Source organism: Andrena cerasifolii, chromosome 1 (genome assembly GCF_050908995.1).
Source record: "Andrena cerasifolii isolate SP2316 chromosome 1, iyAndCera1_principal, whole genome shotgun sequence".
NCBI classification, from domain to species: domain Eukaryota; kingdom Metazoa; phylum Arthropoda; class Insecta; order Hymenoptera; family Andrenidae; genus Andrena; species Andrena cerasifolii.
In genome coordinates, this window is record NC_135118.1 from 6,365,782 (window position 1) to 6,509,960 (window position 144,179).

Below are 144,179 nucleotides of genomic sequence, written 5' to 3' on the forward strand. Positions count from 1 at the left end.
ATGGCTCGTCGACTCGCCGAACCTGGGCGAGCCGAGCAAGCTCGCGGATATACGTGCCGTCTGGTTCCACTTTTACTTCCCTATCGCGTGAACTTGCCAGGAAATGATTGAAGACGATTTAACTCGTTTCGCTCGCAGCAATTGCTACGCTAAGTCCTTCTTTATCAGCGCAATTATTAAACCCTCTCTAGCAGTTACCCTGTCTTCTTCTAGTTAACAAGCTGATACGCTCCAAGAAACGCAGACACTTTGACCATGGGAACGGCGTCGCACACGTAACGTTAAGCCGTTATCATCTTTCCTTCCATTTGTATTCAAATTCGCTGGCAAAGTGGGCAAGTGATTAGTCGAAGCGCAACAATGCGTACGCCCGGCGATGCATTTAACATGAATTGTATGCGCGCACTGCGCTAGGCCGTGGGCTCCGTGGCAGGGAGCGCATTAACATGTTAATGCCTTGTCTCGCGCCACAGTTAACTGTCTCGTCTCGCCGCGACTAAATGCGTTAGCTGATCCACGAGCATTAGTAATTCAAAGCCCGGAGATACCTAAAGCGCGTGGCACAATCATAATAAAACACCTCGCCGTTTACGGGTCGATTCCTTACAAAATGCTCTGTCGACGATCGCTTCGCCAACGACGAGTCGCTTCGACCCGGGGCATTCGCTTAGGGAGCAACGGACGGCCGCTGTGCAGAGTTCGGCGAATCGGAGGACCGAAATTTTTTGGGAAATACCACGGCGTTCGAGGTGATTCGACCACCACGCGATGAATAATTCAATGTTCGTAAGGGTGAGCATGATAATCGCGAGGTACTTAAGACACAAATCTTAAAAAATGGCCTGCCATTGAATGGCTCTTTCCCGGTAGGTAGGTACTTTCACTGGGTTACGTCGATGACATTGCGGGTGGAAGGAATATAGTGCGAATTTAAGCGACACCTGTGGGTTCAAGAGTCTATACAAGGCGAACTATGCAACATGTTCGCTGTGGGTAATTTTGAAGTTAGTAAAGAATAGCGAGGTCGCAAAAGGGTCAGCTGATGAAGACAGGCGTTCACTTGATTGTCAGGAGTTGAGAGCTCTCATTCTATATTGTCTTTAAACACTATCACGATAGGGGACACCAAGCTGACGAGTGCCGTGGGCAGTGAGCCTACGTTGAGTTCAGAAAAACACGTTGGGTCTTTTTACACACCACTGGAGTGTGCTCCCAGTGGCCCACTGTATTCCTTCCAGCAACGATACCTCGATCTATCCATAACTGGTGTATACGGAGACCGAGACGAGAGGAGGACGATACAAGCTCCACTATCGCTCTCCGTTGGCTCCTTAATTCCTGATTCCGAAGACGCACGCTCGATCCTCCGTGTAACACACGCACAGAGACAGACGGGAAATCCGAAATCGATGGTGCGACGACATCGGTCAGCGGCTTAGTCTGGGCGTAGTCGTAACGGAACGTGGTCGACGGTTCTGTGCCGTCGTCGACAAATTCGGTGTCGCATTCTCGGAAAGTCACCGATGTAGGGATACAGACGATGATCGAGGAGGGGGGGTTTAAGGTGGAGTCAAAGAGCGGAAGAGAGCACAAGGGAGAGACCGAGTGAGTGAGTGAGAGAGAGGGGGGTAGGAGACGACATCTGATGGAACGAAGGAGGAGAGTATCTACTACGTATACACGTACCACGTACACACTGCAACGACACACGCGTATATGTACAGGGGTATATCGGGACTCACACTTGCGCACGACGAGCTTACAAAGCGTATACGCATAGTAGCGGCCTCTTGAAGTCACCCAGCGGAGAGAGGTGGGCACGGATGAATCGAGAGAGGAGAGTTGCGCGCGGCTGTGTGTAGACCGCGGTGTTAACAAACGGTACACTAATGTTTCACATCTCGGTGTGCTGCTCACCGTATGCTCCCATCTCGCTCCGCCTTCAAGCACGTTCTCTCCGTCCCGCGACGCGTTCCTCCGTCGCCGTGGCGAGCAAGAGCGCGAAGTAGTAGCTGAACGTGCCGCGCGCACTGCGGGGTGACGAGAAAGGTAGGAAGGCGAGCGAGCAAGCGGCACCGCGGTGTGTGCTTGGTGGTAGTACGAGGCAGCTTCGAGTGCAGCCGGAGAGAGGGGGTAGGGAAAGGTGGCGGGGGCGGGGCAAGGCTAGTCCGCGCCCACGGAGGGGAAAAAAGCTGAGCTCCGCACCCACCGCGGCCCGCTAGAGGGGGACTGAAAGAAGTGTGGTAGGGGACAATTTATCCGGCTCTCGCCCTCTCCTCTCTCTCTCTCACACACCGAGACCATCGGCACACACGGGACACGTCTAAACGAGGGTTAAGCGTGAGCGTGCGAGCTTCACCGCGAAACGACAAAAATATCTCGGCTGGCAGGTACTGTCGTAGGTGTGTACAGGGTGTACGGCCTGGCGGTACGCAAGATTTTCTGGGGAATGATAGATAGTGCGACAGGAAACTGTTACGGTAAACAAGAGAACGGAGAGGGTGTTGGTACAGCTGTTGGAGTAAAAATTGTGAATTTTTTAAAAACGTGAAAAGGTAGGACGTTTCGTTTGCGAGCAACTTGTGGAGTTGGTCGCATAAAATATTTCCCATGAGAAGCAGGGTACCTGGACTTCCTGAACGAAGCTGTTTGTAATATTCTAGCTCCTGCTCCCGGAAGCAACTTGATGAACTTGAACTCCCATACATAATTTAAACGCAGACTGTATATGCGAGGCTAACTTCTGACTACTAACAACCATGGAGCTCCCGATTTATCATAGATTGATTGCTCTTCGCACGGACGTTTGGAGTACGTTCTATTGTGAGGCAAGTATAGAAAATATTGAAAGACTGGAAGAAAAAAATAATCTTCTAGCATAGTAGCCACTCGTCATACATAGTTTCCTGGAAGAAGAAGGATTCTATGTTGCAGATGACATGTGTTCCAACCTTAGATCAACTACGTTGCTTTTTATTTTTACATGAATCAAAGCCGTACTTCTGATAGTCCTTTAATGTACTCTGATATACCTTATGATATTATAAGCAGAGAATCATAAGATTCCATTTAAAAGTCCAAGGAAACCTTCAGTCGTTTTACAAGAAAAAGGATTGTGCGCTCAAAACAAAATTTGTGAACACGTTAGCGCTTCCTTAACAGCGGGTTCACCCTAATACAGCTTACAGAAATTATTCTACAATTTGCCTCTGATAAAATCGTCCCGCTGTTCTATAACACCACCTTCCGCTATGTTTTCTCAAATAGCATCGTCAACTTCCTCTCCATTTCCTAATGTATAACTTCTTTTTCGTTACATTATCGCAAGCGTCCAAAAAATCCCCTAAATCGTTGCTACGGTACACCCTGTATAGCGGCAATCTGCCGGCCGGGCGAAAAATGTCAGTGCGCCTTTTTCCACCCACTCCGCGGACCATGTCGCGACCCCTTCGGGATCCCCCACCAGTAGCGGCTGGAATGTCCTCCCCCGCAGCCGTCGAGCTCGCGATCCAGCAGCTACAGCCGCCCCTACCCGCCCCTTTGATCGGCGCCCGTGCCAGGAGGCCGACAAGTAAGCGCGAGGAGGCGAGTTCCCTTGAAAGAACTGCGCAAAACACGGTTTCGCGCGACGCCACGGCCCCGAGGTCGTCGTTGTCGTCATCGTGTCCGTCGCCCGCCGTTGTCAACTTGTATATTGTTAGTGATCGTCGGCACGTTCCCGCGATCGCGTACCGACGGTTAACCGGTTACACGATTCGGCTGGCAATAGGCAATCGAACTTCTCTCGGGCTGTGGATCGGTTTTCGAGTTCGATAAGAGTACCAGTTGATCGTCGCGATCGCAACATCGATAACGGTAGTTGACGGAACACGTGACGATTGCAAGCGTCACAATCGCCGTTGACGATTCGGTACGTGATCGTCGGCGTAACAAGTTCGTCGGGCGATGATGAACGCGTGATTCGTTGTTATACCTATAAGCGAGAAAGACGTTAAGTCGCGGAGCGAGGATTATAACGAAGGTGACGCCAGGGCGGAAAGAGAGGGAAAGATCGTGTGTAGTCAAGTGTCGCGTTTGTGCACGGAGCAAGGAGGAGGATTTTAAGGAGGTGGGGGCCGGAGGTGTACAGGCGAGGGTTGGCAAGTTGTGTGGCGATCATCGCACATTGAAGTAGTAGGAGAAGAGAGAGAAAGAGAGTGGGAATCGGCGTGTGTGGTGGGGAGGCGCGAGAGTGTGCGGTCGTGTCGAAGAAAGAGGTGGAGTGGCGAGAGCCACGGCACAGAGTGGAGGAGGGGACAGCGACAAACTACCGGGGAAGAAGTCAGCGGCGAGTAAAGCAGCGCCGCCGAGGCTAAACTTCGGGATCTATCGAACTAAAATTGTCGTGTAGTTTCTGCCTCCTCTTCTCGCCCCTCCTAACGGCGCGCTCTGCCTCTCCCTTGACCCCACCGGAGGGGCGAAAGCACGGCTGGCAGCGGCAGCATCTCGGCCGGTTGCGCCCCCTCCGGCTGTAGCACCCATCCCCTCCACGAAACGAAAGCTGAACGAAGAGGGAAGAAAGCAGCGACGGGGTGGGGCGTCGCGAGGGACGAGGAGCGTGTGCACGGAGCCGACGGAGAAGAATAGATCGGCCTGCGCGACGAAAGAGCGAGACCGAAGAAACGGAAAGAGGAAAAGGAGAGAAAGAGAAGGGAAGTTGATGGCGCGGGAGGGGGTAGGCAGGGAGCGCGTTAGCTGGCCCCACGGGCGACTCACCATATTTTATTGTCGCGTTTGCCGACGCTAACCGCCGTACGGCTCCGTGGCCCGATCTACTACGAAGATGCCGACCTGACTCGAGAGAAGAGGGAACGCTACACGGAACGCTACCAGGTAGAGAGTGCCGGGTGCTACGAATTCGCGCGCGGGTACACGAGGTGCCGGTAGTGGCATCGTCAGCCACCCAGCAGAGGTGGCACCAGCACCCCCACCACACCGCGCGACGTGCCTGCCCTGGACCCTCCCACCCGTCTCGCCGAGGGCAAACCATCTCGCAAAAATCGTCCCCCTTTCCATGGGAAGGAAAAGAACTACGGCGACGACTCTGCCACCACCACCAGCAGCGGTAGCGTCGAGCCGACCGTTTCTCGTCACTACCACCACCACCATCGGCACACTACCATCGTTATCGCCAGCGCCACCGTCACTGTACCGCTGCCTCCTCCTACACCGCGATCAACCGTCATCTCGCGGAACGAGGATACCAGAACTTACGGACTTGGATCGCGTTGTTGTTCGCTGGTTCGTTCGGTCCTTCGACCTGGTGAAGGACGTCGCTCACCACCTATCGTCGGCTCGACCGTACCTTCGTCCGACGTTCGGTCACCGTTAACCGAAAATCGGTCGTCCGAGTGAGGATTTACGAGAAAATAAAGTGCACAGTGCGGATCGTTATCGACGGATACGTACGACCAATAATCGTGCCCTATCGGACTGCGTCCTCCCTCCCCCCTCTTAGCGCGCGCGAAAAAAAGTTTCCGACGAGTTCGCAGAGGGAGAGAGGGATGAGTCGTCGCATGGACACACGCGCCCTCCTTCTCGTGCCACTCTCTAAACACGAGTGAGAACCAAGTGTGCACGCGTACATGTGGACGCGTACGGATCGCACGGAGGACGAGGACAGAACTGCCGGGAGGCGCAACGTACCCGCGAACCGCGCCAGTTTGTAGTTAGTTGTTTTAAAGAGTGCTCGCCGCACGGTGTGGGACTGCGCTGCTACCCGTAACTCGAGAGGATAATCGTGATCGGTCGATTTGGAGGAAAAAAGGAAGGCACGTATATACCCGCTGGGACGTGTGGAAGCAGAACTCTAAGACCCGTGGAAGAGAGAGAAGAGGAAGAAGCAGAAAAAAAAGGAGATCGGTGCGCGCGAACGAGTCGATCCTCTCTCGCCTTTCCTTTTCCACGGAACGTGTCTCTCCGTCACCATCGCTCGACTTCTCTCGACCTACCGCTCTCTCCCTCTCTCTGTCTCTCGCCCGGCCGCCCGTCCCTCCAGCGCTTCCTCTCGCTCGCTCCTCCTCCCTCTGTCCTTCTCGTCCCGCTCTCTCGTTTCCTTTCGCTCCACGCTTTCTCGCTCGCACCCGCGCTACCTCCGCCTTCCTATTCGCCCCGAGCCGGGACGGCTTGGATTCCGTCGAAAAGAAACGACGATTCGGAGGATAGTCGCGACCGATCATAGCTGGCGCGTCGATCGGATCAACGGTGCGCGAGGTTTTGGGCCCGCGCGGACACCATCCGCCGTGTACGATGCGCGCATCCACGCGTACCCGTGCTTTTCTACCGCGTACGTAATTAGTTGTCCACGATTGTACCGGGACCCGCGTCGCGTGAGGATCGTCTCGCAGACTTCTATCCAGTGACTTAATAGTGGTGGTGAACTGTTGTCCCACGGCCACGGTTGACGTACAGTTGTCATCGCTTCGGTGCCAGTCGCGAACGGGTCCTCCGAGTCTCGGGCAGTGCCGTCCGAGCGACCACGTTGCGGTCTCAGATTGGAAAACTGGTCCCTGCCTCTTTGTGCCCGCGTCCTCTGTGACAGTGAGAGTGTGTACGAGCGAAGACCGCCTTCAGGGTCGGCTGCATAGACGGTGCAATAAGAAACGGCGAGTTATTCGCGCTACGAGTGAGAAAAAAAATATTGCTTCGCCCCTTCGATTCTCTTCGTCGTCGTTTGTGACTCGAATGTTCGCCGACCGGCAACGACATCGCGCGACTTTTTGCACGGTCGCCGTGGTTCTACAGTAGTGAAAGAAAACGGAAGGAGGGAAGAGATAGAGGGAGAGAGAGAGAGAGAGAGAAAGGAAAAGAAAAGTGTTCTTCGACTGTATCTTCGAGTGACTCGGTGGGTGAGACACTGCAACGGATGCCACGGGCCGAAACGATGATCGCGTAGCGGTGCCCGACCATCACGGCCCTGAGTGGCCGACACATCATGTCACAGTTCTCTTTTCGAGGATCGCCAAATCTACAGGTGAGTCCTCGCGCCATTTCCCTGTTCAAAACGCCTGCCTTGGCCATCGCGCGAATCTATCGCTCGCGGAACGAGGCAACGTCACACGATTGCCATTGTGATGGATGGCACCTTCGATCGCATCGATCAACGAGCTGTGACTGAAATCAATCGGCTATAGCCCGTGGACCGCGTTGCCCCGTTCAAAATAACGCGTAGACAGTTTTGATTTAATTCGATTTCGCACATTTTACGGGAGTATGAATGCAAAGGTTTCCCAGATATAAAGAGTTGCGTTGTGGAATAGTTGATAGAGTGCAAGATAGGGGGTGTCTTAGGGTTTATCGCTTAGATCAGGCCGGTATGTTCTGTGAGTAGAAATAAGGCGGAAATATTATGCAATATGGCTGGGGTTAAGACAGTATACATGCAGTTATTTCTGGAACCATTGAAGATGTAAGACAATTGTTTGAGTCGATGGGAGGCAGTTGGACCTTCCGTGGCTTCGTGTAGCGTCGTTTATGACAGCACGTACTTTTTAAGTTATTGATGAAGAATGCACTTTACTTATCTTGCAAAATGTCTTTTGAATGGCGCAGTAATTATGTGGTAATAAAGATACATGATTCCATTAAGGGACCACGAAGGTGATATTGAAATTTCTGCAAGTAATAATACTTGAAATCAAACAATCTTATGCTATATTTGGTAGGAAAGAAATAATTGCATGTATATATTCAAACAGATGTTGGGAAACAGAAAGCCAAAAGTGTTTCATTATAAAGCTAGAATAGGAGTAAAAGTATGCAGGATGCAATAATGCATTTATGCATACTGCAATGCGATGTAAGAGTTAAACTATTTAATCCAGCTGTAGGTTTTGTACATGAATTTCTTGAATGCATTCACTGTAACTTAGGTGTTAGTAAATTTATTTCCAGAAGAGAATATCAACAAAAATCCCAGTCTCGCCAATTCCCCCAAAACAATACAAAACCTTGCGCAGTCTTGTAGGGATTAGATAAAGTCATTTAAGACTGGCAAAATAAAAAAATCTATTTTCTTATATTCTGTTACTATAAACTGGTTTAAATGGCGGATTATTTCCTAACAATCTTGTAAGAACAGCAAGACATCCTCTGAAATTGATGTTAAAATTACAACCTTCCCATAAAACATATATTCCACCACATTTATAAGACACTATTTCGAGCAACGCCAAAGTACTTTAGAACAAACGTAGACACGTATTATTTCACCAGAGGGATTCAATCGAAATGACTGTATCACTCGAAATGACCATTGCTTCCCAAGAATATGACGAATAATTTCACAGTTTACGTTACTTCCCGCTCGCTTATCGCGTTGCGGTCGCGCAATAAATCCATCAGGAAAGCGTCGAAGGAGAATTTTCACGCCGCGATAAACGTAGCCTCGCTTCTCTATCGGATTTCAGAGTTATCTCTCGGTACGAACACGAGACCCGACGAAATTTTAAGCGATATTCAAACAGGATTGTTACGTAGTTTCCGTCGTCCGCTACAGGATGATATCCTGTAATCTCGCCGGTACTAGCACTGTATTACAAATCGAACGTCAAATCTACGCAATGATTGAAGTCGGCGAGGGCGGCCGAATGGAATGACACGCGCGTACGTAAGAAAGAAGTGAAACCCATAGAGACATCGATAATAAGCGCGCATATATTTCAGCTTGAAACGGTAGATGTTAAGAGAAATAGTACATGGTTCGAGATTGTCGTTCAGCCACGGGTCGGTTGTCGTCCAGTCGGTGGACATATGAATCCGGGTATAATTTCAACCGTTTGAAAGTCAAATGTATTCAACGGTCGAAAGCCTCGCCTACTTGCGTCTATCTGTTCCCTCTCGTGCGCGATTTCGCGTGTGCCCTGCTAACCGACGCCATGAATCGTTTATGCCCTCGGCTGTTCGCCGCGAAAGGGGATATATCGTCTGCGGCTGTCGCTTCCGAGCGCACTTTTACGAGCCGCCGAGGAAACTGCCCGCCTCTCGCGCCTTCCACTTACGAGCGACGGTTGATTTCGTCGGAACGGGGGCCTCTACCGAAATCGCACGCGACGCGACTTTCAACCCCCGGTTCCTCGGGGAATCGTTTGCTCCCCGCGATTGATTTGCTTGGACAGTTGCGGCTAGACGCGTTCTATACACAGCCGCGGATTTTCTGTAGGATCTATGAAACTATCAGCGGTGTTATCGCTCTGCGTAAGAAGAGTTATGGGCTACTTCCTTCGAGATGTAGCTTCTAGTAAATATTGTGCAAAGTGTAGTAATTACCGTCAGCAAAGCTTGTTTATTGTAATGAGACGCGAGGAATCTCGCGGCGGGCGTAAGTGTGCAGAGAGCCGACAAAATCTGAGAAGTGTATATTAACCTCTTAAGCGTTTAAGATGGATGTAATCGCGTTAAGTAAATGTTCTTGATATCGTATGAGCAGAGTTTATACGTATGCCCGCATAAAGACAGCGTGTACATATTTGTACATTCGCTTTTTCAGTTTCTATGGATAGCGGAAGGCACGTTGCTTTTGGTGTAACGAAGGGCTGGAGAAGTTCACCACTGTGTTGTATTTAAAATTGCAGAATTTGAAACGAAGCGATACTGAGGGTTGCTGTAAGGGGAGCAGAATTTTAAGTAGAAATTACAAAGGTTTTATTACCCTTGAAAGTTGTCATAAAAACATTTACTCTTATGATTCCAATTACAAGCCCCGCGGTATAGAATAAGGTGCATAATTATTCAACGCAGCTCGCCTAATTATTCACTGAAATTTCTTACCCGATTACCGAGTTTTTGTTTAAACGATACGCAGTAAAATAAGGACGAGTCTGTCTCATGCTAGTAGGTACCTACTATCTTGAGATCACGCTCTCAAATTGACTACTTGCGACGCGGCAACGGCACGTCGACAGACTCTCAGAAATGTACTTACATTAGCGCGCTCATTACGCAAGGGATTGCAAAATGTACGTAGAATCGAAACGACAGAAGAAACGATACCAAGGATACTGTACCTATAATACGAGAGACTTCTACACGAGGGCACCCTCCGGAGCACACGCTGCGCGCACGCCGCCAGTGCGATTCGATGAGTTTACTTAATACGGATCGCGCATGGCTAAACAGATAATTAATTTGAGATCGCGCGCTGAAATTAGCTACTCGCGGTTGCTAATAGAGGGTCGATAAAATCTGAGAAATTAACGTCTAACGACTACGCTAACCGTAACGTTTTTATTACCCACAAGATTACAGAATATATACGACCCAAGCAAAACGGAAGATTTAGAGATGGCGCTGTCGTAAAGAATCCGCTCGCAACGGTAGCGCTCAGGATCTATAGATCACCGCTAGCGTCTTACATTATCATTCCGTGACTCACCGAGGCTTACGAATTTTCCCAGTCGTCGGAGATCGAAACAGTTCCACCGCGAAAAAATCTCCTACCGAGGAAACCGTTCGCCGAGTCGCTTCATTTCGCTCTAGCGATTGCGTCGGATAATTTGTAGCGTGGGATCTTGTCCGTGGCGAAAATGGATAGCCGCTGGCAAGCCTGAGAGATTCGGTGCCGCGTGTCCTGACATGTTGTTGCATATAGGTGCGCGGTGCATACCTATGCGGTGTGTGCATAGCGCCGAGCTGAGAACATGTGTTGCCACGCCTAAAGCAACGTTCCGAAATGATCGAAGAGCTTGCGCTCGCTGGAATAATTATCTCGTCTTACCATCAACGAGCTTTTTGCCCCGATACCGGCACACGCGCGCATGCATATACGTTCCCATCGTCGCACCCCTGCCGCGTCTTCCAAACGGGGCGATCCGTGCGCCATTTTTTTTCACCGCCGTCGTTCGCGCACCGCCTAACGTAGTTCGTTTATTCGGTGCCATTACATGGTCCAATTTTCGCGTTTCCCAGCACGCGACAGGCTCTTTATTATCGATTTTCGCGGCACGTACGTGCGCGGGGGCGAAAACGAGCGGCACAATTGCGGGAGGAAATTCCCTTTCGCGAGTTCGGGGATTAAGGAATGAAAAAGCTTGGGGGGTGGTTCTCTTCGCACTTGTTGGAATTAGCAGGGTTCTTGGGTTTTTCTTGCTCTGTTTCGTGGAGTATGTTTGCATACACCTTTCGCAGAATCTGTGCAGCGATTCGGGGGTCTGTTAGGGTACGTTCAGGAGAGTGGTTAATTGCAATGGTTACTCTGTTGCTATTGTTCTCTTATCTACGGGGTAATGTCTAGTTCGTCTGATTACAGTAAGACGAACGAAAGTACACTTATAATGTGGACGAGTGAGCATAGTAGACTTGTAGTGCTTGTGGATTGATTATCCTTTGTGGAGGCAGGAAACCGTGCACTCCCTTTTCAGCCCTGACATTCAAACTCTCAGCGTTTCATATATACAGTGAGTGAAAAAAGTATTTGGACGGTTTTTAAAATCGCATAACTTTTTTAGAATTGGTCCAAACGACTTGAGTTTTTTTTAGGAGCTAGAAGGATTAGTTTGCTAAGTGACGTGTTTCGCCGTTTTGAAAAGAATGCATTTGGTCGGAATAGAAAAAACAAATTGTGAAGGTCGATTTTTAAACTTTGTTTTTGTGAGTTTGTAATGAAAATTAAAAAAAAAACGTTTGTATAGAATCGCGAAAATTCCCGAAATCAGCGATTCTCGACCTTATTCTGCGATCTTTAAACGTTTGTAGCTCGGAGCAACGTTAACCGATTTTGATGAAATTTTAGGCACGTGTACAACTTACTGCAATCTACAAACGGTTTTTTTTTGAATTTTCATTACAAGCTCACAAAAAAAGGTTAAAAATCAAACTTTACTATTTTTTTCGTTATTCCGACCAAATACTTTTTTTTTTTAAAAACGACCAAATACGTCATTTAGCAAACTAATCCTTCTAGCTTCTAAAAAAAACTCAAGTCGTTTGGACCAATTCTAAAAAAGTTATGCGATTTTAAAAACTGACCAAATACTTTTTTACTCACTGTACACAAAGGTTTATAATGATAAAAAAATTAAATTTTGCCTTCGAACGAAACCATGTCCCAAGTCCATTTAACACTATTCCTACCGACACTTCACGTATATCTTTCATACCGCGACCGGTTTTTAGCACAACTTATATTTCTTTAATATAGAATTTTGATAATAGCCAATTTGACAGTGTAAAAATATAGGTTCTTTTATTCAGAAGTATATCATGTACATACGTATATTTGAGGAAAATCGTGAGGTTTAAAGGCGATTCAATTACATCGCATATAGAAAATTCTAATCGAAATTTTAAAAACGATAATTTGTCCGGTTGTGGTAGGAATAGTGTTAAATGAAAGAATCTCATCAACAACTAATTTGTAAATAATGGAAACAGCCACGACAGATGAGAGTTTTGAAAATATATCACGAAATTTGCCTCGTGAGAGTGTAGTTTCAAGAAAAAATTAAAATCTGTCCATTAGTGTGCACACATCGTGAAACAATTGTCTCGTGAGATCAAAGTCTCACGCGGGGACACGATATTTTCGTCTCATCGTGGATTCGCACCGTTACAAATTCTTCATTTGCGAAAGCAGGCACGGGAAACACGTCGCGCGTGTTCCACCTGGTGAATTTCCCCCTGTGGTTCCGCAAAGAAGGAAACCTCCGTGGTAATATTTCACGTGAAGAACGATTTGGAGTAACGAGCGATGGTAATGCCTACTCGTAGGCGAAATGTATCGTGCACAGTGCACAGTTTATAACCGCCGATAAAAATTAATGGTCTATTATCTATGAGTGTTACTCCACTTATAACAGCGTTAAATAAACAAGCGAGCACTTTAGTCACGGTGTTGTATTATCGTTGACACACTTTTCTTTCGAATTCCCGTTGCCGGTCAGCCTTTAAACGCCGATCCCTGTAGCGCGCCGTGCGTCATTTATTATACGGCAAGAGAGGATACAGTGGGATATCGTAATCGCGGGATTCAATTTCTCCCGGGCAGGGGCGAGGGGGGTCTTTGAATAATAAAACGCTACTTTCTCATCGACCAGTGGGCGCTCCATATCGTAATTATGTCATAGCCCCGCTAAAAATGCGCGATAAACAACGCGCATCTCATTCCAACGTCCATGAAGCCTATTTTCGCCCCGAGCACGCACGGCGTACGAACTTTCGTTCGTGCTCCGTGGTAAACAATAAGTTGTTAATTGCCGATGAACTTTCATAGTATCTACTCGCGAATGCGATACAGTGGTCGTCGGCTCGGCGCATCTGCGCCTCGCGCGATGATGTAACGAGTCGCCGCGAACAAACTACCAGCCATAAATACCTGCGACACGTAAACCGTGTAAATTCATCATTAATAATCATTAAGCAGGTTCAGGTGTGCCCGACATCGGCTCTCCGCGTTGCCCCTTGTCGATTTTCAGCCCCGAACCGTCCTCGCGACGCGGGACAGCTTGCAGAAAGCTGTGAACTTTAATTTCTTAATCGCCATCCGAAATCTCGCTTTCTAGCCGTCCCCGCGGCCAGCGCGGCGCCGCGAGTCAGGTTCTACCATTGAAACGATATACTATGCAAGCGGTATAAAAAATGGCGCGGTTGTGCGCGTCGCGGTGCATCGCGGGGCGGAATTGGAACGTTCTCGTCGCGCTAAACGCGTGGTTTAACTCGAGCTTGAAAAAATTGGGAGCGTTGCTCGCTGGGAGAACGAAGAGATCGCGTGTCAACGAGGCTTGTGGATTAAATTTAGAACGAGGTGGATTCATATCGCTAATCTTCTGCGTCGCTCAATCTAATTGAAGCGGCGATCCTTTCTTCCTCCTCGTCACGGTCGCATCTGTTCTTCTTGATCCGTCGTGTCGCGTATTTTTGGAGCAGGCTTTGAACGCGGGGCGCGTTAGGGGTAGTGGCGATGGGCATTAGGAAGCTCTGAGTCGCTAGGTACATGACGAAGGTCTCGATTCGAAGCGATACAGTTTTAAGTTGAGCGATGGAATTTGATGACTCGATGGTTCTGAAAGTTCTGTACATAGGGGAAGTAGGGGTACAACCTGGGAGTTAAGGATAAAAGCTCGTAACTTTGACATTATTAATGTAAAGAAGAAATTGTAATCAGGATTCATTAGAATAGACTCTTTATTAAATAATAGTATATATCTATTTTTTTTTTTAATACAATAACTCATACAAAAAAATTGCGATTTAAAATATGACCCGTTTTCACGGTTTTACCCCATGGCCTGGGTAAAACCGGGTGCACTTAGCTCAAACGATTGTGGCCGATCGAGGTTCGATTGTATTCGAGCTTACTGGGGTTGGCTTTTTTTCATCGCTAACATTCACAGTATTTCATGCGCATGGCGAAGGCACTGCCAAGCCACAGATTCCCGTCTAGAACACTTCTAATTCATATTGAAACACCACTGTGGCACTATCTGCCTATGATTGTCATAATTATATAAATCTGCGCGATCGGCTCTGTTCGCGATGCTGTAGCGTAAGTGACACCAAGAATAAATGTCAAATCACTTTTATTGCAACGAACCTCAAGAGAAATCGTAATAATTTCAACACTATAAACGATAGACTTGTAATGTCCGAAGTAAATAAATCATCGGATTTATAATGGAAGACACAAATAAATAAAGCGGGTTGGTGGGGTAATAAGGAAAAGAATGGAAACGAATGTTATGTATTTCGTAGAGATGGCAAGCGTTACGAAACCAGAATACAGAGATGAATAAAGTCTAGGTGGTATTTTATTCGTAGCAGTCTTGATAGATTAAAATCTAAGGCGCGCATTATTAGTGGAAATGCGCAGAGCAAAGAAATACGCATTTATTTCAAAATCAACTGTCCGTTATTTTATGTTAACAACGGGAAAGCAAACATAACCGAAGCGATGTAAATTAAATTCTGACAGCCTGTCACTGACAGCACTACGTGAACGTGTGCCATATCAGATGGCGTCACAGTAATGTTTCCTCACGAAATAGAAATGTTCTAGCATCGGTGACTTTACAGTGCGCTAAACCATGTTCGTGAAATACTGTAGAACGTTAGCGATGAAAACAAGCCAACCGTAGTAAGCTGTTCCACAATCGAATCTCGATCGACCACAATCGTTTGAGCTGAGTGTACCATACTAGAAACTGACCCTAGCACCTATCACAACGGAATTCGTCCAACTCTTCAGTCCCCCCAATCAGTGCAGCCTTCGTGAGCCCACTTACAACAAACTGTACACTGCACCCAACCTTCGTTCAATTTTAATGACATAAATGCAAATGTCTTCACCGTTTTCATCACCACTATTATCATCATCCTTCGGTGTTTTGTTTAATTTTGTAGTTTTCTTTCTTTTTAGTCGTGGTCCTTTATTAAGATTTAGTTTTAATTTTGATAACTTCCTCGTTTTTGTTGCTTCGTCATACACGTTTAAAACCGGGTGCCCGATTTTACTTCGTGCGGTTTTACCCCAGCATACAATTTTGTAAATATTAAAAATTATGAATAATACCAGGGCGAAGTACAAACAGTCTTAGTTATTTACACTTTAATATGTAACAATTAACATAATTCACACAAAAAAGTACTTACCTGAACACTGTCAAAAGTGTTGAAGTTTCTTAACTATCGAAAATTAGATCAGAGCCTTCAAAAACATACAAGACTATATAACCTTACTATGCACGATTGTAAGACGATCGTCTTTTGTTGACAAAACAATGCATATCGTGACAATACGTCGCTGCAATGACGCGGGAAAATTTATGGCCGTTTTAAAAATAATAGCACGTCCCGGTTTTGTCCTAATTTCCCCTAAATATTGTTTCTTTAGTGGTAGGTACTCACAGACATGTCGCGTTGGAAGTGAAATTCATGAACAATCCTTTGTTAACTTATACATTCTATGGGAGCCGAAAGTCCCACGAAGGATTCTAAAATTATTGGGTTCACAGTGTAAAAGGTTCAAAATCCATCGTTGCGTCACAGAACTGGAGGAGTCGACACGGTGCAACGCGATCAGGAGAATCTTTCAGATGCATCGCCCTCGCGATATCGTCGGTGGCAATTGGTTACGCGTTCGACTAGACTCCAGAGATTACGAGGCTGCAAGCGTTGCGAGCGAATTAAAGCAATTAAGGATAACGTCCAGTGGATGGCACGCGTTGGTCGCGCCGAGCCTCGATTGTCGATAATCGAGCCTGTCGCTGAATTTTTACCTTGTAACTCTTCTGTGTAGCGATTGCTGGACTCGTTTCGAGAAGTCGTGCGTGGTGCTGCGTGAAGGTGGAAGTGGGATTGCAAATTCTTTTCAGCGATGTCTGTTCAAAAATCAAAAATCTTGACCTGGGTATTAAGTTTCCTGTAATTATCTTTGTTGTTTTTCTCAAAAGTGAGTTGCATTACAAGTCATCCATTGCAATTAAAATTGCTGATATCTTTCAGTAATAAACGTTGTAATGAACCTCAAGATTCTTAAAAATAGTCGATCTTTACACTAAATGAGATCAAACATGTTCGACCTCCAGAATGTTCCCATACAGGGTAAACTGTACAATGATTGACACCCTAAGCGGAAATCCCAATTGGAATGTCTATATTTGTTTGTGAAATTTTTATTCAATCTTAATTTTTAGTTCTTACCGATGATTATGGATTTCTCATTAATATAAAACATCTCGAGTAACTATTAAGTCTTTTGTTTTAAAGATATTCAATGAAAAACAAAAGCAGGCATAAAAGTACAATCATTGGCACCCGCAAATTTAAGGTTTTATAGAAGAAAAAAAACTTAAAAACGAAGTTGAAACAGATTACTTCATTCACTATTAAATACTTACAGCACTTAGTAAATCTGTACTTCAAACCATTACTTAATTATAAAGCGCTAAAATGTACTTACTGCCTATCAAAATGTTAAAAAAACCGCTTAAAATCTCAGCGCTTTGTCCTCACCACTACGTTCAAGACTTTTCGTGGTGTTGCCAGATATAAAGTGCGTAGTTGAACCACTGAAATTTGCAGTGTTGTAGTGAAAGTAAGATAGGAAATGGTAAAAAAAATCTACTCTCTAAGCTCGTATTTCTTAATATTTGGCTTTTTAATCAGGAGTGCCAATAATTAGTGCAGTTTAGCCTATCTGAAACTTTCCACACACCGTGCACCACAAATTAAAGCACTTTCTCGTTTCGCGCTCCACACTGTTAGCCCTGTAACACACCTTCGCGTGCACGGTTACTCCAAAACTCGACAGTCGTTCTCCCGTACTCGAGCATCACAGATGCTCAAGCGCAAAGCACCGGTACACCGCGGGCGTAGCCGCTCGAACGGAATCCTCGCGCGGCCGTTATCAAGATTCCTTCGCGGCGACTGAAATTCCATATGCTTCCTCCATCGAGAGCGACAATGTTTCCGGTGCTCGCGGCAGTTCGCGTTAGACAGTGGAACCGCAAACAAACAAAAGAATCAACCAACAACTCGGCAGCCGCGCGCGCGGGCTTCGCAGGAGGAATACCGCTCCTCGACGCTCCGTCCAGCTTGCTTCGAAATTGCGCCGAGGGCATCTTGGAATTCGTGGCATCGCCGGGCCCTGCGTAACCACCGGCGATTCCACCGTCGCTAAGGGGTTGGTGGAGACAATTGGAGCGCCCCGCGCGTTCCTGCGAAACGGAATGCGTCGGCGGCTGGCGGAGGATTCCTGAATGACGCTGAGCCGCGTAAAAATTATGAATGGCGATATTATTGCAAGTTGGCGGCGCGATACGTCGCTGTATAGATACGATCTCCGGTAGTAGTTGGCGGCTGGCAGTTAGCGCTGTTTCGTTCGCTGACTCGGCGCTACTCGATCCAATCGAGCTGACTCAGATCCTCCGCCCTCGCTCTCTTGCACCTTCGTTCTCGTTCTTCCTCGCTCCCTACCTCACCTCCGCCTCATTACTCTCGTTGTCCTCTCTCGCCCGTCGCAAATTCATTCACTCGCACGCTTTCCGTCCTCTCCGTCTCCCCCCCTACTGCCCGCCGATCGCAGCCCCCTTTATCTCGTTCCCTCCTCCCGACTCTACCCCCTGCACCCTTTTTGCCTTCGACTTTCCTATCCATTCAGCTCGCACGCTCGCGTATCGCGGCCTTGTTTCTTCTCTTCGCACCTTTCTTTTGGCCACACTTTTTTTCCTCGCTCGGGCCCTCCTTTTGCTCGCGCCGCGCTTCCTCGCCTCGTAACGCCGCACTTTTTTTTCTGGCTCCGTGCTTTTTGTGTTCTCGCTCCTTTTAGCGGTTCTTCGCCTGATTCATTCACTGGTCAGCGATTCACGAGTCTTGTGTTTTTTTTCTATGCGTAGTAATCCCCGGGCGCTTTTTCTGCAACGCGCTATCCTCGCCCCTCGTGGTCGCCGTCCTGCGTACCGTGGTAACGCGCGTCGAGTTCTCTCGCTTCGGTCGCAAGGAGCCGCCGAGGTGCGTGGCGACTCGACGTCGCGTACCAGATACTTCCGGCACTCCGATTACGTTTCGGCAGACCGGTCCAATTGTCGTTGCTGATAAAGAGCGCGCGATTTATCAGGGACGTTTTTGATTAGGGTTGCGGGATCTGCTCGCATCTATTTCGCGTCGCGTTCGGTGTCGATGCTGTGGTCCGCAGAAGCGGCAGATAAGGAGTAAAGGAACCGAGGACCATTTTGCCCAGTTGTACGCGTGAACGTATATTTCGATAAAGTTTTTAAGTTACATGGTACCGTAAACTGGGGGAACATTGGCATGCTTTTCGAACATTTCACTGTATAATATAATGATTAACATTTTCACATTTGCTTTAAGTGTCCTATCATGACATTGCATATTTTGTGAATGCACTGCAAGTGCCAAAATGCATCAAATTGTTGTCCTTTTCCTTCTTTAATACATGTTAAATACCCGGTTACGGGGTAACATTGGCACATCATATAGAAATAACCTTAAAAAGTTAAAGTTTTACAACATCTGAACTTACATTAACACTTAAATTTCTTTCATTTATGTTCAATGCAGTCATTTTTTTTTAATTTACGTTTTTAATTTTGGTTTAGGTATTATATTATAACATTGCATCGTTTGTGATTATACTACAAGTGTGAAAATGCATAAAAAAATTTCCTTTTTTTTTATTAGATGTTGAGTAACTGTCAATGTTACCCCGTACTGCCAATGTTGGGGGAGACCAGGCTAGTTGATTCAGACGAATTATCTCGACACCGTATACAGTGACTCGCATTATATTCGGACACTTTTTAAAATCGCATAACTTTTTTAGAATTGGTCCAAACGACTTGAGTTTTTTTTTAGAAGCTAGAAGGATTAGTTTGCTAAATGACGTGTTTGGTCGTTTTGAAAAAAAATGTTTTTGGTCGGAATAGCGAAAAGAATAGTAAAGGTCGATTTTTAAACTTTTTTTTGTGAGCTTGTAATGAAAATTTAAAAAAATCGTTTGTAGATTGCAGTAAGTTGTATACGTGCCTAAAATTTCATCAAAATCGGTTAACGTTGCTCCGAGCTACAAACGTTTAAAGATCGCAGAATAAGGTCGAGAATCGCTGATTTCGGGAATTTTCGCGATTCTATACAAACGGTTTTTTTTTTAATTTTCATCACAAGCTCACAAAAAAAAGTTTAAAAATCGACCTTTACTATTCTTTTCGCTATTCCAACCAAATACATTTTTTTTCAAAACGAGGAAACGCGTCAGTTAGCAAACTAATCCTTCTAGCTTCTCAAAAAAAGTCAAGTTGTTTGGACCAATTCTAGAAAAGTTATGCGATTTTAAAAAGTGTACAAATATTAATGCGAGTTACTGTATATGTAGCTCCATTTGAGCGAGATATATGAAGTTTGTGGTTCAATTATTTCCTACGATTCAGGGTACGTATGCGTACCTTAACGTTAGCAATTATATTTTAACTGTTTTCGTTTATATAGAGAAAAAGTAAATAGTTGTGTTCACTTTCCAATCCGTCTTGAGACGGTTTAGAGAATTTTATAACCCCAATTAATTTGGCATCGCATTGAGTCTTCTGAAGGTAAAGTAATTACGTTTTGTTATTTTCTTTATATGCTCTAAATTTTTTTATGGACATGTTTGTACATAATGACTTCCTCTGGGGCATGTTCATACAGTATATCAATTTTCCCCGACTACTTTTAATTGTATTTTTTCGTTTTATTTCTAGGAAAATGGTTCGAAATTTATATCAAAAAGACAAATCATAGCGAAATATCGCAAGATATTTTTGAAAAAGCATGTGCCGCAATAGAAAAAGACTCAATATCATTAAGGCAAAGCGCGAAAATATACAATATTGACAAAACGAGTTTATTAAAATATATTAACAAAATGGAAGAAGACACCTCATGTTAAAATGAGATATTGCAGACATAGAAATAGTAAAAATAATGTTTTTCTATGTTTGTTCAAAAATCTGTTTGGTTTTCAGAATACGTCTTTGTTCATTTCTAGTCTATATTGTTGGAAAGGTATCTAAATTAAAATTATATTTTTCAAATTTGTTAGTTATTCATTAAACGGATATTTCACAGATGTATTAACATTCTCCAGAGCAGTATCAACTTGCCCCGCAGTGGGGTAAATTGATGCATTTTGCCTTCGTCCAAATAACATTTTTCCTTTCATTTTGTATGTATTTTCTCAAGTTTTCGCTTACTATATATTACAGAGGAAGGGCCAAAGTATATTTTAGCATATTTGTAATTAAGTAATTGATTGTAAAAAAAATGAAAACTGGATAACGTATCAATTAGCCCCGGTCTCCCCACCCCGTACGGCCAATGTTCCCCCAGTTTACGGTAGCTTATTATATAGTACGTTTTATTACTGTGTTATCATACAATTATACAATAGTGCAGCCTTATTCGTAACATGTGATAAAAAAAATTGATTTAAATTAGAAAGCTAGATACCTACCTGTTTTGTTTACTACTTCCATGTCCTATCAGGCAGTCAAAGGATTGAATATACATTCTCCTTTCGGCTACTATATAGGGGAGAGTCGTACAGTACCGACTAGCTTACAGTACCGACCAAAGCTAGTTCTCGCTGCTTCGACCAGATATTAGCACTTTGTATTAACAAATGAAAATTGCAATCCTTTATAACCTATTTCGGGGTCATATTGTTTACTCCATTACTCTCGATGTTCTGAGGCATTAAACGTATACGGTGATATTCAGTGGGTTAAAAGTTATTTTTTATAGCTAATCTTTTGTTTCTCATGTGAGTAAATAATTTTTTTCTATTACGTACACTATCTCTAGTCTATTAAGTTTACTAAAACGCCCTAGTTTTGCAATATTTTTTTGTACATAATACATGAGGATCTAAAATGTTTCCCCGTATTTGTCGTACAGTACCGACCATCCAACTGTCGTGCAGTAGGGGAGACCGGGGCTGGTTTTCTCAAGGGGTAGGTTAACTAATTGTTAATAACTTTGCACCGACATATTCTCTATTGCGGAGGGATTCACTGTAGAAAGAAGTCACTTTTACTATGCCATGCATTTATGCCCGACCCCGCGATCGCATGTTTTTTAACAGTTGCCAGTGTTTGTTGGAAAAATTGACTACGTAAGTAAATATTTTTTCTTAAAGATTTTATTTTTTCACGCCCTATACAGTTACAATAGAATAAATGTTATAGGACTATTTTAATGTTTGTTTATTAGACGATCTATTGACATAGTATTTTTATTTATACATAAATAATTGAAGGTTATATAGACTATTGAAGTCAAAATGATCGGTCGGGGCTAGTTGACTAATAACGTTAATAAGGTTTAAATTGTTATTTTGTTATTCAGAAGGCGATTTTTATTTTTTGTTTAAATTTCACTATGTTATAAGTACGTTATAATTTATGATTAAGTTGAAAAAAAGTTCAGTTTATTATTAAAATATGAAAGAAAGAAATTAATATTTTGTGATGAAACAACTTTTGTGACATTGTGTTACTTTATTACCACTGTGATAAATTACTAATAACATTTTCTTAACTGATTGTATCCATAGTCAACCTACCCCATGCTGTAAGTCAACCAACCCCGATCATGGGGCTGGTTGATCAGCATGCAAGGTGTTAGAAAAAACATTAAAATACCTTAATTGTTGTCACATTGAGTCAACTTTAATAATTTAATCAGATAGCCAAATGTATGCCCTATCAAACATACTAACCGGGTTAATGATGTATCGTCCACATAATTTATTAAAAATCAAAAATTGAAAAACTGGTCTACCAGCCCCGGTCTCCCCTACTGACCAATAGACCAGGGCTTGAAACCGTTATTATAAAGATTTTGATTCTTGAAAGAGTTATGAAGAACCTTTATTCGGAATAACCGTGATAAAGAACCTAAATATCAGACTATATAAGTATAAGTTACGGTTCCTATATAGCTCTGTAACTTTTATTTTTTAGGTTCTATAACTTTTATTTTTTAGGTTCTATATAAGTTACAAAGAGGTTATAGAACCGATTCTTGTAACGATTTACAGAATTTTACATGAAATGAAATCACAACATATTACAACTATAGATTACTGTGTGTAACCAAATTGTTTAATAATTATTATAAATAAGTAAGCAAATATATATTATGTACACATTTGTACATATGTATACAAGTGATCCTTGCATACCGCCGAGTGTATACATATATGTACATAATATATATTTGCTTACGTATTTATAATAATTTTTAAACAATTTGGTTACACAGAGTAATCTATAGTTGTAATATGTTGCGATTACATTTACTGTAAAATTCTGTACAATCGTTACAAGAATCGGTTCTATAACCGCTTTGTAACTTATATAAAACCTACAAAATAAAAGTTATAGAGCTATATAGGAATCGTAACTTATACTTATATAGTTTGATATTTAGGTTCTTTATAACGGCTATTCCGAATAAATGTTCTTCATAACTCTTTCAGTCAGAACCTTTATATAACAGTTTGAAACAGTTATTTTCGAAACCTATTCAAAGCCTGCAATAGACTGTCAACCAGTAGAGATCAAATTTGTCTTATCTGTAAGTTCAGTTTGTTAGATTAATTTACAAGATGTTCATTTAGCCTTCCTTCTACCTTGTCCCGTAGAAAATTAAAGTAAATAAGGATAGGTATGATAACCTAACAAACAGGAAGCTAGGATTTAACGAAGAAGTTATCCAGTGTGTTATTTGCAAGCAGAGTTGGGAATTAACTGAATAAAAAATTATTTAAATAAGGATCAAATAAAAGTTACTTTAACTTTAGATTATTCGACGAGAATTTATTCGATGAATAAAGTTAATTTTTTTATTCGTTATTCGAAATTTTATTTAAATAAAAAATTTGCCCATTTCTGTTTGCAAGGAATCATTTGGCAAAAATAAGCATACGTCGAATGCACATATCAGGAGATTCTTAATTTTTATACTTGCGATGTTTGTGCAAATAAAATTTGAAAAGTATCTTGTATTGTACCAATTAAATGCCTTTTTTATTAACATTGTTAATCATTTACACCTAAAAATCTCCTAATTTAATAGTTGATCGGTACTGGACGACAATTTTTCGTTTCCTAGAAATTACAACTTTTTTACTTTTGCGAATTATCAATTCTTATTATTAAATTTTACAAAAATAATTTCCCTCCTCTTATTGAGTCCCATCTATACTACAAACACGTTTTTGAATTTCTGATTTTTATCGACTCTACCCCAGGCTATAACAAAAAAAGTTAGAGCGGTCGGTACTGCACAACTCTCCCCTACTTCTTACACATCAGGATCTGATGCCCTGCTTGTTTTGCAAATAATCTATTCAGGAAGTTTATACAAGACAGACACAGTTTCGACGAGTTCCTTATGTGGAATAATGAATCATTTAAGGCACTTTCTACTTTTAGTCAAACGTCAGTGGCATTTCAGCAGTCGTACACGACAGCGAGCTTCCTAAATGCCAATCCAATTCAGTTTAAAGTGCTCGGCATTATTAAACGCCAATTTTTGGTGTACCCACGGCTCTTCCTATTTATTAACCCTCGTAAGACGAATGCAGGGTCAGTTTGACCCATAGCAACATTTCTATGGTAAACGGGTTTCACGAAAAAAATTGAATGTAATATGAATAAGTTAATCCCACATTAATAGGTAATAAAAAAATACATAATAAAAATATTCACGTACATTTGATACATAAAATAGGTGTATCTCCTGTATGATGTTTACAAATAATGTTACTGCAATTATACGCATCTTATACTATATTTTGCCATTGCCGTCACAAATGTAACATCGTAATCGACTTTGTCAGAGTTGGATCGAAATGACCCTGCATTCGTTGCACGAGGGTTAAGATATCCTCAGAAATATTCTGAGTCAATTTTAACGAGAATATCTACCAACAGTCTGCTTCGTAAGTGTCTTATTATCTCGACAAAAAGTGTTTAATAAACTTTATTTTCTCTTACTAAAGTAAATCCAGCTATATTTATCAACATCTTCTTAAAACAACCCTAATATATCACCGGCTCTGAGTAACATGCTAAGTAACCTTCATCAACGTCCCCATGAAATATCACCTTCCACTCTGAAGTATATCATATCCAAACAACACGAACGTAAAACATCTCGTCACCAGCAGTCCGTCGCTCTAAGCACGCGAACCCGTGGAGGGTTAAGTGGCTCGGAATTGGAAAGACACCACGGGGCACGGAAAGCACAGAAACGAGGAAAGTCGCCGGGAACACCGAATTCGTAATGGCCCGGTTTACAAGCGGCCCGCGGAATTTATTGCGCGGCACGTACGGGCCAATGATTTATACCGTGAGAAAGATTAGGCATTCGCCGATGCGTGGAACCCTTGCACCACTACCGTTACGCGAGAACTCGTGCCTCCATATCCGCGGATAAAATAGTAACGACTCCCGTAAGGACAATTTCAATAAATTATCCGGCCGCCGAGCGGGCGAACGATCGGAGATCGAGGTTCCCCCTATCTCGGCTTTCCTCGAATGCTTCGAACACCGATTACACCGATTCCCGTCCCCTCCACCGACGCCTGCATTCTCTCGCCTTCCGCTGAATTTGCATCGACGTGTTCGTCGGGTCTTTCGCGACCCCCTTCGTGCGCTCCCCCTCGTGTCTCCCGCGACGACGGGAATGCATGGAACGAGAGACTCCTTTCGGTGAAAACTGATCGAACATCGACGTGTCCCGATGGAGCGTCGCGATCCCATTGTTCCCCGCCATTTTTAGATCGTCACCGGGGTTTCAGGAATTCCCGACTCTGATACGACGACTTTTTCTGGTAGTAGGTACTCGGGTATTTGGGTACCTACTCGGAGCTGATCCTTGGCAGTGTATGTTCTGTGTTCGTTGGTGTTTCATTCTGCCCTGAGTTTGACGGAGCTGATCCCATTTGTAGGCTGAAATTTTAGTGTCGGTGGATCCAATTGTGAATCTTGAAATGTGTAGGCGCGAAATTAAGGGCGCTTTTTGATGGGAAACTTGCGAGGGATTCAGTTTATTGTTTAGATGCGTATTTTAGATAAATCGCAAAGGGGAGTTGGTAAGACCAAGGATCGACGAATTAAATCTGTAAGCACTGTTTGCTGGAAGCAATTCAAAGTACTTTGACCCCCTCCCCCCATATCTTGTGCTGGAGTTACCCAGAAACCTGAAACTTTAGTGAAACCTAGTACTTTTCAAAGAGAATTAAACCCCCTAATTTCACGATTCTATGTTTTCTAGTTCATAAGATATTTGAACTCAAAGTTTCGTTATTTCGACACTGACTGATCATCAAAAATCGGACGTACTTCCCGCAGCGTTGCGGGAAACAGAAACTTGAACTTTGGCAGAAAGGTAGTGTTTGGGATACAATGAAAGGGAAAATTAAAAAATCTGGAAAAATCCTTTTCTCTAACAATTTATGAAAGAAATTCGATATCTCTGGAACCACTGAACCCATAACCATGAAATTTGATAGGCATGCTCCTCTTAGTCCCCAGGTGCTCGCTAAGAAATTAAAAAAAAAAAACTCGCCGCCCTATTACCGAAAAACGATACATGAATGTTTAGCCCCCGCGAGCGTGACACAAATCACTCCACGTCTACATTTTTACTTAATGAACATTTTGTGACTTGGCAATTACGCAGCACAGGGATGTTATTACACCTTACAATGTTATGTAAAATTAAGTGCACGCTATAAATACATATACGTTCAGTTCCTGTATAAATATTATTTTATGCAATACTTTATTAATAAACGTGAATATTAAAATTTAAGCAACTTCCGTCACATTCTCGTACTGCGTAATTGCCAAGTCACAAAATGCTCTTTAACTAAAGATGTAGACTTGGAGCGATTTGTGAATAAAACCGTCGGAGTTAATTACAGCGCTAGACTCGGTTCTACATGACATCCCACAACTTTTTATGGGTAAAGGAGTCACAAGATTCGGCCACATTTTTTACACGAAATCTTTTTGATGGGATAAGATTTTTCGGGTACGGTGTTCTATTATCCCGTTTACTGTAATTGCGGAAAGAATTTACAGATATGATTAAACCAACAGAAATTTGGAAAGCGTGACGAACGCCGCGAGCACTGAAAACCGCCGTTTTTCATGTCTTAAATGTTAGATTGATGTAACGAAAGAACTTTTTAGAATCTATGAGAAAGTTTCAGTTACTTTGTACAACAGGAATTAATCACAACTCGGAAGCATTCAGGTTTCTAAATTACGTCGACAATAATAAATTAAGACATGTAATTAGCATTTCCCGAAGTAGTGGATAACAACATCGATTTATTACCCGCAACACCTAAAAACACCCACCGCTATCCACCTGAAATTTTCTCGCCGTCTTTATTAAGCCGCGTATTCACCTGCGCATTCGCCCCGAATGTGCATTCGGCGCGCACCGATTTTTTGCCCGTTCGGAGCTCAGCGCGCATTCGGCGCGCATTCGGCGCGCGTTCGGGGTTGAGTGAAATTTGCGGCGTCCTTTTCATGGTATTGTTCGGACCCGAATGCGCGCTTTGATGGACCGCCAATAAGCGGATCGGCCCGAATGCGCGCCGCGCCCCGAACACGCGCCGAACACCGGACGAGCAAAAAATCGGTGCGCGCCGAATGCACATTCGGGGCGAATGCGCAGGTGAATACGCGGCTTTACACGTATAATCGCACTAATTGCTCCGAATTACCTGGCTCCGCCGCAGAGCAAGACGATCTCGAGAGAAAAAAACCGGGGGAGGGCAGCAAAAGGACTGGCGGCGGAAAAGGAGGCATCGGTTTTTGTTTCGCGCCTGGCAGCCGACCGTGTAACAACCAACACACGCTGTCCCCAAGATTACAAAGTAACTCTTACGGGGCGATAAGCGGTATCGCGTTAAATACGTTCCGGGGCGACTGTGTGTATGTTTAATAAATAGCGTGGAACGCGAGCGATCTACCGTGAACGGGCTCTACATATACGGCGGGCAAGGCGAGGAATACCGATTATGCCGACGAGGACGAAAGTATCGCGCGACAATGCGTAGAGAGACACGCCGCTATCGTCCGGCTGACGGCGTTAGCAAATGACGCCGGATGCGCCATTGTATCGTCACCGGGTTCTCCTTCGATAACGCCACTCACGCCCGCTAATCGCTTTACGGCGAAACCTCGGTGTCGGATGGCGACTCGGCGATCATCCTCTTCGCTCTCCCACTTGCCCCCCGGCCGCTTTTGTCGAAACGCGTGCATCCCATCTCCCCCCCAGTCGGTCGATCCTGCTGCATAGTCGCGGACGATTGTCCCGCGACACCCCTTCCGGCCGATCCTGGTCCCGATAACGGCACCGTTCCCTCTTGGACGCGGCAGTAAAGGAAAGGGGGCCAGCCGATTAGTTAGCAGCAGCGAATTAATTTAGCCAGATACCGCGTAGACGCGACCAAGGAGAAACCCCCGTGAGAACGACCGATTTCACGGTTTATCAGATTTCGTTTACATTCGTAGACCTCGCCGGGACGCTTTCCAGGCTCTCGCGTGTCACGGGTTCCCTGGGATCGCTTGGTGTTTCGGTGGGATTGTCTTGTGATGTGTAGGGGTGCAGAAGGAGAAATGGCTTTTTGTGGGTGAATTTATGTGTTTGGGTGGTTGGGGATATTGTTGGGGATTTTTTGGGATATTCGTCGGGTGTAGTTGAGAGTTTTTCACAAATTTCTGTAGGGTTTCTTGAGACGCGTGCTATCGAAGATTTTACTTAAGAGAGTATTATACATGCTTTTGGAGAACAATTTATTCCTCCTTTTCTACCATTCTATGGGTGCCTATCTGCATTAGCAGTAGTCGAGTGAGCGACAGATTTTTTTATTAAATATTCATCCAGCAATTGTGATAGGTACATTTATTCTTGGAGACAGTGTTCGAAATACGGGGAGGGTTGATATTGGTTTCAGGAAATACGTTCTTGGTAAACTTTCAGTGCTAACAGAAACATCCTCGATACCTTCGATAAATCGTTCGTCTTTATTAATGAAAGCTGATCGATGTTTCTCGAAACATACGTGAGCGTGGTGCGTTACGACGTTCGTCCGGTCAATTGATTTCGCAAGCGCCTTCGGCAACCGAGCGCAATTTGCTTGCTATCGACAATTCGTATTTTGAGCGAGCTGCACGGTAATTATGAATGATTCGCGGTTCCATTCTGTAATTCTCGCCGAACTGTTTGCTCGCGAAGCGGAAGTATCGCTCGATAATAATAACACGCAACTGGTATCGGTTGCAAATAAAACTGTGAACCGATGCTCGGAATCCTTCAGCTTGTCCTTCGAGCAATGCGGTTGATATTAAAATTATTGTTATTGGAGTTCAATGGAGAAAGCTTTATCAAATCTGCTTAAGAATTTCGCGCAGTCGTCCCATTGGGGCTTCAGATTTTTAGGGAAATGGTAACTTTTCTAGAAGTAGTTAGCGATGGAGTCCGCGTATCATTCCACACCATTAGATCCTAAAAATCCTGAGGAATCTCGAGAGTTTTGAACTTTCATAAAGTCTTCCTATCGCAGAGTCGAAACATCTTTTCACGTCCTCCCCTTTTATCTTTTAATTCGCGTTTCCCTCTGGGTGCTCTAAAAACTCTCTGGACCAGACCCAGCATTCGATTCTGCAGTCCATTCGCTAGACACATCCCGGTTCGACGATTCGACAACGAATCGGCGCCCCTTGAAATAAATTCCACCGTTAATGTCCGCTCCATTTGCGCCGGATCCTGGCCGGGAACGGTCCACGTCTCTCGTTCGATCGAACGCCGCCGTCGAAATTGTGGCAACGGCGTAACCATCGAACGTTCGCCACTGTACCATGCATGTCTCACGGAGCACAGAGTAGTTCCGCGGGGCCACGTCGGAAGGTAGAACGAGAGCTAAACAGGGACTAACGAGACACCGGGGTGGGAACATAAGTGAGTGCCGCGAGGCCTAAACACACACGCGAAGAAGGTCCATCAATCTGGCCAGGAGTCAATATTGACTCGGCTGGGCCTCGTTGCAAAGAGGGCATCATCGACGCGCATAAAGCGAGAGAGGAGAGGGACCGGTCCCTTTTCTCTCGCCAGGACACGCGTGACAAATGCTCTGGTGTGCAAACACCGGCGCATCTGTGTCCACAGGATAACCGATTCCCCGTCGGATCTATAAATCGTGGAAGCTCACGGCACCGGAGGTCCTTCGACCGGCCATTCGACTGCTCGTTCCTTCCATGCCCGCCTATTCTTCCGTGGGCATTTTCCGATCGCCCTGTGTTACGCGGCACACGCGGCTCGCCGGTTCCACGTCGAAAGCTACCCATACTGTTCCTCCAAATTTAATTTACGCGGAGCACGAGTTCAGTTTCAATAGGAGCGTGTCGAGTGGTTCGCAGGGCGGTTCCTCAGCAGACGATTTTTTCGCGGGCATCGCCGTGCGACGATGAACGCGTTAAAGTCTTCAACGGGCCTCTGAATATGGATACGCAATAAATCGGCGAACGACCGTCGACAGGTCGGTCTGCGCCGCGATCGTCGTCGAAAAAACCCATTGGTCAATCTACCGTCGCGATCGCGTGCCTTTCCTCCCGGTTCTGCCGGGCCCCCGATGATCTTTCCCCCCGTGGAAGAGCTGGCCGAAGGGGGGAGGTAAGGACGGTTCTTACCGGGCAGCCAGAAGAAAGGAACGACACGGCGAGGTGGACCGCGACGTAACCGTGTTCCCACGTCGACGCGACTGTTACATTGTGCATATAAATCGCGTCATAAAACGCGTGTACCAGGGGTGGCTGATCGTGGCCGCGCCGCGTCGTCGCAGTACTGGTTTCCATCGTATCCGTTCCACGACCGTTTCCACCCGAGGACTTCCAGTTTTTTTTCCCCGACGACGGGTATCCCCCGACCGTCCATCGATCATCCATCGCCGACTCGCAGACCCCGCGTATGCGATACATAATCGGTTTTTCGTGGGGCCCCGCGGGCACAGGTATGCGAAGCTACGAAGTGGCCTCGCCCGTGAGCTGAATCACGGCCAGCTTTCTGCAAATGCCCGTGCGCGCGAGGTGTCACCCGGTGTCTCGTCCTTCCTTAGCGTGGCTCCTCCGCAGGCGCTTCAGAAGTTCCTTCGCATGAATGATGACGCGCGTTCGGGCTACTTCGCTGGGGATCTATATAAGTAGTTTCGATGTCTTGCAGTGACGATGCGCTGGATTATTTTCGGTTCGGAGAGGGGTGTTGTGGACAATGATGGGGATGGCTCTGTGTGGGTCTGATTGTTTAGGGTCTTGATGGGATTGTAGTCTGATGGGGGGTGCTGGGAAAGTTTGTCTCAGCACCCTCATTATTTCAAGCAGTGTAATGTTGAGAGTAACAAGAAGTAGGTGTGCTGTGTAACCATGGTACGTATTACTAACAAGGCAACATCTCGAACCCGGAAATTAAAAAGATTCAGATGCTTTGTGAATACGTGGGGAATTTCCTCCTGATTACAACGGAATTTTTGTTTGCTGCCCAAATTCACTCCAAGGGTGTGTAATTGACCCCCGAAAATCCGGTTATTTTCCGATTTTGTGTTATAACTCGCGAACTGTAAAATAATTTTTTACCAAATGATAGATTTAATTAAAAGAAGTAACTTTTGTCTTGAAACTTTTCTTCTATCTCTTACAGTTCGCGAATTATAACACAGAATTGGAAAATATAGCCGAATTTTCCGGGGTTAATTCACCCTCTTTGAGTGAATTTGGGCAGCAAACAAAAAGTGCGTTGTAATCGGGAGGAAATCCCCTACATATTTGCAAAGTTACAGAATTTTTTGAATTCTTGGGTTCTGGATCTTCCTCTGTAAGTATAGAACATGTTTTCTGTATCCAAACTCGAATGTACTTTAGTGACACCCTTAAACTATGGAGTCAGCCTACTCCTTGTTTATTAGGAGAAAACAACTATTCGATATTACCTACGATACCTACAGCTTTACACTGCAAGAATATTCATTTATATTAAATCCTACTCCCTTTCAAATCTCCTCCTCAGGCTCCTGAACGAAACGAAAGGCACCCCCGAAGGATTCCACCGCATCCGTGCAGCAATCGTATCATAATGCACCCGTACGTGACGCTGGTCCTTCCGTTTTGCCCCGCTGCAAAGGGAGGAACCTTGGGACGAGCAATTAGCACGGTCGCTGGAACAAACGAGTCGGCGTATCGGGCTAATGCCTCGATATATCGATCCCCCGGCGTACGAATAATTATCGGCTAACCCGCTACCAGCGCGAAGAAGGAGAGGCCCCCTGTTCAAGCCGCTGTATCACGCCTTCGTCGCGTTGGACGGTACTTTAAAGGCGAGTGGACGCCAAGGAACGGCCACACGGGGCCCAGGGTGATATAGTTGCTGGTCGACCGGGTTCCACGGGCGTGCAGCTCCTCGATGCGATCGCGTGGAGTAACTCAGGGACTGCCGGCTGCTCCTTCACGGCCCCTAGGACTGAATTATGGCCCGTGGCCCCGGACACTCGCCAACACGCTTCGTCGTTTAACCCCTTGCCCGATCCCGAGCCCCCAAGCGCATTCTTGCCGTCCTCCGCTTTTCACGCGGATTCCCGTGGAATCTTACGATTCCTGGTGAGAACGGTCGCCGGGCACCGTACAGGCTGATTCACCGTACTCTCCACCACCTCGAGTAACTCGTGAACTCTGTTCCCTAAGTGAAAAAATACTTTCACGCGAAAGCTGCACGTGCTCGGTTCTACCCCCGAGACACGTGGCTAATTTCTACTTTTATGCTTGCACGGACGATGAGGACGTGTCAAAAAGCTACAAGAAACCACGAGGAGTGAATGTAACGTGAACTCTTCTACTTACAATTACAAGGAATCCTTCAGTATCGAACTTTTCGTTATAAGCTTTGCGACCTCCGGTGGAATAAATTATTTAATATTCGATGAAAAAGAGACGGAACGAATAACTAATTTTTGAAACTGTTATTTATAGAGTTACTTAATTTATAGTTATTTTACATCATCCAGTTAGGTAGATCACTCTGTTCATCCTGCACGTTGATCTTCGAGTAATTATTCCTCTTCCCTCGGTTTTTGCTGGTTAGTAGCATCGAATCTTGTTGTTGCGACGTGTTTTTAAAGGATTAATGGGTTCGTTCACCGGTGGTTTCTAATTGGTAGCCACTCGACTGTTGTCGACCCCGTCGTTTGACGTTTGCAAAGCATTTGACAAATTCCAGTCGACAAATCGTCGGAGTACACCGTGTGCTCATCGATCATCGCGCGCGATACCAGCGCGGTCGCGATTAAAATATCAACCGTGTAAGCCGCGATAGCTTACACATCCTCGCGCGCGCATTACCAAACCGAGAGGATCGAAACGTGGTCGATGTTGAAGGTTAGTGCGCGCTAGTGTATTTCTGTTATCCTTCTTCACTCCGAAAATGAATGCTGCAAATTGTAAACAAAGTTGTTTTCTAATAGATAGTAGCTTCCGTAATATTCGAACTGACAGAGAAGCACTTGAAAACAAAATATAACCGATTACTCATTACAGCGAGGAAGAACGTCGACATTGTTACTTTACTGTGTACATACAAACCTCTATGTCCCCTCAAGTGTGATAACTTTGACCACTGCGGTAACGTTGACTATAAAATTAGATTTTAAAACATATTCCACCAGCATCTATTGTAGAACAGGTGTATTCTCAAGCAAAGTGTCTTGGATAGCTTTAATTGCCTACTTCAAGATGCATTTTGTCTGAGAATAATAACGTCTATAAAATAGATATTAGAGGAATCAAATTTCTTTTAAAATCTAGTTTTGCGGCCCCCATTCTATGGTAGGTACTTTTATTTGCTGAACAATACCCTTGCATTACACGTTTCACTTGTTACACGTTACTCTTAAGCAATTTCTTCAAACTTAGTACAAAATGCCTTGGTTAGCTTTAACTGCCTACTTCAACATGCATTTTGTCTGATAATAATACCATTTACCCAATAGATGCTAGAAGAATAAAATTTCTTTCAAAATCTAGTTTTGTGGTCAGAGTCACCCCATGATGGTACTTTTATTTTTCCAACAATACCCTTTCATGACTCGTTCCACTTTACTACTAATTTCTTCAAACTCGCCACAAACACCGCGCCTTCCACCGACGAACCCCAAAACGTGTAGACCCTCCCAATGGAACACAGCAGAGCCACTAAATCAATTACCAGAAGACAATAAATATCAGCCGCTAAAAAACGGTAACAGTGCACAAAAATACCGAGACCATATCTCTCGACTTTTATCAGCGATCGAAACATACCCCCTTCCCCCGTCGATCCAGCAACGGTTACAGTGCCCTGCACGCGGGGGCACGATGCATCGCCGTGATCCAGCAACCGATTCTCGAGGCTGGGCTGTTCGAGGAGGGCCTGGGGAAGAACACGCATTAACGCGGCTCTCGATGCCATAATGCGCGGTGGGTCACGTTTTTCGCCCCGCGCGCACAATGCGCGGCTGGCTTTGGACAATATGTTTGGGGGCCATCCGAACGAGGCCTAGGACGGATACGGACGGATGGATGAATGTGGACGGGACAGATTGATGGTCTGGGAGGCTCGCACGACCCTGCGCAAGGGACACACACACACACACGTGGGGTTTGTTTAGGCTCGGGGCGCGAAAGCCACTCAACCCGCTAATCTATTTAGCCGTGCTGTTTGATATGGAATTAATGAGCAGGCCCCCTTCTCCCGGCATTATACACGGGGCCCGATTTTCGGTTTACCTTCCGCTGGAGAAAGGGGGCAGGATTGGCGGTGGCCTTTCGCGACTCAGCAGTTGCTCGGCCTTTTCAGGCTGCTGGAAAGTCCCGGGGGTCTTTGGGTGTGGTTCTTTCGCACAGCTGCCTCGCGCTGGCTCCGATTATCGGGACGACGGCGTCGGGGCGTTCATTGTCTCGCTGATCGGAAACTATCGGGCCAGGCAGGTGTCTGTTTAACTGGCCTAGTCGGTGTCAGTCTTTTGAGGCCTGTTTGCTGTGCAGATTGCAATGAAAGGGTTGAGGGAATTAGACTAACACTACGATATTCGTGTTTGAAGTTGATAAAATGTGTGTAGGGGTGGATCAGGGTATGCGAAGGGCATCATTTTGCATAGTATCATCTCTGTAGATCTGTTTTCTCTTGTGACACTTATACATACCCTCTCGACAAGCTCCGATCAATTCCACCACGCTGAAGGTCTACCAGTTCCTTCTAAACTTCTAAACGATCGAACTATCACTTAGTGACCTGGCTATCCTATCAGCCACGTCGATTTCTCGATCAACTCAGCAAAATAGAAACCTCGCAACCTGTCTCAGGTGCACTAGCAGTCGCCACGCTGCAGCGCGGCCGGATGCGAGAGATCGAGCTACGATTAAAACGTCAGGTTGATGAAGGGATGCGAGCGCGACGATGTCGTCAGCGAATTCTGGACGCGTGTCGTCGGTAGTGCCTCCTGGAGAGCAAACTTTGGCTATGTTAATGCGCGTGTGTACCCAACGCGGTCGAACGAGAGGCGACGCTTGTAGCATGGCTGTCCGACGAGTGTCCGCGGACGCGAAAACATCGGTGACACGAGTTTCCCGATTTTGTAATCGGCCGATGGCGCCCCCTGAAGCGGCCATCGCTTTCTCGAGCGTGAACCGTAAATCGGGGGCCAAGTGGGTCACGGAGGTTGGGGCAAATATTAAGCTCGCGATAAAAAATTATGGAGAGAGTAGTTGAACGTGTAACGCGAGAAGATAAAGGGGGAGCGTGCGGGTGGCCTGTAACGTAAACGTACCCTCGCCCAGGGTTGTTTGCCCGGAGACCCGTAGTCGTCGAGGTAAACAGCGCCGATGTAAACTTCTGTTAACATAATCACGCTTGAAAGTCTTGATATCTTGCTGCCGTGAGCGTACGCGAATTAATTCGCCCCCCCCCCCCCCTCCTTTGACGTATATTTTGTATTTATATAAGGTAATACGAGTATCTTGGTCTGGGAGCGTTTCTTGTTTAGTCGGGAGACGGAGAGACCGAGGAACAAAACCGTACAAGTGTTGCGCTGTCGTGATCGATGACGCGGTACGGTGTTATTTAGTTGACACAGTGTTATACGTCGTTTGTAAGCTAAGATTGGGAGTCTTTAGAGGAACGCAGTGACTCTTGTTGGACACTTCAGCTTAGGGCGTAAAAAGTGGGACATGGCATTTGGTACATTTAGGTCGGGGTCTATCTGCTGCTGGTAGATCAAGGCGTTAGTGTGATTATCTTGTGGAACGATCGGCTGGATTCTGTGCACACGTAGAATTAACAAATAATATATTTATGATTAAGGTTGGTGATAGAATGACACCATACTACCCAACACTACCACTTCGATGGTGCAATAGAAGAGACTTCACACTGGTAATAAGATGACTTTGATTATTATAAGATTGTTGAACCCCTCGCAGCTCCAGAATCTTCGCCTCCGTGTATCCTAAGAACTCGATCAACTCCGTTAACAGCCAATCTGTTTAAACAACCACTTCATCTCTGGGTCCCCGAGTGCTTAGAAAAAACACTTAGCTATCGTACGCGCCTGGCGTGCGTTAAGTTTATTCTCTCATTCTTCCAGGAACCACATATGAAACATGTGATCAGTGAGAAGGTTTTTCTAAAACTGTAGGTTTGAATCCAATTGCCCCATAGGAACTCCAAATCCATTCTTTCAGCCTTTTGCGTTGTAACCCACAGATGGGCAAAGCCAATAGCGTCCTCGACTCCCTTCCATCGAAATCAAGAGCCCAGGGGAGACCGGGGCAGATTGTAACACGGGGTAAATTGTAACATAAGGAAAATCTTTTGAACGACTAATCTGGTAACCCACAGCATCCGAGAGCTGCTTGACGATATCAGCACTGTCGGATTTAGTGACACAAACAAGCGTTATATTCAATTTGTGGTTATAGCCCGAAGTTTTAGTATTTAGAGCACGTAAGTAAATGTTGTCTTAGCACTTTTGTTTCAATTAACCGTCATTAGAAAGCGTTTGAATTTTTTGTTTTTTTGTCGCAAACGACAAAAGTACATCAGTACACATTGGTTTATTATAATGTGTACGCGTTTTAGTAACTTGATGTTCAGTTTCTCGTTTGCTGAGATAAGACGCAAAAATTCAAGCTCGGGGTAAATTGTAACATGCTACTAGTTACTCCGCTCTAAATGGTGATAAAGCAAGCGATTTGCTGACACACCAGAAAAAGATGCTCTAGACGCACAAGAGAACAATGGAGAATCCAAAAAGTATAAAGACAAAAATAAAGAAAGCGAAAAAGAAGACTTTGATAGAATCAGATGAAAAATAAATTATTGTTTAACTCGTGTATATCAAATGTTTAATAATGATATGTGTTTTCAATTTATATTTTTTAGAAATGTTTATTTGTGTTTACATTTGTATTTAAATAAGTAATAAGATTTGTTTAAGCTGAAGCTAGATGTCTAAGTGTCCAAGATTTTGTCACGTACTTTCACGCAATTAGTTCACCACATATGTAAGTAGTAAATCGCGCAAATTATTTCCTGATTGAGGAAAACACTTTCCAGAAAAAACTGTGAAAACTTTTTTTGTTACAATCTGCCCCGGTCTCCCCCAGTGTACATAATCAGCGTAATTTTTGGTTACTAATACTGAAAGCTCCTATGTTGTGCGGCAATATGTCCAAGACATTACATTCAGCAGCTTGCACTCCAAACAATATTCCTTTAGACCCAGCACACTACCAACTTTCTATCGATCAACAGTACATCCTCTATCGTGCATGCTATGTCTCACATACAGTGGCGGATTTAAGGAAAAAGGCCCAGGTAGAGCAAACGTTCTGGGACACCCTGCGAACAGAATTACAAATAAATTTACGCGCGCGTACACCTCTAGGTACAAGAAGAAATAAATACAAAATTCCATTTCATTTATATTTTACAATTAAAGATATATTAGGATTTACATTAATTTTTTTTATTCACTTTTTAATTATTATACAATATCCATATATTTTAGGAGACCCTGATAATTTCATTTACGCTAATTCAATATCTACCCCTGTTCACATTAAACCTGAATGATATTTTCTATTTGCATACTCAATTTTACGAGCCGTCCCAAATAAATTAGGAGGTGTAATCGGACTAATCATATCAATTTTAATCTTAATAATCTTACCATTTACTAAAATATATAATGTAATATCAAGAAAATTTTATCCTACAAATCAATTTTTATTCTGAAGATTTGTGTCACTTTTTATTTTATTAACATGATCAGGAGGTAAACAAATTGAATATCCTTACAAAGAAAGAGTGTGGTACCAAAATTATGTGAAACAAAAGAAACGTAGAGTGTGAATTAAATTATAATTATATTTTGAAGATGGGGCCCTGATGGTGCCTTTCGCGCAGGGTCCCAGGCGACAAATGCTCGTCGGCCGCCCGTTTAATCCGCCATGCTCACATAGGAACAAACATTTTTAACTTCCCGTCGACGCGGGAAAACATTCAAATCATTGAAAATACTCCATTTGACTCAACTAATAATACACCTATGCCCTAGGACTCACACACCCCTTGACTCACTATATCCTTACAAGCCACTCAACTCCACTGTCATTCAAGGAACATCGAAATTTTCTGTTGCAGTGTCCTGTGACAGGGAGCTCGTCGTTGACGTCGTCGTCGGCCTCGCCGATCCTGAGCGCGGGCGGTTCGTCGCTTGTGAGCGTAGCGGGCACCACCGCTAATCATCCCCTGGGCGTAGCTGTTGGCCTGTCGAACGCCAGGATGGCGGTGACCAGCGCGGTGGTTAGGCCGCCAGGCAGTCCGACCACCTCAGTCAGCCCGTCCCAAGGTCACCCACCGCCGACGGCCGGCGGCCCGACGCCGACCGGAAGGTGCTGCGATACCGGAAGGCCGATCTTCACGGACCCGTTGACGGGCCAGACGGTCTGCTCATGCCAATACGAGCTGCTCGGCGGCTATCAGCGGCTGGGCGCGCTACCGACGGCCGCGCTCTCCATGTACAGCGCGCCGTACGCCGCTGCGGCCGCGGCCGCTGCCTCCGAGGGCATGGCTGCTTACTTTCCTAGCCTGGGTGCTGAACAAGCACCATTCTACACGCCCACGGTGAGTACTTCTTTCTGAACCATTCTGCATGCACGATTTACGGAATTGGCTACTTCGTTTGGTACTTGGTGTGGGCGTAGTGACGTGTATTATAGGAAACTTTGAAGTGCAAAGGCTTAGGGTTTCTAAGTTATATTATATTCAGGGCCGGCTTGAACCTTTGCGGGGCCGGGTTCCAAATTGTGCGAGGCCAAAATAAAAACGCATTTGTATTGTACTTCTAAATTTTAGAATAATAAATAGCTACGCATAGGGCAAAAGTTATGATGAACATTGCGTGGACCGTGGGGCCTTTTAAGGAAATTTTATAATAATAAATATTTATGCACAGAGCCCCGCAGAATTATGATTTTGTCCACGAAAAGCTCATCGTAATGTGCTTTTATATGAAGCATTGAGAGCATAAGCGGACTAACCCATATTGAAATAAAAAATTTCCTACTTTATATGATTAGTTAAAAATCCTATTGGAATACATTATTTCTACTAACTCAATTTTGCAGAAAATGTGGGTTAGTCCATTTTTGTTCTCAATGCCTCTTATATGGAATCGATCATTTCTTAGTTACTCCGCCATTGTGTGCAGATATATACGATATTCCACTGATACTTTAAAAAGTAGCAGTACATAGATCATGCCTCGCGTGTAACCATCAGTGAGACAAACCTAGATTTCTCTTACCGTCTCCCAAATCCCTTTCCCTAATTGTCAGTTAATTACCAATTCCGCAAGCTATTACTTTCCCCATCAAACCAAGGGCTTCATTTCGATATACCGATTAGCCGCACGTCCTCAGCCTACGCATAGATAAAATGCCAGAACGTCCGTGCGAATCGACTGGTTATCTCGCATCTCGGGGAATTTCATCGTCAGATAACGAACCCACGGTCATCGATTGCTCGACGCGTGCATCGATGGTCACTCGCTGGTCCCGAGCCACGAGCAGCTCGCGCTGACGCTGCCTCTTCCACCGTCGTCGCTGTGATCGTCGAATCTCGCGTTCCTCTCTGGAAAAGGGTGGAAATTACCTCCTTCCCGCGTGCGCGATGCATTATCCAATAATCGAGATGTTATCGCGGTTCGAGGTCCAGGGCAGCGATGTTAATATACGCGCGAGAAGAGAGTAGGTATATCTGGGCATCGCGTGTATATTCGTCCGCGCGAGGAGCGGTTATCGGACCACACACAATGCTCGTACACGAAGAAAATAGCCGCGGAGCGTAAATTTATGAATCCGCCCTGCCGTAACAGTGGGACACTGTCGTGTTCGAGACGTAGTCGGGGCTGGCCCTGTTATCGTCGCTCTTTATGATCGAGCTTAAGGAGCGAGCTGTACAGCGTTTGGCCTCCTCGTAACGAGGCAGCAGATTGCGCAGGTTCCGTGCACGGGGCACCTTCGTGGCTCTTGTACTCATAGAAAGCCATTAAGTATCATTTTTACTGCGGGGGGATGTTTACCTCGGCTTTGACCCCCCTGAATTTCTGTCATCCATCCAAATTCAGGCATTTGGAACTCGCTGTGTTTCTATGTAGGGATGGGTGGATGTTAGAGTTGAAATTTTGGGCGATTTAAGGGGGCCTTCCGGTATAAAAGTTGATTTCTTTTATTCCAGTTTTTGAATGTTCAACGTTTTGGGAATATGTGTTTAAAAGGATTTGTTGAAATTTGTAAAATTCCCGAAGTTATAGGCATTTGAGTAGTTTGTAAACGCGTTTTTCCCGAAACAGTGTTCTCAAAACGGTGGGACCTGCATTTCCGAAAGTTATTATCTGATTCGACTGAAACTTTTTTTATTTTGAAGAATATACTTCTGGCTAGGGGGGTACGAGAAAAAAATACAAAAAATTGAAAATTTATTATTTTCTAAGACGTTGAATGGATGAAAACTATAGGGAACAAGTGATTTCAAACTTCAAGTGTCGTTGTTTTCTAAAAAAATGTTATTTTTGTCATTTTTTCTGGTTTCTCCCCTAGCCCGAAGTATATTCTTCAAAATAAGTAAAGTTTCAGTCGAAGCGGATGATAACTTTTGGAGATACAGGTCCTACCGATTTGGATCAATTTTTTGACGCCTTGACTTTAACGACTCCCCAGTGCCGTCCGCAATGATTAATTATGAAACAAAAAATAAGTTTCTATAATTTAGGATATCCTTAACACAATGCAAAAAGTCCCATTAAATTATATATAGTTGTTTTCCTTCAATTAATTCCTAAAGATCACCTTTTTTTGGGCTCTAGGCCGGAAGGTCTCCTTAAGGGTTCATAGATAACGGAGGATGAGATTTGGTTCAGATTCTTACAACGCACCTAATAGGTCTTTGAAATACCACGTAGATAGTTTGGTTCGTTATTTATATATATCTATTTATTGTAATAAATAGATTTGCATGTTTATAGCTTGGACTTTGATTCTGTTATAGAACCGTCTTGCAATTTATCGCGCAACATTGCTCTACCTTTCTGTTGATCATTCTGTAGATGTTCCTTTCTATGTAAAGGCAGGTGGATGTAGCTGCTATCGTGACGTGAGCAAAAAATTATATCGAGATTGGATAATTGGTACCAATTAGTCACAATGTTATTCCCTTGCATATCTTTAAATCATTACCTGACGACGAATCATTGATTGACGACGAGTGTCTAAGTGCGTGGTTCTGAAGGACTACAAGAGAGCTAAATCATGTTACAATTGTGAAATAGAATTTCGAAATCTGCTGCTACGAGTCTTGGCAAGCGTTAAAATTCCTCCACTTTTTTTATACGGACTTATATTTCTTTTTACATTCCCTGAGCAACGTATACCGACCACCATTTAATTTCAATTTAATTTTTCGGAAGCAGTACATTTCCCCGAGAATTTTACTCGTTATCCATTGTCACTGAAGAGTTAAATTCGTCCCCTTTTTTCCCGTAAATGGCCACCGTGGCGCGCTCACTATTTTGGCCCGCTAATTACAGTCGACCAGCGATGACTACGCGATTCGAACACGATGTATAATTAATGCCATTGATGCAAGACTAATGCATATAGAAAGAGAGAGAGAGCGGGAGTGGGGAGTCGAGAGGGGTGGCGCGCCGTTCTATGGTTCTATTATTCCATCGGGTTGATGGAAGTTTAAATACAGCCGTATAGGAGTCGTGCCGTCGCAAAGTGGGGAAATTTCGCGATTTTATGGCCAAAACCACAAAAATAAATTTTTGATTTCGACAAAATAAATGTCAATTGAAGAACTAATACGAGCATCAAATGTCACCAATTTTACTGTTAAATGTTTTAATACAAAGCTCGTATAGATTCGCAAATGTTTATGTTCATGCGAGGTTAGACCGATCGCAAAGAATTAATCCAGATTTTCAACACTTATATTGTGTTATCCAAAGATCTGAAAATAATTTGAAGGCATGGATTCAATTCCTGGTGGTGCGTAAGATATCTTTTTGTCCTCAAAATAATTGTGTTTCGGTTTTTAATACGTAATTTATACAATTTTTAAAGTAGTGTTTTAGAAACATCCTTTTCATATAAGAATCAATTTTCAATACATAAAATAGTTATCAATCCCATAAGATCCTGCAATGATTTTCATTTCTATTTAACGTTGGACTATTTTGATCCGATAAATACAATTATTAATTGCTAATCTTGTAATTATATGCATTTATTAAACACGATCCAGTGTGTCAGCGATAACCCTTCTGCTATGCTCTGCTGCACTGTAGCAGAGGCATGCTCGAAAAAGAAAAAAGTCTATAAATGTAAATAATAAAACAATCTTTATCGTTCGTAATTTTTGTAAGTGCTGTTTCGTCGGATAATTTAGTTTCTCATATATTAGTACGTAAAAGTGGCAAATTTTAAATATTAAAAATAAGTTTTCAGGTTTTGACCACGAAAATGGATATAGTTCTTCAATTGACATTTGTATTAAATTTGTAAAATTCAAAAATATCATTTCTATAGTTTTGGCCATATAATCGCAAAACTTCCCCACTGTGCGTCGGGGTTACAGAAACAAACAATAGCGGCACACATCGATTCTAATTATTATTATCGCCGCTTTTCCAGCTATTTTTCTCATTACCGTCGATTAATTGGGGCTCTCGGGCGAGGAACGGTGCCAATTAACCGCTGCATCCATATATAAAAATGCACGTCTCCATTCTTTCAAGAGGGGGGGATTGTCGCGCGGTGTTTTCGTTTCGCCAATATAAGCGTTAATTGAAAATTTCCAACGGGGATCAGCGAAGTCGATTACGAAACGACGGCGTTTGAAATATTCACGCGTTTCACCAGTAAATATTTCGTTCGTATTGTGGTTAAACGCGTGCTCCGATTTCAGTGGACAGTTAGCTAATCTCGCATCAAGGAATTCGCGTGTTTTTCTTGTAAGCGCTAATAGCTCGCGCGCGGCGTCGCCACGTGATTAACAAGTATAATTATTTGGGTTGCAGGCTGCAGGCCTCGATCTGAAGGAAAATCTCGGTGCAGGAGCAGCTGCAGCATGGCCTTATCCATCTGTGTACCATCCTTACGACGCCGCATTCGCCAGCTATCCCTTCAATGGGTGAGTTTTCAACAGTATTCTTCTAACACTTTTACGTGAACCATAATCGCGCCCGTGGTTGTAAGTAGAAGGAAGCGAAGAAGACACCAAATCTGTTAGCCTGAGAGTGGATTATTAATGATGCGCGACTTGGAGTATCTTCTCTCCTATTATTAGAAGTTTAATTCATTTGAATAGAACATGAATGTTATTTGGAGGAAAGTTTGCCTCGCTCGAAGTAACAGCTTCACCCCGGTACTTAATATTTAGAGTAGCTTAGGTTATTCAGTACAGTAGAGAACTCCATTTATCCGAACCCGTCGGGGGACAAACAAGTTCGTACAACTGGATCGATCAGATAATAAGAGTCCGCTAATTCTTTCTTCCACCACATCTTCGAACACGCTATCATTTCTTTTACCGAGCGTTTTCATTTACATACTTTGCGACGATACACAGACAAATAGAGTTCCACTGTACCTCCCTTGCAGTATCACTAGCGCAGCGATAAATTCATTCGAAGAAATATTAAAAGCACATGAAACGACGAGGAGAGACACAGCAATCTCCCCACGAAGAACCTTTTAGATACCGCATCCGCAGTCGTCGAAACTAGGAAGGCACCTCCGCAAACGCCGAACTCCGAGCGTGAACCAGTAACCTTAGGCTCGATTAGTAATACGCCGCTCGATTGAATTAATCGTCGCCAAGTGTCATCGGTCGGAAAGTTTTTCTCTTTACCACCGTCGAATTTATCTCCACGCTTCCACCGCAAGGGCCGAATCTCCGCGCTCCTGTTTTCTCTCGCGAGAGACGGCAGACAAAAGACGAAAGACCGACGATGCAGCCGCAGGGACCAGAAGAGGAAATCCCCTTTTGTTCGGCTCGCACGCTCTGTCCCTCTCGCCTGGCGCTCGCTCGCTCGCGCGGCGGCCAGATAACGAAGCGGGCGAGAAACACATAAACATTCCAATAAATTAGCGCTCCGCTGACCCGGGACTGTCACCTTGGGCGTTTTTATTCTCGCGCTCGAATCGGTCAACGCGTGTCACGATGCGCGACCGGCGAAAGGTCTCGCCCATTTTGATAAATCGCAATCGCGTATCGTCGGAACGGGGCGAGATTGTGGGATTCGGTGTGCGACGCGCACGGCGGCAGTGGTAGGTGGACACTTTGACCGAGGATATCGATAATTAGTCGGCTTATCGCCGTCTTCCGGCGTCATTTCGGTCGCGGTGGAGATACTTTCAATTTTTCCCCTTTTTTCCGACTGCTCCACTTGCCTGCTTATCGCTTGCAGCTCGTAAGATGGTGGTCTAGTAGAGAACCGTCGCTGGAAGAGATTTGTAAGCGAGTTTTTACGACTTGTTAACGAGATCGCGCACTGTAAACAATTGGAGTAGGGGGGTGGCTGGAGTTCGGAATGGGTAGCCGGAGCGCGTAACGAGTAATTCTGGGAGAACGTTGATAGTTACGAATTCGGCAAATTCGCTGGTCTAATTGTAGGGGAGACTGGTGTAGGGAAAATGGACAGTGAACTGTGATAACTACTCTAGTTCGACAAACTATTAATGATGACGGTGGTTCAACTAACACAAATGGCAGAACGATTTGAAAGGAACCTTGCAACCTATAGAACAACCAAACCTCTCCCTCTCGCACCCTCCCCCGCCCCTCTGGGCCATCGAAGACAATCCCTCGCAACGCTCCACGGCTCAATTCCCACTAATCCAAACACCTCCATACTTCCTCCACAGTGGAACGACACCTGCAGCCGCAATCAAGCCCGTAATCGTCACGCGCGAATCTACCGAACTAGAGTATCGTGATTTGTTCGCGAGAAGTCCGTTGAGAGTTACACAAAATATACATTTCGTGTTTAGGTTTCGTATAAGCCGGCGATAACACGCGGGTCAGTATCGTATCAGCGTTGACGATCGATTTTTCTAATTAATTCGTTATCTGGTTCAGAGAAACGAGGCCCCCGCGCGGTCACGTATCATCCGTCGACCCGGTTGGTAGTTGCGGCTCGTGACGACATAGTCCGCCGCCCGTGGTCCGGACACCTCGCGGAGTCGAGTGCTCGCCACGTGACGCACTTCCGCTGGGAAACTGCTTCGTATGCAAGGAAACGATCGGGTACTACAGCTTGCTTAGCATCCATTCGGTCTAGTCGCGTCGCGCACCGGGTCTTCCTTTACGGAGACCTACCGCCGGTCCAAACCGGAACCGCGCGATAACAATTGCCGGAAGATCGGGGGTGCACCTGCTGGCCATCGAGATCCGTTGCTGATATCCTCTGGCCGATGTAGACTGCCACGTTGCTGCGTCACTTTCTTCCTTCCTTCTTTCGAGAAATATTGTATTTATTCTTTCGTTCGATCTGGCAGAAAGGGGTACGAAGTTGTGATCTATGATTAGCCTCGATAACGATGCGTGGAGCGCGCTGGAAACATTTTGCGGGAAAGTGGAGTCCAAAGCTTCGCCTTTTGGCAAAGGCATTTTCTTGCGACGGTGGGAGGGTGAGTTAGTTGGTGGTGCATTGTCTTTTTCTAAATGTGTATGGACGGTTTTGTGGGATTAGGAGGCTAGCAGTGCAATACTGGCCGAATCCACAATTTTAAATTGGTATTTCCACCGCGTATACAGCAAAACTTTAATTCGATGTATAGTGGCCTGAACAACTTTCCAAATATATCTACAAAATGCCGGCACAAAAATTTTGTTGACTTACGCTGTGCAATACCAATTCTCAAATTTTTCATATATTTACAGTTACGTGTACACTAATAATACACGCCTAAGCGATGATATTCTTTACGAAGTCATACCTATGTACCTAAGAATAGAAGTTGAAGCAACGACTTTAGAACTCAAAACAAAAGTTTTGGGTTTACACTGCTATTGCGCTGTTAGCCGCAGTTATTCAATGTCGGTTTGGGAGTAAGTATGGATACACGTAATTCGATTTTCCTCGGGAATTTTGAAACGACAACTGACTACAGTATTCGACTGTTTCTATTTCGCGGGAAATCTACTACAAGAGCGGTGACGTGCACAAATTAAGGGAAGTAGGCAGTCAGATCGCTCGAAACTCAAGTATTTTTTTGCAAATTAATTACAAAGAGATGAATACAAATTGTGACTAGTACTTTTGGGTAATGTTTGTTAATACTATAAACAGTAAAACTAAAATTATTTGAATAATATATACATATGTATGACAGCGCTATAGTTGCCATATAAGTGTTTTTTTCCGGAACCGCTGTTATTTCGCAGTGATTCTGGCCGTAAGAAATTGAATCGTGAAATATCCTCTGAAATTGATACTTTGCCCTGGCTCCCATTCTGCCCTGAACCTATTGAAAAAGAAAAAAAAAATCAAAATTATAAAATGGCGGCTGTAAAACGGCAAATTTTAAAGAAACTTAATTTTTCGCCAGGGAAAAGAACTATTTTATTTTTTTTTTGTAAAAACAGAAGTTCTCACAGACTTACGCGTAGGTTCAGGTCGTAACTAAACATGTTTCACATATGCTGAATTTTTTTCAAATCGACTTGTACCTCCGTTTTTTCGCAATCACTGCAAAACGAAGAGGAAATATGATTCCGAGAAAAACGCGTTTAAAGTTTCGAAAGAGGAATTAGTCTACCTGCGTGCGCACAGAAACGGCTTATGACGCGCTCGACCTTTTCGTCTGTAAAATCCTTAATTTTGCGAATTTTAACATAAACCAAACGGCATTTTACTCGGGAAAGGGGTGGTACTTTCGCAAAATACAACAAAAAAATTCAATTTCTGACTGTCTAGTCCCCTTAAAGTCACACGTATTTGGACTGTGCACACTATTCCTACCATGACCGGTCAAATGACCGTTTTTAAAATTTCGATTAGAATTTGCTATATACAACATAATTGAATCGCCTTTAAACTTCACGATTTTTCCTCAAATATACGTACAATACATTTTTCAATATTCACTTCTTTTTTTATTGTTTATTTTCTGAGAAAAATTTGTAGTCCGTCTTACTGTTTGCGGTAGGAATAACTATACGTGAAGTGTCGGTAGGAATAGTGTTAATCACCGCTCTGCAAACCACAAATTCTCATAGAATTGTTACCAAAGCTGGTCAGTTTTACATTATTACATCACCGCTATGGAAACTTGAATAATTTCTATCGCTAGGCGCCTTATCGGAATAGTAAGAATGGTACTTAAGTAGTTTAGGCTCCGACCCGCAGGGGTTTTCAAGGTATTTACTTAAGTATACACGCTTGTTAGCGCGTTTAAACGCTTTTACTGGTTTTAGGGTACTCGTACATTGTTGTAGATAATGGTAAAAAGATCGTGACCAACTGTGACAGCGTTTCGAAAGATGAACGTCGCACAGTGGTCCGAAATCCCCATATCAAGGAAAAAATATGATAGCATCAATGTGACACCTTCAATTTATACGAAACTTGGTATCCCGGGTTTTGAAAAAATGCTCCCTACACCAAAGCCGCAGGTTTACGCAGCTGAAACTTGGTTGGTTATGTACTCAAAAGTGTAACGCACCACAGTATTAAGTCTTACCTTGACGCTAGCTATCGCCAAAAAATTATGTCTAATTAAACTTCGATTCTATTGTTAAAAATACCTACTTGTTCAACTTATGTCCTACTGAAATCAACGAGGGTGTCATTGAATTAATTCATGTAATATATATGTTCAGTATGAACATAATCAAATTACAAAATTGCGTTTGTCTTTCTAATTTGCAGACAGATGAAATGCTACTCGAAAGATAGTGCGTTTGTAACTCAAAATTGCAGGTGTTCTATTCCCCAACTTTCATATTATAATTTCCTTAAAAATTAATGGTATTTACAGAAAATTCTTGTTGCCTCTAGTGCTTCGACTATCCTACTATGGAATTGTGTTGAAAAAATTCTGTGTATTTAACGTTTAAATAAGGACTGTTTTTCCTCCATTGAAACCACTGTGCGTCGTGGCTCATCCCGCGATGGTGACAGAAAATTGGCGTGTCAGCTGCGAGGATACATCGCATTCGCACGATAAGAGACAGTTCTTTCCACATTTTCGCGAGTGATTCGCACGCGCGTCTATTTGTCGCGGTGTCGCCCGATACGTTATCGAGTCTCTTTTTCTCCGCGAATAATAAAAAGCTCGCCGCACGAGATTTATCCCTGCGTGTCGCGCGGGATATACACAAGCTTTTTAACGCTGCCCTCGCAGTCGGGGCCGTATCACGACCGCGAATACTTTACACGCGTATCGGACGAATCGTCGTCGGTCATCGAAAACTGCAAATGTGGAAATTCCAGGCTGCCGCGACGTCTATGGCTCGAGCTTCCCTCTATAGCGCTGAAACATTTTGTTGCATCGATAATTCGCTCCACGTTCGCTTGTTATCGGCCGCGCGGCTTACGTAACGCGCTCTTTGAAATAATCGTAGGAACTTATCGAATCGTGTACGTACAGCGTTCGCGTTTGTAATGGGGAACGTTTAACTACTCAATAGTCACATCCACAAACGCATTCGATGGGAATACTTATCTGTATACTCCACTTGTACCTACAGCGGAATTATACCCTTCCGTCGAACGTCCATTGTATATTCATTACCCCAGAAAGGTCCTACATAGTTTTTCTTTCCCCTTGGAACTTCCCGCATAGTAATCCTCGGTGCGCTACAAATACAAATTTACCAGCGTGTGCTTCGTGGCTTCCAATTAGCAACTACGATAAGAAGAACCGACAGTACGGTAGTCGTCTAAGTACAACCACGAATATCTAGCATTTTCGAATACCTAACCTTCACTCTTCGTTTCATTATAAATTATCATTTTGACGTATAATTTTTGACGGTGAGTGAAATTTTTGGTAGGTAGGTATTTGTTGAATAACAAAGGCCTGTTATTTTATAGAAAATTGATATTCATAATTACTAATTAACCAACTTCGACGCCTCGAAATTTGCTGTTTTAAATTACCTGAACTTTTCGTTACCTCCAACCAGAAAGGTCACTTCCACACAGCTCACCTAAGGAACTTTCTACGCAAAATTTCCACGCCATTAAAGCTTTCAATTAAATTCCATATTGCATATTTACCTTTAACACAGCAAACACGCGTGCACTGTTCAGAAAACGGCGGATGAAGTTCGCGGGGTGTGACAGATCACAGCAGCGGCGATAACGTCGCCGAAAATCAACGAGGTGTGCCAAGGAGTTCGAAGGGAGCATTATGCCGGGCCGTGGCTGGCGGCCGCTTAACATAAGCATACAAAAAGCCAATAATGCAGAGTTGGCATGCACGGCCGCGAGGTCTCGGGATCGTACGGGTTAACGGTCCCGTCTTTCCGGCGGATTGGCCCTGCTTCCGGGGACATATAGGGTAAACAATAAGAAACAACCAGCCGTGTATATCGTTGTACGAACACGGACCGCTTACGTAGCCTTGCTCTATGTCCGGCCTCTTCGCCGTTCCTCTCTCTTTCTCTCTTCCCTCTTCTGCTCCACCCTCGATCGTCGACACGTATTATTAAGTGTGTCCGTACAACGACCGATGTGTCGGCACGCGCTTCGTGGCTCGAGCGCGTTTAAGGACGTGGAGACGATCCGCGAATCTTAATCGCTAAGCCACGACGACGAGTGGTGGGGGCGAGGGCCGTGACTTGGGTATCGTGGAAATTAGCGCCTGAATGGGTAGGGTTTTTCTTTTGTTTTTGACTTGTCAGGGTGGGTACTCTAACTTTGATACGGTAGGTATAGTGCCTCTACGAGCTATAGTGACTTAGGTGTGAGGGCACTCAGTGGGGTCTTAATCGATACCCTGCTGGGTACGGGCCGCCAAACGTGCCCCCTACTCCCTCTTGCAGGACTGTGTTTAGGGAAGACCAGGGCAAAACCGGGGTCCTAAAGGGTAAAATCTCCAAAATTACCTGAAGCATGCAGTGAGTTTAATTTAAAATAAGTTGTTAATATAAAATAATTTATATTACAACTGTTCTAATGCTGTACATATACTTTACTGCAATGGATTTGTATTTAATATGTGCTGACAATGAGATAATTTTGAATAGCCAGTAGCAAAGCTTAATTGATGTCTTTTAATAATGATAATCAATCTCTTTTTTATTTTATTAAAATCGAAATTGTAACACTTAATCTTTAGGGCCCCGGTTTTGTGTCCTGGTCTTCCGTAAACACAGTCCTGCAAGAGGTCACGTTTAGCGGCCCATACCCAGCAGGATATCGGTTAAGACCCCGCGGAGTGGCCTCACACCTAAGTCACTACAGCTCGTAGAGGCACTATACTTTTAGCTTTAGCGATGCGTTGGTTCTGAAATCTAAGGGAGTGTACAGAATACTTGAGACCTTTTTTGCAGCTGCACATTCTGAGGGAGGAAGGGCAAGGGATCTCCTAGCACTTCCCAAAGAAAAAGGAAAAAGGAGATTAATATATTCCCGACTGAAGTATTTCGAGAGCTTTGTAAAAAGAGATCTGGATTTTATTGTTTAAACACATTTTCATAATCACTTAATGAATTTTAATGAAATTGAATTAACAATATTTTTATTGGTCAAAGTTCCCCTCAAGATTAAATCCTGAGTTCCACTGTTCTGTTGCATAGATTCATATGAAAAAATCTTCGCTATGCCCACATTTCACTTCAAATTTCCTACTTTATTTAGTCACTTAATCTCGAGCTTCCATACTATCTCAAAGGCTACTTAATTTTCGGAGAAAACTTCCATTTTTCATCTGAAAATTTCTGGACAAGTGTCGCACCAGCTACGCGATAGTTTTCAGGATTAGATTTAGGGAGGTGTACCTACGTCCCGACACGCGTGCCCATTACCGAATTCCGAGTTATTGCGAAGGTAGGGGCGGCCTGTTTGCTAGCGACAGAAATTGGCTCTCAGTCGAATTGATTTCCACCTGATAACTGTATCTGTTTCCCGTGAATTCGATAAGATTAAAGCTTTTTTTTTATACGGGAACCAGTCCCTTTGGTGCACGGTTGTGAAACTGCCGCCGGTGTACTTTAGAAGGGCGCACGAAAGTTAGTGCCCAGGGATATTGGGTCTGTTATTTACCAACCGTATAGAACGATACTCGGCGATCCTATCGTAGACCATTTAACGTTGCCAACAGGCAGTGTACGTCCCGACGATAAGATCGCTTATTTGATTTACGCTCCGAGTACGTTGCCAACCCCTTCTGAAGGCCCCGCCAAATATTTGCTGTCTTCGGTCGGAATGGAATTATATTGAATCACGGTGCATCTGATTCACTCGCCAGCCGGGACGGCTGACAACATCGTCGTGTGCAATTTAGAATTTAGCCAGCAATAAAACGTCTGCCAAACAGATGTCGAAGGAGGCAAATTTTAGCCATCCCCTAAATGCATTGCGGAACCTACGACACTTTATTATTTTATTCGTTTATTACACGAGCACGGTCCGAGTCCTGCCAACAATGTTCTGCGCGCCACGTGTTTCCCCGGTAAATTTACCTAAACACAGGGACTCTACGAGGTCGGGGTGCAATCGAGGCAGAGCGTCGTATACTAAATAATAGTTGACCCTGGACATTTATGTCCCAGCAGTTTGACAAACAGAAGGTGATAAGTCACATTCTATTTCTACTTCATTCCTTACAGTACCGTAAGGGAAGGTACGCAGGGGCGGATTTGTGTACAGTTTTGGGAGCGGCAAATCTTTGCGGGTGGCAATTTTGGGGAGCGACAATTTCGAGGGGTGGAAAATTTTCAGGGGCAACAAAATTTGAAGAGCGACAAATTTTTGGGGGGAGGGCAAATTCTGACCGACAGAAATTGGAAAATGTTTTAAGACAGCGGCTTGGGACATCTTTAAAACAATTCTCTCTTTTTTCAAGTAGCGAATTAACGTTCCCATATTGAATTAATGTTGAAATTGTCTCGACTCTTTTCAGTTAAAATATTTGATGATATTTCACGGAAAAGGCGGCTGGCGCTTATTGGCCTAGGGGCGCTAAATCTCCAAAGCCGCTGCTGAACGCAGCTATCACTCATAAATCGAGCTAATTTTTACTCAAACATTACCAAAGCAACTGTAATACACTCGCCTAAATAATATTCCTACGCCACGTTTGCTCGTCGAAGCCTGATCCTCCGGTCGATCCATCGCTTTTCCACGGATATATTCAAGGCTAATGAGTGAAACCCTGCACGGTTCCAGCCACACGGCTGCGCCACGTCCCGGCGATGATGTACGGCCGTTTAATGACCCGATTTCGGTCCTGGGGGGGGTTGCTTTTTGCTCCCGACAGCGGCAAAGGGTTCGCAGCGCTGCTAGGGCGGAGGAGAGGCGACGCGGCCGAGTGAAAAGTCAGGGACACGCGTTTTTCGTTAGCGGGGACACGTTCCCTCTCGCCTTCGACACGCGGATGACAGCGGTTCGGTCTCTCGCGCTTTTCCCCATTAGCCTTAATGGACGCAGATTAGTCCTGTCGGGTTGCTCGCTAAGATTTAATGACTCGGCCGCGCCCCTCGCGTCTCTCGATACACGCTCGCTCGCCCGTGGCTAGGTGAGCGCTTTTACGGATAACGCGTGTCGACCGGAAAGGTCATGCTACGCAGAACAGTTACCAGCAGGGCAGCGGGGGGAGAAAAATTGTCCCGGGCGCGAGATTTATAGGTCGATCGTTTAATGAACTTTGCATACTTGTCGCTGCCACCGCGAGATCTCTGTTTCGCGAGGCACGACGCGGAGGTTGTGAAAGACGAGTGTTCGCCTGTCGAAATGATTGCTTGAACTGCGGCTTATTAAACGGTCTGGAAAGGTGTGCCACTGGGGTTGTCACAGTCGATAAAATAGTGAAATCAGTATGTAGACCGTAGTACTTACTGAGAAGGATTACTGTTAAAGGCACGCCAAGTTATATATCTACCTGTTTAAGGGGTTAACTACCGTCAGGAGGTAGAAAAGGAATCGATTCTTTGGGAATTTATTTCAGGAAGTACATGCATATTTTTGTGTAATGGTTTTTGTATTCAGATGAGGAACACTTTAACAGGTTATTATATTATGTTTTGGTATAAAAATATTTAGTTATTGCACAATTGCAACTGATTCCCCGGAAGATGTTTTTAGAAACACGTTTTGCGGTGACCAACATTATTCGGAACTGGGTTATCTGAAATAAAAAAACGAAGAAGATTTAGTTAGTACAATAGTTTATCTAGTCTTTAATCGTTCCGTTTTATAAAATCTTAATCTGGGACAAAATGGCAGATGTTTAAAGTGAAATGATCGACCTTCGTAGAGAAAACACTTATTTTTCATCCATAAAATAAAAACTATGCATTGGAAAAACAAATGCTTCGATTAAAGACTAGATTTGAATGTCTAGAAGAAACCTACAAACTTTCAGAAAGATTGGTGAAGCGGTTTTGAAGAAATCTTGGTCTGGTGGTGTAATGTTGCAATAACTAAATATTTTAATACCAAAACGTAATATAATAACCTGTTAAAGTGTTCCTCGTCTGAATACAAAAGCCATTGCATAAAAATATGCATGTACTTTCTGAAACAAATTCCCAAAGAATCGATTCTTTTTCTATCTCCTGACGGTAGGTAACCCCTTAAGGGGGAAGCCCTATTTAGGACGCTAGGAATAAGGCGATTCTTGGGAATTTTTTTCTAAGAAACTGTCGATCGGATCTTTCCCAAACTTTCAGGGTAGTTTAGTTCACATTCAAACAATAAAAATTAATTTTTTCGTTACAAAGTGTTCGGTAGAAATGGAGATATATAGGAACACGTTGGTTAGGACTCGCGCGCCGGAGTTGCAAATTTGCGATTGTAATGGTGGTCCAAATTCTTCCCTGAAATAAAAAAACCAAGGTTTTTCTTATTTCTAGTATAATTACATTGTCGATGGACCTATAACTTTGATAAATAAATTGAATTGAATAAGTCTTTTTTCATAAATAGTACGAAATATAGCAGAATCGTAACTTTTTCTTTCAAGTCCCACTAATTTGCCAACTTTTAACTTTTTCCCCGTTCGTTAGGTTCATCGACAATGTAATTGTACTAGAAATAAGAAAATCCTTGGTTTTTTCATTTCAGGGAAGAATTGGGGCCACCATTACAATCGCAAATTTGCAACTCCGGCGCGCGAGTCCTAACGAAAGTGTTCATATATCTCCATTTCTACCGAACACTTTGTAACGAAAAAATTAATTTTTATTGTCGGAATGTGAACGAAAATACCCTGAAAGTTTGGAAAAGATCCGCTCAACAGTTCATCAGAAAAAAATTCCCAACAATCACCTTATTCCTAGCGTCCTAAATAGGGTTCCTCCCTTAAAGGAAATAAGTACTTTCCCGACAGTGGCGCACTCAGAATTTAATGTTGGATAGGGCCGAGTTGAACGGATAAAAATATTTCTCATGCAGATTCAATAAAATTCATTAGGTGATTATAAAAATTTATTTAAAGAATAAAATCCAATTTTCTTTCTTTTTACAAAGCTCTTAAACACTTCAACCGTGGTGTTACATCAATCTCCCTTTCCCTTTTTCTTTGGAGGGTACCAGGGCCCCTTAGCGCCCCCCCTCTGGGTGCGCTACTGTTCTCGATTTATTTGAATACCTCTTCTGCAACCTTCTTTCTCAATATAGAAGAAACTATAAGTACTATTGAAACGTGTCCATTCTTGATGGTCCTCCGCAAATGAAGGGCACGTCCCGTGGAGGATAGGATTGCAAGCAGTTTCCCAAGCATCAATCGACGACGTTGAATAAAAACTTTCCAAAGGGGAGCTGCCGCGCCGAAAGCCATTCAGATACAGGTCATACATTTAACCGCCGCGTTCTTTATCGAGCGATAAAAGCTCCTCTCGCGGTGCAGTGTAACGGTAGAACAGGGACAAGTGTAGCTGCGGAACGATACATGGCTCGTAGATGCCGCTCTATCATTTGGGTTTTGTAAATTTTCGCCAGTTAGCCATAACAGTGAGCCGCGGGTAATCTCGGCTAACGATAATTCAACGCCGGTTGACTTTAATCGTGGCGGCTGCGCAGCATCGGTGTGTGCCTCGAGATGAATTTAAGCGATCGTATGACAAAGTAGCGGGCCGTGTATCATTTTATATAAACTCCGGCTACACTCTCTGAGGGACAGAGACAGATGAGAAGCGCGCGGGGAGGTTGTATAATCTCCGAACCCGTCGGGTCGAGAACAGACGAGCTCTTTGTGTAGGTGCACGTCGTGTACACCGCGAAGTGTGTTCTCCTGCAGCGTGGCTCTCGGCACACGTGAACCAGCCGCTGCACGGAGACGGCGTACACACGTTCGCCGTGCAAGTTTACGATCGATCTGTCACGGTGCAGCCCAACTGGTAATAAAGTTGGATGTGGAACAACCGACTGTCACCGAGCTCGCAAAACTTGCTCGCGACGACGCGTTGCGCGCGTCTCTAAGCGCTTCTGAGAGCTTAACGCGGCGACGTACGTATACACCGTGCACGCTCGAGTTGTATACCGTGGCTGTTTTCCATTTCCCCCTACTTTGCCACTTTGTTGCGATTGTGCGGCAATCGTTGCGGGGCGTCTACTTTGTTCTCGACAGGCTTCCTGTTGGTACTGTTCCTCTGTTGTGCACGATTGCAGTTTCTCAGTTTTTTAGTTTCTTTTCTGATATTATTAAGTTAGAATTATATTCTGAAATACATATTCTTAATGTGTTTTCTTTACCTTATTGAATTTACCTTTACCTTATATCGAGAGGGTGTTCAGGGTTTTTGAATATTATAAAAGGAGATCGCGACTCATAGAAAGTTGGGGAAACACTGGCTTAAGTGAAACGCGAAGGTTACCTAAAATCGCGGATAAGACTCACAAGAGAACATCCCGAACTTGGAAATTCAAAAAATTCTGAACCTTTATATTTAAAAGGGTGCAATTGACCCCTGAAAATCCGGTTATTTTCCAATTTTTTGTGATAACTCGTGAACTGTAAAATATTTTTTTACCAAATGCTAGATCTAATTAAAAGAAGCAACTTTTGTCTTGAAACTTTTTTCCTATCTGTTACAGTTCGCGAGTTATAAGACAAAATCGGAAAATAGCCGAATTTTTAGGGGTTAATTTCACCCGCTTCGAGTGAATACGGGCAGCAACCCAAAACTTCGTTGTAATCAGGATGAAATCCCCTGCTTATTCGCAAAGTTTCATAATTTTTTGAATTTTCGGGTTCGGGACCTTCCCTTGTCAGTGAATCTTCAAGGGCGACTTGCCGCTAAAACAATTGGGCAGCCAGGCTCAGATTGCCGGTGGACCAAATATGTCCAATGACTGATGACTGCCGGCACGCCATGGGGGCAAACGGAGTAGGGCGGGCAAGATGAAAGGGACCGCAGAAGGCTGGCGTGGCTTCGCGGTTGATTAAACTGAAACGCGACCACTAGGCAGGGCCTTTCTGTACGAGCGAACGCGTGCGAGCCTTCGTGCGTGTGCACGCGGTGTATCTACGAACGGAAGATGGCGCCGTGGCCGAAATGGCTGCACCTTTGCGTTGATAAAAGCACGCGAAGCCCGCCACCCTACCTGGAAAGGTGAGAGCGGGAGAAAGAGAGGAAGTTGACACGGGGTGGAGAGCGAAAGGAGAGTGAGAGAGAGAGAGAGGGAGAGAGGGAAGAAAGAAGTCGGATATCACCCCTAGTTACGAGTGGTAACGAGGGGCGGAGTCGCGCGAGCCGCACACCTGCCTCGTTTCGAACTGGCCATGGTCACTCACCCCCGTTTTGATCCCCTTCAAGGCTACGCCTTGACAAACGCGTTTACGTTTAACCACTCCACGGCAGAGGGTCGCGAGGAATGGCCGTTTCGCTGGAGTTTAATGGTCGATCCTCGTGGATTCGATGGAGTTGATACTTGATCGCCTTCCGGGGCTAGGGGATGCTCGTATCTTCGTGCCGAGGGGGTGGTCGCTTGACATTAAGGGGGTGAGACGGAATTCCAAATGTCCTACGGTACAACTATGATAGATGTCGAGGAGTTTTGGTCATCGTGGTTCTCGTGCTTTTAGAGTAGGAAAGTCTGATGTGTGGGTCGTTCAAAAATTGGGGTCAGGTACATGTCAACTTAGGTCTTAGCGAGGTAACTCTTATTCAACAGTGTCGTGCACCCGGGACGTTACGCATACATACACTTGTGTATAAATATTTATTTTATTACAAGAAAGTTTGAACTCGTCGCTTAGTACAAAGTACAACAGACTTCTAACGCTAAAGACATCCGCAGGAGAAAACGTGGACAAGTCGGAGAATCCTATTGGTAGTGTTTATTGCGAGGGTGTGGGAAATGGAAACTACATAGGATTGGTTATTGAGGAAGGGTGGAAGTTGTGTTTTGGAGAAAGTTGGGTTCTAACGAAGACGTAGTTTACGCTTTGGAAGGGGACTTTGGGACCCAGAGTCTACTCCGCTTGTTTACTGATAAGTCACGTACGCTCGAAAGGGACTATGGGTTTTAAAAGGTGCGCTAAAACCAGACGCGCTAAAGGAATCCAATACCACGCGAATGCTCGCAGAAAAAACTATAAAAAGCCATCTTGACGCGTTCAAAGTCGACTACCCTCTGGCCCCTCGTGGAGGGTACGAAGCGGGAACAAAGGGACCGCTGAAACGGAAGTACCGGCGAGAAGCGGACCGATTAGCGATCGCCATGGAAACAAGCGGCTGATGCGATCAGCCCCCTCGCGAGGGAAGAAGGCCCAGGTATCGCACGCGTGTGTACGCTCCTGACTGCGCGCGTATATACGCGTATAAAATACGATTTATATATAGATAAACGCGTCTATATTCCGGGCGGCCGTACAGCGGACGTATTTTAAAGCTGTCGAGGATGGTGATCCTCTGGGTGGTGGCTTGAGCGATACGAGCGGAGGCCGAGCGAGAGGTAGATTGGTAGGGAAGCGTGCAGGAGCGGTGCGAGCCGCGGGGGGAGAGGGAACGAAAAACTGGTCGCCGCTGCACAGAGGGACAGGATAAAGAAGACAGAAAAACAGAGAGGGCGAGAGGGAGGCACAGGTGGACGCGGAAGAGGCGGAGAGATAGAGGGCTCGGGAGGGGTGGGTGGAGGAGACGGGATCGGTAGAAAGCAGCAGTTCCCGCTCTCGGGGGCGGCTGGCTGTTATCATGAGAAACAAGCTTCCACTCTGATTTTTTAATCCGATCCGCGCCCCCTGCCACCGGCTGAATTTTAAAATAACTGCAGAACGCCATTTGCTCCTCGCAAACAGACCTGGGTTAAGCCATCCTCTATCCCTTTCCCATCTTCCTGTCCCTCTCTGTCCCGCCGCTCCGGTCCACCTTCCTCCTCCACCTCCTCCTCCTCCTCCTCTATCTCTCGACTCTTCCGGTCTCTTCGCGCGCGTGCACGCGGCTCAGGCTTCTACCCTCCGCGCGGACACAGGGATATACACCCGCGGGAGGAGCAGGCGAGAGAGAAAACGCGTCGGGGCGAGTGTGTGTACGAGCGTCTCTCCGCGCTCTCGTGGAAAGAGGCGGCTGATGCCAAATTGAAATGTTTAGCGCCTCGTTTCAGCTGCTGCGAGTCCCGCCGCGGTGGGACAGAGACGGATGGAGGGCGCGGAAGGGAGCAACCGGAAAAAGATAGGGGGAGAAGGAAGACAGAGGAGGGCCGGCAGAGATACCGCGTTGTAGGCCTGCCTCGGGGAAGGGTAGATAAGTGACAGTTTTATTAATTTCCCATCTCCACCGCCGACCCCCTGCAGCCACCCCCCCTCCACGATCCGCCGCCAACACCGGCAACCGTCAGTCGCGCGTCCACATACGCCCTCCACCTCGCCGTTCCTGTGCATCCCTCTCGCTCGCGCGCGGCTGGAACGAAAGAGGGTGAAAATAAAGCTCAATAATGGCGGCTCCCCGTCACGGCGGGCCAGTCCTCTGGTAGACGACAAAGGTGCGCTTCCGAGTCGACTCCGAGGGGATTTGGATCAACGATATCTCGTCGTTCAGGATGTTACTCGGTGCCTTCGTGACGGAGGGGTGACTTTTTCCGTCGGGGATGGGACCACCTCTATTCAGGGATTATTCCGGAACCGCGACTTTTTCCTAGTGGAAATCGCCATCGGGCTGGGTCACCGTGCATATTGACGTTTTTAAAGTCTTGCTTTTTCCACCCTCTCGCGAGTAAGCTCTTAGCGGGTGATTGTACGCCGGACGGCGCACAGTGGTCTGTCCAATAACAATTCTAGCGGGACAAAAGACGCAGGTCGTGCATAAATCATCCGTTAGGTGGAAATGTTTATTATTTGTTCGGAAAACACCATTTACATTGTTCTACCACCCTTAAAAGTTAAAAGTCAGAATCCAAGGGTTTTTTGAAACCAAAATTCGTATTCTGGGGTTATTTAAAATGTAGAAAGCGAATGTGAACTGTGTTTTGTAAAGGAAAAGTGTTTACAACCACGTTATTTAGAATGAATTACACATTTTAGCCCCTAACATCACCATTTTTCAAGATAGAATTATTTTAATTATGTATACAAATTGTGTAGAGTTTCAAATATTTATAAAGCAAATAGAACAAAACAGCACAAACATTTTCAGGCTCTATGAGGTTCCTGGGTATCTAGAGCTTTTCCAACGAAAGCTGTTGAAAAATTCCAGCATTTTTATGATTATATTTTAATTCTGTTTGTTGGAAATTAAAATAGTCATGGCTGAAGCTTGATTTACTACTTACTGGTACCCCTGCAATCCATTATCCAAAATACTAACAATTTAAATCGCGATACAATTGAGCACTTTGCGATTTTATGGCCAAAACCACAAAAATAAATTTTTTAATTCGACAAAATAAATGCAAATATCAATTGACGAACTAATATGAGCATCAAATGTCTCCAATTTTACTGTTAAATGTTTTAATACAAAGCTAGTGTAGACTCTCAAATATTTATGTTCATGTGAGATTAGAACGATCGCAAAGAATTAATCTAGATTTTCGCATTACTTCAAACATTTATATTGTATTATCCAAAGTTCTGAAAATAATTTGAAGGCGTGGATTCAATTCCTGGTGGTGCGTAAGATATCTTTTTGTCCTCAAAATAATTGTGTTTCGGTTTTTAATACGTAATTTATACAATTTTTAAAGTAGTGTTTTAGAAATAACCTTTTCATATAAGAATAAATTTTCAATACATTAAATAGTTATCAATCCCATAATATCCTGCAATGATTTTCATTCCTATTTTACGTTGAACTATTTTGATTCTATAAATGCAATTATTAATTGCTAATAGTTGCTAATCTTATAATTATATGCATTTTTTTAAACACGATCCAGTGTGTCTTGTATAGCATACGACTTAACTGTGATCGTAACTGGTTTAAACGTTATACATTACAAACCATTTTATCCTTTTTTAAACGATTTAATTCAGCTTTGATCTTCTGTTTGATTGTTTGTATTAATAGATTTCGTGTTATTTTACGAGTAATATCAAGTGGTTACGCAGTAGATGTTAACAAATTTCAAATATATGCTGTAGAAACGGCAACATTAATTGTTGCATTATATCCTTGGTACATGATGCCTACTACTGTACACAAAATATTAATTCATGGCCAAGCCATTATCGCACATGCCATTTTACCAATCGGGCAATTAACAGAGGAAGCCCAGGAAGCCCGAAATAAAGATTTTAGGCACTACCGCGAATTACACGCAAGAAAAAGCAGCCGAAAAATGACAAACCAGGATGTTTTAAACAATTTACTAATAAGCTCCGATCCATATATATGGATGTATATACATGGAAATCAACATGGAGGTACTCTTGAAGTCCCATTCTTAAAAAAGAGCGACGGGAAAAAAAATGATCTTAGATTATAATCATTAAATGATGAAATATGTAAGAAATGAAGTGAATGCCCACCTAAACGTCGATCCGTCCCACTGTGTGTCGCAGAGGAAACGGAAAACAGAGCAGAGGCTGTAGGAAGACCGCAACCAGGAGGAGAGAGGAAGTCGAGTGGAGGCGGGACAAGGGAAAGAAGAGTAAAAGAAGCAAAAGGGGTAGAGGCGGAGGGTAGTGAGCATCTCTGGAGTCCCAGACCCCGGTTGGCCGCCGCTGGAAAATTTAATTTCGATCCCGTCGATTCAGCAGTTATACCGAAGTTTAATCTTTGATAAGGGTTAGTCTTTTAGTAATGGGATCCCGGGGGGTCGGTCGCTCCGGTTCGACTGGGTGGCGGCGCGCAGGGGGGTGGACACACAGCACTCTCGACTCCTCTCCACTCCACTCCTCTGGCCAGGATGGAAGAAAGGAGCTTAAACCGTTAGATAGAGATCTGCTCTCGGGATGAAAGTAGTAGCTACCCGCTTATATCGTTCCTCTAACCGAGCAGGACTCGGACTTTTATACCGAGCTCCGAGGGGGGGAAGGCGTAACGAGCCTCACGATTGGATAAGTTTCCCGACACGAGGTTCCAACGGAGGCTTTGCCTTCTTCTTCTCCTTTTTCCTCCTCTTCTTCTGCCTCTTCCGCCTCTCCGTTCCTCGGGTCGCGGTGTCTCCTCTTATCCAGTTTGCTGCTATAACGTATCGCGACTTGTATACCGTCCCCGATCGCCTTATATCCGGGTCACGTGCATCCTACGACGATGAGAACGGCCAACGTCCGAAGGACTTAATAAGGGGATGGACCTCGACTTCAGAGAGCATTTGTATTAAAGACTTTGCGTTCGGTCTGTTCTCCGGATCCCCACCGCGACATGGGTGACTTCAATTCACGCGGGAGGGGATTGGACGTTTTCAATTTCAGGTGGGCCGATTTTTGGAGAAAATTTGTGGGATGATGGTTTGTGCGTTTTAGGCAATGTGGAGGAAAATTTAGCATCGTGGTAGTGGTGTTTCAACGATCTGACGTAGGTACTATTATGTAATTGCTGGCACAGGTACGTTAGGTAACGAACATTTCTGAACAATCATTCTCGGAAACGTTTACTCTATGCATTTTGTAAATAGTACTAGGACATTTCTCTTGCATGTTTCTGCCAGCGATAGGTGAATCTTATGTAGTCGTTATGCGCATATATTAGTATTTTAGCGTGACAAGGCATTTTTCGAAATACTTTCGAAGTGACATACTATGTAATGAATATGTAAGCCCGGAAACTACTTATTTTGCTGCAGACGCCTTCATTGCTGTTTGACTATTTTCCGTTTTGTCATGGTCATTCATGTATATGGAGTAAGATTAAATTCCCAATTTGCATAAGTGGCCCAATATCATATCTTACACGGACGTAACCTTAGAATACAAATTAGATGGTTTTATGAATCCACCATTGAAAGGAAGTAAAGCCACTTACACTACGGACATTACTCCGATACCGTTTCTAAGAGTATAGCTCACCCTGCTGCCCTTCAAGATTCAGAATAAGATCTGTTGAAGTGCCAGTCGAGCATTTGAAGAAGCAGTAGATTTGTTTGTTAGAAGCCTTGTTACTCAAAGGCCGTCTAATTTGTTGGTTTCAGTTATGGGATGGATCTGAATGGCGCGAGGCGGAAGAATGCGACGCGAGAGACAACGAGTACGCTGAAGGCCTGGCTGAACGAGCACAAGAAGAATCCGTACCCGACGAAGGGTGAGAAGATCATGCTGGCTATCATCACGAAGATGACGCTGACGCAGGTGTCGACGTGGTTTGCGAACGCGCGGAGACGCCTCAAGAAGGAGAATAAGATGACGTGGGAGCCGAGGAATAGGGTCGAAGACGAGGACAACAACAACGAGGACGACGACAGTGGAAGGAAGAGCGTGGACGAGAAAGATCGTCTCGGTAAGTGTCAATTAAAAACGAAAATCCATATTTCCAAATAAAAGTAGGGGAGAGCGGGGACAAAAGTAACATTTTTTACATTTGGCATAGCCTACAATTACTTTTTATAGATATAAAAATGACAATTATGCCTTAAGATAGTATGTTCCTTGGTCTGTCATTTGAGCCCAGATTCAGCTTTACGTGATAAGTAGTCAAAGCGTTGTGGTAGTTTTCCGCAGTGACTGTCATTGTTACTTTTGGTCTGCAGGGGTAGGACCAAAGTAACATACGGTGGGGGCGAAAGTAACACTAATTATTTTGAGGAGAATTAAGTAAAACACTTCTGCCAACCGAAATAGGATTTTTTATTATAAAAAAAAGGATAGAAAATAACATTTAAATAGGTACACATATTTTAAGTAACAATAAAAAAAATTAAATAACGATAGGTAGAAAGCATAACCAGCTTTGGACATTTCTTTGGTATTGTGTATTTAGTTGAATGATGACATACGTAGTGAAGATCACCCATGGTCCAGTTTGCGTGGGACTAACCCTTAAAATCTAGACATTGATCCACTTCTCTCTCGAACAGCTTTCACTGAAAGGGTCCAAACAAACCAGACATAGACAATCATTATCAACTGAAGAATTCCTATCCTGTATGCTATTTTTCTCGCCCAAGTAACATGTTACTTTCATCCCCATAGTGACGTGTTACTTTTGTCCCCAGCCATGTTTTTCAGAATAGCATTGTTATAACATACAAACTATACAAGACTTGTTGAAATCAAGTACAGAAACTTCTAAAGACATTATCTAAGAACACTCTAGCAAATAATTGGTTTAATATCTACAGTTTAACTAAGAATATTAACAAAAAAAAAACGAAGTAGAAGAAACTTACCTGAATGATCTAAATAACAATTTTAGCTTCCCCATAGTATACAATTTGTGCTACTGCTCAGCGTCATTCAGTACAATAAAAGAGACACTATACATATGTAACTGTGTAAAACAAACGTTTTGGAAATGTTTGTGGAAGAGGGGAGAAGGTGTGTTACTTTCATGACGGTGTTACGCTTGTCCCCGCTCTTCCCTATCGTGAAACGGCGTGAATTTGTCCGAAAGTGTATCTGCGCAATTGGAGTGGCTATAGATAGTGATGGGACTGATACGAATATTATTCATGATATTCAATCAATTCGATACCAAAGTACTCAATAGCAAATATCGATACGCATCGAAATTTTAGGTAGTTGGTATCAATTATCGATACCGATTCTTCGTCAACCGACGCCATATTAATACTATACCGAATCAAAACCGGTTCGATACTTTCCGAAAATATCGATATTCGTTTGATACTTTCCGAAAGTATCGATATTCGTTTGATACTTTCCGAATTTGTTTGATAATTTTGTGACGTATCAAACGCATATCGATACTTATATATATTTAATACCTGCTGCATGCTTGTACGAAAGTATCGGTTTCGAATTGCAATTTTGTACTTCACAAAAAAAATTATTTATTACCAATCATGATTTGATAATATAACAATTAAGTAGGAGTAGGAATCATTATCATGAACTACCTATATAATTGAACTTTTATTAATAAATGATAAAAATTGGTTCATTATACAATGTTATTAAAAAATAATATTTTGTTTACTTTATTATCCTTTAATCGATTTCTTGTCTTACTTACTAACTCTCCAGCCTTTGAAAAGACGCGTTCAGCAGGCATGGAGCTTGCCATAATTTAAAAATATTTTTTTACCAACTCGGCTAGAACGAAATATTTGTTTGCGTTTTGCTTCCAATAAATAAGAGAATTTATTTTTCTGGATAAATAAGTTTCTTTAACATCTTGTGATTGTACGTCGACAGATATCGACATTTTCAGGTACGTATCAAATAGATCTCAATATTTACGTGTAGGTATCAAACTGGTATCGATATTCTCGTATAGGTATCAAATAGGTATCAATATCTTTGTGTAGGCATCAAACAGGTATCGATACATTCGCACATGTAAGTATCAAAGAAGCATCGATTTCTTTTGATACCTTTGACTTTGATATATACCAATACCAGATTGAAATTTGTAGAACGGTATCGATATGCATCGATACGGTATCAGTCCTATCACTAGCTATATAAACTACTTAGAAAGTGTGATTTTCTGATCGAATAATCCTTATGGCCTAAGCAAATTTGGGCTGATTAGAGTGGAGCTGTGCTTAAAACACTGCAAAAGGGCAAAACTTCTTCCATTTTTAATATCCTACACATACCACATCAGAAAACTTACTTCAGTCGCACCGTAATTGAAAACGTCATATTTCCACGAAGCCCAGAACCCTCTCCTCCACCATCCGAAGCCAACAATTCTGTGTTCTCTGTTGCAGACTCGAAGGATTCCGGTACCGGTTCGAGCGAGGACGGTGAGCGACCAGCTCACCGGATGGACCTCCTCCACGGTACCAGCGGTGGTTCCGCGGGTGTGCAGGGCAGAACTGAGAGCGAGTGGAGCGAGTCGCGGGCCGATAGCGGCCCCGACAGCCCCGAGTGTCTCTACGACCAGCGAGAGCCCAGGCACCCGCTGCAACTCCAGCACCCCGCGTATCTAGGGTCATCCCATGGTCGACTTCTCCGCCATTCGTCTCCCGAGAGCACCTCGCCAAGCAGTCACCATCTCCCAGCGAGCACCAGCGCGCCGTCTACGGGCAGTGGGGTGACCACGAAGCCCAGGATCTGGTCGTTGGCCGACATGGCGAGCAAGGACGGCGAGCAGCAGAGTCCCAACCCAACCACGATGACAGGCCTCTCGTCGCCCTACAGCGGAAGCAGCGGCGGAGGGGGCGGTGGCGGGGGCGGAGGTAAGCTGGTGAGCCCTCTAGCGAGTCGCCTGCCACCCCATCACCCACTGCACCCTGCGATGCACACGGGAACGCAGTTCGTCAGGCCGCATCCGGACTTCTACAGGAACCTGTACGGCGCCTCCCATCTGGGATCGGGCGACATGTCCCTGCTGGAGACGTACTCGAGGACTCTGGGCGGCTTGAGCGGCGTGATGCCACCGTCGACGGCGCCCAGCATACTGACGTCCACCGCGTCGGCGGTGTCTGCCAGTGGTAACGTTAAACCTTTCACGATTAACGGGGGCGGCGGAGCACCCGGCGGGCCAGCCGTTCTTCTGACGACCGCGTCCTCGGGCCTCTCCCCCTCCTCCTCGTCGACGGCCTCGTCCGGCGGGTCCGACCACTCGCCCCATCCGAGCGGCAGCCTGCCCCCCACGCAGGAGCTCAAGTCCCCCGGGCGGGTGTGATTTCCGTGAGTTCACGAACTATAAATCGTAATGACTGAATTCGAGGCCAGAGACGGCCGCGCGCACGCGCGGCCCAGTGTGGTGTGGATGACAATAATAAGAGACTACGATCTTGTAATTAGTGTACAGTAACTGACCGAAGAACGAGATATATTATATATACGCCCCTTCTTATCCACCCTTGTTCGCTCACCCTCGTTCCTGTAATTGGAGCAGAATCAGCTGGCCCGCTCGAGGCCAGTCTCCCTGCTGCGAATTGCCGCCCAAAGTGACTGATATTTTCATTTCACGCCAGCTTGGCCTCTGTGGCGCGGGGACGAGTCGAGCAGAGGAGACTCGCTAAAGTTCGGGAGCTTGAAACTCGCAGGCATAAGCTTTCGGTCCTCGAAGCATAATGGGCGGAGCAAACGTACGAGAGACGGAGTGGCGGGGATAACCCTTTAGTGGCCTCGCACGGCCAGTTGATTTTGTCCCGACGATATTCTCTTTATTCTTCGTCTATCGGGCTCCTTTTCGTTATTCCTACCCCTCCAAACAACAAACCCCTCTTCCTACACACTTCACCCCCACCCCGTTCCCGACGATAAAGAAAGGAACGAGAGAACGAAATCGTAGGACCCGTTTATCTCCGTAGCAGCAGCAGCTATCGCGGTTTAAAGGAAAAAAAAAACTATCCCTAATAGGCGTGTCGACTCGACAGTAATACTATACATAAAGTACTATATATATAAATACACGATGATAATGATAATAATTATTTATGCGTTTGTAAATAGTAGAGAGGGCCCAGTAGAAGAGCGTCCGGCCAGTGTATGTATTGTATGTAGAGTAGGTACGATATTATTATTATTATAATATTTGAGGATCATAATTCATACTAACGACGATGACGATGATTATTATTATTATTATGATTATGATGATTATTATTGTTATTGCAATGTTTATAATATTATCGATTCACGTCGACTCGGTCGATCATGACGAGGTATGGATCGTTGATCGCTACGGCAGATTACGGGCTGACGGGTGGAGCGCGGGAGCACGTCGAAGTCGCGTCGCGGTCATTCCGTGAGTGTTATTTATTTATTGGTCGAGGGCGAACGATACTTTCCATTAGAAAAATCGTCGTAAATTTCGCGGCGCGTGATCGACGACGCTATCGATGGATATCCCGCTGTTGATGTTTCTTCATCCCCCGTCGGTTTCTGTTGATCGAGATTTCCCGACGATCGGCGACGCGACTCCGCCCCGAACGCGCTCGGCCCCGCTCGTAATCTGCGGGGACTCAGAATTCGCGTTGCGCCCCGCTGCCGCGAGATAGTCGTCGAGCCTCGGATCGGGCGCGATAGAGAAAAATTGTAACACAGAGACGTACTATGGAGAGCCGTGGCCCTGAGAAGATGGGGCCGAGATGAAGCGCGACACCGCGCAGGGCGCAGCGACTGTCAACATATCATGTCATGTCGAGAGTGAACGATCGCCATCACCTTTTAGTCATTCGTGTCCAAAATTTCACGCGAGCTCGCCGATGCCACATTGGCAGATGGCTTGCAGACTGTGTCCTTTCGCAATAAACGAATCATTATACAAAAAAAAAAAACGAAATGTATTGGGAGGCTTCGTTGTTCTTTCCCTGTCCGTACCTGTCCTACGTTTGATCGATCGGCGGCTATGTTCCTTCGCTTCCAACGGTGAGAAGAAGAGGCTAGCTTTTCCGGGGATGTCTGGGCGATGGAAAAGGGTGAGTTGTTTTTAACACGTTGCTGAGATTCTTTGTGCAACCCTCGGGTCAACAGAGCTTTTCTACTTCGTTTAATCTCTATTCCTATACAGCTGGTGGTCTCTGAGAATTATTGCTACCGTATTCCTCTCTACGAACGTCACGCTTCCCACAGAAATAAATTCTATGATCCACGCTTCGTGGACCTGATAAAAAAAACTATCACGCCAGAGAATTCAGCTTGGGAACCAAGAGAAACGTTTCGCAGCACCCAGTGAACAGTTTCTGCTCCCGCAAGCACTGGGACCGTCCCCGAGCGTTCGCCGAAACGTGCACGCAGTGGCAAACGCGAATCATTATGCCGTTGGCCGGCTAATCGCGGCGCGCATGCATATCCCGATGGAAGTAGACAATACGCGGCAGTGGAGCCAGCGAGGCGCAAGGGGACAGTCGGCTGGCGGCGGCAGATGAATATGAAACGTCCTCGTTCTCGGAACCGGCCCCGAAGATGTACTTATAAAAATGCAAAGCGACCGACTTCTGGGTGGTTGCGGGACAAGCCTGGTTATTAGTAAACATTTAAATCGACAATCGCTATAGGTATACGGGGGACAGCCAGGGGAATGCCAGTGTCTCCTCGTTCCCTTCCTCCCTGTTCCCCTTTCTTCTTCTATCGCTGGACCACGGACGGTGCCCGCTCAGCTTCTCCGTCCCGCTTCCGACCGCGCCAGCCGGCCAGGAGGAACGCAGAGGAGGAACGACACAGGCCCGGAGAGATCGTTCGTGGTGGAGGAAACAAGAAATCAAGCCGCGGGACCACCCGCCACGGCCTTGGGGGCACCGAGCCGCGGATCCCAAGGAGGTCCATCCCGTCTTCATGAATCAACTCGTTCCTGAATCGGCATAAACCTTCAAAGGGTTGTGGGGGTCCTCCTCGGCCCCCGCTCGCTAAATCCCGCAGAGTTATACGGACACCCGCGTCCCCAGGTTCGCTCCCCCTTGAAACGTTGCCCCGCTGGCCTCGGCATTTCGGGCTCGCGGCCCCGCTCGCTCCGAAAATGGGCCACGAGACGTGGGTGTGCTCGCTGAGTGGAGGGAAATTACGTTTCCTGGCTGTTGGGGATGATTCTGTCGATGGGAGCTTTTGGATTTGCTTTGTGTGGATTAAGGGTTAGATGATTTGGGAAGCTTAGGTGTCTTTAGAGTTTAAGTTTCGTAGAACATAATTTGTTACGAAGCTACTGTTAAACTCTTGTGAACAGTAAGCGGAAGAATTAACCTTGCTGTAGGGGAAGCGGAGAGTGGCATGATAGGGAAGCTGAGGAAAAATGCAAAGAAATTGATAATTATATCTTTTAGTTAACCCAAAATTTTTTATTGTCTAAGTTTGTCAACTGAATTGGGGTCTGCCGCGACCCCAGTATACCAGTCACGTTTGCCAAAAACAGTATCCCAGTTAAGGGTTAAGTTTTTATGAATCAATATGTAATTACAGTGGCTCACGGCTATAAATCGTACGCTCTTTAAAATCGCATAACTTTTTTAAAATTAATCCAAACGACTTGAGTTTTTTTAGAAGTTAGAAGGATTAGTTTGCTAAGTGACGTGATTCGTCATTTTGAAAAAAAATGCACGTGGTCGGAATACCAAAAAAAATAGAAAAGGTCGTTTTTTAACCTTTTTTATAAGCCTGTATGGAAAATTAAAAAAAAACATTTGCGGATTTAAGTAAGTTATATATGTGGCTAAAATTTGATGAAAATCGGTTAACGTTGCGCTGAGCTATAAACGCTTAAAGATCGCAGAATAAGGTCGTGAATCGCGGAAATTCCCAAAATCAGCAATTCTCTACCATATACTGCGATCTTTAAGCGTTTATAGCTCAGAGCAACGTTAACCGATTTTCATGAAATTTTAGACGCGTATACAACTTACTTCAATCTACAAACGGGTTTTTTTTTTAATTTACATTACAGGCTCAGAAAAAAAACGACCTTCACTATTTTCATCGCTATTCCGACCAGTTGCGATTTTTTTTCAGAACGACGAAATACGTCACCTAGAAAACTAATTCCGCTGCTTTCTAAAAAAAAAACTCAAGTCGTTTGGATTAATTATAAAAAAGTTATGCGATTTTAAAGAGCGTACGATTATGGCTGCGAGCCACTGTATAAGTTAATACTTTAGTCCCTGGTATATAGTCTGAACAGTATTTAAATAAAAATTTGAAGTTATAAAACTTTAAAATAAAATTAGCGAAAAACCATCTTGCCTCGCTACCCCACCCCTTCCCCTGCCCCAATTTCTCAATTGTCAGCAAAGAGTTTCCGCGAGTGCAATTCGGAGTTCATTCAGCCTTTGAACACGTAGCAATGGGCTCTCCGTTGGTGTCCTTCCCCGGAGCAAATGAAATTAATTTGTCAGTGGGCATTATCCGCCACGGGGGCGCGAGCATACGTCTAATTTTAGAATTACAAAAATGCATTACGACGCGCCGTTAATGCGGCGAACAGCATTTAAATTGCCCGGTAAACCAGTTTTATGCGGCCGTAAAGATACCGATGTGCAAAAATGCAAGTGTGTAGACGAGGAGGAGGAGGAGAGGGTGGTGGGGTAAGGCGGCGTTTTCACGGGGCGACCAGTACCTGCCAGGCAGATAAACCGACCCATTACCAATATAGTAGCCCAGTTGTAAAATGATCGTGTCGCCGGGGTACTAACCGGGACAACACTATCTACCGCCAATGGCAAGGCAGTTTTTAGCTACATTACCCTGGGGTGGGGAGGGGGTTGGGGAGGCAATAATCGACCACTTATCTTACAAGTAGAACGTCCAGCGATTTCACGGTGCAATAAGTTGCGATTAATGGGCTTTTACATTGTGTCGTGGAGTTGTCGCATCCATTTTGTCGTTTCCAGGGATGAACGATCACCAGGGTCGTATGGTTGGTGCTATATTGTAGATGGGTACCATAAGAAAGTTACCGCGAGTGCTGGTAGGTAGCTACAATCAGGCATACTGATCTGACTATAAACATATTAGTCTATCATAGAAAATCATAGATGAAACTGTAATGATTGCAGTGAACTGGAATGAGAGTGGAGGTGGAGCTGGTACCGAGGAGGCGCTGGACATTTCTAGAAACTGTTAATGCAGGGGAAGGTTTAGAAAACTGTTTTCAGTGAGTGTGTTAGAATATAATGTTTATTTATTTAAGAAAATAAAAGTTACACAGTCGAACGTCAGTATAATAATGATAATAAGAACTGTATAAAACTTAAACTAAAAGTAATAGAAAGAATAGTCTTTAGCGCGATACAAGTTATCCGTTCAGAGGGTTTTCTCGGACTGAGAAGCGCAGCGGTCGAGAAGACCGTTTTCCCCTCTTTTGGGTCTCCTGTAGCAAAAGAAAGGAAACTCATAAGTTACCGGGTCCTTAAAGACACTCTAACTCTAGGAACAGTCTATCGTTGTACATATTCCAACAGAGTGAATCAGAATAAGCCACGATACACAGGAACTAAGATAACAGAGTTTATTTTACTGTTTAAAGTTTTGCACGATGCACCAAAAGTTTCCAGACTCAACCAAGTCACGTTACTTCAATACGCAAAGAATAGATACTCTCCATCGTCACAGTCGTGAACCGTCCCTTACCTCCAGCGTCCTCATCGCCAAACTATAAAGTTCCTCGAATCACAACCACTGTCGATAGTCTAAAGACTCTGAAGGTCTGAAGCGACGAAACCTATCACCGAGGCTCGACGGTTTCTCCCCGGCCAGCGCGGCCCGACGAGACTTTTCGTCCAGGGGATCGAGACGATGGGTCGCGAGGTCCTCGAACTCGCCTTCCGCGGAATCCTCGTAAGTCTTATCCGACGAAGGACGCTGCAAATGGGCGCAGGTTGGCAGCGGTCAGCCGGGACGGCCGGGTGACTCGGAGGGAAGGGCGATAAACTATACTAAACTGCGCTCCGCGGCGATGCTTTATTGGCTTTTATCGAGTTTTAACGCAAGCACACCCGGATTCCTTTATGGAAACGCCGTTAATTTTACGACGCGGGCATATTTAGCCCGCGGGCGTCTCGTAAAATCATACTTCGGTCGCGATAAAGTTAAAACATCGGCAGGTTTAAAGCAAAGTTCGCCTCGTAAATATGAACGGGGGTTGGGCGGCAGGTTCTCGCACTGACGCAATATACACATATACACGCCGCGCGTATATGTGCCTGCTTATATACACGTTATGTGCGCGCTTATGTAAGCAGAGAGGGTGGAAGTGCCATGGAGAACCGACGAAGGGGGTTGGCCGACGGTGCTTTCACGTCGTTATAATTAACTTATGGTAATTAACGGAGTCGTAGGCGGGAAAAAGATTTTTATTAGGCTTCCTCTTCTTTTCAACTTTTTTATTACGCCGTTTAATTGAAGTTTTTCACGGTGACGGGGAGCCGGGGACAGGCGGGGCGAGACGGCCTGTGTTATCAGTTTGTCTTCAGGCTTGTCGCGAATTCGCTGCAAGCGGCGGCTTGCGCGCTTTACGCAGGGGCAATCGGAAGATGGCCTGTGACTTGTCCGCGGACATCCTACTCTGTTTCTTGTACCACCTGCAGTCACTGAAATTGGAATTTGCCATAATTACTTTCTAATCCCATAGGAACTTAACACTAGCGACGAAACAGACAGTTCCAGTCACGTACGATCTAAATTTAAAATTTGCATATTACTAGAACTACTTCCCCAAAAAGATCTACAACAAAACGCTACGACTCCAGTCCCCGTCAGCCGCAAAACAGTTAGCCAAGTCCGGCTACCTGAAAATCCATACAAAAGCTTCACATACTTGCGCAAACGACCTCGCTCGAGTGTGTACGGGCGCGTTGTGGTCAGCAATTTTGTGGCGATCGCGGAGCGGCAATAAATCTTCCGAAAAGTACTTATCCCGGTGAGATTCGTTGCCGGCGGAGTGGACAGGTAGAGGGATGCGTGAGGAGCGTGTCGCTCGTAAAATTCGGATTTGTCCGCGACGGTCGTTAAGAGAGAGATTCAAAACCGTCTTTCCTGTCCGGCCCCGTCCGCCCCCTCCGGGTGGACCGCTTCGAGAGTAATCTGCGCGGTCGCGGGACGATCTATCACCTGTACAACGAAAGTTTGACGCGACGTCAAAACGCGGGCCCGTTAATTTTTCATGTCGTTCCACCCGGAACTCGCGCCGGTAACTGCTCCCGCCTGGCCACCCACCCCCTCGAGCACCGGCCACGTATACACAGAGAACGCGTCCTCCTGATCCTCCACGCTGGTCCAGCAAGTTGTTTCGACGCTGCCATTCATTATTCACCTCCTACACGGGTACGCTACCTTTCGACACACGAGACGCGGTTGCGCCAAGATACGCTTGCCCCGGGGAAAAGGACGGGGACGTGTTTTACAATGAGCGTTCTAGCCCCGGGAAACAGGGCTGTCTCTTGGTCGCAGATTCCTTCGAATCCGGGACACGCTGATATGTCGAAATCGTTCGTGGGATCGTACGTGCCAACACATTAGGTTATCAGTGGGGATGGTGGTGAAGGGATGACCGGTTGTCTTGCGAGTTTTCGTGTGTTGGATCGTTGAATCGTTGACGAGTGTGTATTGTGTAGGAGTAGAATGGGTATTATACGATGGGATTAGGTGTGAGGATAGAAGGACTTTGGGGATGGCGTTACTATACGGGGGTGCAGGGTGAGTGTTAAGAAAATTTCACTATTGTAGGAAATTGCAACTTGTAACAGTGATAACGGAAATTCAGTTAAAATAAGTAGGTATGTTTCATTGCCAAGTTTGAAGGTGTGCTAATTTGGATTTCTCCTTGAATTTTGCTACCACGTTCGCGTCGATTGAAGTGCCATTTTGATGCTCCTTTTTTCAGTTCAACCTTAATCCTTTCTCGTTTATCTCTCTGGAACGTAACGGTTTAAATGATAACACGCTTTCTGCAACGACTTTCTTGTACAATTGAAACGTGACGCTGCGGAGGAAACGAAGGGGGTCAAAAGAGATTATTCAAAAGTGAAGAAGTGACTAAATAACTAAATCGCTAAATCGCTAAATCGCTAAATCGCTAAATCGCTAAATCGCTAAATCGCTAAATCGCTAAATCGCTAAATCGCTAATCGCTAATCGCTAAATCACTAATCGCTAAATCACTAATCACTAAATCACTAAATCACTAAATCACTAAATCACTAAATCACTAAATCGGTAAATCGCTGAATTACTGAATCACTGAATCACTGAATCACCGCATCACTGAATCACCGCATCACCAAATCACTAAATCACTAAATCACCGCTTGATTAGTCGCATAAATCAAAGTGTGCCAGCAGTAAAAAATCGCGCTACCTCTTCATCAGCGTCAATTCGATGCATTAAGCGCGATATGAAGTTAAAAGCGGCCACGTGGAAATTCCTCGAAATGATATGGCGAACATTTTCCTTTCTTTTTCTTGCCCGCACGATGTGGATGCTCGAGTAACCAGCAGCTGAATCGGTAAAGAACGCCGGGTACGTCCGTGACGATCATAATATATTGTCGACGTCTGCCTTTCCGATTTGTGGCCTCGGTATCGAATGTTTGATGCGGCCGTTCCTCTTCGACGTAGGTCCCCGGATACCGCGGACTATCTATTGTTCCTGAATAAACCATCGTATGGCCGAATACCAACGGCAGGCAGTAACTCTTCGACTTCCTGCGCGATTACTTGAAAAAGTCGCGTGGCCGTTCCCATCCGCGGCGCGTCCCCCTTCGGCCGGCAGTCTAACAGCAACTTGTTGGAAAACCGTGAATCGACGAATCTTAATTAACATTAAATCGCCAACTAACGCTTGCTGCAGATGATATTAGCAGATTTCTAGCATGATCAGTTTATTTCCAGAAGTCTCCTTCGGTACAAATGCAATTTTATTGGATAGATGGGTTGGAATACTCGTGTACTTTGAGCAGCAAATTGTGTAATAAATAACGCCGTTGGCAACTTTAATTCCGGAATATCCTTGGAAGAAGGAATCGAGAGGTGATACTTGAAAATAGCAATGTCCCAAATCTAAGACAGTGAATAAGTTTTTCGGAACCCCCAAAGTTTAAGTATTCAACTTGCAAGGCAGTAAAAGCATTAAACAATAAATTACAACGTCCCAAGTGACCCAGATCGTGGACAGACTCCGAAATCCCCCGTAAAGCCCAGAAATTCTTATCACCCAACAAATCCTTCGCTCATATTTCCTTCAACCCGTCGACAGCCATCCGAAAGTGAACGCAGCCGCAGAATCACGATCCCCGGCTAAAGACCGAAGAGCAGCGTCGAAAGGCGCGATATTCGGCCAGCAATAAACCGATTTCGACCATGGAGTAATCCCTCGTAGCGGAGCGTCCTCGCCGGCGTTGTTGAAGCCCAGGTCCGCTCGCGACGCGTCTACGAGCAGAGAGTGCCGCGGCGATATTTCATTCGGCGTACGATCCCGCGAACTCGTCCGCTCAAAGACTTCAAAGGAGGCTCGCGAGTTGCCGGATGTCCGGCTGCTCCGCGACACCAGGGCCGTTTCGTCGTCGATCCACCGACAGAGAACCACGCGACGACGAAATGGCGAAGGTGTGACGCGGATGGACTATCGGGAGGGAGCAGCAAACGCAGAAGAAGAAGAAGAAGAAGAGGAGGAGGAGGAGGAGGAAGGAGGAGACGAAAAAGAAGAGGGCAGAGGGAAGCTTACCGTTCAGCGAGGTACTCGAATTCGTCCCAAGACTTGTCGCCTGGCAAGTACGACATAAGTCACCTACTAAATTAGTGGGCAAGGGGCGGTGCATAATTCACCGCGGGTTAATTGGCGAGCGTTTTCACGCCAGCCGCCAGTCTGTCAAAGCGGCTACAGTTTAGAGGAACGGAAAGAGAGGCTCGCCGGGGGACAGACGGCCCCCGCCGCTGGTATAGAATCAATTTTTAACCGGTTAACGGGGCTGTCTACGCGAGTGGCCCCAGGAATCCGATGGGAGCACCGTTAAAAGTTGAATTAACGACCGGCGGCCATAACGGAGCTGCAACGAGACAGCATTGTTGCGCGATGGTAATTGTCCGTCGAACTGCTCGGATGTCAGGTTTAGTGGGAGCGCTTGTCTGTCTGATCCCGTGGATGGGTCCATTGTGGTTCGAAACGTTTGCCTGGGGAACGGGAGACCACGCGTGATCTCATTTCTGTATGAATATTCAATATCATTTCAGTGTCCTTTAAAAAATCCTTTTAAAATTTTAAATAATATATCAAGAGATTCTGGTGCTCACAGTCATCCGAAATGTGAATTATAAACGTTCTTCTTCAGGAATTAAGAGGGTATCCACTGTAACGCGTCAAATATAGATGAATTTTGGGGATTTTTTTATACAAAGAATTAAACTAAATATTCGAAATAATGACAGCAAACTTATACAGTGGATTCTTAGAAATATTTACTTTCGAAAATTGAAAAAAAATCCATTTTTCGACCTAGTCAGGCGGCCGAAATGAGGCGAATGTTTGTGATTTTTTTTTTGAAAAGCGGGAGCATATATTTTTACAAAACATTTTGCGCTTAAAAGAGCAACGTATAAAGAACATTTGGTAATTTTTTCGTGGAAAAATATTTAGATTTATAATAAAGTAACAACCGACATCCAAAAAGCATTTTTAAATATTTGATTTTGTGGTGAGCACTGTCATTCGGAATCGGATTATCTAAAATCAAAAAACCAAAAAGATTTCGTTAGTATATTAATGTATCCTCAGGTTGATGGAGAGAATTTTCCGAAATATTATTTTAAAACAAAATAGCGGCTATTTAAAGTTGAAATCCTGATTTTTTCGTGCAAAAATCACGCGAAAGAAATCAGGATTTCAACTGTAAATAGCCGCGAAAAAAATCAGGATTTCAACTTTAAATAGCCGCCATTTTGTTTTAAATTAATATTTCGGAAAATTCTCTCCGTCAATCTGAGGATACACTAACGAAATCTGTTTTGCTTTTTCATTTTAGATAATCTGATTCCGAATGGCAGTGCTCACCGCAAAGCCAAATATTTAACAATGCTTCTTGGATGTCAGTTGTTACTTTATCATAAACGTAAATATTTTCTTACGAAAAAATTACCAAATGTTCCTTAAATGTTTCTCCTTCAAGCGCAAAATGTTTTGTAAAAACATATGTTCCCGCTTTGTCAAAAAAAATTCACAAACATTCGCCTCATTTCGGCCGCCTGACTAGGTACAACCCCTTAAAGAAACCGTACTCAATACGCTCTATTCTTAAAATTCGATTAAAAGGCCTCGGAGTACCAAACTCGACCTCCACGCGAGTGATAACTAGAACCTATCAAACAAAGTTCTCAACTCTGCAGGCATGTTGCTAGCCTGTAGCGGATAAATTTGACGAAACGAATCGTGTCCACAGCCCTGGGTCTCGCAGCGACGGGATAGGGAAGACGCATCGTCACCGAGCCTCGTCCACGTGCTGCAGAGGACCACGAATCTCTGTCGGGTCGGCAGGCTCGTGCTTGTTTATAAATACTGCGTCTGGAGCAGGCAGCGTTGCAGAAGAGGCGCACGGGTATCTCGACAGGGTGGAAGAAAGGGGCGGCAGAAAAAGAAGGCCGGTTCGCTGGCAGCCGACAACCGCGACAGACGACGCCGAGCGACGCGGATGCCGCGGCGCTTCGTTAGGGCCCGCGACGATATGACTTATTTAATCGTCCGGGATGAACGTTGATGCCTCTCTACGAGGCTTCCTCGAGCGTCCGCTGAATTACGGGCCCGCTGAGGGCGCGCGATTTACGAGTATCAAATATACAAGGTGTAACGTCCGATGTAGGACTTCACTTCGGGCAGGATTTAGGAGTTAAAAACAAGAGGAGCGTGAGTGTGGGATCGCGTGTGGTGGAAGAGCGAGCAGTTATGGTAATGCGAAAGCTGCTGGGAAAATAGAATAATTCAGAGTCAGGTGTGAAGCTTGTATCATTGTTTTTAAAACCTGAACCCACCACTGTGGCTCCCACGTACGTAAATATTTATATGTTGCACTGTTAAAGATACGCCCATGTCGCTCGTCGCACGCGAGTAGGTGTACTGGGTGCTGCCTTCGACTCGGCGAGTGCTTCGATGCTTTTATTGCCAGTTTGGGAGTTTGAGGATTAGTTGGCTCAGGGGGATTGGGATTCGTTATAGTTGAATGATCAGCTTTCTGTAGCCTTGAGTTACTAAAGTGATCCACCCTGTTCAGTTCGCATTGCAAAGCTTAAATTTGTGTATACTCATCTGGTGATCAAGGCTGGGGCTAGTATGTCTCCACCAAATATTTCTCATTCGGTTCGTCCAGTGGTGCATGGTCACCACTCGCGTATGAAGTTACCTGTATACATCGCAAGTGTCGTTCAGTGCTCGTTCGCGAAGAGCTAAGACTGACGACAGTATGTCGATACCGAGATACGGTGATATTTCCACCAGCAAAACGCCTGCTGCTTTTTAGCCCCGCGTACATTATACGGGACGCTGGAGCGTGTAAAACGATGTCTGGCGAAGCGAGGCATTAGAACATTCGTCGGGGACGGTTTTGGATATGAAAGACATCAATCATTATAACGACCCCGTGGGACGACCTCTCCCTGTCTTGAGGCGAGCCTGACAACCGGGGGACTTTTAATCTCTTTCGAACTTTTTATAAACTCCTCCGATGGACGCTTTCCCCCGTTACTTCAAACGTCTAAACCTTTCCAATTTTCCCACCTATCAGACATTATTCACATTCCGTGAATATTCTCCGCAGCTAACATTCTGGGCCAGTGGAGCAGCCTAAGGGGAGGCAAAGGGGCCCTAGCACCTCCCAAAGGAAAAGGAAGAAAGAGATTAATGTAATCGCGAAGTAATTCAAGAGCATTGTAAAAAGAAAAGAAACCTCGAGTTTAGTTTTTTAAATAAATTGTCATAATCACCTGTGGAGTTTTATCGAATTTGTATTAAAAATATTTGTAGGTATCCCTTCAACTCGGCTGCCCCCAAGATTAAATCCTGAGTGTGCCACTGCTGTGGGCCACCAGTCACATCCATCCAGTTCCTTTAGTTTATCAGAACTGTCGCGTTCCAACACTGACACCGTTCCGCAGCTCTTCGAGCAAGCGAACGAAGCAAACGAAGCGCTCTTAGGAGCTCTTCGCGCGAGAACCTAAGCTGCGGACAGGAAACGCATGGGCTCGGTGGAGAAATGCGAGAAGGTTCTCGAGATAAAAATTTGAGTTCCCAAACGGCGCCGACAGGTCGATTCTCGTTGGATTCTCGGTGATCATTAGGCCTGGTTCACACGAGGCTGGCTCGCGAGTTTTCCTCTGAGCGCGGACGGTTCCCTGGAGAGCTGGCTCGAAGGGGAAAACGATGGTCGGAAGGTGGACACGCGCGGCCACTAATTATATCGGCGACTCGTGTTTGCGTTCCAGGAAGCGACGGTGGCCGTTGGAACGGCGACGCCGGGCCCCTTCTCGTTCCCCCTTTTGATTTATTTGCCGGCGGTTACCGATCGCGGTTCCCTACGCGTCCCAGCGGGCAGCCAGGCCCGCGGATTCGGCCCGACCGATGAAAAACTGTATTTAATTAAACGACTCCGGACCGAGCCACGACTCGGGGGACAAGAAGACGAAAACTACGACGTGGAAGATGACTGGTGACTAGTCGGGGGATCGCGGGCAAAAAACACGCTAGCCCCTGGGCCCCGATGGATGACGAATCAATCCTCGGGACGTCCACGTCGCTGCTCGTCCTCGTCCAGCTTCACTCGTTCGCTGCTCGATGGGGGGAAACGGTCGAGTATTCTGGTTGCGGGATACTTCTGTGGGGGTCGAACGTAGGGAACGAAATTTATCTGGTCGGGACCAACGTGCTTCCAGTATAACGTGTTCAAATGTCTGCTGTTTACATTATCATAGGTTAGAATTCTGTGCTGCTTTTGCTTTGGGGGAAATGAATTTTGTTGTTTCATTGAGTGATCCTGGAGGTTCTTTGCTCCGTTTTATGTACATATAGGTAAGATGAAGGGTAAGGGGAAAATGGGGAATGTCCATTTTTCGTGATTTTGCGATTTATAGCATAGTTTGTTGGTGGCAACTGGGATTACAGAACTATCGAATCACAAAGGGTTATAACGTTCAAATACCTCCGTAAGATGACGTTAAATGTTTGGTATAGGTACTGGTTAAGGGGGTAGGTTACCCTCAACAGCCCAAATCAGGCCTTTCTTCAAACGCACATTCTGAAGTTATAAATGAATATAGACTTAATTTTTGTTTTAATTTCTAAGCGACATTTCGTTGACTTTAATGCGCAAAAAGAAAATTTTAAATATATTTAGAGGAGAAAAAGATATAAATAAAGATGTAAGAGAGCTATTCCACGTCAAAACGGATAGGTGAAAAATTTAGTTTCACCGATTCTCTTCAAATTTACAGCATTTGTCGATAACCTTGCAAAAACAAAGTATACTAAATTTCAATTGCCTATGTGAAATAGTTTTCGAAATATTTAATGTTAAGGTTTCGAAAATTCAAACAAAATCGGCTGACGCGTCATCACTTAAACTTTAATATCTCGGTCAGTTTTAAAGATAATGCCACCGTCTTGGGTTCATTTTAAAGCTGAAGGAATGCTTTCTCGAGACGTATATAAAATATTTTGTTTATTGTTAATAATCTTAACAGTAATCGACGTCAAAATTTTAAATCGCGATTTGACGTCGTTCCCACCCACGGTCCGGCTTGAAAAAAAATACCATTCGATTCGTTAAGTCTTCAACTAATAAATGCCTTTTTAAAAAAAGTGGAGAGATTTTTGGAACAGTTAATAAAAAAATAAAACTTACGATAGTGCGCACCATTTGGAACTGCACGGATCCCATGGTCAGTCCGCACGCACACGTTTTTAAAACAATAGCCTAGCGTAGGAAAGTATTTATATACGATGGGTTAAAACAAATTACGCATACGCTTCAAGTTTCTGTCGTCAAAGTGAAACAAGAAATTATTTAAGAAGAAAATTAATTTCATCGAATTGCTTCTTTACTGGTGAACTAAAGTATTAAAAACTAATTTTCTCGTTAAAGCTGTTTTGTGACAGTCCATGTTTCCCCCTTACCCTTCGTATGTCGCAGGACAATTGTAAAATCAGCCTTTTTATAAAAAGCCTAGCCTTGCCTTTTCGTTGAACAACGTTTTTACCTCAACTAGGCTGACGAATCATTAATATATAATATATAATACCTATTTGAATACAATTGCTTTTACAATTGTCCTGCAACGTACAACCTAAGTGGAGTTTGTCGATGAACTGAAAGAAGAGAGGGAAGGGGAGAATTGACCGGAGCAGTCCACTGCAGTTCTACTTCCGTACGAATATTATTTGTGATTTCATCGCTCCCTCGAATGCTCGACTTCAGTTTTTCCTTTTCACCCCGTCTCTGCTGCTGTCGACCTGTTCATTGGTGCCGTTACAAAGGATAAGCTGGACTACAGCTGTTTCGAAAACGACTTTAACAGACAAGACGGGCGGTCCATGGATCCTTTGGGTAGGAACAAGGATTGGTGACATGTGGGTACCATTGACGATGAACAGACGCGCATCAGTTGTCACAAAACGCATTCCTTTTAGAGAGATCGGGGAGTTCAGGTCATGTTACGAAACACTACGCCTGCAACATTACACAGGGACACACTCGTGGAGGATTTTAGGCGCCGTTCTTTCCTTACAGTGCATCCAGGCGTGAAGAAGAGATCTGTATCTGCCTCTACATTCACCGAGAGCGAAATCTATGAAGTCCGTATACCTAAAACAATTCTGATTAAATTTAATATTTTCTAGTTGGCTTTATACCTGCCTGCTGATTGTTAATCGATGAGTTCTTTGAATTACTGAACCCACGATTAATTGCGGACGGAAAGAGGAATCTTTGAAAAGCAGTTTAATTCTACAAGTAATTGTCCCATTTGTCGAGTAACGGACGTTTTATCACACCTTAGTCCTTGACATCCACTCATACATATCTCTATGTTATGTTTTTGTTATCTATTATTATCTCATCTTAATTTATCATTGTTATTTTATTTTATTTTATTTTTATGTTATTATTTTATATATATATTTTTTATTTCTTTCTCTTATTTTTATCTTTCTATGTAGTAATGGTAATAATTTTGTATCTCTGTACACTAAAGGGTTTCCCGTTAATAATAATAATAATAATAATAATAATAATAATCTCTAACATATCCCTTTCAGTATTCTATACTCGAAGCTTAATGGTACTCGTATTCACACATCTCTCGCAACTAGTCATCATCAAACACGTGCAGTCGCCATTCCAACAAATATCAGTCACAGTCGACCATACCAATCCTGACAGCCTCAGCGCTTCCCTTCCTTCATCTACTATCCACCTTACCCAACGCTTCACATAAAGCACCCGCTCCCAACACTAATTATACCCAATCAAACCTTCATACATTCCCAAGCGAAACTCACACAACTACCGTACACCTACCAGGGCTCTTACTATTTCCCGGATTTACGGATATCCGACTCTTCGGTGTCCGAGTCTTGAGTATCCGAGTACTCGGATACCCACAAAATGTATATTCGGATATCCGGATAGTTATTTAATTTAGATTCGAGTACCAGAGTATTTAAGGGAAATTAAGAGAAACTAAATTTCCAAAAATCGCTTGCTTAACAAAAAAATACCCATGTATGCTTACCTGCAACATCAGTAACTTCGGAGAGGATCTTCCTTACAGCGGATAATATTGTAACCACCAAAAAATCATGTTTGTCACCGGAAAATGTAAATAAACTTGTTTTTTCATACCAAAATAGGAAGTTATTATCTTAGTGTGTATGTATAACTGTAAATAAAATATTCATATAATTCCCTTCGCATTTCTTGTTTTAATCACTTCAGTTAAACTTGCTCTCTTTAATTAGAATCGATATAAAGAAAGCTTGATTCAGCCATGATGATAGTAAAATATCCGAAACCGGGTACTCGGAGACACGGATCCAAGTACGGATATCCGGATACTGAGCTCCGGATTTCGAGTTATAACGAGCAATCCGGATACTCGGATATCCGGATGGTAAGAGCCCTGATACCTACGCGTCTAGCCCAAACCATCAACCACCGCCTACATTGAACTGATCCGTACAAACACTCAACTCCAACCAAAGATCTTGTCGTTCGAATCAACACCATCCCCGACATTCCCCGCGACTTCTCGCGTAAGCAGCCCGCAGCTGCCAATGCCGCAGGACTCAAGGATCTCTGCGGAGTGTCGTCGACCTGGACCAGCCGCCCTGTCCTCCCGCGGGCCTAACACACGCGACTAGAGAGAGCAGCCGGAGTATAAGCCGCTGGCACGTCATCCACTGGTCACGTCTCAATCAGTGTCTGGCCGGGGCGGGGCGAGGGGGAGGCAGACGGTGGCAAGAAGCTCCTTCAGGGCTGGCTAAACGTGCCGAATGTTAATTACGCCAGCGGGGTTCCCGGTGTTCCGTAGAGGGGCCCCCAGGTGAAAAACTTCTCGTTCGGATCTCGCCCATCCGCCGTGGGCTGCACGTCGATTATGGGGCCAGAGCCGGACCACGGGGCCCGATGCCGATATCGGGAGAAGAAACGCTCCGTTCCCGCTACGCGCTGTCTGCGTTCTTGGCATTGGGCCCCAACGGCCGCGCGCGGATTAACATTCTGAAAGCAGCGGGACACCGTCGTCTAACGAGATAATTCACCGTAAAAAGCGCAATTAAAGGCACGCCGCGGCGTCCGTCCACGTCCCGCCCGGTTTCTTTTCGCGTCCGACGACACAACATCATCAACGCGATGCTAATTTACCCACGATTTAGATAGCATCGGTCTTACGAGGATGTTGCGGGTATTGCCACGTCGGTCCGTTGGAACGAGATCCTTGGCGTGTTATTATGATGGACGCGTGGGAGGAATGAGTTGTCAATTTTGTTAAATAGAATAGGTATGTGTATTTGGTGACATCTAGTGGAATTGGAACCTTCTGCGCGTTAAAATATAGCGTTTCATAACTCTTTTTGGAAAATGGGGCCCTATGGGGCCTTCCGAGTAGGGGCAAGAAGACACAAATCTTACAAATCTTATAAAAAAAAAATAAGAAATTCAATAATCGATTCAACTACTCAATTCGCGAGTGCAGGCTACTCGAGACTTGCTGCTCCAAATATGCTTCCCACAACGTCCACCTGATTCTAAGACTCCACTACCTATATACCTACTATCAATACACGTCACAAGATCCAAATAGCCTGAAACTGATTGCATCAGAGATGCCTACGCATCCTCAATCTCTTATTTTACCATCCATATTCCTCAATTGCTCCGTTCATCTTCCCGCATTCAAATTTTCAACGCCCCCATGCCGAACGTAACTCGCGTTCGGCGTTTCCCAGCGAAATGACGCAGGCACCCCACTCCATGCCCGCCGAAACTCGAGTCTTCGCGGGGTCGTCCCGACAACCGCGGGCTTTGATCGTCCGCCGCGACAATCGTAACTCAACGAGGAAGCTTTTATATCCCCGGAGGAGCCTTGCCGCATCCGGCGACGGTTGTTGTGACACGACCGCGACGCCACGTCGTAACATAATTAGTAATACACCGGTGTACCCCGGGGTGGTATGTCACCCGGTCCGACGGCGACTATAACAGTCGCCTCTATTAATGTTCGTTTTCCGCGCGCCGATACGCATACATCAGGGTGGCGCGCGATTTACGGTCGCACCGCGGTTTTTCCGCCACTGCTGCGTAGCCGTCGATCTTTCCTCCACCCTCGTTCCGGACGCTCCGCTCGCGGTATAAATAAATGGCGTTTATTATGAGAGAATCCGCGGAGGGGCGAGAGAGGGAAGCGGGCGACACCGAGCGTCACAACAGCGTCGAGGCGCGAAGCGTCAAAGTGGATTTATGATATTTTCCCAGCGACTAGCTCGCGATGGCTTCGAACCGGCGGCCGAGGAGACGCCCGGTGTCCCCTTTGATGTTCCCTCACTTTGGGTCCCGTTCGCGCGAACCGTTACCGTTTTCAACGAACCACCTCATTAGGTCCTCCGCGACCCTCACCCCTCCACCTCGAGCCGCCCCTTCCGCGGCTCGCTGAGAGTCGCGACCGGGAAATCGCATCGCACCGATCGGTGGATCATGACGAATCGCGTGGGCCCAGGTGAACGGTGCCGCGCGTTAAAATGTATGAGCCGCGCGAAATAGATCGGCCAAATAAATCAACATTGGCCGAGGCGCGCGAGATGAATGGAAGCGGAGACGCGGCTCGGAGATACGCTGCCCCGCGGAACGATTTAATTCTTCCAGACGAGTTTATCGGAGTAGCCGGTGGGAGGCTTCTGGATTCTCCTTTGGAGGGCCCGTCGAACTCGATGGATCGCGGGTCGACTCGTTTCGCCGTGGAAATATAGCGCGCATACTTTTTTACCCCCGCGTGACGTTAGAGTAAGAAATGAACGCTGGCTTCTCGGATATTTATTGCGAATGGCAGGCGTTACGTTCTTGACTCGGTCTGGTTTGATAGTGAATTGAGTTGAGTGTCGTAGTATCAGAGTGGAGAAGTAATGAAGTCGTTATTTACCACATATCTTAACGAAGCTTGCTCCGGTAAGAATGAGACTATTTTTGCCCCGGAAGCTCGAAGTAATTGGGCTCGGCACTCCATTTGCCAAGAGGGAGAAGCAAAAACTGCCATTCCATAACTGGAACGTTATTCGTTTCTCTCACAACTGTTTTTCACACGCGGTCTGGTAAAAAGCGGATGATTAATGCATTCCACGAGTTTTCACTCGTGGAAGGAACGGCGTTACAAATTGCGCGTGATATCGATGCGCAGATGGATCCCCACGGAATCGATCGTCGCCTATTCCCGGTCGGGCGACGATTAATTATAAATAATTAGACGCGATTCGTTAAAATATCTCGAATGATTCGTGACAGTCTGTCAGACAAACGACCGACTCCCTTCTGTCATCCCGCGTCTTCGCCGCGAAGGAAAGAACCGGCCCCGTCACCAAGATCGTTACGCTGACGGATTCGTCGCTCCTGCCAGCGGCGGAAGTCACGTGGTGGCGCCTGGGGAACGTCGCGCGGCCCACGCGTCCATCCACTAACTTCAGTTCCCTTCAACATTCAATACGAATGCTGAGAGCTTCTTGATGCATATATTTCTCCCAGGTCACTTTATATTTAACCCTTAACTGGTATACTGTTTTTGGCAAACGTGACTGGTATACGGGGGTCGTGGCAGACCCCAAATAAAAAAGGGCACAGAAATTTGTAAAGTCGACACTAGAGCAACCACTATGAATATTTTCTTCTTAGGTAATGTAGAAAATAATATAAGCGTGGAAAGTTAAACTATTATTATAAAATTAATTAGAAATTCAGTTTACCAACTTAGACAACCGAAAATTGTACATCGAACTTTGGGTGCTTGGGGTCACGAGCGACCCCAGGATACCAGTTAAGGGTTAATCAAGACTTCCTCTTCTCCTGCATCGTAATCCCTGTTGTGATACTGAAACTATGTGGGAGTTTTCGCGACGTCGAATTATTTTTGCTTTAGATATAAGAAGGGAAACCAAGGGGAATGAAAAACAACCCCAAAATAGATAGATTGAAAATTCAAAGATGTCCAAAGATCCCCAAAATAGCCCATCCTTTGACAAGAATAATGCAACACTTGGAGCACACTTTGTACTTTACAGAATTAATTTTTCGTCTGCTTCCGAGATTCCATGACTGGAGCTTTAAAGAATCCTGAGGCACGATCAGAAAGGCGTCAAACGATCACCGCGAGGTCCCACGCATACGATCCAATCAAAGGCCACCGAAAGCGTCCGAGGAGGCCCGCGAGCCAGCCGAGCAATTATAAAACAAAGCGAGAGACACGGTTCCGTCGCGGAACCGGTCTCGCTTTTCACCTAAGTGACTCACCGAGCCCCTGTGATCTCTTCTCCGCGTGGCGAAAAAGGAAGAGGCGACGATTCCGCGCGACGCCGCTCCGCTTTGTGGGCCTGTCGCGCAAACGAGCCGGGCACAAATCGTCGGGGGTATCCGCTGCCGACGTACTCGTGCAGGATTTAGTCGGTTCTGTCTCATCCGCGGCGCGGAATCGCGCTGCTCCGAAAGGGATCGTCGGAGCGGCGAGTATCCCTCATCAATCACCGCTCTCGCGGTGCCCCGTTTATTTTAAGATGGCCGCGGCTTCTTCCTCTTCTTCTTTCTTTTCCCTCTTTCTTCTTTTTCCGTTTTTTTTTTTTCTTAATACGCACGCGTCATTAACGCGGCCCGGCACCTACCAGCGCGAGAACGAAGAGGAGGAACCCGTGTCGACGTGGCGTACGATTAGGTATTCGATGTTCGCCGCTGACGAAGGAAGTGGCGTCTGGATGTTGGCTACGGCTGCACGTCCGCGATCCAAGGTTCCTTTGCTAAATCCGAAACGTCGCGTGACCACGGTCACGTCGAACCATTACTTCTGACGTGGTAGCGAGTCATCTTGTTCCGAGAGTGCACTCGGTCTGATAGCTCCGTTTGTGTTTTTGGTGTCTTTGAGGTATTTCGGTGTTAGGAACATTGGGAACTTATGGTGTTATCTGAAAAGGGAATGTATCCGCAGGACATGTCTTATTTTCTTACAATAATTCACGCGCAATTGATAAAGGGAGCTTTGCAAAACGGACAGTTCTAAGGGTGCAAATCCACGACGAGAGAAAAATATCGTGTCTCACGTGAGACTTTTATTTTATGAGACAGAAATAATTAAAATTATTTTTTAATTATTAAAATAATTAAAGAAATAACTAAAATTATTAAATAATTAAAGAAATAACTAAAATTATTAAATAATTAAAGAAATAACTAAAATTATTAAATAATTAAAGAAATAACTAAAATTATAATAATTAAGAAATAATTAAAATTATTTTGTAATTATTTAGTCATTAATTTCATGAAAGAAGTCTAGACTCTCGTGAGACAAGTTTCATGATATATTTTCAGAAATCTCATCACTAGCGTCTATGTCCATTATTTATATTTAGTTGAGATTTTTGTCTGAAGAAAAGTATCATATAAAATCTCATCGTGGATTCGCATCTTCTGCCTCACGATTGGTAATTTGGATATCTTCGACAGGCAGATCTAAAGTATATGGATACAGACGTGAAAGTAGCGAGATCGCTGTTTAATGAGGACGCGTGGAAACTCTTAACTCACAGAAACAGCGGATAACAGAGGCATCAAAGCAAATCACGAGGATCCTCGTTTCACATCGCGTACTCGATTCTCGGGCTTCTTAAAAAATAGTACATACTCGCTCTTGCGATTCGGATGGCTAGAGGCATCTCCACGGCCAGGAGAAAACGTCTTAATCGTGTCCTTTGATTCTTATCTCCCCGAGCAAATCTCTATCGAACGATCACTTCGATGTTGCTCCGCGGCGAAAGCTATTCGTAGAAAGTCCGTACTACCGCTCTTTGAACACGACATGCCACGAAGTGACGCGAGTTTCGCTGCTCCTCAATTTCGAATAGATACTCCTTCGGAATGGTCCCACGGTTGTTGAAACTGATATCTCCCGGTGGAAAAACGGCTATATCCTCCAGCTGAACGCAATCCTGTATTTTTTTTTTTTTTTTGTTTGAGTCGAGATGCTCGCCTGGAATATTCGCCAGCGATTTTTCGTATTTATTAAAGCGCTGCTAAGCCGGCGGCAGCGCGCCAACCACCGCGGGTATTGGGTCTTCGTATTTATTCGATGAGTCGTCGAATACGTAACGGTATTAACGCCGGAACTTATCGAGCGAAAGTTTTATCGCCTCGGCTGGCACAGGTGTGCGCGCACGTACGACTCCACCGGAACTGGTTTGTACATGGTCGTTTTTTAAAGTAACCTGGACGCATAGCGGTGTGTATTGTTGCAAAGCGTAGGTGTACCAAGCAATAGTGAGCTCTTCTGTGCGCGTGCGCAGGAAGAATATGGGAAAGTGGGCGGAGCTGGTGTCCTCCGCTTTGGGGGTCTAGCGGCTGAACCATTATCGAAGCATTGCTATTAGATACCCCGTTACTTGTTCGTTTGCTATCCTTCTATTTAGTGATGGCGATACATTCCAATTCTATCGATATTTCGTACCGATACATATTGATAGTCAAAGTATCGATACAACCGATATATCTGAGATGAAATATCGATATCACCGGTATCAATACGTACGCATCGGTCCATATTCGTGCCCTCCTTTCATATGACCTATTCTTTTTTTTTCTTTTTTTTTTGGGACCAAGCACAATATTAATTAATCAACACACGCAGGACGCGTCTGGAAGCTAATTCCCTTCTAATCTTAGCGATACTTATCAAACGAATAGTCATTCAGCAATTGGTTGTTGCGGTGCGATTGTATTGGTATCGACATTTACGGGTTAAGTATCGATACAGCAATATATCGTTACATTAAGTATCGATACAGCAATATATCGTTACATTAAGTATCGATACAGCAATATATCGTTATATTAAGTATCGATACAGCAATATATCGTTACATTAAGTATCGACACAGCAATATATCGTTACATTAACTATCGATACAGCAATATATCGTTACATTAAGTATCGATACAAAGTATCGATGTATTGATTAGAAAGTGTCGATATTTCGATGTATCGATACTGTATCGCCATCACTACTTCTATTTAGATGCTTTAATAGATCTTACTATTGCTTGGTGTAGCCTCACCTGAATATTCAATGTGTATGAAGAATTAGCACAGTGATTCATGTACCTAAATCAGGAATCAAGCTTACACATTGTACATGCAGCGTGAATCGACAAGATCTCTCCCCATAACAACTCTTTATCAAATGGGAATCGACATTAATTCAATGTCATCCCCCATCATATCCAAATGAAATGTCCACTTGATATCAGCATCACCATCAAACATACGAAGCAGGCCGTACGCCTCAGGCAACAGCCACGGGTTTACTAAAGCCAAAAGCCTCGCGCAGACAGAGAAATAAAAAATGAATAAATTAAACGAATACCCTGTACGCTTTCCACTCGGAATCACGCTCAACACCTGTCCCGCCGCAGGATGCCCCCGTCGCACCACCAGGAATTCCAAGTTCGCGGGCGGAAATATGGCCACGGGGAAAAAGGTGGGCGTAATACGAGGGTGGGCGAGATTTATCGACGACGCATCCCGTCGAATCGTCGCAAATCTTCGTAGGTCGACGGGCTCGCGGACGATTTAGAGGCGATGACGAGGGATGGCGGACGCGGAGAAGAGGCACGCGCAGAATGTTTCGCGTCACGGGGCCCGCCGTACACGGAGAGCCATCCACGGTCCAATCTCTGCCATTGCCTGCTTCCACCCCGCGCGGACACCGACGCAACGTTCGGTCGTGTATGAATTATAGTCGCGCTGCGCTTTCGCCTGCTACGCGTGACGTTTCTCTGTGTCACTCGATCGGCGCGCTGTCGCGCAGCCAGATAATCCGCGCGAACCAGCTCCATGGGATTCTTCGCGCCTACCTGGACGAAGCACTACGATGGTGCGTCGGAGCTCGCAGCCGCCTCTTCGCGATCCAATTTGCCTGCTTCGTTTAATTTCATTTAGCCTCGGGTTCATTAACGTTAGGGGACCCGACTTCGGGGGAACAGTTTCGCGAGAACTCGTCGCGTCGAAGCCCGTTGACGCTGACGAGCGATAGCAGTCGCTTTTAGCTTCAATGGAGGATACGTGGGTTCGATTTCTGACATTTGGATAGTTTTCTTTGGAAGATCGGTCTGTTACTGCGTCGTTTTTATTGTGGGCCATCGAAGCCATTTAGGGTCTGGAGCCTCGCAATCAGGACTATTTCGCGACGGCTTAGGACTTAATTGTTTTACAGCTATTGCCAGATGTGGCAGGAGGCCACCAAGGTTCGAAGTCCCCGTTTTTACTTCGATTCGAAATACAGAGAGCTGGAAGTTCGGTACAAAGTATCGATATATTGGTTGGAAAGTATCGATATTCCGATATATCGATACTGTATCGCCGTCACTACACGGTGACATACATCAAGGGTTGTCCGCGAAGGTGCTTCTTCTCCAAACCACCCCACGTTAGGAACCTTGGTGACTCCTTCATATCTAATCAGGCATCACCGAATTTGCCAGAATTCAAAAACCTCCGCCTGCTCCGGTTTTCCTCCGCGAGCTCGACGAGCTCAAGCGTTGATTCTTGTCCAGTCATTCGTTCCACTAACAGCTTACAAATGAAGTAACAAGTTCACATCATCCCCCGTGAATTTTATTTCTCAACTCGCTCTCGAGACATTAATTTGTCAAAAAAGCAGTGGCACACCCCCCTCAAAGGAGTTACGCCCTTATCGTCGACGTTGTGTCGTCATCAAGGCTCGTGGAAGCATTGGCATTTTGGTAACATTTTGTTATATGATATAAAAACTACCATTTTTAAATTTGCTTTAAGTAGGATAAACTTGGGTAACTCCGTGATAGTTTTAGAATTTGTCTATTAACTGCTAATATTCGCATGTTCTGACAGGGAGTCTACGATATAATGATAGGTCAGACTTCGTACAAACAAATAATAGGTTAGCAGAAATTTACTAATTGTGTTTAATTGAAAATATACAACATTAAACTTTCACGACATACATAGGTACTCTGGTTACTCTGTGGTAGCTCTGGTAACTTCGTGATAGTTCTCGCTGGCCCGATATACATATGTTCATCAGCTCCTTGTTTATATTATTTTATATTATTTTATATTATTTTATATTATTTCAGATTATTTTATATTATTTTATATTATTTTATATTATTTCAGATTATTGTTATTTTGTGTACAATTAATCGTTAGATGTCTGAGATGTAAGGAAACATTATTTCTGATATTGACCATCAGAAATTCTCAAACAGCACAATCAGAAACGCAGTCTCAGGCACACGAAAAATAAGAATTAAGTCACTTTTCGTAAGTAAAAATAACACTGATGCCTCACTGTATGATAATTTCAAGAGTAAGACTCGTTAAAGTGTCATTTCACCATCACTACCTGCAGTTTGAATTTTCCATTTATCGTTTAAAGCACATATAATACATAAACAAGTGATCGTCCACAACTAGCACGAAGAATCTCACGAATAATGCGCTGCTGGAACAAAAACAATCTCTCTCACACTAACTTCAATCAACTAATTCATTTACTACAATATAAATTAGAAGATCAGCGCTGCCTGTTAGTTTTTGTTCCATCTAAATTCAGTCAGCCAATTTCGAGTTACAGACAAATGAAAAAGTATCACGAAGTAACCCCTATCACGCACTTAAAACCCAAGTTCACCCTATCACCCTATTACCCTAACCTTCTATAACATTGCATTTTTGTGGTTGTAGGCACTGCAAGTGCTAAAATGCATAATTTTCCTTTTCCTTTCCATCTTCAATTCATGTTACCTAATTCATTGTCAATGTTACCCCGTACTGCCACTGTTCCCCCATTTTACGATACAGATGCGAAAGATATTCCCCACTGAAACCAAAATTCAACCATACCTATCCCCGTTACTGCAACCACACACCACCTCCCTAATTCGACCAAGAAAGCCCCCGTGCCCGTTACTTCGAACGGTGTCTTGTCAGAGGAACTCCACGAGCAACGTCTCCACGTTGCATTATCCTGTCACCGCGCATCCTCCTGTCACCCAGTTCCGCTACATTCGCGATCTCATATTTACAGCCGATACGCCCACGCCCATCCACCCTTCACTTTTCTGCGCACGCTGAGAGAGGGGGCCAATTAACACGGGCAGCCAGAGCCCCATCGCGATCGTGGTGCCGATCTCTTGACGCAACGGGTCCCCGATTAAAATTCATTAAAGCCGGCGAGATTAGTGCGGTTCTGGAAATGGACTCGAAAGGCCGCGGGACGCATATCAATCGGTTGTCGGGCCAAAGGTACGGGGAACACACCGAGCTGAATAAGGGCTGGAGGAGGAGGAGGAGGGGGGGGGGCAGAAGGAGGAACAGAGGACAGAGGAGGAAGGTGGAAAGGGAAGGAAGGACGAAGAAGAGGGCACATCCAGGCACCGAGGAGGCGGAGGAACAACGAAAGAGTGAGAAGGGGGTGGAAGAGAGGGAAAGAGAGAGAGAGAGTCTGGCGAACGGTGGAGAAAGAGAAGCGGGGCGAGTCGCTAATGAGAGCGACAATTCAGTGTGTCGAGCACAGGCCGCGTGGAATGCAGCCAGCGTCGGGTTCCAGCATTCATAAATTTATTCCCGCCGCCTTCTGCCAGCTTCGTTTTATCGCCTGACAATATGCCGCCGCGACCAGTTCACCCGAGGCCCTGCCACGAACTTTCAAAATCGACGGAGTCGCGGGACCGCTTGCCAGCTTGTATCGCGCGCACCCTTCGCCTCGAGATCGAGTAAGTCAGTAGATCCACTTCTGCCGGAGGAATTATTCTGCTCGCGTTCTAGAGAGTTCCGACAAATCCGTTCTTCTGGGCTGTTCAAGGTGTCCCGGGGTAGCTTCGAGGTTCGCGGGGTGTTCGTCGAAGGTGGTCTACGGATATCCTTTGCTTTGACGAGGGTTGCAAGGTAAATGGCTGCAGAATTTTTTTATTCAAACTTTCGGTAACATATTTCGGTGGAGAATACGTGACGAATGTTTTGGGTTCTCTGGGGTTCGTTAGCAAGGCGTTACTGTGCGCGGTGACGTGCGTTTTAACCGCCCCACTACTTTTTATACCAAAACTGTATTGAGGTCCAGCCTCTTCTCCCGTTCATTTAAATTCGTACCTACTTGCATTCCTCTTATCAAGCACGCTACTTTACAGCACGGTATTCCTGCGACGTTAAAAACAATGAAAGGAACAGACCCAGAATCAGATCGATAGAATTCAATCAGTCGACCAGGCGCTTCACCAACCGCCTTCCAAAATCACGCGATCCATCGACGGTGATTAACGAGCCTCGAATTCCACGGTCCCCGAGACTCATCCCGAAAATCGGGCCTCGTCTAACCGTTCCGGTTGACTGGACGGTGCACGAGCTGCGCCCCGAATTAATTGGAGTGAATTCTTATTTATCCAAAGGGGGGGAGGTGGCGAGAGGGAGATTATAACGTAGCGGGGGCTCCGTTGGAGGAAATCTGGTAACGATTCTCCCCGACTTAACCCGAGTTTTACGCACGGCTTTAGCTAAGACAATGGCGTGGCTCCAGGTTTACATTATTTAATGCCCCGACGGCGGTGGTCGGGGCGTTAATTAGGCGGTGCTCATATGCTAATACGGGGGACTAAGCTCCGCTTATTCGCATAGTAGCTGCCATGAGCCGCGTACAAGCATATTGCGCTCACTTGGTTACTCGGTTAGAGTATACGAAGCCTTCCGCTGGCCCTACGTGCCGTACCAATCCGAAACTAACACGAGCAGGCCTGCACACACGAGCCACAGACGTCTATGGCTCTCTTTAGGATACACCTACACGGTAGCGCGTGCTCAGCTTGCACCAAGGCCCCGACCGGGCTATTTGTCTCGCTAATATCCACCTCTCTTCCCACCTCCTATTCCCTGGTTCTGCGAAGGTAGCTAAGCTAACCAGCCCTTCTTACCTCTCGCCGCGTCGCCAACGAACGTGTAAGCACCTACGGGAACAACCTGCGGGCCACTCTCCAAGCGACCCTCTTGCTCGTTGCAGCATGGCCGAAATATCGCGCTGATGGCGCAATCCGGGAAATCTATGGGTCAAGGGTTTTCAGTTTGTGCATCTCTAAGTGATGATCTTGGATGTGGAAGATTAGTGTTTGAACGAAGATTCTGCTTGATTTTTCTCGGCGAAGAGACTAAGAATAGGTGGGAAGATAATGCAAGTGGAGGCTTGGTACAGGGTTAAATTAGTGGTCCAGGGTGGATTTTATGGAATTGAAAATTACAGTAGTTCCGACTCGAAGCGGTATAGTCCTCCTACAGAGCTTCATCAGGCATAAATTTTAGAAGTTGAAATGCAGAATTTTCTTCATTAATTATTTTTCTCTTTTCAAGCACAGATACGTTGGTATAAATTTATGATCTCAGCTTTATCTTGCAGTAGTCCTAAGTAGAAATTGTAATAAATTATTGTAGCACTTGCCTTTTGCATTAAAAAACAAATTGTTCGTTTCTTTGGCCCTTAGGTCGTTTACCATTTCAACTCCTCAATTGCACGGGATACTTATTAATTGTTAGAACGTCATCAACCATTTTCACCACCACTGTCACACAAGCTCCCGTCTCTCATCCTCATTTCTGCCCACAATACCCCGCCCACGATTCACACCCAGGACAACGACTTATTCTTCCACTCGCCCGTTCTCGAAATAATCTCCTCTACTTTAAAACGTATCGATGGTGCAGAAGCTATTGGGACCGTTCGAACCAGGGACGTCCGGCCCCTGCGTGAACGAGAGACACCGTCGCCACGAAGAGGCGCGGCGGTTCACATCAAGGCACCTCGTCGCCTAAGATTCCAGCGAGATAGGAGAGGGCCCGGTGCCAGCATCGAGATCGGTATCTATAGACTAAATGGCCCCACGGAGGGATCCGTCATTCTAACACAACGATCGGCCCGAACGATGGAACAGAGGCACCGAACCAACTCTTTCACCGTGTGTCCTCGCTTTAATTTATCCGAGCTGACGCCGAGGAAGCGCGAACCTTGTAGCCCAGCCTGAATTGTTCGACTAATTCCAGGTCGGGACCACCGTGAAATCGAACGTCCCGCGCGATCCTGGCGAACTTTAAATTCAGAGTGTGCCGAGGGAAGGAATTCACCTTTTTGGTGAAATCCATGTGAAACTTCGTGGGACCGTTCCTCGCTAGGTCTACTTGCTTGAGGAAATGTCGGGGACATGGTGGAGTTACCTTCGATCAATTGGCATGGACTGGAATGTATTTATTTCTGTAGATTTTATTGGTACTTTGTGTTAGAAGAGGGTCATTGGGATCTGAGCAATATATGCAGTTTGCATTTATGTACTATAGAAAATAAAAGGTAGGTAATATTGTTTTAGGGTAACTTCGTGGAGATTCAGAAACTGCCTTTCGTTTTGAACAAGCTTTTGTGGAAATTTGGTGCATTTTTCATGGAGGCTTGTCAGGTGTAAGATTCGTGTTGGATAAAGCGAGAATTGTTACAAATTTCCCTTGTCAGTAGGGATTTATGTCTATCGTTCAACTGTTTATAAAGCATCGAACGAATTCAACAAGAAACACTTGTTAATACCACTCGACACGATGAAAATGTTCCATATGGATGAAGTTTTTGCTTTCACTTAATTATGGTTGTAAAGTTTATAAATACAATGTTATAAATACCAACTCCGCGTTACTTAGCGTGGAATAACGCGGATCTTTGATTTACGGCGCATTCCGCGAATGAACTCTTGGCGGCACCAACAAGAAAGCCTCGTTAACGCTTTGAATTATAATAGCGAGCGCGTTTTGGAATGGGGAGCGCAATAATTCATCGTGTGAGCTAGGACGCTATCAATTGGGTCGTTTCAAATTGAGTAATGTCTGTTCAAAAGCAACTCCTGTGTCTTCTGCGAGGTAAGAGGCGTTGCTTAAAAAATTCTTCTCTCTAAATACAGTTTGATCTCGTATCTCACATATTTTCAGTTGCATATAACACTACAGAAATTATACGAATATTTCCACAATAAACACATCACTAATGAGAATTTAAAAAAATGAAGAGATGCATATCCATCTCCCATCTCCATCTCCGCTTTCAAATTACATAACAACTGACCACCCAAATCCCTCCTCCACATCTTCAGAGAGAACATTACAGACAACATCGGCAAAGAATACAGGCAGATTTCCAAAGAAAAATCCGCGATTATCGGTGGTTGGTTCTCAAGCGTTGCCAGCCACCCGCGAGTGACACAAGTATCTCCCATAAACGGCGTACACTGTTGAAATGGGACTCGATGGTAATAAATGGCGGCGAGTGACTTACAAGCGATCGTACGGTCGGTCCTAATACATCTAATGAGCTTAGTCAATTTTTACCCGTCGCGTAAGGGGGCAGCGACAAGACCCACCGCCGTCGATCAATCAGCAGCTTCCTATATCAGTAAATAACGCGCACCTGATCGCGGCGCAGCCGCGTTTCCTGCTGACGTAATGAATTCCCAGCACAAGTCGCCTCCGCGACTGCACTGGCCGCGTGCGGATCGACGGCGACGCGTTTCTTTCGCAGGGGTATATTAAATAGCGTTAATTAAAGCTGGGGAACCCGTCCTGCCTCAACGGGAATTATGACGGACGACTAATTGTCCGTGGTTGATCGAGATCACGCGAGTCAACGCAACTTTTTGCCACTCGATGGAGGAGGCAAGTGGTGAGGTAATATTTGAGAAAAAAATTTCACAAATTCTAGTCACCACATATGGGTATCAAGTTGTCTTTGAAACATAGAGTTTTCTTCCCAAGGTAATAGCAGGTAGAGTCGTAGAGAATAATCTGCAAGCACTCCTGGGACAGAGTTGAGCATTAACAAATTAAAAAATTTAGACAATAATTTTTCTTAACATTTATTCGTTATTCGAAAGGTTTATTTAAATAAAATTGTTGCCCATCTCTGCCCAGGGAAAGTGAATTTGCCAAATATTGGGGACTTTGGAGCAGGAACGAGCTACACGAGGAAAGTACTGGCATGGCCATAGTCTTTTGAGTAACTGAGGTATCAGGAAAAGCATCGAACAGTCCGACGACATTCGCTTGCAATGGATAGTTACGTTTCAACTGAACGACCCACGAGTCTCTCGAAAGCCAAGGGGCTGGCGGCGTACGACGCGTCGACCGAGGCAACGGCAGAAGTCCCCAACGGGCCCGTGTTTCGCATTTATAACGAAAGACCGTCGGGAAGCAAGGTCGCTGTCGGTGGAAGGGGGTGGCTGAACACACACCGGCAGGGACCAGAAGGGACCAGCAGGGACCAGCAGCGTGGCCGTTGCAGCCGTGCAGCCACTCACCGAGGGGACGCTGGTACCCTCCCTCTTCTGGCACTCGCGGTGATCGGACACCGGGAGTATCTGGAGAGGTATTCGAGACTCTTGTAGCCTGTCCTCGGTGGATGGACCACGGTGTCCACGCCGGTGGGTGAGCACCGAGGCGAAGGTGGAGGGAACCGCGGCGCATCAAAAGACACCGCCACCAGGATATAGGGTTACCGACTCGCCATAGGCCAGGTTATTCCTCCTAATAGCCTGTATTGGGTTAGGACGGCTGTATATAGTACTTTCGAGCTTGCCCTCTCGATTCCTCGCTCTCTCCACGACAGACTCGATACTTCCCGCCTCTCTCTCTCTCTCCACCGCACTCTCTGCCTCTGACACCGGTCCTCTGCCCTATCCTATCCCCCTAGACCCTCTTCTATTTTCTTGCGCACGAGACCCTCGGCGAAAAGCAGCCTTCCACCTCTCTGTCTCTCTTCGCCACCCATTTGTAGCCAGCCAAGCGTGAGCTGTAGACACGACGCTGTCGTCGGCTCGACAATGGGAACCCTTACGAAAGTGTACACCTATTCGAGGGAACAGGGCCCGGCCACGGTGCCCACGGTGACCACGGTGCCACGATATCCGCGGACTAGGGTTTCGGGGCCGCTCTCCACGATCGAAACTCGCCGAATCAGGTGATTTTAAAACAGGTGTCGAGAGTCGCGCGTTTCTTTCATCGACACCGCTTTCTAGGCTTTGGCGGTGGCCGCGGGCAACGGGTGTACGGGTTCTCGTCGATCTGTTGGGCTCTTAAGCTTCGGGGAGCCATTGGGTGGGATTCTGAATGGGCTTTGAGGATGGTATAAAACTTCAGAGATTGATTAAAGGGTGTTGTATGCATGCACATACGCAGTGTTTCTGTTACTGCAACGACCTGTTTCTTTAGGTATATGTGATCTTCCTTGAAATGGATTGGATAAATGGAGGGGGTGAAAGCAGCTGGGCAAATGGTAGAAAAGTGCTCGTGGATCAGTTATCAAGGAGGAGTTTCAGTTTTCAATGAGTCTTTACCGTAGTATTTTATTTTAAATTTTATTGTAGTATCCACTACCACTTCTGAAAACCTCTTCGAGTACTATTTTGCGTTTGAAGCAATTCTTAATTCATTCCTATTCTATTCATGCTGGCCAATCTTTGCCCACCTCCCTGCAGAAGGTTACCACGACCTGGAGAATTACTTTTGTCCCCCAACCATGTCATCTACATGGCTGTATCTTAGGAACAACATTGCTTAATCCTATTCCAAAGTTTAAATTATTTATAACAGGACCAGCTAGTTACTATCAACTGATTCGAGTCCCAGGTCTACCTCGATAGCTCTAAATATTTCTTAGGACAATCAGGTCTTCGCCTATCGTGTCCGGTTACTGCGAACACCGCTTGGCGAAGTTGTATCCTCTCCCGACCAGGTTCTCCCTTTCCTCGACGCGCAGCTCGTCGACGTGGTCTTCTACCTCTTCGAGCATGTTTCGCTCGGTCTCTGGTTTCGAGAAAACACGCCGAGGTTTCGGAGACCTTTATGGGCACGGCTTAATGGCTGGGTATGCGGTTAATGGACACAAACACCGCCCTCGAACTGGTTATGTCTCATTTACCGATTAAGATTACATGACACGGGCCCTCGACTCGACTTTTATTTTCCCCGGCAGCGCCGACTCGGAAGATCGGTATTTCTCCGCGACCGTTCATTAATTTTTGATCCCGAGCAGCTTGGAAACGGCCGAGGTATATATATATACCCGCTCGAGTTTCGTTGTCGACACATTAACACACCTCGTAACGGTATTTCTTTAATTCTCCCTCATGTTCTCTTTATTTTGTTTAGACATACTGATATCGGTTCAGGTACAATTGTAAGACCTTTCAATATCGATAAACATTGAGGTGTATCGACTATCGAGCGAGATGTACGGCGATTGCAGCGCCATGGCTACCTTAAGCGATCAAATCCTCACCTCGTGACTTTGTTCAAGGATTTCTCGCTTATAACTCACGGTACGAGTGCAATGCTGTTAAATTCGAATTCAAGAAGCTGGAGTTAGTGCATGTATATATATATATAGTGTGCAGCGAGTTAGATGACTGTATTTAATCGCAGCTAATCGTTCTCGTTCCATTATCGACGCCATTCTCGAGGACTAGTGTTTGGAATTAGGAGGCTGTCTATTTTTGTAGAAATCAACAGAGACATTAAACAATCGGTCGAGGTAACGAAGATCGCTTGGGAGAACCACCTTGTGACCATTTATGGCAGCGCGGATGGCAAAAATCCGCGATTTGATAAGACAAGGTATATCTTAGTAGCTGGTTGACGGGTGTAGAGCGAGTTGGAAATTATTCGCTACCGATACAGCGAGCCTCTGACTGGATCTCTTTATAGACAGCTGAGTCGTATTAACTTAAATCGAGGTTACACTATTCCCGTATGGTTTACTGCCGGCTGCAGATAAGTAGAACGATTCGAGTAATGAGTGGACGACTAAGTGGCCGAGGTTGTTTACAGTGATATCGCGTTAATGTAAACTAACAGGTAACGCGTAAGCCGAGCCACCGTCACGAGATACAATAAAAGACGTCTACTTAATCCTGACCAGAGACGATCAACGGGTAAATTTCCCGGATAAATGTCCCCCTCTCTATCAAGTTATATAAAAAGAAACGCTGTTGGTATACTCCTACCTCGTTGAAGTCCCACGAAAACGATTTCGCTCCACGAAAAAGGAGCTGATGCTACATTTTGGAGCGCAAGGTACGTATCGCGAAGTATGCACACACGCGGACGTGGACCGCCCCGCGATAACGAGACCTGCTGCAGCTCGCTGCATCTCGTCCCCTTGCACCGGATGCGACGATTATCCTCGCCGATACACCGAGTCGATCGTTAAGGAGATGTCAGCTCGGCCGTTCGTGGAAACAGCTCCCCAGGCATGAATCCTTCTCTATATGTCCAGTCACACCGTCCAGGGGGAGAGGATCGTGGATGCAGCGCCGGCTGCGCTACCGTGCCGCTTGATTGGATGCAGATTACGGCCGATGGAGTTGTGCCGGATGGAAAGTGGACGATCTGATGTCCCTTCGATAGAGACGTCAGTTATGAAATCATCGATGCGTGGTGTTGGGACTTTAGCCATGCAAATGTCGACGGGAGCGCTGTGAAACATTGCGAGCTGAGCCGCGCGTCCAAGCCCATGTTGAATCGGGGGTTGAAAGGTCTTTTTGACAGCAATGCTCATCTCGACGCCTGCTTAACACCTTTACATAAAATACGAGTCTCTTTATACGACACGATTGTGCCGATTTCTGGCTGCCAGAGGATTTACAAGAGGGTGTATAGGTACGTTTACAAATAAATCTTCTCCCCAATCACATTTTTCAAACACGAAGATGGGAGCGCCGATGCATCGAAGCTGAACTGGCGCAGAAACGTAACAATACCGCCTCGGCGGTACAGCTTGGGAAATTACTTTCGTTTGGATATCGGTCACCGTGCTACACCATTCAGGGATCTTCATCGAACGAATCCAGCCGTCGTCGCAGCCAGCGGAACAATCGGAGTCCTTTCTTCGCGTCTGGCCGACCCCTTCGCTTAATCGCCGTCAGGTGGTAAGCAGGGGTCAGAGGGGTGGGAGGGGATCGGCGCGCAAAGGCTCGTCATTATTTATAATTTTCCGCTCGGTGGACCCAACGAGGTGGCACCCTTCTGTTTCCGCGACTTGAAAGAATAGCTAAGGTCCTTTTCTTCTCGCGGTTCGTTTCGCTCCTCGGGCACGAACGACGAGTCGAGGGACGACGAAAGCCAGAACGTGGAGAGAGGGGCGGTGGAAAAAAATGGAAACGAAGGAAGACGGTCCCGTTCGCCCCCGCAAGTGGAAGAGGCGTCGAGAGATGCCCGTCTCGATAATACCTGAGACAATGACCGACCGGCGTCGTTACTCGGCTGGAAACGCGCATTCGCGAGGACGGGGACACTCTTACACCTGGAATCAATTTATCAAAGGCCGAACTGCACGGCGAGGACGAGCGTCGTCCACGGGAATTCCAACGTTCTTTCGCGTGCGTATTGTTCCCGGCGGCGTTAACGATGGAGGACGTTCAATAGACGGAATCCACGGTTTCCTTGCGGCCTTCGACACCTCCGGACGCCATTGAACGTAGCCGAGCACAATCGTCTTGTGCTTCCCGAGTAATTTAAAAGATTACAGTCGTCGGAGGGCGTGGGGAGCAGGTGAATATGCTCCCTGGCGATTTTAGCGCGCTGCACAGAGTAGTTAGATATTCCGGTTGGTTAAGGGTAATTATTTAGAGGCGGCAGGTTGTTCCGCGCCAGGTATTTCGATTGCTTTGCCACTGGGTCGGACAAGTGATCAGCAGAGTGTACGAAGTTTTACTGTAATGGATACAAAGCGGGAATGAACTACCAGTTCATTAAGGGAACGTTCATTAGAGTGACAGAATGAATATCGGTGGAGTTTAGTTTCCGAATGTGGGACGGATTTAATTCTACGCCGATCTGGGGCTGGACTAATGTGGAGTAGTATTTTACAAGGTTCTTGAAAAACTGTTCGGAGAAGGTAAATGCGAGGAGCAATCAATACTTGAATACTTTCATTACCCATTGATCACCTTCCGATCCCAACATTCACACGACGGGTGGAAAGCTTTTGAATTATGAAAAAGCAGAACTCACTTTCGTTAACCAAGCCAACCGCAGTTGATATATCTACTCTTTCTCAAGGACTCCAGCTCCGGAGATCGCGGAGTGAACCACGACCTTTAATAGCAGATTTTTGCGCACCCCTTAGATACGATCCAGTGATTAAGTCACTCTTTAACGGGCACGAGGGGCCCGTAGCATGGACACACGCAAGTTACACCGCGGCCACGGATAACGAGAGCACGCCGAGGAACGTCGTACACATCTTCCGCTGGCTGGAGCTCGTTAGGGCGGCCTACGCGGTTCACGCGAGTTTATACCGCGTTCGTTTCTCTTCTTGTTCGCTCGCGGACCTCGCCCGACTGTCCGTTTGTCCGTCAGCGAACGGGACGGAGCGGCCCAGCGAACAACGGAGAAGCGTTTTCGCCACGCTCGCCCCCTGACGTGACGTTAATGACGACAACGTGGCAGCTCTTGGAATCTATTTCAAAGCCGATGCTGGCCTTCTGATACGCTACTTATTTTGTATTTTCAACGTAGACTGCAGGACCTTAGCTATCCCCTTTGCTACCGTGGGTTTCTTGCACGGTTTCGTGCTCTTGGATGGTACTGTCGCGAGCAGAGGTGGCTGAAATGTGACGTTTTTTGGTCATGATTACCTGTTCGTACAATCTCTCTAAATTATTGTACTTATTCTGTGAGTAGGTAACACTTTGGTGGCCGCACTTTTTCCAGAAAATTTACGCCCATTACCAAATCTTTGAATGGGATAGATTCGTCGGTGATGAACGTGAATTAAAGCTGAATTCATAGGCTCGCGGTAACTAATACACCGAAATCGTGAAATGACACGTGACCGCGGCCATCAAAATGTTAATTCTACAGGTTTCGCCCACGAAGAATGTTAATTCGCACAACTTCGAGTCAACATCAGTCAATTTTAGGTGGCGCACCAATGTGACGTTCACTTTATTACAATAATACCACAACGAGGATTCCTGTGGACACCAAACGTCCGAGCGACCAAGGTAGTTAATCGTGAATGCAGCAACTGAGTCGAGCAACCCCAGAATAGACGCTCACGCAACATTAAATCAATTTAAAGTGAATCGCTTCTATAACGTTTTACAAGCCAACGGTATCGCTGCAATCACTTCGAAACTTGCGAGGATCCTCGCGATCGGATCAACCTAAACAGGATTAGTGTAGGGATCCTCGGAACACCCAGACCTTTCGCAGAGAACCTGAGCAAGGATCCCGCTTTAGATTCTACGAAATCAGAATGCATCGCACCTCGTTTCCGACCGAGTCTGAATCGTTCCATTCCCCGACACGTTCAACTGGATCGCTGGCTGTCAGGAGTGCCGATTTCCGCGCTAAACAGAGGCTGCTAGGATTCCTGCATTAATGGCGGCCGAGACACGGAATTATTCAGCGTGGCCGTGGATAACTATCGAGGGAAAACGCTGCCGTGGAGCAGCTCTTTCGCGACGTTCGCGGGCTTTAGCATAAATCCTACGCGTGTACATGCCGCGAGTATTATCGCGATCGCTTATGCGACAAGCTCGCGTTAGATCTGGCCGATCGGCGGCGACGATAAGCGAGCTTGTCGGAGCATTATTAGCGCGAAACGACGTAAAAGCCATTTTTCTCTCATTGAGATTCAGCTGTGTCGGGAATCATTGGTTTCTCGAGGGACCTTAGTCCGGCACGATTGCATTTTATTCGCCTGCCGGTCGATCGAGGCGAGTCTCGCTTACTTCCGAAGTAATCCGGGATATACAAGAGTAAAGTACTGGAACACTACATCTCACTTCACATCGGTTGGGGTAGAATAATATTAACGTCTTTATCACATCGCGACTTACAGATAATTAAGTGATAAATACATTACTAATGTTTTAGAACCTAAGCTAATAACATAGCGGTGGACTTGAAGCTAAATGATGGATAGATGAATTTAGGACAAGAGAACAAGAAAGTTAAGGAAAGGGAAATATGTGGAAGGGAAGACTATCGCCGACCCTCGAGGCCACGGGGGGTGCGGCGGTCGGAAAGTTTATTTAAATAAAACCGACATAAAGCTCGATATCGCCGTTCGGGTTTATGCATTCGCGTATAACACGGGCCGTTTCGCTTTTAATGATCGAGCGTAAAACATTCGGCCTTGATTAAACGAGACGTAGCGCGGAATCGTGTCGTTCGATGTCTCAGCGAAGCGGCTGCACCGTAATCATAGATTTTATTTTTCCTCGGCTGTTCTACGACCACGCGTCCAAGAATTATGTATTCACGGTTCGATGGAACTCCCTGCAACTGTAATCTGCGTTTTACGGTTTACGCGATTTTTAACGCGGCCTTGCGTCCATAATTGAAAGCTCTGGCCTTTGTCAGTAACATTTTATGCTACTCACCTGGAAGTATCGTTTGATATTTTTGTAGCTGGTAAATTAGATGATGCCAGGCTTATAAACTTTCTACGTTCTTTCTAGAAAAAAATGATCAAGTTTTTTTTAGGGGAAGGGGTGGCAAGGTTTGTGACTTTCACGAGTGTTCCAGGTGCAAATGTACAAAGTTCAAGCACTCTATCAATACTTTAGTTATGCCTATCAAGAATTGAAGAATCTATTGGAGCTGGATTCAAAATAAATAATCCTCTTGGTACAAATAGAAATAACTGTCGAATTCCTCTCCACTTATATTTTACAGTTAGTAAAGAAATTTTAGGAATTATTTGAATTATAATAATTCATTTTCTAATCATTATACAGAACCCTTATATTTTAAGAGACCTTCTACAATTTTATCCACGCTAATCTAGTTAAACCTGCTCATATTAAACATGAATGATATTTTCCATTTGCATATTCAATTTTATGAGCAATCCCAAATAAATTAGTAATAATTAGGTTAATTATATCAATTTTAATTTTAATAATTCTACCTTTTACTAACATTTATTATATCAAGAATATTCTACCCAACAAACCAAATTATATTTTGATCATTAACATCACTATTTATTTTATTTACTTGATGTGTGTGGGGGGGGGAGGGGCATTGGATACCCTTATAAATAATTAAAACAAACAAATGTCTGAGCTTCTACCATAAGATCGCCATTTTCCTTCAACGTTCGCTCCATCACTCTGCTGCCTTAATATTTCCTTTCACGTAAAAATACTCTTACGTGCACCTTGATGAATGCCAGGAGGTAGTCGCTCGCATTGCAACCGAGGTGTCCCTTGTCGATCTTCTCAACTGACGTTACAACCTGTTTCGCATTAATCGACCAAACTCGCCTTTCATCGAATTCGCAAGTGACGAGCTTCAGTGGCGTCATTGGAGCTCGTGTAAATTTTCATTGCACGTCGTGTTAGGAGGCTCGAATAGGCGGTAAATAATTATCGTTGTGAAGAGACGCCCGCTTACCTGTCGATCATTGTCACGGCTACGGTAAATGAGTGATGCGCGCTCGCAGAGACACCGCAAGTGACTTTAATGATCCATCGTTGACGAGTTCCCCCGATTCAACTCGTGGTTGATGAAATGCTTGCAAAGTAGGGGCTGCTTTTCAGTTTGAAAGCTAGGAAAGTTACTTGTTTGGTCAAGGTTATGATTGCTAAGTATGATTCTAAACGGGTTTGAGCATTCTATTTTACACTTAGAATGCTCCCTCTTCCTAGTGCTCTTTACTTGTTTGGTTAAGGTTATGATTGCTAAGTATGATTCTAAACGGGTTTGAGCATTCTGTTTTACACTTGGGATGCTCCCTCTTCCTAGTGCTCTCTTTACAAACACACGCTGATTCAGTTCGTTTTGGTGACTACACTTTGCTCTCAGAACGAACTAATCACCATCATATAGGTAAGCAAGTACGAACAGAAGAATGGAATCTCGTCAAAGTTGCCCTCAATGACAGGGGGCTATGTTGGAACCTCTTCTAGATTAAGGATTCTGAAGTCTTCGATGCCATTGCACGTGTGACCAACTTAAGAAGCAAAAGCATCTAAGAAATCCCTTGCAAATTACAGCCACGGAGAATGTACCCATCGTCATAAAGTCCCAAACACTGCTTCCAAGTGTGGGGTAAAGGCAGGTAATATGGAACGGCACGTAATATGGAACTTCGTAAAATTTCGATAGCGAAATAACGAACTCTTCAGGCAATCCCTGACACAGTAGACGATGGTACTGACAATCGATTATCAGTCGGGCGTCCTTTATTGAAAGAGAAACGTTTATATTTTTCGTGGGGTGTAAAAGTTTCTGAGTGCATCAAACAGTTAAATATTGTAGCGAAGGTATGTTACAAAGTATGATTTTTATAAAATTTATCATTAAATATGTGTGTTCTTCATTATTCAACAATAGTTTACCAATAAAGTTACTTTCTTCTTAGTATAATTCTTAATTTCTTGAACATACCGAGTAACATAAATGAAGTTGATAATGACGATGACGACGATGGTGCCAAATGCTTATTTTGCGATGGCAATTATAAAAATAATGACAATAGAAAGTGGACCTAATGTATTCGCTGCTTTCAATGGGCACACGAGAAATGTGGGGCTTCCGACGTATTATTCACGTGCCCAAAGTGTAAGAGACGCAAAAAGCAGGAATAAATTCCAAAAATGCTGTATATTTATTTATTTGTATCTTCTACTTAATAAATCTTCATTTCTAGTAAAAAAAAAGTAAAGATTTTTTAGTTATCTTTACAAATTTCTGGGGGGTTCCATATTAGGACCCATTTTTCGAACAACCTGTTTTCACTCTTTTTAGTTTTTTTTTACTATAATTACAAAACAATTGGATTTTTTTCCATTTGACGATGTAAATATGATTATGCATTAGTTCCTTCGTCCCCTCATGTTAGTTTTATTAAAAAAAAACAAATTCCCCTACTTTTGCCAAGCTTTTGAAATCAGATGTTCCATATTATCTGCCTTTACCCTATCACCGAACAACTCAGACCTAAATCCTGATTCCCCCAAACATAGGACCACATCCAGCACCCCAAGCAATCCTTTCGCACCTGAATTACTATCTTAAAGTTGCACAAAAGCGGTCGAATCTTGACTCGTTCCTGAAGCCTCCTCCGGAATAAATCAGAAATTTAAATGAACTTTCATCGAGAGACAAGGCGAACGGTGTAGCTCGGGGGAGCTCGCCTAATCGACATCGTCGATCGATATTTCGGTGTGCATGTCGCGGGGCGACTCGAGGAATCACCTGCTTTTCGCTGGCGCGTTAGTAGCGCCGTTCGCGTGGCACTTAAACGGATGAACAGAGCCCAGCGGACACGGGTATAAATTGAAATTTACGAAGTTGCCAGTGGAATCGCGTGATAGGCTCGCCACTCGTCGTCCTTTTTCTCCTCTTCTCATTTCGTCGCCGCGCGATCGCGGGGAAGAATCTGCCGGGTAGCGTACACAACCTCTCGCCTCCCTCCTTTCATTCACCGTTTCGTGCCTCGTAAGTCTCGTTTCGTACGTCTCGCCGGCTAAATTAACGTCACGGCCAATCGTGCCAGCCGCAAGAGATCCTCGGAATCGCTGACCTTCTTCGCCCGCCGATAATTTATCCCCATTGTTAATCCCAGCCGCCACGCTGGCATTGTTCTGCAACTTCTTCGTGCCTCGGCCGGAAACGGAGGAGCCTCAGAGAAGCTGAGCGCGAGGGGATGATCGCGGGGCAGGGGGAGGGAATTGAAACATGTCAGAGATTAGTTTGAATTAGAAATGCTGACAAAGGATTTGATTGTCATTTGCGTGTCTGTGGTTTTATTAATTATATGTTTATGATTGAAGGAATTTTAGTAATGGTAGTTGGCAATGTTGGGAAGATGTTGAAGATTGTAGTGAGCATTAGGTTGATAATGCGAAATTGGTTCATTCATGTGCGTCTTGTTGGGGTAGGTTTAACCCTTTGTATATTATTATCGCTTGTATGAATTCCTTCGAGTCGATGGTATCTCCTCTGGCAAAATTGTTCAAGCATCTGTCTCGCACAGCACTATAATTTTTGCTGTCTATATCGTTGCTGGCACTGAACCTACTAGAGACGCCGCTGTCGATTAACTAATTAAAAGATCTTAACCGGGAGATTCGCGCGAAGCAGCGAGAAGAAAGATCGCAAGAAGAAGCAAAGTGGAAGACTTTATGTTCGCGCGAAGAGAGCAGGGACGAAGAACACGAAAATAATGAAAGCCGCAGGAATGAAGAAGACCAGCGCGATGAAGGGAGCAGTAAAGAGAAAGAGAGGACAGAAAAAATTCTGAAGAGACGGGAAGAAAAAATGCAGCACGCCAGAAGAAGATCCCGGAGAACATCTTGCGGAAGAATGAAGACAAGAGAAAAGAAGGAGCAGCAGCAACGGAGGAAACGAGAGGCGTGTACGAGGGAGCTGGCGGAAAGAAGGAGACAAAAGGGAGCGAGGTCCAGAAAGCGGGCGGATGCGAGGCTCGCGGTCAGGGAAAAGGGAGCAATAGAAAGGAAGGACGAAGATCGGAAGGGAAGCGAAAGGGGTGACGGAAGAGGAATGGATTGGTGGCGAGGATGGAAGGAAACGGGAGGGGAGGGTGGGCGAAAATCAGGGGAAACGGGTGAAGAAAATAGAAGAATGTCGCTGGCCACGAAGACAAAGGCCGAAATTCCGTGAGCGTGGCGCGAGTGTAAGTAGCGGAGGGCCCAGCTCGCGCCGAGGAATGGTGGCCGAGCGGAGCGTGGGCGGCCTCGCATCCGGCCTAAACTCCCGAGATAATATAGCGCCGGTCCGCCGAGACATTTGCACCATCATTAAAATTCGCGATAGCGGATCGAACAGGCACGGTGACATCACCCTCGTTCGCGCGAACCAACTAAACGAGCGTAGGGAACGCTCGCCGTGTAAAACCTCCCTGCTCGCCTCCTCTTGCCCGCCGCGCCGTCTCGCTCCGCCGCGAGGCTGCGCTGCCTCTTCCTCCATCGGCGAGGACCCAGGGTGGACACGTCCGCTGGCCCAAGGGGACTCGGCCGCGTAACGCAACGCGATACACGCGGCTGGTATGCGTATAATGAGATGGACGATAACCTTCTGACAATTAGCGCGAAATATTCCGTCGCGCTAGCGGCGGCCTAGCTGGATCGCGCGCCCGAGATCCCATCGCCGCTGGAGGAAGCCGCCTTTTCTCTTTTGTTTTTCACCCGGGTTTATGGAGGGGAACGGGGACCTAGATAATGACGCGTTTTAATAAGTGGCGGCAGATGAATGGCTGATTCGATTCGCTAATTCTCCGCTTTCTTTTGTAGTGCACTTGTTTATGATTGTTTAGGGTGAGTTTAGATCAGGGCGAGGGTTACTGGCGCATCCAGAGGACGGCAAGTGGTCCCAGCACCTTCCAAAGACAAAGTAAAAAGGAGATTAATGTGACTGAAGTTATTCAAGAGCTTTGTAAGAAGAAAAGAAAATTAGACTTTATTCCTTAAATAAATTTTAATAATCACCTAATGAATTTTATTGAATTTGCATTACAAATATTTTTATTCCTTCGACTCGGCACCCCCTAGATTAAATCCTGAGTGTGCCACTGGTGGGGACGGTTTCTGAGGGGGTAAATGATATTTTGGGCTCTGTGAGGGACGAGGTAGATTGAAAGATTGGAAGAGGAATATGAGGTGTTACATTAATGGGGAAGGCCGCCACTTTTGATGGCAGTTTTTCAACTTCATTGAGGGCAGTAACTTATATTCGTGTTTGGAGAATGTATATTTACTGGCGACTTGCTGCACAAGGATACACCAATTTAAGTTCAGGTGATGGAGGGATTGAATTCCCTGAGACATTCGGGACACGAGTGAGTAATGGTTTAAATGATTATCGCAGATGGCTGTTTTTTTTTTTAATTATGAGGGAAGAGTGTCATCGGCTGGTGGCCCTGTGCGGAACACAGGGTGTAACGTGTTATTACGTGCATTAAGGTTAATTGTTTTCCTTTGGCTAATACAGGTCGAGCCCGCCGGTGGCTCGATCAACGTCACGCTGAGCCATAAAATCGCGATAAATCGCTAGCCGATGCGCCATAAATTACGCGGAGAGGACGGCGAAGGAGCGCGAGAGCCTGCAAGATCGTTCGCGATTGCCTCCGTAATTTATACTTTAAGAGTTAATATAAGATCGAAACTGAAAGATAAGGGTCCAGTTGGGAAGTCCATTAGACACGCAAGATACTTTTTTACGGCCCACCGTCAAAGCAACTTTATCATATTCTTATAAAATATGAACCGCTGATACCGATTCCTCCAACCCTGCTATTTGGATGCCACACAGAATTCTTAATATTCTACTTAAAAAAGAGGAAGAAGTCTTCTACCGTTACGCTCTATTTCCCCCAACAAGAACAGTTCCCCCTGTATTCCAGAACCACTAACCTCAAGTTTCATAAAAGCACACCCAGCAATAGTGAGTGTTCAGCCAAACGATGAAACAGTAGGTGGAGCCAGTAGTGTTCCACTCCCCAGCTCGAATTCTCTCGGAACACCAACTTCATCCATCTAAACAAACTTTACCAGTCTTCCCTACTTTTCTATCTCTCTATCTTGCAATTAGCCTTACACATCGGAGACCTCGCTACATATTGCTCGGTACACCTACACCCCAAGCCCCGACGTCCGTCGTCAACGATCCCCCAGCCACCTAATCACTTCCGTTCAACAGTTTCACCCCCTTACTCTGTTTATTGCCACGTAGCACAGCGTTTCTCGCAACGAAAGAGCGATCGCCCGATCCCTGGCGGAGTAATCGAATCCAAACAGAAAGGACTGGTTCGAGGAATCGCGTGGCCCCCGTTCCGTTCCCGTGGACGAAAGGGGGGGCGTTAATCAGCGCTTAGTCAGACGGACGGTGCCGTGACGGCCTCCTGACAGGAACTCTGCCGATCCCCGGCCGAGGAGATCGTTCCGGCAAGTCGGCCGATCGGCTTCCTTCCGAGAATCTGCATACCGTGTACGCGGGATGTCCATTAACGCCGGCCCGCTATGGAATTACACGTGTTAAAAAAATTAAGCCTCCCCGCCGCCGTGGAATATTTATGGAGATTCGATGATCAGAGACCAGGCTGGTAACGGTAGCCGAGAATGCAAATGCGTCGCGCTTAAGTGGCGGCGAAATTCCCTCTTTCTGCTCCTTCTCGCGGATACGTACGCGCCCGGAGGATTCCGTTTCCAGGGTGGACAGCAAACGAGCCGTGAGCTCGACGCAAACGCGACGCACCGGGATGCTCGTCCCGTTTTGCACTCTGCCTCGCGCGCACGTCCCATCTCGCGAAAAGGTTGGCGATACCGCGAGGTAGGTACCATTGGCCTTTGGCTACTACCTTCTGGAGAAAATGCTGTCTCGGCGACACGTGGTAAAGGCAGCGTTCGATGGGGGTTAGATGTGGGGCGTGAGATAATTGAGGGAAAGATTCCTAAGGTTTTCTGTTAAATTTATTAAATATTTAATATATATTTAAATATTTAATTTATTAAATATTTAATATATTAAATATTTAATATATATTTAATATATATTTAATATATATATATTTATTTCTATCAAATCAACAGACTTTATTTGGTATATAAATCATTTACTACGATGGGGGTTAGATGTGGGGCGTAAGATAATTGAGGGAAAGATTCCTAAGGTTTTCTATTAAATTTATTAAATATTTAATATATATTTAATATATATTTAATATATATATTTCTATCATATCAACAGACTTTATTTGGTATATAAATCATTTACTATGAAACGATCACTACTAAATTAGCAAAATCTGAATAAAACTGATACCCAGGGTCACTCGGGGTAATATGCCACGGTAGGTAATATGCCACTTCCCAATAATTTTTTAAATAATGCGCAGAGAGCGTTACATTTCCACTAATTTCGTTGAATTTAGTCTAACTGCTAGGACGACAATAGATTTTGACTTTTACCTTCTTTTATTTTCAGTAAATCCTGGTAAGTTAGCAAAGTATCGTCTTCATCTAACTTCACACTGTATCTAGAATGCAGATTATACATTCGTGTGGACAGTTATACAAAAAATCAATAGATTATGATAAAGTATACTAACAAACGAATTTTATAACCTCTCACACATCCGTTAAAACTATGTACTTGGGGAGAGATTTTTAATCTTTCTTTTTATGGCTGTGTTTAGTAATATGCCAGATGTTTGTCGGTGTAATATGCCACATCTCATATTCTTATAACTCTTTCTATTTAATGCCATCGAGTCGTTTCACGTTGTACGTACGAACTTGAAACCGTGCTGCTTGGTCAGAAGAAAGTTTGTAGGAAGTCGTTCGAATGGTGAAGGTAGCTCGTACTAAAATAAATATAGAACAAATTTTGAGAATGTAGATATTTCTTATGAGGATTCGACTGATGCTGAAAATGACAAATACTGTGCAATATGTGATCTATATTGTTACGGTAAAAAAGAACCTAAATGTGACTGGGTAAAAACTACTTGTTGCAAAAAGTGGGTCCATGAACACTGCGTAGAGATTGGAGACTGTTTAGTTTGTAAGAAATAGTTATTTTTTTAAAATATATTTTGCGTTTCATTAAGTCCAAATGTTTGTTATTAGTTACTAATAGCTTAAGCAGTTTAAAATATCATTGATTCTCCAAAATTTGAGTAATTAGTTCGCACTTCATAGCTTGTGGCATATTTACCCACTACTTGGGTAATATGCCACTTTCGAGGAGTTTTGTATTTGTATACATTACATACTATGTTAACATATCTCTACTTATTAGTCAATACACAGAATTAGTTACACTTTCGTATGGTTTTATCTTTTCCCCTGTATCTACTTATACTTGCGAGATATCGCGTTTCAAAGTTAGCTGTGGCATATTCCCTCGAATGACCCTATACGATTTTGCTAGCATTTACTGAATAAACTCTAAGTATTGTTTGCGTGGCATCTTCCCGCTAATTACCTTATATCGGCGTGACTATGGTTGTAAACCGTGCGTAGATAACGGCTCAGGTGGAGTTGCTAGAATTAAGTTGCTAGAGTAAAACGGAACGTTTAACTTTGGAGGGTGATAACATAAAATCGGAAGGAGAAAAAGACACGGGACTTCAACAGGGGTCTTCAGTGGACCTTAGACTATAAGAAAATCAAAGCCATTGTTAAGAACAATCTTTGGGAACGACGGAAAATGAAATTTACCGGAGGCATTGAAATCTTCGCCTCGCTAAAGTGGTAGGGTAAAACGGACACCCACTTGAAGACCATGTAAACGTACAAAACCTTTATTTTTATGGTTTAAAATGTATTCATTTATGTTAAAAACTATAAATATATGTTTTAGGTATAACTATTACAAACAAAATATAACAAAAATATATATTATACATATAAGAAAAAATATTTTACTGGATAACATGAAAATTACGGAAAACAATCAAATATAAATATAATATCGTAAAAGAAGGATAGGATAATACAGTTTGTTTATTATTTCATGAACAAAAATCACGTACAAATGTATCATCTTCCTTTTCAGCACTGGTGCAGGCCTCATGTGCCCACCCTTTACACGTGATGCATTGTATCCGAATTTCTTCGTGTGCGGAATGAACAAAGAGTTCATTACAAAATTTGCATCGGTCCTTAAGAGATTCCTCTAAGGCTACATCTGCGTTAAATGATTATGTTATTTATTACAATTTAAACTAACAGTTTGATCGAATGAAATCTGCATCTCATACATCATAAGTTTCTATACAAAATCAATTTTCTTGGAAACAAAGATATTAATTAAAATTTTAATCTACAATCTAATAATTAAAAGAGAAATTAAACACGTACTAAGAGACGTTTCTATTCTTCCCCATGCATAATAGGCGTTCCGTTTTACCCCACGCAAAATGTTCCGTTTTGCCCCAGATGCAGTCATTCAGTAAACATTTAATATTTCCACTTCAGCGTGCGGTAAAGAACTTTTTAATACGTCAAAATGTAGCGCAAGGACTATAGAATCCAATGACGTACCTACCGTTATTAATTTCCGAAATGCAAGTGCCGAAAAGCGGTCGAAAGTACAACACAATATTGAAACGACGATACCGGAATTTTTTCCAACTCTCTTAACGGAAAAGTTAACGTGTGCACGGGTCTATGTTCTGTCACAAAATGCTGTGAGGACCCTTTGGTCCTATGTCACGCGATACCAACTCATTCGCAGGTCTTATCTAAGAGAAACATTGATGTTCCGTTTTACCCTACTCTCCCCTAGCTACTTTCAAAATTTGTACTAAGTCGAAGTCTACTTTCATATCTTTCAAAGTGAATCTCTATTCTTCCTGCCAGTATGAGCCCCATTCCCGAGTTTCACACCAGCGTCATTAAAAAATGCATCGTTGACAGCCAAGAGAATCTTGTCGCTCGCATAATAGATTAAATTCCCACACATTTCTAAACACCAAGAAAATAATCCTAGATCCTGGTGTTCCTCAGGTTTCGCGCAGCACCGCTCAGCTGCGCGGATAAAATATCCAGCAATTTGTAATTCCAGCAGCGTGGTAAGCGTTTATTACCGAATCGATTTAATCGCAAACACGTGCAAACATATCATGCTCCATTAATCCACGTTCATTTTGCACGACGCGAGCGAGGGTTCCACGGTTCCGTTATCTGGAATCGCGTCAGGAGAGATCTTACAATTAGTATGCTAATAAAAGCAATAGAGACTTCCTCCGGCTCGGAGACCGTTCGAAGATCTTTAATCTTGCCACGAGCTAGATCCTTCTCTCGGGGAGGCTTCCTGAGACGTTTTCGAGGCCCGTCGAACGTTTCCAAGTGGATCGTTAGCTGGTTAGGAAAGATACGATTGTGCGTGGCGCGTACGTTTTAACGGGAGGAGCACCCGCAATTGCATCGCGACGCTCCGAAGACGCGCCGAAGTCTGCGAGACGTCTGAATCCTATTAATGTACTCGACTACCTCGATTATAGTCCTCCGCCGTTCCCGACGATAAATTACAATTACCCCGTGAAAGTACCGTGAACCGCTAAGTGCATTACAGCCACTCGAAGAATAATCTCCGAGGAACGAACCCCGCAGATGTTCATTAAGAGGGCGAATTAAATGTAACAGTATCCATGGTGGTTCACGGACGGCAGTTTTGAATCCAGCTCGCAGAGAAGTATCTATGCGCTGAAAACACGTTCCGGAGGCTTGAGCCGTGACGGACGTGTGAATTGGCATATCTGATACGCAGGTGTGCACCGAGAAGAAAATTTAAAGAAATTTTCCCGCGGTCGGCTGGCCACCAACAATTCCATTTCTAACTGCCTGCACACGCAGAATGCTCGTACTAATTTGCGTCTTCAGTTTTTGCTTGGGGCTGGCGTCGGTTGGTAGGGACCAACACCGCGGCGCTTGTATCAGAAGAATTACTTAGGACAGTTATGTTTCATTCACCCTTAGACGGAAACGAGGAGTGGATTTAAAATTCCCAGTCACTTGGAGAAGCATTTTCTTGTGCGTTAAGTACCTATCATAACTTTAGAATCTCAATGATAAAAGGAAAATATAATAAAAGTCTGAAAAATTAGAATCTAATCGTGGAACACCGCTCCGCGAAAGTTCATTAACATGAGAATACGGGAATAGCTTAATCACCAATAAAATTGTAATTTTTAAGATATAAGTTAATTCCCAGGTTTATTACTTGGCGCGGAGTTAGTAACGCCAATTACCTCTGTCCAAAATGGCGTCGACTGCGCCACTACCAGGCTACCTTTCTCCACTGGCGAAGAAGAAGCCGATAGAAGACTCCCTGTGATCCAAAAGAGCCTCCCTCGCGCGTCTAGCGTCAGTAATTTTTAATCCCGGGGCGGCAGGGAGACGAGGGAGCCTCGAAATTGCGAATCCGATCGTGGGAGAGTCGCAGGAGGGTCCTATAGATCCTGGACGTATCTGAGAGCTGGCTGACGAGCCGTCAAACATTCCTAGGCGTCCTTTCTCGCCTCTTTCTCGCCTCTTTGTGAGGGGCGCGAGCGCGGTCGCGCTACAAATCCGGCAAACTCTCGCGAACGACGTCTCCTGAATAATTCAGCGAGATCGGTCGCGGTGTCCTACGGGAGCAGCCGTTGATTGCCTCGGGAGGATCGTCATCGGCAGGAAATTCTCCAAGAACCCCGCTGCTTCGGCCGCCATTCAAAAGAATTCGAATTAGGATACGCGACCGGGTGGGAACCTTTCTGCTATTCCTATTCCTGGCGGAGCCGAACGACTCGTAATTGAATAGCAACGAGTTATCGGGTTCTATGTGTATGTTGACGAACTGATTCAGTTCTTGGGATTCACTGTTACTTTAGGGAGTTATAAACGTTATACAATTAAAAAGAGATAGGAAGTAAATACGTGATACATACTTTCCATTTCGTCCTAAGATTGTACGTAGTGGTGGGACTTTGAGACGCCACCCTGCAAGTGTTTGAAAGGAGCCAAGTATGTACCTACACATGAGCTTTGAAAGGGTCTCAGACTATTTTAAGATCGAAGAAGATTTGAAAGTCCCAAATGTTTTAAAAGTATCGAAAATTTTTTAAAATTTCTAGTCCACCAGGGCTTCCTGAACTTTCTAAATCATTCGGGATAAAAAAACTCAGTAGCTTTTGAATCCCCTTGAACCTCGCCACCTCAAGTAGTTGTAGTACGCACTAAATCGTGGGTAATAGTGGTGAATATTTCTAAATGAAGTTAATTCAGACTACTAATATCGAATCCGTAAATCTACCAGTAGGAGATGCAGAATAGTACTTAGGTATTATATTTTTGGAGCACAAGCTTAGGTAATCTGAAATTCGCGGCCATGAATTAATCGAGTCACACAGACCTATTCATACAGTACGAGACAAACTTGCGAGGTGCCTTCTCAGGGGTTGATTTAGGCGGAGCCTGAACGGTTCGTTTAAGACAGGGTGACGACAACGCGGGGAACAACGGGCGATGACATCACCGAGCCGGTACCTGTCCGGCACAATCGCATTTCCATCGGCGTCGATCTGTTTATACACGATGCCGGACACGCCCGACAAATATTTTCCTTGGCGGAATTCTTCCACGGCGTGGAACGTCCCCGGGGTGACGATAATGCTCCGGGACCGGGATTACCGAGCGCACAAGCGCGAGGCGTTTTAAACAACCCTCTCCTTCCCTTTGCGGCTTCGGGCCTCGCCACGATCCTGGATCCGCAAGGTGAAACAACTTTCGACGACAGTGGCTTTCGTTCTACTTTCACAGCCGCGGAAGAAGGAAACTTCTGCCTCAGAATTGTGAGAGAAATGCGAGTCTCGGGTCGCTGATACCGCTGCTCTTTCAGACGTTCTTCTGTGTTTGTTGGGAGCTCTTTGGTACGGAGTTAGCTGGACGTAATTGGTGTGCAGATGTTGATTGATTGGAGAGAGTATAGCAGAGATTAAATTTATTATTTTTTAGTGGGTATAAAGGGGTTGGTGTGTTAGGGGTTTGAATATGAAGTGATATATTAACTTGTTAACCTTGTACCGCTTGTGTGTTTAGGAACGATTAAAGGTGAATTAACTCGTTCTGCCTAGGGCAAAGGCTGTAAGGGTGAGTTGCCAGTAACGCACTGGTCGCTTGAATCGTACCTAATCAATTTCTCAATAATTAATGAAGATAAACGACATGTAATGGTAAAAATATCAAGTAAATGCGAAATGAGAAGTAGAAACAAAACCTTTCGAGCTTACACCCTATTTTGTGGGTGCTATAAACATTTAAAGAAATTAGAGTTGATGGATTTTATGTTACAAAATGATTAATAACAAATTACATAATTAGTTCCGAACAAAAGCTAAGACATCTAGTAGTAGGTGCCTAAAAGATCAAGCTACAATATCCAATATTAATTTGCGTTATAAATATAACGTAAAATATCTTAAGTGGTAGGATGTAGGCAACCCTCCCTTATATTTGTAACGTAATCCTATATTTATTCCCGGTGACTTAATTAAAGAGCATATCAACGAATAATAAACGACAGTGACTCCTGATTAGGGTGTTCATCACCGACACAAACCCCCAATTCTATCCACCCCAAATTCTAGCGTACTTAAAGCTTGGATCAAAGTAAACAATCTATTACAAACGCGATTAAACGTGTCCCAGAATCAACAAACCGCTTCTCCCAAGAATCTCCCTCTCCCTGTGCCGCAAGAAAGCACGCAGCACCCCCATTCACCGAGCAGAATGAGGAAATCGAAGCGACCAAGAACCCCGAGCGCTCCCCGCGGCGATTATCGCGTCTTCGACTCCTTTCGACTTCGAGGTCCCCTCCGCCGTGATTTCGCGCTCCTTCTCTCGCGTCAGGGTTGGTCAGACGCTCGTTAATCTTTTTTACGACGTGGAAGAGCTCCGTCCTCCCACCGCCCGGGGGTGACGAAGGAGGTGTCCCGCGCTAATAAATAATTTCTCGCGTGGTCCCTGTAGATCTGGCGATGATAACCCGGCTGAAATACGCCGGACACAGGTCTTCGGGGAGGCATGCTTATAGGTACCGTACGCATCTTCACGGACACAGGCTCGTGCCCGCGCACACACGGTCCGCCAGATGTGTACACGGTTAATCGTGGAAAGAGATGGAAAGGGTGTGAAACACCTACGCGTGTCCTGTTGAAGGATGATGAACGACTGCTCTAGAAAGCGGCGAGTTTACCAAACTGTCCGAGCTGTATGTAATCATTTTAACTACTTTCTCCAAATATTCCGAGCCTCCTAATTAGCAATAGAGTTCTCAATGTTGCAGCGGAGTATCCAGTGCACTTTTATCCCTTTCTTCCCATCTTCCATCACCAGCATCAGCTCCCTTAACAACTGTATACACCCAAACCTAGGTGTTCAGTATCCAGTGATCCCGATGCCAAACCACGAAGAGTCGATCGAAGTCCCCAGAGCGACAACCGCTGGGACAAGACACCCAGGGAGAACGCGAACGGGCAGCCCAGCGGGTCGCGAGGAGGCGCCAGAGCAGTCACCAGCCAGAGAGAAGAAAAAAGAAGGCCTCGCTGGTAATTCTCTCGGTCTCGGTGTCCAATGACGATCCAGCACCTTCATTTCCCACGTCGACGTCGCGGGCCGCGCATACGCAACGGCGAACGGGGGCGGCGGGGGGGGGGGGGGCAGAGAGAAAATACGCGGTGAGTGGTAAGCAGCGATGAACGAGGCGAGGTGATTTGGTATACCAGAGGACAACGCATTGAAAGCATTGAGAGCGTAGCGGGGACCGCGTGGAGTTCGCGGAGGCGGCTCTGAGGTAGCCAGAAAAGGGTTAGGGCGGGGGCGGTAGGGGGCGTGGAGGGGCCCAGCGGGGCCGCCGCCGCCCTGAAGGGCCCCGATGCACGCTGCTGGTATAAGAGTGCAATTAAAATGCCGCGCTAGCGCCACTCAACGGCAACCGCCGATAAATAAACGCGACTACCGCCGCACGACCAGGCGAATAAGTGTGCAGGAGGACTGTTCCACAGCCAACCAGCCAGTCAGAGGTGCTGGCTGCCAGCCTCCTCCGCAAAGTCCCCTCTGTCCCTCTCTCTCTCTCCGCTGCTTGCGCTCCTACCTCCGTCTCTCTCTCTCTCTCTCTCTCTCTCTTTCTCTCTTTCTCTCCCTCGCTGTTTTTCCTCTCCCTCTGGCCGCTGCTCGCTCTCTTTTCCTCCCCTGTATCTCCCGTGCACGTGTGCGCACACACGTACACAGGGTTACGCGGCTGTAGAGACAGACATTTTGCCTTCTGCCTCTGGCGCTCACAATAAAAAGGTGGAGACGACGAGCCTGTGCGGCCATGTTCCTCATCCCCCTTGCGCCGGGGTCTCTGTTGCCTCCCCTTCCTCCCGCCGTCGCGTTCCACGCCGCTGCTGCTTTACTCCCGGCCACCCTCGCGCTGGAAAAAAGCTCGTAACGTATAGCCGCGATCTAATTGTTGGAATTATTGTCCTCCTCTGCGCCGTAAGAAGACCGCCGTCGCGAAGGCGACGACTACGCCGCCGCCGACGCGGCACAAAGGGGTTCAAGGGTCCCTCGGCTGGGGATACTCGCGGTGCGCGGACACGGAATGCGTGGTTGCTGGGACCTCTGTTGCTTCTAGTAGCGCAGGTTTGGTGGATCTTCGGGTGTAGTTCGGATTGCTTTGCTGGGACACTTGGCTAATAACGTAACTAAGGGTTACGTGGAAAGACTGTACATATCGTTTCAGGGTTCGAATTCTCTCTATTCTACCCTGTAAATATCTCCGTGTAGATTTACCAAGAAATGGTAATGTAAGAAATGTTTTTCTTACGTTGGAGAACAAGCACGCGCAGGGGTTACTACCGATATCACAAGAGACTGTGCTTTACAAATGTAGTAGCGAATCGTACAAAAGGCGTGCAGGGTTTCCGTAATGGCGACCAGCGTGTCGCGAGGTCCGAACAAAAGTGACCGCGTCCTGGCGGTCAAGGCATAGCGCCCTTCCCGCGACGCTTCCGTTGGGCCTGGGTTTTTCCCAAGATCTCACGCGCACACGGTCCCAGCCGGTGTGTTTGGGCCTCCGGGCAGTAGGCCGCGGTTCCTGGGCGCCATTTCAATATGCGTCCATCGGATTTTCTTACAGTAACATTTACAAAACTCCACAGGAGGGGGTGAGAAGGAAAAAAGTTCTAGTTGTTATCTACCCAACAGTAATACCTACCTCTGTACTTGATTATCCTTTTCACCTGCAATAGGGGAAACCTGTAGAAAACCGTATATCAAAACCGTAGACCATACTTATTCCTGAAAATAAATAAAAGAAGCCCACGCACGGTGGCTATTATTTTCCAGTATATTGAACTGTTAGTCAACAGAGAGTCGTGATGAAATACGTAAGTTCCAGCGAATTATTAAATTTATTCTGTTTCCAAATGCTCCGATCTTATTTTCGACTGACTTTAAGTGGACTGTATAGTGTTTTGGTAATTAGAATGTAAGTTACATGAATATATCTATGAACAGTATCTAAGGTGAATGTCCCAATTTCTGCTCATTTAAGAGGTTACTCGTCAGAAAGAAGGTGTAAAAAATTTGTTTGCGATCAAAATTTGCAGAGTAATTGATTAATTCTTTAATGATAAATCAACCAGCCGAAAACTATATAAGAAAGATATTTCAAGATGTTTAACTACTAGTAATTTGTAATTAAATATAATGCTTTAAATGTCCGTATTTCTGCTCACGAAAAATAGCGATGTACATATTTCTACTCGCCATTTGTACCAATTTCTGCTCACATAATATTTTACCGTTTCACCACCTGTTTTCTACTTAAAATAATCAAAAATAGTAAAAAAATCTAAGTCCAGAGCACAATACGGTATCTATTTTGTTATTAAATAAGAACTTTTACTTGAAAAGCATTATATATATTTAATTAGAAATTACTAGCAGTTAAACATCTTGAAATATCTTTCTTACATAGTTTTTGAATTGGTTGATTTATTATTAAAGAATTAATCAATTACTCTGCAAATTTTCATCGCAAACAAATTTTTTACACCTTCTTTGTGACGAGTTACCTCTTATATGAGCAGAAATTGTGACATTCACCTTATAGTTCGTCACTGTCTTTACAGAATTCGGCCTGTAGTGTACCTATGAGAGCCAATAATTCCATTCTCTTTCGCATGGATATTCATCTAAATATCTATAACATATATACATTCATCTATTCATCTAATTCTTCCCCCTACGAAGAAACTAAACTAAAGAGTTGCCAAAATATCAAACATTCCCACGTAACCAAAGAAAGAGCAGAGCAAGGCTCCTGAAATCCGCTGATCTCAGTGGCAAAATGAAAACGTCCCTATTACCCAAGCGACCAATTAGATCGAATGCTCGCCGGCTCGCCTTAATTATCCCCCGTCCCGTCGATGCTTTACAATCGCGTTCACGTGCACGCCGCTCGAAAAGGCTACTCTCACAAGAGACGCGCGCACAATGGCCCCGGTTATGAGCGTATACGCCGCGCTCCGAAAGGAAAACCACTTATTATCTTACTGTCAGGAGGGTGGTCGATTGCACCGCATCGGCAGGGACGGTAACGAGCGCAGCAATTACCGCACTCTTTCATAGAGCGATAGCGAGAAACCAGAAAGCCAGAGGCCGTCTTGGCAGAACAATGGCTCGCGTTTCGAGCTTGCGCTCGCTGCTGGGATCATTCCTCCGTCGTTTGGCACGTAGTCGGGCCTGCCGAGTGTTGGACATTTCCTTGCCAAGCTTCGATGACAATTTCTGGCACCCTTCGATTCTCCTCCTCCGACGTGAAACCACAAACTAGGGATTCGATGTCTTTTATTCATGTCAACACTTTGACATTCCTTGAAGAAAAGTGCACGATTTTCTAACAATCAATCACTTACACTGCCGCTCATAAGGCATAAGGGAATAATGGTAAAATATTGAAGAGCACTAAGAAATTTTCCTTTATTTGGCATTTCAAATTAAAAGCAGTGAGGGGTATTCAATTTGTACCAAATATCAAGTTTTTTACGAATACGGTAGGTGTACAAATACTAATGGATAGCAATGTGCGTTCAATGCAAGTCAGAATCTACTTGACATGACCAGTAACAATAATACCATACAGCAACTATGCCTTAAACATTGAAACCAACCCCTCAGCGTTGCCGGGCAAACAGGGAACAGCATGGAAACGACGCATCGCACAGTGGTTCCAAACTGCCTTTTTGTGGACAAAATTCCGTATCTCAGTGAATTCTTAACCGATTATTATCTTTCTCTGCTCGTTTTGTCGGGGATTAAATTTGCTAAAATGTCAAACAGTAGTTTTCCTAAATTTTCTTTAGGGATTAAAAAAAAAAATTCTGAACTCTTGCTTCCGAAACCAGTTTATTAGCCAGTTTTTTTTCATTTAGTTAGTCTTCTTCCATATATTCTACATCTTCTTTATAATTAAACAAAAGATATTTTGCGTCTTTTTCAAGTGCAACAGACGGAGTTGGCCATTGGGACCTCAAAATCGAAATTAAAGGATCCGATGATATTAATAAATTATGCATTATACCAAGTTTTCGTTTAAGTATCAACTGAATTCTTTTTTTTTTTAGTTTTCTTACGTTTCGTTTGTTTCACCATTAACTGGATTCTGTTTTTAGTTTTCTTACTTCCAATGATCGGAATACAGTCCGACGATTTTTCCGCAATTGGAAGACAGTAGCAGAAATCACAGAGGTGAATGAAGTACTTACCTATTTACAAATTTTGTATAATTTCACAAGTTCTGTCGTGTGGAAGCAGCGTAGACCCATCAAAGTTCCAATCTTTTTCTCTCGAAACGGCCAATATTTTTATTAGGGAGTATGGATGGTATTTTATGCCATCGTCAATACACCAAACTTTAATTCATGGAAAAGACGTTTTAAACTCGACTATTCTGCCGGTTGGTCAGATGTCGGAAGAAGCCCAGGAATCTAGGAACAAAGATTTTAAAAGATTCCGACAATTTAATGCCATAAACTGTTCGAGGTTTTCGACAAATGAGGATATAATGCATAATTTATTAATATCATCGGATCCTTTAATTTTTATTTTGAGGTCCCAATGGCCAACTCCGTCCGTTGCACTTGAAAAAGACACAAAATATCTTTTGTCTAATTATAAAGAAGATGTAGAATATATGGAAGAAGACTAAATGAAAAAAACTTGTTAATAAACTTGTTGTTTCGGAACCAAGAGTTCAGAATTTTTTTTTTAATCCCAAAAGAAAACTTTGGAAAACTACTGTTTGACATTTTAGCAAATTTAATCCCCGACAAAACGAGCGAGAAAAAAAATAAAAAATCGGTTGAGAATTGACAGAGATACGCAGTTTTGTCCACAAATAGGCGCTTTGGAACCACTGTGCACCGCGTCCGAATCGTCTCGGAACCCACCCCCAGAGGAAACGCCACCGTCAGCAGCCGCGGATGGGCCAGGAGACGGCTTGTTCACCGCGAAAAATGTGGGAATTAGAGGGTTAACCGCAGGGCGGTTCGCATGGCTACCGCGAACGAATACAATAACGCGATACCGGCCTCGGAGCGGTCGGGTCGAAGAGCAGCAACCACCGAGAGAGGAAGGAACAACGAGTGTACAGAGAAGCGCGGGTAAAGAGAGAGAGAAAGAGAGAGAGAGAGAGAGAGAAAGGGGAGAAAGGGGGAGCAAGGGTCGGGGGGTCAGTCGTATTAATATCGCATATCGGACAGCCATGGCGGAGGCAAGCGGAGCCGTCCACCAGGCCGATATGAAATCATCGCGCTGGACGAGGGAGTGCTTCGCAAATAGTACAGCATAATTGGAATCCATCTGGCAAACACGACGTCGGCCGTGCTCCAATCAATCTGTCGCGGCCGCTCTCCGTCTTCCCAGACCTCTGTCCGCTCGTAAAAATCGTTGGTCGACACCAGAAACGAGAGGAACGAGAGTAACGCGGCCGAGGACCGTGTAAATAATCGTAGGCCGAAGGAACCGGCGCTGCCTGGCCGTGCCGGACCCGATCTGGACCACGAGTTTTATGGCGCGCGATAAAGATATTGGACGGGCGCGAACGTCAGGATTTTCGACGTGGCATGAACGGGGATCGTTGTCGTCGTCGACGATATATCTCTCGTCGTCGGTCCCGCGCGAGCTGCCCCTTCGCTCTCCGCGTCCACCGATCCTGTTCTTCCAGCGTCTTCCTTCCTCAGCGATTTCCGAAATTAATAGCCGGCTAAGTGGCGGTTAAATTATTGCCTCGTAAATATCTCCGCGCCCCTCGGCGCGGCCCCGTTTCCGTTTCTGCCGTCGACGGGGGCGCGAACGTCCCCCTGATTCTGCTTACTCCACCAGCGACGTGTCTAGCCTCTGTTAGCCCGCTACAGGCCACCGTAACTAGATACGCGGTATCTCGCGACGAGACTATTGGACGCATCGATCGAGATAGGAGAAGGTCCATTGAGGACCTTTCGTGGGTTTATCGGCGAGCGTGGTGGCTCGAGAAAGGGATATCGGTTTGCCGCTTTAGTTCAGGGACATTTTCTGAGTGACACCGAGCACTGCGGTAATATCTACATCGTAACACTTTCACAATTGATGGATTTGTCTCTCGGATACCGAAGATGACATTGGGGGTGTATAAATACTGATAGCGTTCGACATCGTTGAAGTGGGAAAGCTGAATTTAGGTACTAACACGTAGAATCAAGAGAATTAGATGCTGAGTTTGAAATCAATGTTCTAGGGTAGATGTTCCAATTACTGCCACCTTAAGCTCATCCTGTAATTTTCGTTAATTATTTCAGAAGTTATTTAACCACAAAATCATTCCAATTTGCAGCATAAGAATGCCTAATATCTGTTTCTTCTGAGAATTTTTTTTCATATAATAAATAATATGTGTTATTTGCTAATTAATTGAAAATGTATAAGGAAGTGCAATGTCCCTAAAACTGTCACTTGAAAAATCGTCGTGTCCGTATAACTGCCACGAACATGACCCAATAACTGTCAGTCCTATTGACTAATTACATGCAGGTACATAAATGTTAAGAATATTAAATAGGTAAGCAAAACAATGAAATAAATTACAAAGCCAAGAATTGGGTAATTGTATATAAATCTTACAAGCAATAATAAGTACGGGCGTAGATTGGGGTTACGTATGGCAGTTACACGTGCACAACACGTTATGTCGTACCACGTCGTACCGATTGCTGACGACAGTAATGTGGACAGAACAGAAAAACATTGTCCCCAATGCTGCCACCGCTAATTATTATAAACTATCAATAAAAGTCACTACTTTTATGCGTTTATATTATTACAATGACTCGTAACTATATTAATAACTGATTTATTGCAGCAAATATGAGGTGAACGGTAAAATTACCACTCTTTTTGCACTACACTTTTCTCTCATTCTCTACTTAGGCCAGTCGCATTTTTGATACGCTAATGGTAAATTCACATTTTAATATTAATCTATAAATATAAGTATGCGATGTCTATTTATTATTATCTAAAGCGGAAATCAAATTTATCATTACAATTTTTTCCTTTACGATTCTGCAAGCATTATTTCACTATTAAGTAAAATAATTAAACTGGCAGTAATAGGGACTCTGACAGTAATTGGGACATCTACCCTAAATCTTCTTCTATGCCACAGATTTGTATTAATAAGATCTCTGGGCAATTGACGAGTGGTAGGTTGAAGTGCAACGGGTAACATTCGGTTCAGAATGAATTTCCATTGCCACTTTACGTTACCATCAACTCTCTACCACTACACCTCGTTGTAAACCAAGAAACTGTCAGCAAAATATGTTACATTAGTCTTGAATAATCTAACACCAATTTCAACAGAGTATTGCTCCTGATTTTTCGCCCGTGAAAAGTCACATTACGAAACCAATATTCTCCATTGAATAATCCAGCGATCGCTCCTCAAAAGACACCATTCATCGTTGACTTCCAATATCACTTCTCCTCCTCTCGATCGACACTGACACACAAATTGACCCCTTTCCCCAAACCGTCTCCGAAGCTTCCCGTCCGCGAGAGTCCTTAAGAACGCGCGCTGCCGATTAAGGGTTGAAAGAGTGCCCCGCGTCCTCCGGGGGTGGAGAATCCTTCGAGCACGGCCTATTTAATGCCAGTTAATGTACGATAAAAGATAAAGCAAATAACGAGGCTTGCGGCGCGGAGGGGAAGAGCCCATGACGGGAAGCGCATTAGAATACATTCGCCTGATAAATCGCTGGGCTCGTACGCGCTCGCCGATTAGACTCCTCTTCCTCGGTGCTATCGCGGATCTACCTGCGCCGAGGAGCGTGGTTTCGTTTTGTTTTTGAAGCGGACCCCACGCTTTCTGGAATAGAAACGTTACACACCGCGGCCCGATTATGGCTGAAGGCAGTTTATGCGAATGGAGTTCGTAATGCCCCGCGAGATAACAGGATTTACCACGAGTATCCGTTGATGCGCGCGCACCATGCCGTGGAACACGTGAGAAAACTGGCTGCAGGGATTCCATGGTGGAAGGATCGTCGATTGAAGGAACTCTGTGATCTCCAGGATGGGATAAGGGCGGAGGAAACAGTCTGTAATTGTACATCTGATAGCCGTTCTGTGCATTGTCCAGGGTTTCTTCATTATTGGCATCCATGGAGCTGGTTTTCATGGCGAAAGAACGTTCTTGATAGCTAATAGCAAGATATTGGATTTATCGTGCCTTTTCTAAAGGACGCCGCTGTCTTTCTTCGTGACTACATAGTTGGCGATCCCCGACACGCGTATAAATAATTTTAATCGCCGGCATTCCTGACAAACGCGCTCGAAAGTTTGACAAGCTTTGCCGCGATATTGATGGACGTGTCGGTCGAAGAAACGAGGGGGTACATCTGCATCGTTGTTTCCAGATGAGCCCACGCTGCGAGACGTATGCTCCTACGACAACGGCCAAATTTATCTCCTCCTGTCGGCGACAGAGGTCGAGGACTTTCGTGATCCATCCAGATCGAGGGACCTATGGTAAACTTCAAGTGTACCACATAAATCCAACTATTTAATTCTCCACTGGAAATACCACGTTTCCCTCTTACTCGACTGTCAGAAAGGATTTTTAGAGCACCTCTACTTTTCTCTCAAAGTCCATCTTCTTCGTTGCAAAACTTTGCCTTTCTTTGCCTGACAATTATATAACGAATGCAGTACCGGGAAATTTGTAGACAAAATCGGTGGGGAGCTGGATTATGGAGACGTGGAACTCCTTCGCAGACTGGTCAGGAGGTCGATTAAGCGTGGAATTTGTAGAAAAATTCGACAGGAGCTCGATGGAACTTGCCCCGAACAAGGATATCCTCCTTTCTGGATCAGTGGCTCTGCTGGGATGTTTCTCGGCACGTCACACCGTCTCATGAAATATTGCGGCAATATACGTTTACCGTCTAGTGTGGATTACCGCTCGGCTGGACGATATCTCATATCGGCCGCTGGGCATCGTCGATATGCGACGAATGAGACCAGGTATGCCAGGCTCGCAGGTTTCAGATGATCGCCCCACCGTATTATTGCTTGTACCTCCGCCTCTATATGATACCAATATTCCCAATAACTCTACCTAGTCCACTGGACGGTCGAGACGTTTCCTAGTCCGCTGTTGGGGCCCTCGAATACCGAAGAAATAGCCGACCCTGAACAATGGGAGAAGCGACCTTTCAGAATTTCCAAAATTCCCTAGCAACCTCTGGAGAAAGGAGAACATATCTTTAGATGATCCTCTGGAACCAACGAAGCTCCGAATTAGCGAAATTTCCACAAACTGAAATCTTCTCTGTGGAAGTATTCTATGTTACAATTTGTAATTTTTATTAGCGTATTAGTTTAGTAATAATTTCAACTTCTCTATCCGCGCTTCTCTGTCGTAACCTTTTTGTATTTCCTGGCGTATCTCCCGTTAATAAATAACAAACAAGTAAATAGAGATTCGTCAGGGCAAGGGCGTTGTTCGTAGGTCGCGTGACACGTCCCTTAACACCTTCGACACGTCCCGCGACGGCGGGGAGACGCGCGTCGGCAATAAAACACAGTAACCCCGTGAATAATCATAACGCGTTGTCGAGCCCATAAACTGCACAAAGGACGAGCGAGCCACCCTCGTGCCGTCGACGGTGGCCGGCGTTTCTGACCCCTCGCGATCCGTTCAGGAATCGCGATACGCGCGTGTCTCGCTCATTACGGGCATTCGCAACGGAGTGCACGGGCTACACGTTGTTTGATGATCATTCTCCACACGCCGGCATCAGGGCCGGGGAAAGAACACTTTGATCGGGCGTTGCGCGGGGAAAGGGCGTGTTTGTATACCCTTCTGGCAGGGAAGAAGGAGGCTTTATCACGAGCACGCGCGGGGTGGCTTTGACTAACGAGCGACGGTGACGATGGGTTACGACTGTTTTCGGGCAATTCTTCTCTTCTAGGCGCTGCTGCGTCGCGGGGATGATTCCGGTACTTTTATGAGACGCGATGGAGGGGTAGCTCGTGACACGTCGTGGAATATTTAATCCTATGGAAGCGAGGCAAAGGGTAGCTGAGATAATGGGGAGTTTTGATAAATTCACGATGATTGCGGCTGTTAGATTATTTGGATGGAAGAAGGCCTTGCTTAAACTACGTAAAGGTAGTTTTGGCGATTTCGTTATTTTTTTGGCTACTCGTATTGAAATGTAGGTTAAAAAAATATTACCTAAGACAGTACCTGACTCTCTCCCCCCTTTTGAAAGGAATTTCTGACCCCCTCCCCATTAAAAAGCCTTACGTAATTTGAGGACGACCCTAAGTGGGAGTAGTATTTGTTACGTGTGTTTATCTGAAGATCGATATCCGATGACTGTAAATATTGAAATTTTGTAAAATCGTTTGAGCGAAAAAAATGTGGAGTCCACATTGACTTATTATTCTTTTGTATGAAATAAATTTAAGATCCTCGGGATGTAATGGAAATTTTGGCTCGTGTACGATGCATTTTTTTTTTTTTTTAAATTGTGAACAGCGTTGGTACAGCAATAGAATTCCAAGTAAAATTTGTATAATATTGGACAGGACAGACGTGAGCGACTGCGTCGCTAGAGAACTACGAGAGTTTTCGACTACTGCTTACCACATCGAAATCCAAATACACACTAGCAACGTTTCGCAACGCTGCTTCCTGTTTCCCGGGCACGGTCTCGTGTACTAATGCAGAAACTTGTACTTCCTGTGTAATGCAACTTGATCGTTTTCGGGAACGTCAGCGAATTTCGCGGAATGCGCCGTTCCGTTGACACGAAACCGATTTTATAGCGAGCCGCGCTCTCCTTCGCAGAATTGCCCAAGGAAAATCCAAGCATTTCAGCGAGCTACGAGGGAAATTTAACGTTCGTTCCTCCACAGTCGCAACTACTGTGATATCTAATATTTTTTCGTCTCTCTTAAGTGAAAATAGAAATCACATTGGGGAAAATAAATCGTGTTAACCCTTAACCGGCGACGTTCTATTTTCTGACATAAACAGTGACGCGCGGAGTTTCACAGAGTCTTCTTTAATAATTTCACATTTACAAGCCTAAATACATTTTTAACATATGTTGGAGTTATTTAGTAGTGACTTTATTATATATTTGATACGTTTGCATGTTTTGTTCAAAACCAGGGGAAGTTGTCTTCGTGACATGACACATTGTGAAACAAAGTCGAGTGAGAAGAAGGAAAATATAGGAAAAATAATTCTGCAGGGGTCTTCCAGGCTCCACGTCACCAGTTAAGGGTTGACAGTCCAGATCTTCAAGCAAATACTCTGAATCTTTACATTCTTTTAATCACTTTAACGAGATCTAATAGAGGACACTTGAATAAATGTATTTTCTCTTCCCTGTGGAACTATGTACATGTATCGACTTATATTTGATATTGCTATCGATTCATTGCCACTATGCCTATTAGATTTTCTGCATATTTGCAATCTTTTTATTACGAAAGCTCTGCTCATACTATAACAGAGAATACATACATTGCTGCTCACAGCTGTTATAATAATTATTACCCCACTACTAAAACGAGCAAAAATATATATATACATCATACCATTTCTCATCAATCGTAACGACACTTCTTTCATGGCAAGTCGATTCTTCTTACACCGTAAATACCACCTCGAAAAGCAGCACTCTCCAACATTCATTAACGCAAAGAAATTCGCCGAATACCCAACATCCCAAAAATGCAATCACCGTAACAAGTCACCCAAAAACACATCCCACCTTCCTCTCCTATTCATCAAGAAGAAGCTGAAGAACTTACCGCCGCGACGCACCGAACCGCCATAGCCGAAGGCTCGCGTCGAATCGGCCTCGTTGCTTCCACGGGCACGCGACCAGCGTCAATTTCCCGTTGGATTATCATTCCCTGGCGTGTAGCGAACCCGATTTCACGGAGTTCGGGGCGTGGATTCGGTCATCGAACACGGCACACTTAACGGCGTAACAACGTGGCCGAGCGTTATAGCCGCGCTGGTGGCGGAGATCGGCATAGGTTAAGGGTGGTAGGAGGTGGCGGTCCGGCGCAGGAGCCGCTCCTTTTAATGCTCACGGCCTTTGCTCCGAATTTATGTGCCGTCCCGTGCAGTTTAATTTGGATTAAACTTATACTGCAAGGAACGAATTAAAGGGATTTGCGATTGGACACGTTGTATATGGACGGTCGCCGTTCCATCGGCGGGGGCAGGGAGGAGGAGGCACGGTGGGACCAGAGGATCCTGGCGGGAGAGGGTGCTGGATCCTGGCTGCGCTCGACGTCGCACCAGTCAATTTGATTTATCGGTACGACGCCTCGCCTCGGCTCGCGTCGCGACGCCTCCCACTGACTCGATCCCTGATCCTCTCCCTCTATCTCTCCACGTTTCTCGTTTCACTGTGTGCCTCTCGTTGCCCACCCCTCTCCCCCTCCTTTTTCTGCATCGCGTACACGTAGCTACGGATACCAAGTAACACAGAGGAGGGAAAATACCGGGCGCGCACAAGCCCCGTCAGGCCATTCGACGTTGTCTACGGGCATATCCGGTTTATCTTTTACCGGTAGACAAGTCCATTTAACTTCCAGGGCACCTGGACCTGCGCGGTTCTTTCCTGCCGCGGACCAAGGACACGGATGGATAGAGCGGCTCCGCCGACGGTGATGCCGGTTTAAGGGCAGAAATGTAAACCCGATTTCGCGCACGATGGTTTATCGGCCGAGCCGCCGCGGCGGAGGGGTTCGCGCGGGCATCGGCGAGTTGGTACAGACGTCGTTTACGAGCTCCTCCGTGGAACCTCGGATGCGTGAAAGTGACGCTAGAATGTGCCATGTTTGGACGGCGACGCGTCGGATGTAATATGGTTACATGATGCGCGAAAGAGGAGTCGACGGATTCGACGGATACTTTCCGAGACAGATGCTTTCACATCGCAAAGAAATAATAAAAAAAAAAAATAGTTGAAAACCTATTACTCACTCCCAGTGAGTATCGCCGTGAAACGCTATTGAAATACCAATTGCGCCAAACAATGCAAAAAAGAAAGACCTCGCGACAGCTCAGCGAACGGTTGGCTCGATAAGCCCGAGAAGGCCTCCGTGGACAGAGACTTCTTTCTCATCTCTCTAAGCCGATGAAAATTATAAAGGCTGGCTTTCACCGGCAGAAGGGAAGGGGCGGGAGGACAGAAGTTTCGCTAGTCGTCGGTACTCGCTTGCTACCGGTGTATAACGCGTTTTAGAGATGACCCAGAAGCGTGGGGGCGGGGCGACTCTCGGCTGAGCGCGGATGAGCCGGATTAGCCCCTTACCCCCTTAGCTCGTGCCTATAACTGCTGATGAATACGGATTAAGGGAGCACTGGCTGTGCACCAAGTGCGAAGCTGCTGGTCTCGCGCGACTCCTGCAACCCTGGGCCCGTGATTTCCACCCCCCCCGCGTTCGAGCGCAGACGGAAGACGGAGAGAACGGTCCACCCTCCTCCGTCCCCACCCCTTCAATCCCTCCGAGGGAAGAGCAGAGTTAATCCCCTCTTGCAGGACCAAACACTCCTTAGTTCGAGATTAAGTTGGGCCGAGCAGCGGACCGACTGCCTCGATCCTTGGCTTCTCGCTGCCCGTACACCTAATTAATGCAAGAATTCCGCTCGCGGACAACGCGGAGAATTATTGCCACCCCGCCAAATTGTTCGTCGCGCTACTGTGTTCGACTCTCTAACGGCGGGTTACTAAATCACCGGCTGCTCCGGCCGCACGTTTCAGGAAATCCTGAATTCTCATGCTCCCCTAGTGGTTTCTTTTAGGACAGGCGGAGGTAGTTGCGATTGCGGAATGATTAAGTTTCAGGATCGTGCGAGCTTCAACTGACTTACATGTGACGTCAAATCTGTTCGATTGTGGTAGTTGATTCTGGCAAGACTGGGGTTCTAGAATTCTTCCTTAACCCTTTGAATCCGAGCAAAGTATAACTTCTAAATTAAATTAATACGTAAATATCGATGAGAAAAAGTTGTTTTTGAAGATTTTTGTCTTGAAATTTCCCGAGAGTTAAGTTCAAAGAGTTAAGGGACTAAGTCGCCGTTAAAACTGAGATCTTTTGTAAATTCTTCTAACAAGGTGAGTATTTTAGGTGTCCGCCTCCGATCACTTTGATTTTTGGATATGTTATAGAGGACCGAAAAATAAGAAATACGTGTTTTTTTATTTTTCCCCGTTTTCATATTTGGGGAGTGAAAACTGCGTTCAAAGTTAGGGTTGAAAAATTATTTTTGTGAAATATCTCGAGAACTATTAGAGATAGGGCAATAGTGGCAATGGACGAATTTTGTGTCTTTGAATGCGAAATATGACTGACTCACCAGGTTTTCAAAAAGTCCATTTGTTTAAATAATACATAAAAATTGTTATTTTTTGTTAATAATTCTTGGAAATCTTCATCTATTTTCATGGAAATTTATTTTCTTATACTTCACAGCCGAACCGAAAAACGGATAAATCAGAATTTGTATTTCCTACAAATTAAGAAATGCAGGGAAATGTAGTTCTCAAGTTATCTAGAAATAAAATTCTAAACAAAACATATCTAATACGCATATAATTTCCTTTTGTATACTAGATATTACTTCTAGCGTGAAGAAAATTGCCATTTCGAGTACGAGGTGTTTGTAGCGGTACGTCCTCAAACGAATGTGTTTACATTATCGCAGACCTTATGGTTCATATTGATCACAAAAATGGTATTCACGAAAGAAGTGTTTTAAACAAAATGATTTCTGACACCACGAGCATCTAATTACAGCTGTGTCATCGCATAGTGCACATTTCGTTTGTGTATCCTGGTCAAAAGCGAAGTACACAGGGTTCTCAAAATCTCCTGCTTTCTCATCTATATACCCACCTTTATACCAGTAATACTGAAATAAATGTGCGTATCTCGGTGAAAACAGTTGGTTGTGCACTGTAATTTAATAATATTATTCCTCAAACGTAGATTAATATCGGAATTGTATAACAGTACATCGTCAGGAAAAGCGTCTAACGTAATTTTTCCACACTCTAAATCCGTACTCATCCATTACCATTCCTGTTTACCAGAGAACCATGTCAAAGCTCGCGGTAATAGCTCACCGATGGTGTTTTTAAAACACCCACCAGCTACTCCGTGGCCTCTGCATGGTTTCACCTCGCGGTCTCCTTCGTCCAAGGCCTAATTAATTCAGGAATCTCGCGTGCACGTCATCGGGAATGCCACGGTTCGAGCATCGCGGCGAAACAGCCCCGGCAGAATCCCGTGGATGTTCGAACGCCGTATCTGAGGTCCCCTTGCCTCCGAGGATCCCTTGCAAAGTTTTCCACAGCCGTCGTTAGTTTGAAGGCAAACTTTGCCTCCTCGGGATAAACATTGGGCGGGGATTCCTCCGTTCCAGTTGAGAAAAAGGTCGAGCCTGTGGCGAGGGCCACGCCCGCGCCACTATTTGAACGCCGGATTACTAATTATTTGCGGATAATCCTAACGCTACCTTCCACGACGGCCAGGGTTCTCGGATACGCGGCTGTTTCACTACGTTTGACAACCGTGGATTAACTTCTCGGCCAGATACCGATAAATCTTTCGTAAACATTCCCAGTCTGTTTAGGATTTGACTCTCTACCGACCACCACGGCGTCTTATCGACGGAAATCCTCTTAGGAAATTAGCCAATGCGATTTCTAATCGCGAGTTAACCAGCAGAAAATGGTCAGAAGGTCTGACTTTCGAGGATACCCGTAGCGCCCGCCACCCCTGCAAGATCTCGAGTCACGGTGGACTAGGTGATTCTCACGAATCGCCTACCTAGTCCTTGCTGCTTCTTTCTGGGTCGCCCGAAGAAATGGCGTCAACCCTCTCCCCTGCAGCTTCAGCCCCACGGAATCCGCAACATCGTCGACTTGGGGTCGGCGTGGCGGATAGTAAAGAGGAATAAAGCCGCGGAGGTGGCTCGTGCATCCGGCAACTCTTCTCGACCGGCCTGAGACCCCTCGATTCGAGCGTACCGGTGCACTTCCCTCTTCTCCACCCCCTCATCCGGATCCTCGTTCGGCACTTTCCTCGAGCCACCGCCCCCCCGAGCCTCCGCGGGGGCTCTTACCACCGGGTAGGGACGAAATGAAACCCTCAATATCGGTGATTGCTGCCGCAAGACGCTTCTTTGCCTCCACCCACCCCTCTTCGGTACGGGGGAGCGCTTCCAGCGAAAAAAGGAGCTGGATTCCGAAACCCCCCGCCTCTCCCTTTCTCTCTTTCACCCCGAGGCTCGTTCACCTTCTTCTCGTCCCAGTCGATCCTCCCACCCGTCTCCCTCCTTCTTGCGCGAAACGAAGGGATGTTGACTCGCTGCTCGGCTCCAACTTTTATGGAGATGCATCCTCTAATATATCCGGGGCCCGCTTGCTCGCGCTTGTGTTTGACGAGCGTACTTCGCGAAGTATATTATCCGCCGAGACCTCGTTTCATCCCCCGTCCTCCACCTTCGCCGAGTCTGCCTCCTTTTCCATCCAAACCCCCGCTCGTCTTCCCGCCGTGCCCGAGTTTATCCGCGACCAGCCGCCTCCGTCGCCCTCCCCGCTACCCCCTTCGCCGACGAATCACTCGAACGTGATTTCCGGTGAGGATGGAACCGCTTCCCCCCTCGGGAGAGGATAAGTCGCGCGACTTCGCGAGCTATCTCTTTGAGAAAGAAATTCCGGCGATTGCTCGGCGGAGGGGTGGACGGAATGATTCGTCAGGGAGATTTTGAAGCGGGATCGGCCTTTATTTGAGGGGCTTCGGTATGGGTATTTGTTCGGGATAATTGGCGGAGTGGAATAGCATTATCCGAATTAATAACGAACCTCGTTCGAGTTATCCTTCAGGCGGATTTGTATACGTGTGGTGCTAGAACACTGTTACGTAGGAGATTACCGAGGGGATGTTTAATACTCGTGTTTAATACTCTTCGCAAGGATATTGAAATATGAAGCTTGATCGTTTCCTTCAATCTTAAACATTCCATCGAAATGTATTCGTTAGGCGAAGGATAGCAAAGTTTTGTTGATTATAATAATTCACAAATCCTCGGCAGATAAGAGCTGGCTGAGTGGGAAAAAATCTCTTCCGCTTACCGTCGTGTTCCCCGCCCAAAGAGATGATCTTTTGCTTTGTCATTCGACCACCGGCACGGAAACTTTCCAGTTTCCGCCCTCAGGGGGTTGTTCGACGGGGTGGAATGGGGTCGCCAGGAACTCGGACAGGGTCGAGCCTTCCGTTACTCCCGCTTTTTTTCCCCCCGATATAAATAGCCTTAATTAGTGGCCGTTCATTCGATACGGTTAATGGATCGTCAGATTACGATACGTTTAGCGATCACTCTTAAACCGCGCGTCCATCCATCGTCTTTCCCGCTCTCCGTCAGTCGGGCAATGGCTTTGTCACATTTGGTTAGCATTCCAGGCGTTCGGTAATTGAAATTGATAAAAGGGAAAGATTACATTTGACTTTTTTAAAAGAAAAATTATATTGGACATTTTTAACATATGAGAGTTGTTCGATCACAGTTGAAGCTTCTTTGGAGCACGATTCATGGGGAAGGATTTTGCTACTTTTGTTTCATTCTCTGAGACTGCCGAGGGTAATTACATTCCAGAATCCCGTCGTTCGCGTGTATCCGCGTAGGGGAGACCGGGGCAGATTGTAACAAAAAAAGTTTTCACAGTCTTTTCTCGAAAGTGTTTCCCTCAATCAGGAAATAATATGCGCGATTTACTACTTACATACGTGGTGAACTAATTGCGTGAAATTACGTGACAATATCTTGGATACTTAAATATATAGCTTCGTCTTAAACAAATCTGAACCTTTGTTACAATGTGCCCCAGTCTCGGGGTAAATTGTAACACATCTGTTTTACTTATTTAAATACAAATATGAACACAAATAAACATTTCTAAAAAATATAAATTGAAAACACATATCATTATTAAACATTTGATATACACGAGTTAAACAATAATTGCTTATTCATCTGATTCTATCAAAATCTCCTTTTTCGCTTTCTTTACTTTTGTCTTTATACTTTTTTTATACTTTTTGGATTCTTGATTGTTCTCTTGTGCGTCTAGAGCATCTTTTTTTTCTGGTGTGTCAGCAAATGGCTTGCTTTATCACCATTTAGAGCGGAGTAACTAGTAGCTTGTTACAATTTACCCCGAGCTTGAACTTTTGCGTTTTACCTCAGAAACTAAACATCAAATTACTAAAATGCGTGCGCATTATAATAAACCAATGTGTACTGATTCGTTTGCTACAAAAAAAAAGCAAAAATTCAAACGGTTTCTAATGACGGTTAATTGAAATAAAAGTGCTAAGACAACATTTACTTACGTGCTCTAAATACTAAAATTCTGGGCTATAACCACAAATTCAATACATAACGCTTGTTTGTGTCACTAAAACTGACGGTGCTGATATCGTCAAGCAGCTCTCGGATGATGTGTGTTACCAGATTTGTCGTTGAAAAGATTTTACTTATGTTACAATTTACCCCGTGTTACAATCTGCCCCGGTCTCCCCTATCGACAGTCATTTAAAGGCGGGGTCCTGGCAGCTAACGAAGCACCGGTGTCCAACGAGATATAAGCCGGTTTAATACCCTTAAATGAAAACAATACGATGTCGGCAAGCGGATAATACTTCCGGCTATAAGTTAAGGCGAGCCAGCCTAAACTGACACAGGAGAAAGTCGACGCCAGACTTCGCTTTGATTTTAGAAGCTCCGGGCACCGAACTTTGTTTGCATCACTAGTGAAATCTGATAATGTATTCTTCAAGTTAGAAGAATTTATGGGGAACTAATTCCTATGGGAGCTACAAATCGTCTGCGCTATGAAAGAACTATAATGAGTAGGTTTCAATACCAGACTTCCAAAGATCAGTACAAAGTCAAAGTTCTAATTAGTAATCTTAACCCTCTAGTGCATAGATTTTTAATTCAGTTGAAAAAATTAGACCAGTCTAAAAACGCAAAATAATGAAAGTGTATTCATATTGACAGAGTTTTAAATTGACAAATTATCTGAAAGCTTGTGGGAGGAAAGGTATCGGTGTCGATGAATGATCTTGGAATTATTTTAAAACGCAATATAATGAAAATGTACTCATATTGTCAGAGTTTTAAATTGACAAATTATGTGAAAGCCTGCGAGAGGGAAGGTATGCGTATTGATGATCTGAGAATACCTTGCTTGGCCACGTCAAGTATTTGACTTTCAGGCCGCGGACATCTAGGCAAATGTCTAGATGTTACATTTTATCTTCGCATTATTAAAATGTCCGCGATATGGGTAATGGAATGGTATGAACATTAATCAGTGTCATCTTAAGCGCAGTTGGAAAGCATCTTTATGTACTTGCAGCTCATTTTGATTTCACATCCTTTTCTTATATGCTAATTATTATTATCTTCTATTCTTTTGTGATTTATTTGATTTCATGTCCTTGGCGTAATTTTTTTACTTTTTTTGAAGTTTCTTTTATGGGGATCTCACTTCTTTTTACAAAGACAATTTGCATAGGGAATGACTTCAGATCATTTTTAATATTATAACTTACAAATTATCACGGGACAGAATTAAGGATAAGGTAAATGTCCCAATACCTGGACACGTCCCAGTACCTGGACACTAGTGTAAATAATACGGATTATTACATTTAATATTCGCTTTATCCATAAAATAACTATTTTATTCAATTATTCAAATATTTAATAAAATATATTCATGTACATATTTTTTATCAGATATATTGGCCGGTGAGTTCATTTTCGCGAGTAGCGATCCAGGAGAAATCAGCCACCACCATCTGACGATCGTGGATTTGTCAATTGGAGTTGCATGGTCCCGAAGGGTATGGTGTAGTAAGTAACGGGAACGCTGCTCGGCTCCGCTTGAACGTAGCCGTTTGGCTGTTATTTATTCTGAGCGTAATAGTTGTGTGCCTTACGAAGCTATGCGTAAACCAATACGAGATGAAAATATCTTGAAAGAATCAATCTGCTGAATAAAACTCCTGAATTTTTTCGGAGCTTACGCACACCTATTCTGATGTATGTATTTCTACGCTAAGAACTCGGTGTGTCCTACACGTCAGGAGCTTGGCGCTATCCCCACCATTTCTGATTCACTCTTGTTCTGCGAAGACGAGAGCGAGATGGAGCGAGAGCGAGTCAGAAAACGTTGAGAAAAGAGGCAGGTAAGCGGTATGGTGGGAGAATACCCCTCATGAAACGCACCGGCCAATATAATAATAATAATAATATATAATATATTTATTTTACGGGACAAGCCCATTACAACATATATATCACCATTACACATATATCTGATACCAACCTTAGTCATGACTTCTTTATGTACAAACCATTCATTATACAGATTAATTATATTTTACACCATAATGCATAGCATATATCCCTTCTTCTTGTTCAAGGATACTGCAGTTAAAATTTCGTAATAATTTGTTCAGTACTTTTTGAGATTTTTGTGAGCATACAAACAAATGCTGTTGCTTTATTATAATAGTATGATATGATATATGTGTGTACATAGGTACCAAATTTCATGAACAAAGAGCGAAAAGGTGCACAAGTAAAATTTTCACGCATCAATTATTAGGGTTATAAACTAACACCCTGACTAACTTAGGATGATCCGCTAACATGATACCGCCTTAAGGCGGCTACCGGCCAAGCCTCACTTCACAGGTGTAAATTATTTTTTGCTTCCAAATCTTTATTCCATTCGATAGATCACTGCACAAACTACTTACCAATAATTTTCTTTCAGCTGTACGGTGTCGGGAAGTATTTTATTTGATCTTTTTACTTTCACAAATAATTTTCGCAGCATGCTTAGCTAAAAAATGCACTACAAACTAGATTTCTGTCAAAACGAAACGTCAGATTGACATGTTTCTTAGGCTAATATGTGCGGTATGTGGCAATACTTTTAAGGCTGGCAACTGAGAATTCTGAAAAAAAAATTATAGGCGCCCAACTCCTGGATTAAACAGGTGCCTGCCTTAAGGCAGGCGTATGCACTAGAGGGTTAATAAAAAGGAAACAGAACAAAGTAGACTCAAGTAAACACTTTCAGAGTTCAAACTTCACTATAAACAGAAGAATCCTAAGTTCAACGAACCTTAGAAGCTGAAGAATCAAAGTAAGACAGCTCAAGTAAAAAATCTGAATATCCACCGTTCAAAACGTTACAGATATCAGCAGCATCCACTTTAAGATCAATACAAATACAAGCACCGCAATGATCACTCCTAAATTTAAACACAAATCTCCTCATTCACGATCCAGAAACACTTCAGCAATTGCACCCTCCTTCCTTCCACAATCACCTGAAAGCAATCACCGTGACGTTGGCGGGGGCTGAAGACTTGCCCGAAAGGAGGGAAGAAGGAGGCGAGGGGAGCGTAGCCCGTGGAGACAAAGGGGGAGGTAGTCGCGGGCCCCAGGGGCAGGATTTATGCGGGCCCGAGCTGGAGTCGGCGCTGGCGCCAGCGACGGCCGCTGCCGTTCCTCCGAACCCGCGGATGCCGCAATAACTTGCATTGTGTACGCGAGGGCCTCCGCGTAGGAATCTAACCCGGCGGGCCCGCGGGTCAAGTCGGCAGGAAGACAGCAAACGACGGAGGAGAAGACACGGGCCAGCCGGGACATTATGCCAGGAGGATGCTTTTCTAGAAGGCCGGCTGCTCTCCTCCGTGTGTAATCGAGCCGCCTTCCCCGTTGCTTCCATCTTCCTCTGCCCTCGCGCGGGGCCCTTCTCCCTCTTCCAACCACTGTCGTCACGAGTCTCGTGTTGGATCCAGGGGCAGCAGGCTCCACGCTAACTTTCAGAGGGTTCGGAACGTCGATCTTCGGGGAGGTAATAGACACTTCCTTCATGAGGGATGGAGATAGTAATGCTCGTCGAAAGGGTTTTTAACTTGCAAGTAAGATGTGGTTGGTGTAAGGGTTAAGGGGTCATTCTGGTTAGCGCGTCGATAAATTCAGCGATTTTCAGGAATTTATTGCGAAGACAGGGATTATAGTAGTCGAATAGAACTGTTTTCTATTGATTAAACTACATTACTGCAATAAATAAAAATATATAAAAGTAATATAATTATTGCTTTTAAAATGGTTTTGCACGCGATTTTGATGACATTTCTCAACAGAAATACATGGTTGTAGTACCGGCCAGAGTCATAGTTGTGTAGAACAAGTAGTTCAATTTATAAAGCAATCGGTTCGATACATTTTGAGATTTTACCTGCACCATGTGAAAAATTGACGTTTCGAGAAAATCGCGTTCAAAGTTTTCATCTATAAAGGCCCAGCCTCTGCGCTCCCTACGAAATGCCTATGTAGAAGCTAAAATAATTGGAATTTTCCAATGAAAATTTAACAGTACATTCTTTTGAGGATATGTACTTTCGAAAAATGTTAAGAAAAAATGTAATGTAAAAAATGTCATCAAAAAACTGAAAAAAAACCGTAGGTCAGGTCCGATTCTGGGACTCCAAGGCTTTACTTCCTTAACAAAGTCTGTAGCTCTGACTTTTAATACTTCATCGTCTTCTATTGTTGCTCGTGTAACAGATTTGTTTATTTTCCGTGAAACAATGCGATGAGCTATTTTAAAATTATTTACCCATTTTCTAGAAGCTTTAAAAACCATGTTATCATTACCCTGCTCGTTATATGCCTTCAAAGCCCATCGTCGAATATCTCTGTCATGTAAAACATAACCGGCATTAATAGCTTCCCTTTAATTTTGTATTACATACTCGGAAATTTATGCTAATTTTTCTCGTTTGGTTCCTCCTGCTTCAATTTCATGAGCCCAACGCCGTAATTGCCGTTCAGAAGAAACATATTTAAAATTATGTTGAACTGTATTAAGCTTACGCTTTTTACCTCCGCCATTCCAAAATGCAACAGCTCTCCGCTTATAGTCAACATCAACATCTTCATCACGTTGAGAACAAACTCCTGTATATGTTTCTTCAGACCAAATTTCATCATTATCATCTTCATCAACAGCTTCAACTTCACACTCTTTAAACTGATCCATAAAGTCCAATGAAACCTCTTTCGAAACTTCGACAACATTAAATTCAAATATGCTATCAAGCAACATCTTTTGTATAGATTCTTTTAATTGTACTTCCTCCCTTGTTATAGGAATTTCCATCAAGTACATACTTCGAAATGTTACTAATAATAAATTGATCACGTTCAGCGGATTGATAATCATTTTTAATCGCGAGAACTGTAGTTACAAATTCTGTGAACACGTGAAGCACTCGGATGTGACTGAAGAACAAACCAATTTTCGAGAAACAACGTGCTGCAATCTTGCAGAAAATGTAGCGTAACTCGATATAAGTGCTATTTTTAGCGTCATAACAATAGCGTGGGGAAAAAGATTCAAGTCAAATGCAGCTGACCATATATGTTCCGTATGACAGAAAACCGCTGCCAATTTATTGGCACTTGGCTTCCTCAATTGTTTTTATTTTTTCCAATATTTTAATTTTAGCTTATTGAGCTCCCATTGAGGGTATTTGTAATTATAATGACAATTTAGAGCTCCATCTTTATAAAGTATTATTTACCTGAATTTCCTTTGTATTCGTTCAAAGCTTACGCGCCTTTTAAATATCTTATATAATTTTGTACCCGGTATGAACATTGGACGGGTGGTTTCACCCCCTAAACATTCAAGCAGGCCAAAATAAAAATACACGTTTCTCTTCTTTTTCGGTCCTCTAAAACATATCCAAAAACCAAAGCAATCGGAGATGAGCACCTGAAAATCTAAATTATAACTTTGGGGGTTGGTTTCACCCCCTAAATATGAAAACGGGCCGCAATAAAAAAACAAGTATACCTTATTTTTCGGTCCTCTAAAACATATCCAAAATTCAAAGCAATCGAAAGCGTACA

General features: G+C 44.8%; 1 protein-coding gene across 2 annotated transcripts; it reads left to right on the forward strand.

Annotated features, from left to right (window-relative positions):
• Positions 1–3,675: 3,675 nt before the first annotated feature.
• On the forward strand, positions 3,676–68,096 carry Mirr (iroquois-class homeodomain protein mirror). Of its 2 annotated transcripts, XM_076809003.1 has the most exons (6): positions 3,676–7,012; positions 35,932–36,003; positions 38,275–38,757; positions 43,214–43,326; positions 62,882–63,186; positions 65,585–68,096. In XM_076809003.1, the coding sequence occupies exons 1-6, from the start codon at positions 6,974–6,976 to the stop codon at positions 66,502–66,504; spliced, it is 1,932 nt and encodes a 643-aa protein (XP_076665118.1). In that variant the 5' UTR covers positions 3,676–6,973; the 3' UTR covers positions 66,505–68,096. The 2 variants fall into 2 exon arrangements, with proteins under 2 accessions (XP_076665118.1, XP_076665126.1); XM_076809011.1 differs by lacking the exon at positions 35,932–36,003 and having other exon boundaries at positions 3,683–7,012.
• Positions 68,097–144,179: the final 76,083 nt, after the last annotated feature.

What these genes read in the sequence shown, in the direction of transcription:
- Mirr (XM_076809003.1), top strand. Translation starts at nt 6,974, where the DNA reads ATGTCACAGTTCTCTTTTCGAGGATCGCCAAATCTACAG. An exon ending in GCCAGCTATCCCTTCAATGG is followed by an intron (nt 43,327 to 62,881) that starts GTGAGTTTTCAA and finishes TGTTGGTTTCAG; the next exon opens with TTATGGGATGGATCTGAATG. An exon ending in GGACGAGAAAGATCGTCTCG is followed by an intron (nt 63,187 to 65,584) that starts GTAAGTGTCAAT and finishes TCTCTGTTGCAG; the next exon opens with ACTCGAAGGATTCCGGTACC.